At 37.2% G+C, this 122,996-nt stretch overlaps 2 protein-coding genes across 5 annotated transcripts; one reads left to right on the top strand and one right to left on the bottom strand.

The window, feature by feature from the left end:
• The first annotated feature begins 18,186 nt into the window (after positions 1-18,186).
• cd40lg (CD40 ligand (TNF superfamily, member 5, hyper-IgM syndrome)) lies at positions 18,187-37,833 on the top strand. The gene is made up of 6 exons (XM_002932624.4): positions 18,187-18,388; positions 20,830-20,967; positions 25,122-25,167; positions 27,932-27,985; positions 30,740-30,799; positions 36,766-37,833. Exons 1-6 carry the CDS (start codon positions 18,227-18,229, stop codon positions 37,137-37,139), a joined length of 834 nt encoding a protein of 277 aa, XP_002932670.2. The 5' UTR covers positions 18,187-18,226; the 3' UTR covers positions 37,140-37,833.
• Positions 37,834-51,670: 13,837 nt separating this feature from the next.
• Positions 51,671-115,947, bottom strand: arhgef6 (Rac/Cdc42 guanine nucleotide exchange factor 6). 4 transcript variants are annotated; one of them, XM_012969588.3, is made up of 22 exons: positions 115,753-115,947; positions 105,439-105,522; positions 102,956-103,040; positions 102,673-102,800; positions 101,718-101,919; positions 100,528-100,598; positions 98,543-98,637; positions 96,915-97,010; positions 90,862-90,984; positions 88,430-88,568; positions 85,126-85,185; positions 73,722-73,868; positions 72,634-72,720; positions 72,208-72,286; positions 68,801-68,940; positions 67,806-67,955; positions 63,949-63,969; positions 60,628-60,721; positions 58,084-58,173; positions 53,522-53,621; positions 53,026-53,080; positions 51,671-52,350 (listed from the first exon to the last, which is right to left on the bottom strand). In XM_012969588.3, the coding sequence occupies exons 1-22, from the start codon at positions 115,915-115,917 to the stop codon at positions 52,228-52,230; spliced, it is 2,334 nt and encodes a 777-aa protein (XP_012825042.2). In that variant the 5' UTR covers positions 115,918-115,947; the 3' UTR covers positions 51,671-52,227. The 4 variants fall into 4 exon arrangements, with proteins under 4 accessions (XP_012825042.2, XP_031747434.1, XP_012825043.2 ...); XM_031891574.1 differs by lacking the exon at positions 115,753-115,947 and adding an exon at positions 114,676-114,708; XM_012969589.3 differs by lacking the exon at positions 115,753-115,947 and adding an exon at positions 110,706-110,999.
• Between the last annotated feature and the right edge of the window lie 7,049 nt (positions 115,948-122,996).

The following is a 122,996-nucleotide window of genomic DNA, read 5'->3' on the forward strand; positions in this document are numbered from 1 at the left end:
CTCTTCATCGCCGACATTGAAACAGGTCGTTTGAAAAACTGGGAGCGTTTAAAGATGCATGTACAGCAAGTGACCCTGCTCAACATCTTGATCTTCAGCAGCTAGCAGGCTTCACATCTAATCTCCTGCAGTCATTCAAAGCACGCTTTGGAGAATTTCGTGAGCACACTCGTCTTTTTAAGTTCATCACCCATCCACACGAGTGTGCAGTGGACAGCACCGACCTGAGTTACATCCCCGGTGTCTCCGTCAGAGATTTTGAGCTACAAGTTGCTGACCTGAAGGCCTCAGACATGTGGGTGAATAAGTTCAAGTCACTGAATGAAGATTTGGAAAGACTTGCACGACAGCAGGCAGAGTTGGCGAGCAAACACAAGTGGGGAGAAATGAAAAAACTTCAACCCGCAGACCAGCTGATTGTCACAACTTGGAACGCGCTTCCCGTCACATACCACACACTGCAGTATTGCTGTACTGACAATGTTTGGCTCTACGTATGCATGTGAGCAGTCTTCCTCACATCTAAAGAACATTAAGACTAACCTACGATCACATTTAATGGATGGAAGTCTCAATGCCTGCATGAAACTTAACCTCACCACGTATCAACCAGAGTACAAAGCCATCAGCAGAACCATGCAGAAGTCGCATTAATGGTAAGAAGTACTTTATTCATCACTGGTTAGCAACAGCATAACAACGTTATTAAAAAGAATTCAGAGACTTATTGCACTTTAAAAGTTTTGGTCTTACATAAAATACACACATTTACTTGTATTTAGTTTTAAAAATATTGTAAGGCTCTCATGGAATTACATTTTAAAATATGTGGCGTTTATGGCTCTCTCAGCCAAAAAGGTTCCCGACCCCTGCTCTATTGAAACAGAACATAAATGCTATAAACCTCTGCTTGTACATGTTCTGCTCCGTAATGCTAATGCTAATATATTTTCAGAGAGAAGGAGGTTTACTACACAACACCTCTGCTGAAAAGGACTTAATTTAGTCATAAAAGGTAAAAAATAGAAACCACAAACCAAAAGAAAAGTGGCACCGTGCATTTTAGATGTATGGTAAATGTCAAGCATTTGACCTTTCAGGTTTATTCCATAAATCTTACAAAAAAACCCTAAGAATCCTGAAACCCAATACAAGGTCTAGTAGATAGGATGCAAACACAACCTTGTGTACTATATTTATTATATATTTAAGCATACAACTATTCCTCTCTCATTCCAGATTCCTTGTAGCTATATATATGTTGTAGTACAGGTATGGGACCCGTTATCCAGAATGCTCAGGACCAAGGATATTCGGGATAAGGGGTCTTTCCGTAATTTAGATCTCCATACCTTAAAGGACAATGAAAGGTTAATATAAATTAAAAGTAAGTCTAAAGGCATTCTTATTAAGTACTTACTGCATATCTAAATTCCCAGATCCCTGCTTGCTTCTCTGAGATATGGTGCTGGCAGTCTACAGCAGTGTGAAGACTACAGTGACATCACTGAAATCTCTCTGTCCTTCCTGTAGGCTGCCAGCGGCAGCCTTCCTATTCTCTGAGCATGTGTGTAACTTGATCCTGTCTGCTGTTCTGAGCTACACATGCCCACCAGCCAATCAGAAGCGGATCTGGCAGGGGGGGGAGGGAATGAAACACATGTGCAGTATGAAGCAAGGAGGGAAAGGAAGGGAGAATACCTTTTTAGAGATGGCTGCCTGTTCTAGAAAATGTGAAGTAAGTGTGACTGAGTAAATATTTGATTAGGTGAGCCAAAAGTGTGGCGTTTTTACTAAACAATAGGAGGACTATTGGGCAGTATGCTTTTTACATTTTGACTTGCATAAGGATTATTTATATCTTAGTTTGGATCGATTACAAGGTACTGTTTTATTATTACAGAGAAAAAGGAATCAGTTTTAAAATTCTGAATTATTTGATTAAAATGGAGTCTATGGGAGACAGGCTTTCCGTAATTCGGAGCTTTTTGGATAACGGGTTTCTGGATAAGGGATCCCATACCTGTATAACATTAAAACTTAACTTTATTTTATGATGCTAACATTTGATAAAAACTTCAGCAAATAGAACTATATTAAAAAAAATAAGTTGTATGATATGGATGACTAACTCTGCTGATAGACAACACAATACTAAAATATACACTATTTAAATATGAAAAGAGAAATTACCTATTACAAGGATGGGAATGAGGGACCACAGCCTTAATTATGACCTATGACCTTAACCAGACACCCAGCCCAAGGAAATGTTTACAGGGTAACCCTTTTGAAATAAAAAATAACAAAAGTGATATAAAGGTGATACCTTTATTGGCTAACTAAGATAATCATAGCAAGCTTTCAGAACATTTTAGTTCCTTTTTCAAGCTGATTACAATGAAGCTATGGTGCACTCTGATATATATACAACATTCAGCTCATAGATCAAATAACCAGTAAAAAAGGAATATCTGTGTGGAAGGTCATATAAACGGGGGGAGGGGGATGGGGGCTGCAAGGGACAAACAGATAAGATACAAGATAATGTGGATCAAAGTGACTTGATATAAATTAGGGTAAGTTAATGAAGTGTGAAGTAATAGGAATTCCATGTGATTAACCGGCCCAGTGTCTTTACAGATGTTTTATATTTCTGGCTGGGTGTAGGCAGTACCTAATCTATATAATTTGCCATAAATCCAAGGCCCAGGTTCAGTCCCTTCTCCAGAGAGTTGAAAGTTTTCATTAATTTGTACTCCCATACTTTCCTTTCATTCTCTGTTTTAAAGTTTCCCTTAAGGACCAAGATTCTTAAATCATTTATGGAGTGGTGAGGGCTGTTAAAATAGTTCCCTACTGGTATCAATAGGTAACTAGTCGATTTTGGCTAAAATGTCACTAGTTTTAGTTTACATGGCTTTTCAGTGGGATTTCCTGATACAATTGGTCAGTGGCTGTTCCTTATTTTTAGGGACCTTGGGTAATAAATATATTGTGGCAACTCGTAAATATTCAACCTCAAGATACTTAAATTCTTTATTACATATTATTAGTGCATTAAATGATTCCTTAATTAACTTTTTTTTAAACATTTTTTTGAGGATTGTGCAGTCTCCAATACCATTATTAACCTGTTTATATAGCTCTTTCACATGCATGTCACAAGGCTACAAAACTATATTTCCTCCCTTACCAGCTTTTATTACCACATCCTCCCACCTCCTGTTCTCAATCTCTGATAGATTGTTATTGATATTAATATTGGGAATTTTTACAACATTCTGCATTATAGCAATTATGCAGATGTGAACACTGGGACAAATATTGGCTGGTGAAACAAAAGGAGCAGACCTTACAAACCTTGCTATCATTATTCTTACAACCAGGTTGTTAATTTTCATTTTTGGTCAATAAGTCATAAAGATCTTGACCATTCTTGCATTACAATTTCTTTGACAAATTGAAGAATGTCTTCAGTAAAATTTCCTTCCATCCAAAATTAAAATGTTTATAATTATTAGTTGGAAAAAAACTAAGGCTTGAGGACTCATGGGCTGATAGTAGGTGCAAGCACTAGCTGAATAATGAATGATAAAGTGCACTCATTCAAAGCTATTCAGCTAGCATTTGCACCTTATACCTTATGCATGCATATTATTGCCGGTGAAACTGCAGCACAAAGGAAACCCTGTATGTGACACCTTAAGTCAAGCAGATGTCAAGTAAGTGATACCCAGTTTGCCTTGCACCCGTAGGTTCTCCATGTAGTAAGTGATGGGAACAATTTGTAAACAAATGAGTTCTATTGACTACTTGACCTTCAGAATCCAATATAAAGGTCTCAGTTAGCTAGTATATCTTACGATTAAACGGTAATGCGTTCTCATTTATGAAAAAAATGAAAAAGTTCCAGATCAAATTTTTAGACAAAAGTTGCCATGTTTTTTACCCACAATGCAGTGTTTCCCCCCAGAATTCCAGCATCATTGTGGCTGCTCTACATGCACTTTGTGCACTAATGCAAAGTAGTGTCTATTCTGGTAAACTGATTGCAAGTAGTCAGGGGTACTATTTTCTTTGTATTTATGTAGGAACGGTGTCACTTATGGTGTGTTGCGTTAATAAAGGCATTAGTGTCTGGTTCATTTGGCACAATCAGTTGTGGATCTTGACACAACCTCCTAGGTAAATCCTGCAAATACCAGCTTATCCAGGCTGGTGGTTGTGCCTTAGTGTCCAAGCATTTACTTGTGTGCTACACACCAGAGCAGAATAAACAGGCGCATCAACACTCCCTGCAAGTAGCTGCAAGCTGCCAGGATGACTTATGGGTGCAAGTAACATTTCATGGTTAACTACTGGGTAGTTGCTACAAAAAAAATAATAACAGTTACATATTTATCAAATAAAAAAAATATATTCTTATATATTCATACTCCTATATGTAAACACTGGAGGGGGGGTTATGAACACTGGGAAAATATGCATCTAGGCAGTAACATATGGAAACCATTTAAAAGCTTGCTTTTACTGTTCCACCAAGCTGCTTGAAATTAGTTAATCACTGATTGGTTGCTTTGGGTTGTTACCAGGTGCAGCTTTTCCCAGTGTTCTTAATTGAGCCCCACAAATTTGCCCAGTTCTAATCACCCTGTTTAATCAGATGTTGGAATAACTATGGTTGACAAGTCCAGAAGAAAATGTTGCACATTTTTTTAACAATATTATTTATAATAATGTGTTTCCACAAATAACACCGGTGTGTGTGTGTACACTGGTCAGTAGCATTTATATGTATTCCTTTATATCTCTGTAGCAAGGTTTTTGCTGTAAAGCACTTTTGCCACATTTCTGTAAGACCAGGGTTAGTACATTGATTGTATCCTGCAGATCATTGGACTACTTGGCTGAATCATGTATAGCCTCTAGTAATAAATGGTGAATTGGAGTGTATAAAGCCATCCGCACAAAATCAATTATTCTCCTTTGACTGTACTAAAGTCAGCTTGTGCTCAACCCACAATTTGTTCATCAATGTTCAACTGACACATTTTGACAGTCCTATAATAATATTAAATAATAATAATCTAAATGTCCGCTCAGGAGTAGAAACCTATTTACATGATATAATATAGTCTGTGCTGTTGATAAAAAGGATTTTATGTCACCTTTAGAAGTTCACTTTTAAAGAAAAAGGGTAGGGTTAATCATCGGGGGGCCTAATTTGTTACTTGCCCCCCCATCCCCACAGTGATTATAATTACTTAACTCGGACCCAAGTCACTTCTTGAGTTAGTAAACTAATTTGGGCCGCTCTAACACCTTTGCTCTGGCTCTGAGCTGTAGCATAAAAGTTTGGTTTTGATTCTCCCAGCTCTGATTTTCCTATACTGCGCATGCTCACAGTCCTAACCAGCCACAAGAGATTCCTCAAAAATCAAAGAAGATGGTGGCATGGGGCTCACTAGAATAGTACTGTGGCCATGCTAATTTTTCAGCAGAGAGGAGTGCCTCCAGTGATTTAACCTTAAATATGCCATGTCGCATGTCTAGGAGTTTGCCAGGCCTATTCCCTATAACTGAAGATATTCTAAGAGGAGATCAGTGCTGGCTAAAGCATTCCTAGGGTAAATGCTCACAAGTTAAAAGAAGTTTATAAAGGGATTCTGCCATGATTTTTATGGTGTAGTTGTTATTACTAAATTACACTGTGTACATTACAATTAATTCATTCTATCATTTAAAATGTTATTCTTGAACTAAAATATGTATTTTTTTAGCTGTAATATTGGTGTGTAGGCAGCCATCTCAGTGCATTGTGCCTGAGTCTGAGCTTTCAGAAGGAGCCAGCGCTACACAGTAGAACTGCTTTCAGGTAACCTATTGTTTCTACTTGTCCCATGTAACTGGAGGAGTCAAAATTGGGTGAGCAGGACTTGGATTTTTACTATTGGGTGCTATTATTATATCTACCATTAGGTGGGGCATGGGAGCATTTTTAGCAATCCAGGTGTCAGGGAGCTGATATTTTACTACTTTCCCGTTATTCTGCTTATTGGCTGTTGTTGGGGAAAGACAGAATGCAAAATGCAGCTCAGCAGTAAAGTGTGACTGAAGTTTATCAGAGCAAAGGTCACATGGCTGAGGGCACCAGGGAAACTAAGAATATAGCCATGTCACATTTCAAAATTAAATAGGAAAAAAATTGATTGCTCTTTTTAAAGCCAAAATTTCAATACAGGATTCTGCTGGAGGAGTGCTATTAATTGATACATTTTGTAAAAAACGTGTTTTTAGGTGACAGAATTCCTTTAAAGAGGAAAAGTGAGAAGGAATGGACCTTGAAAACTGCTCGTCTTCTGCCTCTACAACTGAACTTTTCTAAAATCATACATGACTGACAACTTCAAGGTAACTTTTTGAAATGGTTGCTAAAAAATATTGACTTATGACTTCTATATGTTCTGCTTGTCTGTTCAGTGTTTTCAAAAGTAATTTCCTGTTTTAACTGTACCTTGAGCACCCTATATTCTTTACAGATCCCTTTATTCTTGGGCCAGTCTATGCATTTCAACTCCTACACACAGAGTACAACATTCTTTAAACTCTTCCACTACTTGTAATTCCCCACACATCATGACTTCTTTCACTCTCTTCTGCTCTAACCTGCCGCTGAGGATATTGATCCCTGCCAGATACACTTTCATTTACCCATCTGCCCTTGTCACATTGTTACTCAGCTCTCTTTCTATCTTCCCATTTCCTGTATTCTTCAGGATGCCTGCTTTGTAACTAACACATCCATTATATGTTATCTGATTTTTTTTTAAAAAAAGCTTCATCTCTTTACCTAACTGCAACACGGCACGTGCAAAAGATGTAATTTCGCCTTCAATTTATCTCTAGATTGCCTTCTCTTCGCTCACCTCTTTCATTCCTTTAGTCCTTTAATCCAGACATATTTAAAGGAACAGTAACACAAAAAAATGAAAGAGCTTTAAAGTAATAAAAATATAATGTACTGTTGCCCTGCACTGGTAAAACTGGTGTGTTTGCTACAGTAACACTACTATAATTTATATAATAAGCTGCTGTGTAGCCACGGGGGCAGCCATTCAAGCTGGAAAAAAGGAGAAAAGGCACAGGTTACATAGCAGATAACAGATAAGTTCTGTAAAATACAATGGTGTTTTATCTGTTATCTGCTATGTGCCTGTGCCTTTTCTCCTTTGAATGGCTGCCTCCATGGCTACATAGCAGCTTATTTATATAAATTATAGTAGACTTTCTGAAGTAAACACACAACTTTTACCAGTGCAGGGCAGCAGCATATTAGATTTTAGTTACTTTTATACACTTTCATTTTTTGGTGTTACTGTTCCTTTAATAAAATATTGTAGCCCTGTTTATTTCAGCCTACTATTACAGACTCCCATGTCGACTCACAATCCTAAGGCTAGGGGCATAGAGGAGGGATGATCCACTTTTCTTTGCTTGTATTTTATTTGAAGGCAGAGAAAAGCGATCTACTCTGATCTGCTACTTCATGTAGCTTCACTGATAGGCACTGATTAAGGATGATTTTTTTTCTTTTTTTATAAACTTGCCCTATAGTGTTATGGGACATCAAGGCACTGTACTACTGTGTGTTTTTCTGATGATGCATTTTTTGGTCAAAAATACAAATGAGGGTTTGGATTGGGTTTGATATTTGAATATTTTGTAAAGGATTCAGGTTTTACCCACATCCAAAAATGTTGAATTTGGTTATAAGACCTGGAGCAAACTTTGTACCTGTTGTTAAGTTCTCATCCCAGAGTCACCTAAAGCATTTCCTAACCTTTTGTAAGGGCACCATAACAAGGTTGGGGAATCAGCTTTGTTATCTAAAATTCAGTTTTGAACAAGTAGGCGCCTTACTTTAATTGCCATATTTTATTGTAGGGTAGAATTTCACTGTATTGATTGATTTCATTTTGAACCACCCTTAATGGGTACCCATTTTTTTGTCCCAACCCATTTGCTAGGAATCTCTATCTAAAGGTAGGCATGAAGCATCCCCACTTTCCCTCCCTAGCACATGGATTTTGAATCTGGCAAGAGTGAAGCTATTCTCTAAGGTACAGTAAATAAAGAGAAGGGTGCGCTCCCTAGTGTAAGTACATGCACATCCATTTATTAAGTGATAAAATTGCCATTTCAAGAATGTAGTGACAAATTTTCTAAAAAGTAAAAAAAAGTAATACCAATCGGGTTCATGTTCAAGTAAGATATGAATTCCTCTAGGCCCTCCCTAGAGCCCTTCCATATAATGACTATATTATTGATGTATCATTTACAGAGGGTCATGTGAAACCATATACAGTGTGATAAACTGGGAGCTAAACCCAAAGAAATCAGTGGCAATTCTAACCTTTTTATAGGTCAACACCTGGTGGAAGGAAGGGAATAGGAATAGAAAGATTTTTTACTCCCGTCGGTACAACAAAGAGGTGATGAAAAAGGGAGAACAAGGCAAGGTAATAGAGGGGGAAGATTTGTTAACTCCCAAAACGTCAAAACTAGGGGAGAATTACAAAAAGAAGCAGGAATTTTTAACCTCTCTAATATGAAATTAAATCTTAATTACATGATGTTACTGAGCAAGCATTAATCTTATGCCAAAATAAGTAGAATTAGCGCTGTACAGTACTACCCATGACATGTTTATATGTGAGAAACAAAAATGTATCACTTGTAAATACGTGCCCCACATGACAAACCAGTTTACCTTCCTAGTGATTGGGAAAATCTTTCATATTATACAACACATCTCTGTTAAATTCAAAGCATATTATTTATTTGTTGTACTGTACTTGGAGACTACAATATGTAGGACAAAGAGGAAACAAAAAGACTGGTTCAGAGATTCCAGACTAAAAATATTAAAATGTCAAGATTGTCCAAACATTTGTAGATAAAGGGGATTATGAGGGACTACAGATAGTTGGCATGGAAGTAAGAAATTCTTCTATACAAGAACATAAATTAGTGAAATGTTTATACGTAAAGGAAAATTATTGGGTATATAAATATACACTGTCACCACATGGTTTGAATAAAATATCTGATTTTATGGTGATTTAATATTCCTTGTGTATAAATGCTATTAAATGAATATACTTACAGTCTTAAGCTGCTCATTTATATTTATACACACATTTTTAAATATATTTATATAATTATTTATTTACATATTTTATCTTCTCTGTGCTTAGGCTGATGCCACACGTGGCGTAGGGCTGATTTTTTCGGCACGCGGAAAAACGCTTGCCGAAAATTCAGCCCTACGCCTGCTACTTGTGCCTGCACCCGAATGAATGGGATACGCTTGGGTGCAGGCACATGTAGCCGATATACGCATGAAAATGCGAGAGAGTGCAAAGTCTCGCGTTTTCATGCGTATATCTGCTACATGTGCCTGCATCAGCCTTATATGCAATTGTGGTTTTAGGCTCAACAATTGTTTCTATATGTAAATGGGCTTTGCGCTTTTGCACACCAGAAGCAACTGTTTTATGTGTCCTGGGATCTAGAAGTGGATGTCGGGCAACCAGTACTGAAATTCGCTCAGCTGTCCATATTTGCTCCTTCTTTCCCTTTAACTAAGCTTGAATTAGCTATGGTGCCCTTAGGTTCTGATGCATACGCGTCAGCCCATCCTTGTTCTTGTGCAGCTTTGAGAAACGTTATGGGATGGTGAGCGCATATGTGAATTTGAAGTACTGAAGTATTGCTGTATTGATATTTGAGGAGAAAATTTGTCACTACAGTCTTATTAGTGCAATTTATTTAATATGTGAATGTACTACACCAGGGAGCACACCCTTGTCTTCATTTACCTTTAGATTAACACTTTGACTAAGCCTGTGATCTTATATTGTGTATTGCATTCCACTTTTTTTGTGATGTGACCTGGATATCTCAACTGTACTAACTGAACTTACATACTATACTCAGTATTGGTCAATACCTAACTTGCCCTGAAGCGCCCCCTTCTGTTTCATTTTACTTTAAAGATATTTAATAGACACAAGTGCTAAATGAATGAGCACTAAAGGTCGCTCTTAAAGGGGGTGTTCACCTTTGAGTTAACTTTTAGTATTACTATTATTGACATTTATTTATAAAGCGCCAACATGTTCCGCATGCGCTGTACATGTGGGTTTCAGACATTGGACATACAGAGTAACATGTAAAGCAACCAATAACCGGTACAAGAGGTGAAGAGGACCCTGCCCAAAAGAGCTTACAATCTACAAGGAAAAAGGGAGCGCAAATGTATGATGTAGTATGATGTAGAGAGTAAAATTCTAAGACAATTTGCAGTTGGGCTTCATTTTTTATTATTGGTAATTTTTTAAATGATTTCACATTCTGTTAGGAAGCTCTTCAGTTTGGAATTTCAGCAGTTATCTGGTTGCTAGGGTCCAATTTACCTTAGTAACCAGGGTTTGGTTTGAGAGAGTGACTGATATATGAATAGTAGAGGGGCTGAATAGAAAGATAAGTAATAAAAAGTAACAATAACAAAACAATAACAAAACAATAAAAAAGCAATAGTTTTTTGGCTGCTGGGGTGGGTCCCGTTTTGAAAGCTGGAAAGAGGCAGAAGAAGAACGCAAAAAATTCATAAACTATAAAAGATAAAATATCAAGAACAATTGAAAAGTTGCTTAGAATTGGCCATTCTGTAACATATTAAAAGTTTACTTAAAGGTAAATCCGGAGCATTTTTAAAGGACCCCTAAAGTTTTTAGACACTGTTGAAAGAGTACAGTCTCTCAGATCTGTCCATAGAGCACTATGGATTCAGTAACGTACATTAAAACAGAAGAAACTATTTTCAAGATACATGGGTAGTTGTGTAATTGTTGTAGGTTGTTATTGAAACTAGTTGTGACATTTAAATAAATACAGAAGGTGCATAAATGTGTAATTTTTGGTTTATGGCTGGCAACGTGCAACATAACCTCAGCCCTAGAAATGCTGAATAAGGATTTAGTAGACAAATAGGTTGTGTGTAACAGCTTCACAAGTTGGTCAGAATGAGGGAGGACTACAGGAAATTATGTACCAAAGGAGTGTGAAAATGAAACTGAATATAAAGGGGTGTGGGTCTTACAGTAATTATCAGTTTGCTTTGCCTTTCTCAATACTTTAGGGGGAATGGCTGCTGCACCAGGATTATAGAAAGTCTTCACTCCATCCAAAATCTTTTTGAAATACAGAGTACAAAACAGGCAACCTAACTGCTTTGCAAAATGTTTCCCTAGTACCCCTGTGCTTAAATCAACTAGAAAATGACTGCATCTTGTTGCAATAAACTTTTGTTATTTGCTTACTTTAATCTTTCCACCCTGGGTCTTGCCATACAACACATGGCAATATATATGGTATCTACATCACTTACTTGACAGCTACTACCATAGATTTTTTTTGAGCTGTGGCAGACAAGCAGTTAAAGCAGAACTATCATAGGGTAACCCCTTTGAAATAAAAAATAACAAAAGTGGTATAAAGGTGATACCTTTATTGGCTAACTAAGATAATCATAGCAAGCTTTCAGAACATTTTAGTTCCTTTTTCAAGCTGATTACATTTTTGACTGGCTAACCCGGTACATCACCTTTTCCTGCAACTATCATAGGCAAAGACTAATGTAGAATTTGGCCTCCCTAAATAAATTCCACAGAGAGAATCTGCAACTTATTTCTCATATTACATAAATATTTTCCAGCCAGCATATGATGTCTAGGGACCTGCATTTCAGACGTTTTGAATGTTTTTAACTAAGCTAATTACCAATCAGCTCTGGGTTTTTATATGTGTCCAAAGGATAAAGATGAAGTTTATTGTTGCCAGACTTTCTTATACAAATAATTCTGGAGAGAAAAACATTTTATGTATTCTTGAAAAACTCTTTTTTTAAGTCTGTCATGATTTTTATTTATCTAAATTACACTGTTTACAAAGCAGATAATTATGTTGGGTTGAAAAACCCAACATACTGTTCTTCGACTTCAGCTTATTCTTCCGCTTCTTCTTCTTATTATTCTTAGCGCCCCCCATTTTCTAAACGCTACTCCTCCTACAGTTTTATGGGTACAATACCCAAACTCCCCACACTTCTTCGCCCTATAGCGGAGCAGGTTGCTTGCTTTTCTAAGCGATCCCGCCCCCCGTCTTTTTGTGGCGCCCCTCCGAACCCCCCAATTTTCCCATAGACTTTGACAGGGAAGATTTTCTGCCACTCTTACAGTTTTGAAGCTACACCCCCCAAAACTTGAATAACACAATCATGGGGTCACCCTGAATGAAACAGCAACATTTGTTGGATGACCCAAATTGTGAGGGACCAACAACAGCCAATAAAATTTCACCTATTGACTTTAATGAGGAAATTAAAACTGCTGCCAATCTTACAGCTTTGAGGCTACACTCCCCAAACTTGAATCACATAATCATAGGGTCAGCCTGAATGAAAATATGATGATTGTTGCAAAAGTGGGCGGGGCTGTGAGCAGCCAATCAGATTTTACCTATTGACGGCGGAAATTCAACCTACTGCCATTCTCACAGTAATAACATCAGGGTCCCCAAACTTTGCAGAGTTAGGTACCAGGTAACTGCGGTACAAGGTTAGAAACAGTTGGTGGAGCCACCAACAGCCAATTAGATTTCACCTATTGAATTTGATGCCAGGTTCCCAAACCTTGCAATGTCAGTCACTGGATGATTACATATTCAAGTTTTTTTGTGTTTTATTTATTAAGTGGGCGGAGCCACCACACAGCCAATCAAATTTTACCCACTGACATTCAATGGGGCAATCCAACCTGCTGCCATTCTCACAGTATTAACACCAGGGTCCCCAAACTTTTCACAGTTGGTCACTAGGGGACTGCAGTTTTAGTTTTGAAAAAGTGGGCGGAGCCACCAACAGCCAATCAGATTTCACCTATTGAATTGGTTTGATGCCAGGGTTCCCAAACTTTGCACAGTCAGTCACTGGGTGACTATGTACTCAAGGTTAAAAAAAGAGACCAACAACAGCCAGATTTCACCTATAGACTTCCTATGTTTAAATTTAAACTGCTGCCATTCTTTAAATATTAATACTAAGGTCCCCAAACTTTGCAGAGCTAGTCACCAGGTAACTGTGGTTCAGAGTTAGAAAAAGTGGGTGGAGCCACCAGCAGCCAATCAGATTTTAACTATTGATTTTCAATTCCATTGTCACAGTATTAACACCAGGGTCACCAGGGGACTGCATTTTTAGGTTTTAAAGAGTAGGTGGAGCCACCAACAGCCAATCAGACTTTACCTATTGAATTTTTATGGTTTACTATTTAAGTCAGGGTTCCTAAACTTTGCACAGTCAGTCACTGGCTGACTATGTATTCAGAGTTAGAAAAAGTGGGCGGAGCCGCCAACAGTTAAACTTTGTTGTTGTTGTTAAACTTTCCTAAGTTAGTCACTGGGTATTTGCGGTTCAAAGTTAGAAAAAGTGGGTGGGGTCACTAGCAGCCAATCACATTTCACCTATTTACTTTCAATGGTGAAGTATAAAATGCTGTCCCACAATTTTTATGCCTTTTATGAGTTCCAAAACTTTGCAAAGTTGGTCACTGCTATTGCATTTGGTGTACGAGTTGAATATAGGAGCTAAAGCATTTCCAGGGCTAGAAATCATGCTATTAATGGGACCTCAGTGAAAAAAGAATCCACAAGACACTTTGGAAATCAAATTAATATTAACCCTTTGAGTGCCAGTTTTAAATGCCATAAAATGTACAGCACTTAATAAGCAGTTGAAATCAAAGCCAAAGATCTAATTTTTTCTAGTTATGGAGTCCCCTCAGGGCCACGGATAGGAGACAACCATGTACCCACCATTGTTACGCCTCTAACGTGGAATGGTTGCCTTGCAAAAATCAGGTAAATATGACACATTAACATAGAGGAAATGATTAAGTTACTGAGAAATGCACAGGCTTTTATGGAATCTGCTTGAAGACGTATTTAACACTGTCATTTGTCAGAGGGTTGCAAGTATGACTGAATCATCCAATATGCAGTCTTCACATATGGAATCACTTATTACAGTAGGCACACCCCATTTGTATGATAAAAGTCAGTTTATGCACCAGAAACTTGAGTGTGTTAAAGAAGTGTCACCATATGCCCTTTGTGTTGCCTGTGAATGGGTCAATTTACAGTAAGAAAACCAAACAAGTATCACCAGATACAGCACATTAATTACATTACATTAGTGCAACCACTTATCACAGCAGAAACATTTTATTTGCACACCTGACACTAACGTTTTTCATTACATCTGGCAGCACAGACCCCGGGGGTATTAAAGGGGTTTTTCACCTTGAGTTAACATCTAGTATGATATAAAGAGAGTCTTATTATTTGGGTTTTGATTATTTCACTTTTTCTTCAACAGCTCTCCAGTTTGGAATTTCAGCAGTTATCTGGTTAATAGGGTTTAAATTACCTTGGAAATCAGGAAGTAATTTAAACAAGAGACTGGTATATGGATAAAAAAAGGACCTGAATAGAGAAATAAGCAATAAAAATAACAATATCAGTTAAATTGTAGCCTCACAAAGCAATAATTTTCTGGCTGCCAGGGTCATTGACTCCCATTTCAAAACTGGAAAGAGTCAGAAGAATGCAAATAAATACTATAAAAAAAATAAATATTGAATTTGGCAATGAATTGGCAATTCTATAACATACTAACGTTAACTTAAAGATGAACCACCCTTTTAAATAATGGATTAGGGCTATTTGCACTGATATGAACAGAACATCTTGGGACACTCTGAAAAGCAGAACAAATCAACTGGCAGTAAACATATTTATATGTACAGGTCCAGTTTAAGAGAATATATGAGAGCTTGGTTAATCCTAAAGGAATGTTAACAGACTTCCTTTTATCTTCATCTTGGGTGAATTTCATTGCTAATGAAGAGGAATTCCTTGGCTATAAGACTGTGTTGTTTGATTGTTTCCATGGGCTAAAAAAATCTTGAGGTTAAAATGTTTACATTATCCAGCTGTACATCACCCTCGTCTCACATGTAAAGCTTTTTGTTCAGCGAGTACTTAGACTTCCTTATAGTTTGAGGAAATCAATGGGACTAAAAGCTTACTGGTGCAAAAAAACATCATTTAATCTAGAGACTAGAGGCAGGACTGGCCTCTATTGATTCCCATCAGTACTGTACCTAAATGTGCAGACATGAGATGAGCTTATCAAGCACTTATACCTGATAATCTAATCACACCATTGAAGACACTCAGAATGACAAACAATTTTCAGTATATCTGGGACATGTAGGGTCTGGCACCCCAACCACTAGGTAGAGTTTTAACCCATAATTTAAAGAGAGAAAGAATAGCAAAACTAATAATTAAATAAAAAAGTACAGTAAACATTTTCTAGAAGGATTTGGGAGGAGAAATGAGAAAAGTGAGAAAAAGATCCAAAAGACAATTTGGGAATAAGAGATAAGGACAAACAGCATATTGATATATTTTACATTTATGGTTTTGGGTGGGGTAGGTTAATGTGGCATCATGGGTAAAAAAACCCTTTAGGTGCCTCTAGATAAAATATGTTTAATGAGATTAAGGGGCACATTCATTAAAGTACGTCAGGTCCGATTACAAAACATTTGTATTTTTTCCAAAAGTTTACAACTTTTGGATATTTTCTGTGATATTTTCATTAAGTTGCGCAATTTTTTTGTACTTTGAAACAATTTGCGCTACAAAATAATATTTGTCGTAATAAGTACGAAAGTTTCAGAAGCTTCGGTATCGTGACTTTCCTTTGCATTCAAAGTGTTTTAAAGTAATTAAAATATTATGTACTGTTGCTCTGCACTGGTTTATCTGTTAGCTGCTAAGTAACCTGGGCCTTTTCTCCCTTTGAATGGCTGCCCCCATGGCTACTCAGCAGCTTATTTATATAAACTATAGTAGCCACCAGTATACATTGCTGTTTATCATAACATCAAGTTATCTCTTAGTATGTTATACAACGTTTCGGTTTGTCTTCATTTTGTATTTCTGATATTTTTCTCATTCTGCATCTTTCCAAATTTTAAATGGTGGCCACTGACCCCAGCTGCCAAAATATTATTGCGCTATAAGATTATCATGTTATTATTTAATTGTTTATTACTCATCCTTGTACTCAGGCCCTCTCCTCTTCAACTTCCAGTCTCTCATTCAAATGATTGTAAATTGGACCCTAGCATCCAGATGGCTGCTGAAATTCCAAACTGGTGAGCTGCTGAACAAAAATGATTAAAAAAATAAATAATGAGTAATTGCTGTTTGTGTCAGAATATCACTGTCTACATCATACTAAGGTTAATTTAAAGGTGAACTAACCCTTTCATTAAGTTTTTAGTACAATTTGAGTGCAATCCTTTTTATAAGGGAAGGTCAGCCAATTTGATTTTCTAAATACAGTGACACCATCCTATAGTAGCAGGGTGTTGTACCATGTTAGCCATAGATCAAACCTTAAAAATAGAAGGTAGGTGATACCTTTCATTGGCTTTATAAAATGTGAGCTTTCAAGACTAGTTAGGTTCCTTCTTCATACATGGTATATGGATATTAGAAATCACCTTGGAGTAGGATAAAAGCAGAATGCTATAAACAAGGCACCACTAAGGGGTCCATTTATCATGCAGTGCAAACTAAATACACCACACATTACCAGGCATCACTGTGTACAAAACAGTATCCTATCAACTGTACAATGACGTTCAGCCATTGTGTGGCTCTGTGTAAAAATCCGATGTAAAGAAAAGCTGCCATTTGAAAATGCTATAGGGAAGATATAGGGGCACATTCATCAAAGTAAGAGTTCGAATCCTGAAATGGGTAAAATACGATAATTTCTGATGAAGTCACAAAATTTTCGTAAACGGCAGGAAAACCTTTCTGACTTTGATCCTTCTGTGCATGTTTTTGAAGCCTCCCATAGGACTCAATGGCACTTTCCAGCTCCAACCTGGCCCCACGATAACGAAGCTTTAATGAATCCAAAACTTTCATACTCGTTGCGACAAATACAATTTTGTAATGTAAAATTTGTCGTAGAGTACGAAAAAGTAGCGCAAATTAACTAAAAAAATCGCTGAAGATACGTACAGTTCTATAAATTAGAAAAAAAAAATTTGTATTTGGAATCAATCATACTTTGATAAATGTGCCCCATAGTGTTCATTTATCACATTTTTTTTCAACTGGAGATTACTTGCCACTTGAAATTTTCCCATTGACTTTACATAAGGTATGAAGTGCGGTACAATAATGGTGTTAAATCCTGCGTTTGGCTGGCATTAATTGTTTTTCACAGTATGATAGATAGGCCTCTAAGTATCATTTATGACATCACTGAGCACCTTTTCTATGGCCATATTTTACAGGATATTTATGGTTCTTGATATACACTGTAAATCTATATATATATACAACATATATGATGTACTATGTCTATATAAATTTGTTGGCCGACATTGCAATAAATAAATATATTATTCAAGAGCCTTTTATTTCAAAGAAAGAATTTTTGTAAAAGAATGCTTATCATTCCGATCCTTGCCCAAGTGAAGCCTACAAACTTGATCAAAAGCAAATAAAGCAGCCTGTGCCTTTGTGGAGCACCTTGCGGAAACTCACACGGAGAAGATACAAACTCTGAGCAGAGAGCAATTAAAAACAGCACAGCACAGAAATCAAATATCTTCAATTGTGCAAAAGCATGAACTTTTTTTAACACCAGTTCTATAAATGTTATAATATATTCCGTCAGAAGTGAGGTTTAATTTAGTCATACTTAGTGAGCCTTTTGGTAATTCCAAAATGTGTACGGCCTGTCTTTGGCAACATCATCACTAGGCTGCCAAGACTTTTGTATTGGATGAGTTAAAAATACATGCTACCATGCTAACCACTTTTCCTTGACGCCAGCATGCAAGTGAACTGAAATACATGTGAGCTCTGAGCTATGATAGGTAAAGCTTCTGCATCAGGAAGTGTAGGCTTTAGGAGAGTCGTTAACTTCCCTGCTCTCATCAAGCACTCACAGTGCAGCACAGTTTTTCATGCTGCATAGACACATAAATATAAAGACATCTACCAAATGATGATCAACTCATACAATCAAAGTCCTCCGGCACACATGTCCCAACAAGCATCCTCTTCAACCATGAAGACAACCATGTGGATTTTCACTCTCTTTATTCTTGCACAGATTATTGGGACCTCTATCTTTGGCGTGTACTTTTACAAGAAGCTGGATAAGGTAAGTCGAGGAATTTAGTGGTGGAAATATGCATATGGTATTCACTGCATAATGCTCCAAGTCTATTATGGCATCAGATATGCATAACAGAAAGAATAAATAATATCATTAAGTAAATACAGCTTATCAGAAAGCATAATATTGCATTTCATGCACCCTAAACCCTTTATAAAGGAGAATTTGTTTTGTATCTTTTATACAGAAAATACAAAAACTTCTGATTTCATTTCCCAGTGTACAGTTTAAACAATCAACTTTACAGATCTGTGCTTATCTGTTATAAGAATGGTGCTGTGTATTCCCCCAAACATATTGATTTTGAATAATCCCAGATCCCAAACATTTTGAATAATAGATTTCTAACATAGCTATGTCTAAGCTACATGGAAGAGTTGTTCTTTTTCTTTTTACTTCACATTTCATTACTGATGAGATACATAGATACCAAAAACTTAATTTTCTTAGTGACTGTTGTTTCATTGCTAATTTATTACTTATTCTATAAAATTGAAAAACACAGAAAGGCTTATCTTAGATCTATCCAATTCCAGTCCGATTTCTAAAGGTTGTGCCACACCGGATCCCCCCTACACTCCAACTTTCTCATGTAGCTACACCCGAAGCTACTGCTTCAGCCTGAGTGCAGGCATATGGAGCGAAAATGCTAAAGTATACACTTTGGCACCAAAATCCACTATGTGAGCCTATAGCCAGGCAAAGGCAGTGGCTCCAGTTGCAGCTTGAAGATTGTAAAGCAGTTGACTTGGGAATAATAGTGCAACATCATCTGGAGAGCTTCCACAATAGATGAAGCTCTAATTATATTCTACAGCTCCCTTATATTTGCCTGAAGAATTTTGCAAATAACTTTCAGTGCAGATGTGCAGACCAGTCTGGCCACAGTATGCCCCCCCCTTCCAATATGCCTTGAAAAATTGGAAGGTTTTGGGAAAAACCATGCACTTCTTGCACACAGTGTGCCCTTAATATAATATAATTGTAGCTCTCATATATACTAATATTAATTTGAGAGTGTTGTCAACAAAGCTGCTCCCCTTTGCACCCCTTGAGCTCTGTGTTCCTAAGATACTAAGCCTACACCTGACATGGTTTGTATGCTACTATTAATCCTCTCTAGATAATTGACCTTCGACTCTTCCACTACCCAAAAGATTAGTAGCACACTAAGGGGCACATTTACTAACCCATGAACGGGCCGAATGCGTCCGATTGTGTTTTAATTTTGCGATTTTTTCGTATTTTTTGCGATTTTTTTCGGCTTCTTTACGTTTTTTGCGAAAAAACACGAGTTTTTCGTAGCCATTACGAAAGTTGCGCAAAGTCGCGAATTTTTCGTAGCGTTAAAACTTGCGCGAAACGTCGCGCCTTTTAAGTTTTAACGCTACGAAAAAGGCGCGACTTTGCGCGCAAGTGTTAACGCTACGAAAAAATCGCGACTTTGTGCAACTTTCGTAATGGCTACGAAAAACTCGCGTTTTTTCGCAAAAATCGTAAAGATGCCGAAAAAATCGCAAAAAATACGAAAAAGTCGCAAAAAATACGAAAAAGTCGCAAAATGTTCGTTTCCAATCGGAATTTTTCCAATTCGGATTCGAAATCGTGTCTTAGTAAATCAGCCCCTAAGTATGTCCCACCAATGTGATAACTTGCTCCCTGACTGCTAATTTCCCTGCATGTTAAGTCACCAGCATTTTGGGAAACAAATAGCAATAAAACCAGGAATACCTAATATAAATATGGCTAGAAATGCTGTATTTTATATACTGAACTTACTGCACCAGGCTAAAGGTTCAGCATCTCTAGAACAGTAATGAGACCTTCAAATGTGTTAGAAGTGTCTGCGACACTCACATACTCAGTGTGCACTGAGCAGCTGTTGAGAAGCTGAGCTTAGGGGTCATTGCAAATTATCAAGCAGAAAATGAGGTTTGCCTTGCCTTTGCTGATTATTAAATTATGATGCTAATTGCACTGGTTTCAGAGTGTAGTAATTATCTGTATTAATTACTAATCAGCCTTATATTATGATATTTATATTCTGTATATACAGTAAATTGTTAGTTGGTCCCTAAGCTCAATAAGTGACAGCAGCATAGACAATGTGCAGTGAATCAGCAGAAAAGAAGATGGGGAGCTACGGGGGCATTTTTGGGGGCATTTTTGGGGGCACAGATCTTCCCTGCTAAAAGGCTGTGGTTGCCTTGAACTGGCACAGAAGCCCAACATAACGGTAGTATAAATGCATTATTAATTTAGTTTTCCTTTTTAGGATTACCTTTTTTATTACATATGTTTTAAGTCAAATTAGCAGAAAGCATAAACTGGAATTCCTACCATCCCTCTCACTCAAGATATGCACTTGCCGCAATGCTAGCATGACTGTTATTTATTCATGTGTTCCTGTCTGATTTTATGTAAAGATGGAAGAGGAAATGAGTTTCAGTGCCGACTACCTTTTTCTGAGAAGAATACAGAAATGCATGAAGGGGGACAATGTTGATCCAACATTGTTGAACTGCAAGGAGGTGCTGGCTAAATTCCGCCAACTCATATCTGAGGTACATTCAATCTTTAGTTTTAAGGTGACAGGGTGCTGTGAGAAGGAGTTCTTGTAGGAAGAACTTGCAATGTGTGGTTAGCATATTTTGTAAATTCTTTCCGCTTGCAGAGTGGAATATGCATCTAAGTCACACTTTTAAGTAGCGTGACTGTGTAGGATGACTAAATGTGCAGTTTGGTTAACACTTAGGTTGCTTTATTGTGAAATATCAAAGGGCCAATCCAATGGCACAAATGTGAAAGGATTAAAACTCTTAAATATAGTAGGAAGTGCACTTTATATTTGCTTTTATTATCTTAAATAGAGCAATATTGTGTCCACATAAGCATGTTTACAATTATTTTTTCAATGTATTTTATTTTGTCTTTTTTAATGATGCATCTTTAGTTTTTGACTCTTTCCTATGACCTTTAATACTATAATGCTATAATGTTGCTGGGCCTATCTGGGAATCATATTGAGGCTACATTTTTACTCCACAGTTTGCAGCATATTTGTTTCTAATTATGTGAGTTGTTTTACAGACTATAATATATCAAAGTTTCCTAAGTTTTCAACAATGATTTGACACATTTACTAACTTGGGGCATCGATAGCAAACATCAATTTATATTAATCCCTTAACTGGGATGAACAGGTCACACTGACATTATTTTATGGTGCAGCATTGTAGGAAAGGATGTATGTTAAATGGGATAATCACAAATCTGAGTTGTAAAGTTACAAATGAGGAGTGTTATTTGCCAGAAAATGCTCGACAAATTTAAAACCATCTGGCACCTGTAAAATAAAAGTTACAAAGTAGATTCAATAGCTGTGAAAACTGTTGTCATTTGGTCACAGATAGTTATAGCTCCCCAAATGCTGCAGACATACTTGCTTGTGTGATCTACCTCTAATGATCTGGTTCTCACGTGAGGGCAAAGAAACACTCGCAGATTCTTCATTATTCTAACATTATAGTGTTTGATAGAAAGTATTATGTTGCTGGTTCTCATATTCCCTGGTTTATTATCTGCTGCTAAGGGGTTGTGTTTCCTTCTGGGCACATGATTCAGCAGGGTAATGAGGTTACTGGCCAGTTCCTGGGCCAGTTGACTGGGTTGATATACCAGGGTGGTGTAGCTGTGTCATTTATTTGTCTCTGGTTATGCAGTGAAAGAAAGGAATTCTTATTGATTGCTTTCTCTCTCTAATTTCAGTTATATGCTACTAAGATTTTGCAGCATAAACTGTGCCCATGAGCTCTTGTTACTGACTTGTTAGTGGGCAGGGACTTGAGATATAGTGAGATGACAGGAGAAAGTGCTATTTGTGATGGAGAGAAGTCTATACAGTATGCTGACAGAATGTATGTTATGTTGTGAGAAGGTGCAATTTACATAGCATGGTGTCTGGTGTGTCATTCAGGAGGTTCAGAAGAGAGATGCAGAAGTGTTGCTATAGCTTTTTCCTCGATAACCGAACATGGCCCCATGACCAAAGCTTTTTGGTCTGGCTAAAGCATAAGGTTAATAAAGTAACTAGTGACTTCATAACAATAAGCTTTGCTCCCAGAATTAGTTCTAATGGACTCATTTAGTAATGGATCCTTAAGTGCAGTCATGGTAAAATGTTATTTAGATATTTGTTTCATTCTAATGCAGCCTTCTCACTGTAAAAAAAAACTGTAGGGTTATAGGAGGAGATAAGGAAGGTTTTAGACAGTCAGCTTGACCACAATGAAACCTTAGGTAAAACTGACACTGCTAGATGACTAAAATCTTCACATAACAAGGAAAACCAAAGTGAGAGGGAAAATATCTGAACTGAAATTTTAATATTTCCATTAGAATAGTCAAATAGTTGCATTCTTGACTATAAGGAAAAAAGTTTTGAATCAAAATGTAATCCAAACATTGTAGCCTACCCCCAAAGTATTCCACCTTCTACTTCCACAAGCACGGTTCACTAACGAATGTGACTCATGGCTCGATGGAGATTTCCTTTGTCGCGAGTAGAACACAACTGAACTGCTGGAACATAGTATGCATCACTGTAGCAGAGGCAGTAAATGGAAATGAAAAAGGAAGATCATGAGTGCCTAATAACCAAGATAAAGAATCTCATGTACTGGCACTTGGTGGAAACATGAATGCTTTTAAGAACAAGCAAATGTATTAACAACATCAATCTATTGCAGGCCAGTGCTATAAAATTCATACTGGTTATTATATGGTCAAAAAACACTGACTGACTTTTGTAAGGTCAAATACAAAAAGTGTATATATTAAGCCTTAGTTATCTTCATTTAAATGAAAAAAACATTAATAACGCTTTCTTTATAGTCCATACTGTATCCTGTAGAAGGTATCTTTCCTTTTATAAAGCACACATCATGTTTTTATTAATATGACTGAATCTTTTCCCAACCTAACTGATGGTGTCAGATACATGTGCTGCTCTGTTAAACATCCATGGTGGCCCATACTTGGTGTTGGGTGCAAAGGGTTCTTAAATCCAAAATTCTCTTAATCTCACATTACCACAGAATTATGTAAATATTCCTTTTAAATTCTATTAATCCTATTTTCTTTAAACCTGCTATGTAGTGGACTAAATACATCACTTTGAGTCCCTTCAAACTTTGGAATACTATGCACAAATGTATTCCCAGAGTAAAATCAAAAAATCTTTTCTTACCCATGAATAGCACTGTTATTAATACAGGTATGGGATCCATTATCCGGAAACACATTATCCAGAAAGGTCCGGATTAAGGGAAGGCCATCTCCCATAGACTCCATTTTAATCATATAATTCAGATTTTTAAAAATGATTTAGTTTTTCTCTGTAATAGTAAGATAGTACCTTGAACTTTATTGGAAGAAAAACATGTCTAGTCGGTTTAATAAATGTTTAAATGATTTTTTAGTAACCTTAAGGTATGGAGATCCAAATTCTGGAAAGACCTCTTATCTGGAAAACGCCAGGTCCTGAGCAATCTGGATAACTGGTCCCATATCTGTATCACTACATTTTCAATCAGTGTTTAAGAATAGAGATCCATCTGTCACCATGTGCACTGGCAACTGTGCTTTTTATTTGATAATATCAGAAGCTGCAACAGGCAGATATTTATGGGAATTTTGCAAGAAGTTTATTTATAGGTGCTTTTGTTGCCCACTGGGAGCACAATTTCTTCCATTGCCTTTAAAGAGAATTGGAGCTAGCATTGGCAGTTTTGCCTTATTCTTCATTCAGTAAAATACTAGACCGTTTTTCTTCCAGCAGTTCTATTAGCCCAAAGCAGAACAGTGGTAGCAGCATAGAAACATGGAGGTGCTTCCAGTTCATTCAGCCATATCCTTCAGGAGAGGTGTCAGTGAGAGCTGTTATCTTGCTGCCAGTCTTACATTCTGACTGATTCTGCATGAGGAGTGCTATTTATTGCTGTACTTTAAAAACAGCATGTTTCCCCACCATAACAGTAAATTAAAAAAAATAAATACAAGTCAAAATATTTGTTAATAGTATCCATTAAGTCAGTGAACATATGGTGTGCCTAAATTAGAAATAGTAATTGCCCACCAAGGCTAGTAATCCAAGCAAAAGTGGAACACAATGTACAAGTATGCAGCTGTATGGGGAGATTGCTTAAGCGGAAAGTGTTGTGAAAATAATCTTTGCAACGGTTTTTCTGTGAGCACTTGAGTTGCAGTGTATCACAAATGAAAAATTATTCACAAAGAGGACAAATTGTTTGCACTGAGTATTTTTCCCCACCAGCGTGTTTACATCATACTGGGCATGATTATATATATATTTCTTCTCCTAGAAAACAAGTTATTCATTTTACTCTTCCTTACCTCCCATTCCGTATCCCTTGAGTTTAACTATATTGCACTGACCAGTGCTAGAAATGTTAAATTAACCTGAAGTACCAGGTGCATCAAAGTTGCTGACAGCAGTTGTTCAGTAAGAATGCTCCAAATTCCGTATTTGAATGAATAACTCTCCAGCCCAGATGTCAGCCCTTGTTTTTAGGAGACTTTACTAATATGGCCATCTAAATATATTATTGTGCAATAAACTGAAGGTTTCATTAGATGTATTTATAAAAGTGCCATTAGTCTATGACTGGTATTAACAACTACATATTCTTCATTTCAGATCATCAAAACAGACACGCCAGGAGAAAAACTCGAATATCTTAAAGGTAGAAAATGCTTGCCAAATAAAATGCAGATGACTATTATATGACTTTTGGATTATTATTATGAATTGGAGATGTAAGAATATGGTGATGTTGCTCACTGCATATTATCTTTTTACAAATTCAAATGTATAAATATATACATATATGCAAAATACACAAGAGCCATGAATATCCTGTAAATGATATTCTTATAAACAATGCTTGGTGAAGATATCCGTTATAATGAGTGCTAAGTGATGTCATTTCTGCCACAAGACTCACTGAAACTTGTGTATTATAATAAATAACGTACCCCCTGTTGTAAAATATGAGAATATTAGAAGTCACCTCAGAGTTGGGCTTGTGCTTTTATATGGTTACAGAACTCCTTGGTGGCTTATAATATTCTTATATTTTACAATACAGGGTACATTATATACTGTATTAAATAAACCCCTGAAGAAATGCTCTCTAGTGGGCTGAAACATTGGTTCTTAGTATAATGCACTATGACGCATGTGTGTGTAAATGTTGCCACAACATTGGTATCATCATGTTGGCAACATGATAACAAAAAAGTATATATTTTTGACTAAAATATATAGATTATATAGAGTGTTCATGCACTGATTTATAACATGGGAGCTAAAGTTCACATGTTAAGTTGCAGATAGTAGCCAGTCAGCAATTTGTTTTGAGCTGTACAGTACAAGTTACAGAATGAAAGGAAAGACCTGATTAGTAGGGATGTAGCGAACATCGCCAAAAATGTTCGCGGACCCGTTCGCGGACTTTCGGCAAAACTCGCGAATATTCGCGAACTTTGCGAACCCCATAGACTTCAATGGGAAGGCGAACTTTAAAACCTAGAAAAGCCATTTCTGGCCAGAAAACTGATTTTAAAGTTGTTTAAAGGGTGCCACGACCTGGACAGTGGCATGCAGGAGGGGGATCAAGCAAAAATTTCTCTGAAAAATACTTTGTAAAAAAAACGGCAAAAAAAAACGCCAAAAAATAATGCCAAAAAAAAAAACGCGGCGAACCCAAAATGGCGAACATCGCCGAAAGTTCGCGAATTTGCGGACTTGCGAACACCCGATGTTCGCGCAAATTAGTTCGCCGGCGAACAGTTCGCTACATCTCTACTGATTAGTTGCTACTGACAACACCAGTTGAATCCAACTGGGTTTCTGTTCATTGAATATGACTACTGTTATCCATTCCCATCAGTACTTGCCTAGTAAAGCTTGCAATCTAAGTTTCCTACACATTGCAGGCAATTTTTTCAAGACCTTATTAACTTGTCCATATACTTTTAGAGTGAATATAAAACCATAAACCCTTACAAACAGAAGGAAAACATTCAAACTCCTTGCCAATAATCTTGTCAATGTAATTGTACCCAGTACCTTAACTCTAACCACTGCACCACTATGCCCGCCAATCGCCCATCTTACCCTACTAACCAACATTATCAGTGCAATAGATACATTGTTTTTCTAAAAAAAAAAGTTCCCATTGTTAACATTCTTTCAATGTGCTTATCATATATTTTTATTTATTTTTTAATGAGGGTGCAACTAAAACTTGACTAAGTTGACAAAACACATGCTAAAACCACTCCTACTGATGGGTAATATAAAAATATTGTCGTATTGGTTTAATCTGAATAATGAGTTACAAACAATTTATCATTGCTTTCTAGACTAGTGAAATAATTAGAAGAGCAGAGGGTATGGTTGGGAAGGTTAGTCAGTTTAAGTAAATAGGACCCTGCGGAGGATGCCGGAAGCAGTAAAACACAACACTTTGATGTGGGGGCTATTAATAAAACATAACAAAGAGCTTATCACTATAAGGATCTGGCGGTTTAAACATTTCCCTAAAAGCAAATGTATCTTGAGTGACCACAGGCACGGTGGCTATGGTGGGAGAGTTAAATATAGCATATTTGGCTTCATGGTAGCATACTGGGTGAGTGCTGTACCACCCTTGTAAGAATTTGAGTCAGAAAGGAGTGTTTAAGACAGATATTATACCTGTGTAATTGGCAGGTCAAAGTGAGAGATGAATTTGAGAAATGAAAGCTTTGAATTTGCTTGTGGTGAGCAAGCTCCTGTGATGTGCCCCAAGCAGATACTCCAGCACATCATGGCTTGCAGGCTATTGCACACAGTTGATCATGTCATTTATTTTTATTTCCAATGCTCAGCCTAGACTTAGGGGCTGATTTACTAATCAAAAAAAATGCGACAATTCGCGCAAGTCGTAACGCTACGAAAAAGTTGTGACAATTTGCGAAAAAGTCGTAATGGCTACGAAAAAGTCGCAACAATTTACGAAAAAATCGCAAAATACCGATCATTACGAAAAAAACGCATTCGGACGCTTTTCGGACGTTCGTGTATTAGTAAATGTGCCCCTTAGTATAGCACGCTTTACATGTAAGTCCTGTAGATGAACATTGATTATTATTTTTTTTACTTTTTTGGACTGAATGGCTGCCTACCACTATTCTGCCATACCAAACACACCAGTTGTACCAGTGCAGTGCAACAGTGCATAATATTTTAGTTACTTTTTATTTTTTTGGTGTTACTGTTCCTTTAATACAATAGTTTGAAAAACTGAACAAAACAATCATATGTTCCATTTTCAGTTATAGGTACTTGATACAACTAACAACGTAATTATATTTATGTGGCTATTCAATGAGTAGACAAAGTGTTGTGACCTGAAATGTATTGATAAGTTATGTTAATAAATATAACTCTGTTTTACACAGATCCAAATGTTTCCACAGACAAGCCTAAAGATAACGACAACCTACCAAAACAAGGTATTATTCGTTATGTAAATGATTTAAATAAATAGACCTGATTCCTCTTGTGCTGGGCATGCCTTTTTCACATCTTTATTAAAGGTTACTAGAGAGAAAAGTAAGAGTGAATCAGCAAGTAATAATAAAGTTGTACAGTGTTTAAGTCAAAGTTTGGAAAAACAAAGAAAAGAGAGCGTTCTCTAACTGTTAGATATAAAGAATGCGGCCTTCTGAAGTTCATGACAGTTATTCATCAGGCATAAGATATTAAAGATGTTAGATCTGTGAAATCAGTTAGCCAGTAAATGCTACCACATTCCATGGAGAACAGTTATTAATAAAACAAGGTGATTGAATCCAATCATTTATTAGTCTCTGCATATCACTTATGCTTTTCACAGAGCAGGGGATGAGGACATTTGGCCTCCATTTATTTAATATTTCTCTAGTTTAAATTACACAACATTACCTACCAATACATTTTGTAATAGGTCAGACAGACTTAGCAGGAATACATTTACGTGGCAATTACATTTAAGCAAAATCAAAACTTTTCTGCTGCGTTGCCCAGGACGATCTTCAATAAAGCAGCCCCTGTGTGTGCAGATACCCGAGCAAGTGTTGGTTCATGCGTGTGCATACAAAATTACCTGTACATATCACAATTTACTGTGTGTAGCAGTATCATAACTTTTGCTCACAGGTGATATTATACAGATGCATAGAGATACACACACGTAACAGAGAGAGATACTAAGCTACTAAGAGAGTGACAAAAAAACTCTCATTTTCACATACTAAGACACCACTGCATTGTGAATACAACAAACATCCTGTTTGTTTCCTCTAGAAATCTGTCATTAAATGCAGAATTTGTAAGTGGAAAGTTTAGTCATTTAAAACAAAGTATGTATTAATTTATAAAAAAAAAAAGAACAAAAATTAGTTTCTTTATTTCCTGTAGTGTTTCTGCTCATAATTACTCAAAAGGTATACTTAGATATGTAAAAATCATTTAGCAGTGGTAATGGCATGAATAGTATGAATATATATATAACATTTAATAAATGAACCTACTGGGGAAACATTTCTCTTTACACAGTTAATATTTGTGAATTTTTTAAGACTCAATTGAATGAGTTGTATATTTTTCCATGAGATAAGATGGTGAATGAGGCACTATATACTTTTACTTATTTGCAAAACATATAACATACAGTACATACAAGGGAATAAATGTTTGCAGGAAGGAAGCACTATTTGCATTGCATGTATATTTCCTGTTAATGTTTTTTTTCTATAGCAAACTTCAATTTGTTGCATGTATATGATTATTTGTCTGCTTTTCTAATATGCAAGAACTGCTTCACTTAAAAGGGAACTATAAGAACATTTATGATGTCAAACTCCCTTTGTATACTCAATTAATAAAATTTGAACCCTTTTCAAGATCAGGTGAGGTACTGAGCTGAAGTAAAGTTTTAGCCATTCTGTAAGGAGGGCACTAGTCTTTAAAAAAGCTTTAGTACCAGAGACAGTGCTCTTTGCTAATCATTAAATAGAAACTAGCCCCAACAGCAACCCCATGGAGCAGAAGAATGTGCTGCTCGGGGTGGGGTGGTTAGGAACTTACGTTGGAATGATCATCGTTGGAGAAAGCCAGTGCAACACTAAGGGGCAGATTTATCAAAATGTGAATTCAGAGCGTAATACATAAAAACCTCACCCATGTTCTATTCATTCCTATGGGATTTTTAGAAGCATATTTATCAATGGCTGAAAGTTAGAACTCACAATTTGATAAATACGACTTTAATAAACCCATAGGAATGAATAGAACGTGGGTGAGTTTTGATGTATTAAGCTTTAAACTCACATTTTGCTAAATCTGCTCGTAAGTGAGCACAGGCCCAGAAAGGAAGATAAATACTGATTAAGCATACGTACATTACAGTAGGACAGACAAATGCTCAATAAGTGCTGACCAAGCATGGAAGACATTCACAAACTGGATATATAGTATAGACCCATAAAAACAGTCAGATAATAAGAACAGTTCCTGCTGAGGATCAAAGTTTCATAAGCATATTTCCAGTAAAGATGTTCATGTATGAATAGAGATCTGGTTAGGCAGCTTGTTAAATTTTGACCGTACTGACCATACTTTTCAGACTGCTAATCCTGCAATCCTAGTGGACTGGAAATGATCTGCTATTAGAAAGTTTCCATGGGCTGGATGAAGGGTAAAGGGAGTTGCATTCATGCAGCTCCTCTTAACCTTCTTCTGCTCTAATGGTTCAGGTGGTTGGCCAGAACAAATGGAAAAATGTAAAGGTGGCTATGCATCTGTATAGTGCTTCATACAGTATCCATCCAACCAGAGGACAAATTGGTCAAATATGGTACGGGTTGGCCCAGGTATGACCATCTTGAGTAAAACAGCTTAACACAGTACAGTGAGAAAAGTTGTAGAATGTAAGAAAAGGAGTCACAATAAGGAAAACAACTAAATACTGAGTGAGGACAGGCACACTAAGTAAATATGTTGAGTTCTGGTAGGGCACAGACATAGTGAAACAGTGAAATACTGAGTGGACCGAACCCAAAAGGTAAATTAGTTGATAAAGAGTGCCATGTAGGAGGTGAGTACAGTGCCAGTAAGTTCAATTTGGAGTGATCAGAGCCCAAGAAAGGCAGATTTCACAAACTACAAAAATGTTGACTCAGCATATTGTGACATGTTTAAATCATTAAATATGTTCTTAATTGCAGAATCAGAACAGCCGGTGATTGCGGCACATCTTGTGGGAGAAAAAAGCAACAACAAAGAAGGTATGTCAACATCTCTGGAGCACGCTAGTACCTCTAGTTAACTTGTGAGAACTTATTCAGGAGATTTGGGGACTTACAGAGTCCAACTGGGGGGTGCAGGGCCACTGGGGCTGTACCCCCAAGGGGCCCCTGCCGTGGGCCGACCCCCTCCGACCCAGGGGATTTATTTATAACTGGAGATGCATCTTCTCTGATATTACACTAATATAATTGTTTTGCAAAAACCAATAGTAATTATGGATTTAGGGTAGTGGAAACATTTGTGGATATAAACTCTGCCTGTAAAATAAGCCTCAAGCAGTATTTCTTTAAAGTTTAAAGCAGATCTGAACCCCAAAAATGAATTGATGTAAACCTACTCAGGGATCTTCTATAAGGACATTTACAATTTACATTAATGTTCTATTTTTAGTGGTTTTAGTGGCTTCAGATTGTAGTGCCTTTAGGTAAGTGCTAGTTAGGCACATTCTTGAGAGGAACACTAACACCAAAAACTGTAAGTGATTTAAAGTAATTAAAATATAATTTACTGCTGCCCTGGTAAAACCGGTGTACTAGCTTCAGAAACACTACTATAGTTTATATATATGCCCTGCTGTGAAGCCATGGGGGCAGCCATTCAAGATGGAAAAGGTAGAAAAGGCAGAGGTTACATAGCAGATAGCAAGTAATCTCTGTAGAATACAACTGAGTTTTACAGAGCTTTTCTGCCATCTGCTATGGAACCTGTGCCATTCAGCCCTATTTCAGTTTGAATCCCTATATTTGAATGGCTATACTGATGATACACATAAGCATCATTTACAAGAGTACCTTCTCTCCAGTGGAGGGTCAGATTTTTGGATTCAAAAAAATAAAAAATCATCAAAGTACATGTTAGAATGAAATTCAGGACCCCATGCTACAAGACAGCAGTACTAACCACTATGGCACTTTGTCACTTAAAATGACAAGTGATATGTGTTAAAGACAATGCAATCACACATGTACTATTACTTATAGAGGCTTGGGACTCCTCCAGTTACATGGGAGTAGCAGAAACAATAGGTTACCTGAAAGCAGTTCTAATGTGTAGCGCTGGCTCCTTCTGAAAGCTCAGACTCAGGCACAATGCACTGGGGCTGCCTACACACCAATATTACAGCTAAAAAAAATACATTTGTTGGTTCAAGAATAAAAGTTTAAATGACAGAGTGAATTATGTGCTGTGTAAACAGTGTAATATATTAAGTTATGGTAAAACTATACCATAAAATTCATGACAGAATCCCTTTAAGCCTTAATGAATGCCCATCACTGAACTAACAGCTAGATATGTTCCTGTACTTCATTCAGCTATACATACTGCTATTCTCTGTAGACACATTACTGTCAGACTCACTTGTGAATGTACTCTCTTGCCTCATGGTGACTGTTTTTCTTTGCTCATCCTACTGCAAGAGCTATGCCTATTTTCTGTACCAAGTTTAATCCATCTTAAAGCCTGAAAGATGTTGGTTTGAAATTTATAGTTCTGACACAGAATAGATAAGGAAATAACCCCTGGCCCCCAAAAATAGTACAAAAAATAAAATAAGAACTCCGAGTGCTATATGTAGGACTAGGGGCTGCCAGAAAGTAACAGAATGTTTATCTACCTTATGTTAGAGGAGAACTAAATCCTAACTAAAGAAGTAGGGCAGAAATGTTGTACATTATGTTTTGTGCTTCTGTACCAGCCCAAGGCAACCATAGTTTTTAGTAGGGAAGATCTGTGCCTCCAAAGATGCCCCAGTAGCTCCCCATCTTCTTTTCTGCTGATTCACTGTACATACTCTGTGCTGCTGTCACTTACTGAGCTTAGGGGCCGACAATATACTGTAGATACAAAATATAAATGCAAAAGTAAAAGGCTGTAATTCATTTAGATTCACATTTTATGACATATATGAAACCAGGGCAATTGCATCAGAATTGAATAATTAGCCCTGTAGCATCAGTTTATATGGCAGACAAGCCTCATTTTCTGCCTGATAATTTGCTACGACCCCTAAGCTCAGCTTCCCAACAGCTGCTCAGGGCGCACTGAGCATGTGCACTGCCCCGGACAATTCTAACAGAATCCAAGGTGAGGAGCTCCTGTGACAACTGTAAAGACCTATATCATTGCTGCTATAGAGATGCTAAAACTTTAAGCCAGTGCAGTCAGTTTAGTATATAAAATATGGCAATTCTAGCCATATTTATTTTTAGGGTTTAGTTTTCCTTTAAGTGTGTGGAATGAGCAGTTGCTCTGCAAGTTGTGTGATGCACAGACTTACTGGTAATTTCATAAGAAGCAAAAGCTGTTCTGAGAATTGTTTCCTGAAATGATGGAGTGATACTGACTGTTCGCCTCAAGGGTTATGGCCCACATGCGTTAGCTGAAAGTTGTTAAAACTGGTTTGTACACAAACGAAACAGTACCTTCGGGTTGAAATACCAAAGCAATCTGCAACACAAGGGCAACATTTTACAAGGGTACGGGAACTTTAATGTTTCTGAAAGATATATATATATCTATATTAGCTTTAGACTTTTAGTTGCTTTGATTTGCTGGAAGGATCATTTTTAGGGAAACACAGATAGAACATTTGCTCTGGTTCCTGAGAACCAGCTGGGCCCAAGTACAGAGGAGAAGTATATTGTGTAATAAGCCTTTTCTTTTTAATATATACAGTATACATTTAGGAAGACCTCTATGTTTTGAACTGTGACTCCCAACATTCTATTTATCTTACATAATTGAACAATTCGTTTCATCTTGGTAAATAATTGTTCTAATTAATTTTCCCTACATGTGTTTGCATGAAGGTTTGGATGGGGATAGTGCTGCTGCTGCTGAGCTCTTCCTTTACTACTAAATAGAATGTTTTCCCACTGCTTGTTCCAAACTTTCCTGACTGCTAGGGAAAATGTTCCTGACTGCTAGGGAAAATGTTCCTGACTGCTAGGGAAAATGTTCCTGACTGCTAGGGAAAATGATCCTGACAGTCCAGACAGATTTGGCCCAAGTACTAAGGACAAGATATATTGTATAACAACCATTGGATGTTTTAGTAAATAGACAAACCTGCCCTCCAACTTTTGAATGTTCAGAAAGATTTGATAAAAGGGTAAAATACTGAAATGCTGCTCAATCTTTAATAAATCAGCTCCTAAAGATTGACACAGTGGGGCTCATTTACCAATGCATCGCAGCGCTGTAATAGTCGCAGAGGCAAAACTTTTGCCTTGCGCATAAGCATATTTAACAGTATAGCGCAAACACGGTCGCTTAAAGTTTCATGCGCAAAACTGCACATATGATGACGCAAAACTTTTCATAAATTATGTGCATAGATGGCGCAAGCTAATGCTCTAATAAGCCCGTACCAACTACATGCTTCCTAACTTAAAAAGCTAGTCAGTTGGTGTTTAAATGGAAAAAAGATATGAAAGACTCCATCACATTAACAAGGGAAACTGCCTTTATAGATAAGAACAAAGTTAAAAAAGGGTAAATGTTATTAGAACATTGTAAACAAATCAACAATTATATTTTTATAATAATGCTAATTAACAAATCATAAATTTGAGAAACATTAACATGGTTTTATTAATGACATACCTAAATTAGTTTATTGTAGCGCAAATCTGCGAATATACTAGCGCAAATGGTGAAGAACGCGCAGTCAGAACTACGCCACAAATGAACAGGCGTAAAAATTTCAATGCAGCCGTGCCTGCGCAAACCTGCCCATATATACGTGCAAATAGCACATTTATAGGTGCAAAGGACACACTCACGCAAAAATCGGGCACTTAAAACTGCCCCTAGCCACACCCCCAAAAAACACGTTGTTGCTTGCGACATTATTGCCCAGTATTTGCGACATGCGCATAAAAAGAAGTGGCGGAAAAATAAATGAACCAACGCAATGTAACGCATATGCAATTGCGTGTGCGCACAAAATGGCGCATAATCATAATTGTGTCGGTTTGTGTGCTGCGATGCATTGATAAATGAGCCCCAGCGTGCGCTGGTTGTGGAGAATGGGTGACCAGGTAACTTATTTTTGCATTTAGGGTTAGTGCTTAGGGGCCCCCAGAAGGGTTTTCTGAATGGGGTCAGGGCAATATTACGCTTGTTGTGCACTTGTTGTGCCAGTGCACAAAACAAATTGTGGTGCCCACAAAGAATTTAGTGCGAAAACACATCTTTTTGTATTTGTTCTGACCTGAGCACATTGTTTTTAAAAATGCATACACAAGTTTAAAATGTGTGCACAAAATAATTTTTTTTCCGCACATAGCCAAAAAGGAGATAGAGGGTTTATGTTTTACTACTTAACGGGTATAAAGGTTAATTTGATAGTCAGAAGTTGCTGAAAAAGTAACACATTTAACATTAAATGAACTATTCCAAGAAAATGTCAGCATGTTCAGTTTTAATATGCAACAACGAAAGTGTAGGAAGGTGCTATAAATGCAAATATGCAGGGAATCATTATCTGTGCACAATGAGCTATTCTTAGCCATTTTATTAACCAGGACAGGAAAATAGTTGAAAGATAAACCAAAAAAAATATAAATCATATAGGTGACTGTCAGTTTCCTGTTAGTGAATCACAAACAATAATTGTGTTTATCTTCTCTGTTTCTGGATTCCCATTCTTTCCCAGCCACCTCCAAAGAACCTTTTTATGACCTACCCTCAAACTGATGAATCAGATTTATAAGCAGAACCAAAGCTTTTGTTTTTGTCCCAAATCATCCTTCAGGTTTCAATTGAGTTATTTTCTACTCTGAAACAAACACTAAATGGAAAAAAGCAACATGGGGGAAGAAAAACATATATATATAGGTCACTGTTCTTGAAACGGACGCAGATGCAAATATCTGCTTTGTTGTTGTATCATTGCGATCGGTACTCAGTTTATCATATTCTTGATGCCTGTTTATTCATCACTACACAGGAAAAACAGCATTCAAAGGAATGGAGAAACCATTTGGGTTTTTGCAGTTAACATCTTCTTTGGGATAGTGACGTGGCATTAGTGATGCACTGCAATGGTTACTGTTATTGGGTGATGGCTCTGGAACCCTCAGTCCCTTTAGACCGTTGGTCTATTAGAATATAATAAACAGAATAGGTAAAATAGTTTATTAAAGGGACAGTTTACCTTTAAGTTAACTTTTAGTATGTTATAGAATGGCCAATACTAAGCAAAGCCTTCATTTTTAATGTTTTTATAGTTTTCTAATGATTTACCTTCTCTTTCTAGTTCAAGTGGGTATCACTGACCCCAGCAGTCAAAAACTATTGCTCTGTGAGGCTACAATTGTATTGATATTGTAATTTGGAGCCTAGCAAGCAGATAACTGAAGAGCTGCTGAACAAAAAGTGAAATAATTAAAAACTACAAATTATACAAAATTAAGGCCAAATGCAGATTGTCTTCGAATGTCACTATCTACCTCATACTAAAAGGTGAACAACACCTTTAAATATACTAAAACACATCACATCTTTGTCCTGTGTTTCAGTATGTTAGAAAAGTAGTAGTTTCCCCACCACTCCTCTTACCTATAGTTGAACTTGCAATTGGTTAGGATTATCACTCCCTGTGTGGTTTGGGAGTTTGGCATCATTGGGAGGGTACAAGAGGATTGGATGTTGCTCCCAGTGGCCTCAAAGCAGGTTCTTATTTTTGAATTCCTGGCTTGGAGTCAAGTTTTGGTTGCATAAAAAGCAGGTGTACTGCCAAACAGGGTCTCCTGTAGGCTGCTAGTCCACTTAAGGGCTACTAAATAGCCAATCAAAGCCCTTATTTGGCACCCCAGAAACGTTTTTATGCTTGTGTTACTCCCCAAGTCTTTTTACATTTGAATGTGTCTCACAGTTAAAAAAGGTTGGAGATCTCTGTTGTAGACATTGTTATAAAGCTTTTCTTTTCTTTCTCCAGTTTTGCAGTGGATGGAAAAGGGTTATTCATCGATGTGCAAGCAGATCACTTATACTAATGGTAAACTGAAAGTGGAAAAAGCTGGCATTTACTATGTCTACTCTCAAGTCAGTTTTTGCATGAATTCACCACAGCAATCCCGTGCACCCTTCGTGCAATACATCTATTTGAGCAGACCACAGGAAACAGACAAGTTGTTGCTGAAAGGAGCAAACACGTTTATCACGCCAACACCAAACTGTGCTTTGCACTCATTACAACAAGGAGCTGTATTTGCCCTGAAGGAAAATGATCTACTATTTGTTAATGTGACGGATTCATCTCTTGTCAATTACAGTCCTGGACTTACATACTTTGGCATGTTTAAACTCTGAGCAACTTATTCAGCTTTAAGACTGGCTACAGATGAACGCTAAATACAGGGAGTGTAATGTCAAAGTTTGCAACAACACACCTTCCCAGCACTTCAGTTTATTACTAGGATTTCTGCAGAACTTGGATTTCCTTCCTCTTTGCTTGGGCAAAGAATGACTCTATACTGGTAATCCTTCTCTTTTCAATAGAAAATGCCATAATACCTGCTGAGCAATCAGCCTAGTTACAAATGGATGACAAAGCCTTACATGTGATTTAAAATGTACTTGTCTTTTGTTCTAGATAATAAGGGAGCTAACAGGAATGTACTAATGCAATGTCCAATCAGAGTACCTATGAAAAAAACAATAGTTTCTATTCCTACACGGGGTAGGAAGATTCTGGGGTGGTATATTAAATGATTTGTGACGTATACCTTGATAACACTGTCAAGATGAGAAGGAGGTCACTGCATTCTAGTATACTCAATTTACAAGTAAAATAGCATGAGTGAGACTTGTGTGGGGAAAGATTCAATTACTGATGAAAGCCCCAGTCCACTTACACAATTCATTTCTGTTTAGTTCCTCTATCTTTTCACTTCTGTTACTTTTATTAGCTGTTTTCTTGAACAATATTGCCTAAACCTCACCTCCAAGCATACCCAGACTGGCAATCTGTGAATCCTGGCAAATGCCAGAGGGGCTTCTCTAAGATGCCATAGATTATTATTATTATTAGTAACATTTATTTATAAAGCGCCAACATATTCCGCAGCGCTGTACAATAAGTGGGTTACATACATGGACATACAGAGTAACATATAAAGCAATCAATAACCGATACAAGAGGTGAAGAGGGCCCTGCCCAAAAGAGCTTACAATCTACAAGGAGAAAGGGTTGAGACACAAGGTGTGATGCATAGAGAGTCACTATTTATTGGGCTGGTGGGGGGCTGTTTGGGCATCTGGGTAGTCGAAAACCCAGGGCCTATTGTGAATCCCAGTCTTGACCTGGCCAAGAGAGAAACAGCTAGATCATCAGTCAAGTACAAGGATGAGCAACTATTTCTATAAGTACTTTTGTAGGACATTCAATAGATATTTGTTCTTCATTGGAGCATTGGACTCAAACATGTTAAAAACATAACTGTAAGGGGCACTTTGTTTATTGTTTAAGTAAAAAAATATCTACATAAACATGTTTCAATGAAAACTAAAAATAAACGCGACAAGCCTGAGAAAAAGACACAATCTATAATTAAAATAACTAGGTTGTGGGCAACAACCACATGGTGGTTTACATTTGGTGTAACACTATACACAAGAGTGACGTCTAGTGTAAAATTTTCAGCGATCCAGATAGATTTTTTTAAAAATGCCATACACACTGACCCCAAATACATATCATATATTCAGAAACCTACCATGTATTAAATATCATGGATGCCTTCATCAAATAGTAAAATAGAGTTTGATGGAGGCAATTTTGGCAGTTTATTTGTATAGGATTTTTAGGGGACTAAATTGAGAGCTGGCAAAATTGGCAAACTGTAGTGAGTTCCATTTTTACCTTTTGAATAATATGCCTCTATTACTGGACTTCAATTATCTTAGCTATATAGAAACACTAGAAAATAAGCATAAGACTTCAGATATCTTCCACTGCAAACATTAACAGTGGGGGTTCTTATGGTGTTATACTTATAAAAGAAACAAAGTATATGACCCTGTGCCAACTGGTATATGAAAAAAAAATTATTTGGGGAGAAAAACATTTAAATTTGTCATGTATAAATTTCGGGATCTCTTTATCCTGTTTACCAAAATGCAGCAATGTTGTTGCCTATGGTTGCAACTTATGGTTGGGTTTGAAAATAGACTGCTGAAATCTAAAAGTATGTAAAATTATAGTATTTTTTTTTTTATTACTATTTATAAAATTAAAAAGTAAAAAAAAATGTTGTACGCATAGTAATGTCAACGTTGTACAGTTTCTAATTTATTTATATTTTTGTATATAGTACATTGAATTGTTAAAGTGTTGTCCTAATACTTGCATATTAAAATGCCTTGGAAATGTAATAAATATTTTTGCATTATATTATTCAAAGTGTCCATTTGTTGGTAAAGCTAGTTGAGTGTTTGTATTTTAATGCAATCAATCTAAGCAGGTTCAGCACATAGATCAGCAGTCTTAATGGCTGACCTGACAAAGTTGATGACCCTGCTTTATAAACCTTGAGTCCTAGACTCACAGGCTAGCCGATACAGATTCACTTCAATCAATGTCGGAAAGAGATGCACTCACCATTACTCTTGAGTGGCCTGGGAGCATCACCCAAACTTGTAGCTGGAGGTTAAGTACAAGGATAACCAAAATCTGCGAGCACCCCTTCTGCCACTCATTAATAAAATCTGATTTCATATCAAACAATTAAAACATCCTGATGCATTACTCATAGGCATAAAATACTATGTTAAACTTTTTGTTTTTTAACTTTTAAACCATAAACAGTGGATGTGATATCACAGACTAAGCCACTCTCTAATACACCCATCTACCTAGTGGTAGATATGATAACAGCACTGTTAAAAATCTATGTCCTGTTGCCCACTTCATGACTCCTCCAGTAGGAGAAACAATAGGTTACCTGAAAGCATTTCTAATGTGTAGTGCTGGCTCCTTCTGAAAGCTCAGACTCAGGCACAATGCACTGAGATGGCTGCCTACACACAAATATTACAGCTAAAAAAATACATTTGTTAGTTCAAGACTAAATTTTTAAATGGTAGAGTTAATTATTTGCTGTGTAAACAGTGTAATTTAGAAATAAAAAGTACACCATAAAAATCATGACAGTATGCCTTTTTAAAAGGGGAAGTAACCCTACCTTAACAATCTCACCATGCTTATTTTATGAACCCCTTAGTTATATATCTAGCTCACAATTGTCTTAAAATATAAATTACAATGAATTTAACAGTGACTTAATTTATTAAAAACCATCAAGGAAAAATATGCTATTAACAAAGGTGTTTGCAAGCACAAAAATAAGTGTTTTATATACAAAAATCTACGAAGTTGCATATAACATCCCACATCAAATTTAAGATTTGGGCCTCCACAGGCCCAGCTTTGTGGCAAGGCCTTGGTGGGGCAATTTTAGGGGTGGCATGCTGCAAAGCCACATTTGTTTTTTCTGGAGTGCTGAGGAAATATGCAAGCAGGAGATTTTTTTAAGTTTCCAGCACGCCAATTCATCAGTGCTCCAGGCCCTGACAAGGAGTGCTACCAAGGCCCAGGTACAGTGTGCACAAGCGACACTGGTGGGGAGGAAAGGAGCAACTAGGATTGTGTATGGGGGGGCACATAAAGTGGCTGGCCTAGGGGCGCGCCAATGGTACATCTGGCACTGAGCCCACGGGTTGTAGAGTTCCCAAAGTGAAGATTCTTTAAAGAAGCTTAGGTGTAAGATCACCACCTCTACTGGATAATGACACTTATTCAATGCCTTGTATTCTTAAACACATCCCCCTGATTACATTTTGAGAAATGTCTAGACACAACTGAAACTATGCTACTGTGCTAAGAAAACTGAACTTATTTCTTCTGACCAAAAATCTGAGATCTAATGACTTGGATATATATTTCTCATCTGTGCTGCAATTTGACTGGAGATGTTGAAATCAGTATTGCCATAAATATGTGATTCGGGTTCAAGAATCTGCTCTGAGGAGTTCTCTGTGGATCCATTTCTAAAAACTGTACCTACCGCCTTATGATCCTTGGCCATTTCTAAGTCTAAACCCTTCTTTGTGCCTTTCCATATAAACAAAACATTGTACTGTACACATATTTTATAAAGCCCAATTCTTTCTAATCCCTGCAATTTACCTCCAGATGTGGTTTCCTCCTACCAAATCATGTATATGTAAATGGTGTAAATTTTGCACCCATTGAGGCCCCACATCTCTGGAAATAAAAGTGGATCCAAATCTGAAGAAATTGTGTGTTAAAAGAGACTCCAATGCTTTTATAATGACATTCTTTACAGAATGATCATTATTACTATATCATTTAAGATCGTATTCTACTGCTTTTGTCTTTATCATGAGGAAAACATAAATAATAATAAAGCCCTATTACGTCCAGAGTAGCCTATCATAAAAAGGAATTATACTGATTGAACTCTTCAAAAACCTGTAAAACATGCTTTGCTGTCCCTCAGATAGGAATCCAGTCAATCAACCAAAGGTAACAACATATTGATTTATTCAGAAAGATTATTGTTCAATTAACTTACACAAGACACAACAGGTCTGCTTTCCGGAGGACACTTAACCTGAATTGAATTTTAGGCTGGTGATGAATTATTGGAATATTTGGCTGCTCTGGTATTAAGTAATTTTTAACACAATCATTAAACATCACAAAAGCCAGTTCTGACTAATTTAAACAAAGCTTGGTAGGTGCTCACATAACTCATAACTTATTTTAATAAACATCATCCCTATCAAAGATTTCTGAGTGGCAGAAGGAACGCTGCTTTCCGTTTTCAGCTTGTATTTTCACAAGATTGTTTGAACTGATGTTTTTACAACCCAAAGACTTGCAGCTTACTGCAATGTATTTAGCCAGTAACTACAAATATGTTGAATGTTTTAGATTCTATTTTACATTTTAAAAATTGTAAGGGAAATACAAGAGATAACATCCACAAGAAGAGGGATACATTGTAGAATTCAGATAGAAAAGAACAGCAAGGAGGGAGTAGAAAAGGTAAGAATGTTGTCCTCTTGGCCAAACACATATTGGCAGGTAAGGTGCGCAGAAATTGCTTTTGCTGGTGTTTGGTAAAGGACATGCAATATTTTCAGGAATCCAGTACATTAGGTTGCCATTTTTGGCTGTCTGTTTTTTCATTAGAATGTCATATAGTCAAGAAAAGGCTAGGTTTCTGTGTCCAAGGTCTTGATAGAGACCTGAAAATAAAATGTATGGCAGAGCTTAATAAAATAAATGAGTCAAAAAATTTATAAAACAAAACCAAGAACACATAAATAAGATTAAAAGTACTTTGAAGAAACTAGAAGTGGTTTAGCTCCCACCATTAAACAATATTTCTGTAGCATTTTACAAATCATAAACTGACATTAGGCAAGGATTGCAAATGTGAAAATAGTTTTATTCCCAAGAGCAGGGTTCAGGGTAACCATGCCTAGGGTTACAAGGATACTCAAGGTACATTTGTAACATTTATTAGTCTTAACTGGTGTGGTCAAGGAGGAGACTTTAGAAGGTACTTTGTGTGCCTTCTACCAATACAGACTAGTTGTTAGGACCCACAACATATGGGCAAAGGTCAGATGGGAAGTAGATGGATAAAATTCATAGAACCTAGGAATCCCATTCTCTGGGAGCTGCTGGAAGTCAGCTCCAAGATAGTTACCTACCAAAATAAATGCCTAGTAACTTGCTGAAGGCTGGAGCATTAAGAAAACTATGAAACAATTTTTGCCATGGCATGGAAAATCATTTGTCATTTACCAAAATGTAACTAGGTTTGTTTTAGAGGTCGTTTCCCACTGGGTTCATTTTAATCTAATAATCTAAATTAATTCTAATTTTTACAATTTTTTCTGTAATAATAAAACAGTCCCTTGTACATAATGGTAACTAAGCTGCAAGAATTCATATTGGTGGCAAAACATCATTTTGGGTATATTAAGGATCTTATGGAAAGATCCCTTAACTGGGAGACCCCAGGACCCTAGCATTCCGAACGATACATCCTATACCTTTATATATAGTAACATAGTAAATGAGGTTGAAAAAAAGACACACATCCATCAAGTTCAACCATAATGCCTATATATAACCTGCCTACCTGCTAGTTGATCCAGAGGAAGGCAGAGAAGATTGGACAAGGAGCCATCAGGGTCACGCGGTACATGAACTTGTCATCAGCAAAGAGGGGATTTACCTTTATTACTCTACCCAACCTAATACCCAGATTCTGTCTCAAACCTAGACATAACAGGATCTGATGGCTCCTTAGCCAAGTGACTAAAAATCTTATGTGACTGCAATTTTAAATAATTTGTTATATAAAGCTCTTTTGGGCTGGTGCATTGTTTATGGATGGACTATTCCCCGTGGATGTTTACTTCTTTTGTTGTGTTAAAGCCTGATGGATTAATTTAACTGGGATGTTTACCATTTAATTTCATTTTAAAAAATATTTTTTGTGGCACAAAAGTTAACCACTAGACAATTTTTGGTTGAATAAGCATTCGCCCTCTGAGTCAATACTTGGTATAAACACCTTTGGCTTTTGCGGTTAGCGCAAAAATTTTTGTAAGTTCTTTTTAAAAGGGCCTCAGTTATTCTTTATTGTATGCAATCTGTATGTCAATGTATATACCAATTTATTGTACAGACCAGTAGAAATATGTTGGTGCTTTACAAATATGCATTTTTTCTAATATTAATAATAACAATAATACCAGCTTTTCAGATCATTTTGGCCATTCATCCAGGGAGCTTTTCTTCATGCTATTGCATTTCAATTTTCAAGTACATATTACACATACTAAGTTATATTGCAGAGAGAGTTTTAATGGAGCCATTGCAGGACATATACCTTTTTGTTCTTGAGCCACCCCAGTGTAACTTTGCCCATGTGTATGAAATAAAAGCTGCAAAAACATGAGCTTTGTCTCTAGATTAAGTTTAGCAGACAGAAAACAGGATCTTATGCAATATGTTTACCTGTATTTTGAACCATCTATTCCTATGCATATTTTTTTTTTTAATTTATATATCATTAAAAGCAGCCAAACAGCATGATGATATCTCTGCCATCATAGTGCACTGTAGGTATAGTGATTTTTTAAGATGTGGGCAGTAGTACATTTACACTACACTCATTGCTTTGCACTTTGAGGACTTTTTGTGCCACCCTACTATACAGGCCACTGCTATACAGAGCTCTTAAAATTGGTACCCCAAACATATAGAGAATTCGACAGGGAATTTCACAGCTTCTATGCCTTCAGAGAAAATGTTTCCACTTTTTTTGTGGCCATTGGAGTCTATGGGGCTGATTTACTTACCCACGAACGGGTCGAATGGAGTCCGATTGCGTTTTTTTCGTAATGATCGGTACTTTGCGATTTTTTCGTATGTTTTGCGATTTTTTCGGATTCTGTACGAATTTTTCGGATCCAATACGATTTTTGCGTAAAAACGCGAGTTTTCCTATCCATTACGAAAGTTGCGTAAAAAGTTGCGCATTTTGCGTAGCGTTAAAACTTAACGCTACGAAAAATGCGCAACTTTTCGCGTAAGTTTTAACGCTACGCAAAATGCGCAACTTTTTACGCAACTTTCGTAATGGATACGAAAAACTCGCGTTTTTACGCAAAAATCGTATTGGATCCGAAAAATTCGTACAGAATCCGAAAAAATCGCAAAACATACGAAAAAGTCGCAAAATATTCGTTTTCAAGTCGGAACTTTTCCAATTCGGGTCGGATTCGTGGGTTAGTAAATCAGCCCCTATGGGTGTTTACTTCCTGGCAACAAATTTCCCTTATCATTATGGGGGGAAAGGGTGCTCTGAGAGGAAGAGGAGTGGAAGAAAAGAGATGTAGTGAGATGCAGGGGAATGAATGACTTTAAATGTTTGTAGGAGTTTGTACATTATTCATTGTTTAATGGGAAGCCACGATAATAAGGATTTCAGCAGAGGAGGGGGCTTTAAGCCCCTATTATGAGCTGCAGCACTAATGCCTGGTATTCTCTTTCACAGCAAGTCTATGTATAGATCAAATATAGCAAATTAAACAGCCAACACAGAATATTAAAATAAATTGATATATTTTCTAAAATGTCAAACAGCAATAAAAAGGCACTGAAATGAACAGTAAAATACAGAAACAAACATGTTGAAAGGAAAGCTTTGTAACATGATATTTATGATATTACAGAATTATAACAGAATTATACTGTATTCATACAATTGTAAACAGCTTAAATGTGAAACAAAAATATATCAACCCATCACACACAATTATTACTATGTGCATGACTTGATTTCCTAAAAAGTTAAGCCTTTGGATTGTAATATATATATAATGCAACAATAATGCCTACTTTTTTTTATATAATATTCAGGTAGAGATAAACTGGTGACCCTGGTGGAATCCTTGGGATTTGGGGGGTTAGGTAGATTCAGGGTGCAAGTAAATGTTTCCAGTGTGACTTAGGGTGCACACTGCATTAAACAGCTTAAGGAATATTGTGAGAAGTATCCCTTAGCTTTTAACCCTTTGTGCATGTCACTGGCCCCACCTTCTATTCTGTCACTTGGTGGCTCAGACTGGGTTTAGGTACAAAAATGACTGAGGGTCAGCTCAGTCTGGGCACAAGTTACAACTAGGTGGGTTTGAATTTTTGGGGGAATACAGGCCTGACTGGATTATATAACCTTACCCAGATCATTTACACACTGCAGCCCTTTGTTATGTCAATCTAAAAGAAATATTAAGGGGATTTTACTGCTGGTTTCTTAGACATAAATGATATATGATTATATATACATTTTCTCACTCACTAATGGTAACAAAGTTTCAACCATATATAGAGCACCCATACACAATGTCCCCCCATAAAAACTATACAGCAAATAAGTAAAGCATCTGAGCTAAAAAAACATTAATATATTTGCATTTTATCATCTCAATCTCACATTAAAAACAAATCTTTTATTACATCACAGTCACTGATTGCACTTGGAGACTTCTACATATGTAGATGCAGTTCTTTGATACACCAATGCATAGTCGATGATTGCAATAAAAAACAAAAATTGCGCTAAATTTACATACAAATTCATTACTGTCAGATCAACAACATGGCTATTCCGCGTACATCTTTGTTTTCCAGGCACTTAAAAAACAAATATAGATTTTGCTTCCCATTTCAAGGAGCTGATTGCATTATATGTTATAGATAATTGAAATGTACGTGTGTTGTAAGTAAATCATCCACAGATGTCATTGCTATAGTACCAGAGTCTCAGGATTCTGGCACTTGTAAATATGAGCTGTTATTTTAAAGACATACAGTTTTGACATGAAAGGAAGAACAGACTGTGGCTTTATAAATAATTGGAAAATTCTACACATTTGCATTTGCAAACAATAACAGCACACAGCTAGGCAGCTAAGCTACTCCTCGCATGCTAACAAACGCTTATGTGTCCATTCCCTCCATTAAATGTATTCCAAGCCCTAATTAAACATCAAGGAGAAGATATGGAGCATATACTTTGCAAGACACCTCTAGCAGGTTAACTCGTGTTAATCACTTAACCTCCAAGTGATTATTAAATACCAATGGAAATGATCCAAAGTATAGCCCTCAGTGAGCCCAAAGGCACTTCAAGCCACACTTCCTGGATGAATCATGGCTGATATGGAGTTTTATTAAAGTGTGTGATATCCAATAATTTCTTTTTTACAATAATTAAAATGAACAATCTATGTTTTTTGGCAAGCTAAAGGTATATATGTAACAGCCAACTTGTCTATGCACTGGCTAATTCCTATATCCATTTATGTGTTGCCTTCACTGCTCCAGTTAAATCATAAGAGGCAATGAAGCAGACTAGATAAAACACAGAGTGACCAGGTTGCCAAAACACAAATTAGAAGGCCCACAAGACATTCAAACAATTTTCATTATGTAATCTGATGCAAAATACTTATTGGAGCATCCAAAATAAGGATTACAGAGCAACTAGTGCTTCCCCATGATGAAAATACTGTAATTATGACCCTCAGGAAAATCAATGATATATTATTTCTGAGTGAATTTAGGCATGTATCTATATTAACACTTAAGGGATGAATTATCAACGTTAAAATTCAAATTTTTTCTTTAGCAAAAACTCCCAAATTGCACTTCCAATATAATTTCCAAAACTTGAATGTTCAATGAAAAAAATTTTTTGAATGTAACTTCAAAAAGCTTGCGAGTTCATGTAGGGAATCAATGGGAGTTGTCCTAGGCAAAATGTATGCATTCTTTTCAAGTTTTGCAAAACTTTCAAAACATTTGAAAGAACCATTGAAAATGATTAGAAGAATATGAATTTGATGTTTTTTTCCAAGGTTTAATTCGATAAGAGTTATTATATTCAATTTTTTTAATAATATGTAAACATTTGAGTTTGGTCAAATTTTAAGTTTAAATTGAAAAAAAACCCCTCTAAAATCCACTAAATAAGCCCAAGGAAGTTTATTTATACATTTTTGAATTTGAGAATTGAGAAAGTTATTCTTTAATTAGAATAAACTCAAAATTTTACCAAACTCGAATGTTTGGTTTTACAAAAATGTTAATGTTAAAAAACTGATGGAATTAAGGCATGAAGACTCCGCAGGAAGGCTTACTTATCAATTTTTGGGTTTTTTCATTTTAGTTTTTCCATTTTTTTCAACCTGAATAAACCTGAAATTGTAACTAGCTTGAATGCTTGCTCATTTATTAAAAATCTGAAAATAAATCAAATCAAACCATGAAAATAAACTTGAATGCATTGGATTTGTATTCTTCTCATCATTTTTAATGGGTCTACAAACTCTCAAACAAATTAGAAAAACTGAAAAAAAATATTGGCTAGGACAGCACCCATTAATTGCTATATCAACTTGCAAGCTTTTCAGATGCCAAAGTTTTACGTTTTTTAAAAAAAATTCTAAATGCAGAAAAATTTAAATTTGAACATTAATAAACCAGACTCTCAATATCCAAAGACATAAGCAATTACCTATTATAAGCAATTACCTATTACAGTTTTGCATGAACATCTACTTTGCCAAAACAAAATTAGAACCCTTTGATGGCTAAATGAATAAAAAAACACAAACTGTACAGGAAAAACTATAAATAACTGAGAATTTAAATACTATTTTAGAATATATAAATATATATATATATATATATCCTAAGTGCATAGCCAAATGTGTGCTATATGTTCTGTATATTTAAGTGCAACAGCACCATATTTTTATCACTACTTGGTGGTTGATTTGCGGTTATGTGTGAATGCCCAACAGACAAGAACACATTCCAATCAGCAATGAAGAGTTTTGTATGCAACACTCCAATATTCTCATAATTGACAGCATTTTATGGGCGGGGCTAAAAAATAGCTACTTATGAATTGCATTCCTTTACAAAGCATCTCAAATATCAATTAGTTATACAAAAGAAGAAAACAAATTTTAAACATGACAAAATCTAGTGGTACCTCATTTTTTTTCTTTGATAAGGGGTTAAATACATATTTACAGGACCGGACTATCAAATGTGCTTATTACCACATATTACCACAGTGATTAGAGCCTGAGCCTAACCTGGCATTTTCCACAAATAGTACTTTATGAGTTCAAGTAACTTTAAACATTAGTTGTCTGAGATACTACATACAGTAGCACTGCTCCCTGAGGCTTCACAAAGTTTTGTATAACAAAAGGTGTTAACGTGGCTGGAATAAAATCAAACAGGGAGATTTCTTGCTGCATTCTCTGGAAAAAATAATTTTTTCTCTTAAATTACTTGCTTACAGCATTTATTTGGTTTTGTTTTTATACAACCAGCAGATATTTGTCAGAACAGCATATGCCAGCAATAAAATATGACTTTTGAATAAAGCTAAAAAGTATACGGAAGGACAATTTTACTTATAAAAAATGTAATGAATTTGTCCTGTACACTTTGATCCATACTCCCCTATAATTTTTATATAAAGCTATGATATTGATATATATATATTAAAAGGCGCTGTATTCAAGACAATATGTTATGCATCACAGTATTACAGACATTAGCCAGAATACTGCCATATTATTATAGAGCAAGTACATCAAAACACATTCAAAAGAAAAAATATACCCTATACACTGTATTTTGTCTGCTATTTAGTTTTTTTAAATAGATAGCTACATTTTTATCCATCCTTCCTTTGTATACTCACATTGACTTTGTTCATATAAACAGGAGTGGAAATATTGCTTGTATGTGTTATTTTATTATCAGAGAACAGCAATACTAATTAATAACCTCTAGTCACGTTCTGCGTATGCAGCCACCTTTCATAAATATTCAGAAGGAAATGGTTTAATATGCTGTAACTCACATTTTCTAGTCTCTTTTCTATAAGCAGAGTTTATTCTTTATTTATAAGTGGTGTTTATTATCAGACACCCCTATATGAATGTGTTCCCTTTAAAAGGCCTACAACAACTATTCAAGTTAATATGTTTAAATACATTTTATAACATTTGTAAATATCATTTTAAAAGTTCTAGTTGTACAGTGTCCTACCCAACCTTGTCATGTATTTCACTGCATGCAATTCATTTTTAATGTAAGCCATTTAGCCTATTGTATCTCTGAATAGACTCTGTAATTTGATATTTGTGGAAGACCATGTATATAATCAAAGCATTATCTGAAGTGATTTTTTCTTTTAAAGGTGGCCATACACCACGCTGACATTATCACACGAAAGACGAGGCGACCGATATCAGTCGCCTCATTGATTGGGCAGGACTGAAAATTTTGACTGGGTGCTTTTGAAGGTGCCCAAAAAAACGTAATGTTAATGCTGAATCATCAGATAATGGGAATACATTACCTTGCTTTTACCTGTATATTTGCCAATTCAGCTCTTAACGTTAATAGAGTAAACAAATGATCGTTCCTACACTCAGTGGTCGTGGGAAAGATCATAATTGTAGAGTGTATGACCAACTTTAGCCCCTATTAACCTGACACATCTATAAAAGTGGCTCCTCTATATAAAGCAAATTATATATTATTTTGCTTTCCATTAAAGGAGAAGGAAAGGTAAAGCTGTATTCAGAAAGGCCTAAGTAAATAAAGCCATAAACGCTTACAGAAAAGCTGCTCTGAGTCCTCTATCAAAAGAAACACAGGATTTCTTTTCATCTTTTGCGTATACATGTTCTTCTGTGTCAGACTTCCTGCTCTCAGAAAAATCCTTCAGGGCACGGCATAAGTCTGCTCAGTTTGCTCCTCTCTCCCCCTCCCAACTGTGCTGTGTAATCCGAGCTACCAGAAGCCAGAGCTGCAGCACGGAAGTTACTGAGACCAAGCTTAAATGGCAACTGCTATCTAAAGCAAACAGAGGGAGATTCTAGGGCTGTTTACTCGGGTATGGAAACGTTTTCTACAGAATAAATATAGCGTTCTAGCTTGCACTATTGTGATTAATCTATTGGCAATAAAATTTCAAAATGCCTTCGCTTCTCCTTTAAGGCCTGCTGAAAACCTCTGCAGCAATCCATAAAACATTCTACTGATTTAAACCTAATATACTAAATTAGGAGCAAGAACACTGCGCCAAAACATGTTTCTCACATTTCTTAGTCACTGCAAGCTTTCCAAGGAAACAGTGAAGATCAAAAACTGCCCATTAAAAGAAACAGGCACACCAGGAGGTAGTACCCAGTTCACTAGTTCGGTGGCCACACACAGTCAGCTTTGCATTTTCTACTAATTGAAGTGATCAGTATAGGTTCCAGTTTTAAGTGATTTCTCTGAGATGATTGTGGAAATTAAAGTACCTAATTAAACACAGTTTCAAACTAGACTCAGCAGTACTCTTGGAACAATAATCCTTCATTCACATATATAGACCTAATTATGGCAGAATGATATACATTTACTTACTGTGTATTCAGTGCATCTTTAAACATTGTAGAGCCAGCTTGTATCAGACTTATCGTGGTAACTATCCCAAAAACCCTTTGTGTTTAAATTTTAAGTGCACGCTAATTTATTTGGTCTTACATTATTGCCCATGAGTAATATCTCCCATAAAGTAATATCTTATGTTTCCATGTTGCTGATGTATGTGTTGATCCGTGTTTCTAGTATGTTTTGCCAATTAATGCCTTCACTTTTGAGCAAAGAAAATGCAGGCCAATCAGAAAAACTATTTGTGTTTCTTTTTTTAAGCAAGTGTTTTCCTCGTGATTGTCAACCGGTTAACTAACAAAAGCAGAAAATGCCCCTAAGTGCTCTTGTCTTACTGACCAGCCGAACCTTACTACAAGTCAGGCCCATTAGAGAAAATCTATACCCCTGAACAGTGTAGGTCTCTATAAAAATATATTGCATAAACAAGCTCATATGTAAAACTCTGTTTCTGTTTCTAAATTAACCATTTTCATAAAAATATACTTTTAGTAGTATGTGCCATTGGGTAATCCTAAATAGAAAATTGCCATTTTAAGAATTAAGCGCTTCCACTGGTGCACACACAAGCCACATACATGTTAGGTTACATCAGCCAATTAGTGCACAGAGGTCTTTTACTCCCACACTTCTTTCTGTTATAAATAGAGCTGCATTATTTCCATTCAGGTGATCTCTGAGGGAGCACTTAGCCCATAACAAAATGGTGGCTCAAGGTAAGAGATGTAAAAGGGCAATATTTACTGATGTATATACCTACTCCAGTTTGGCAAGATTGTTTAATAGGTCACTTTACATGAATGGTTAGGTATTCATTCTGGGGGTATAGCTTTGTCCCTATTCAGGTCAGTATTTGCATATTTAGGGGTTATATAATATAAGGTGCGAATATTGCTACAGACTGAATCACCTATAGTAACCAATCAACAAGCAGCATTTACTGGTTAAATTCACTGTTTAAGAAGCAAACATCTCAATGGTGGCTATGGTTTACTGCACCTGGGAATTATCAGGGGGTACCTATGTTAACTAATGTTACAGATGTGCCAATTAGAAATGAATAGTAGCACACACAAAAAGAGCCCCACTGAGAATTCATAATGGTAATTAAACACAGTTAATACTGGTGGATCGTTTCATGGTTGCTAGGTGTGCATTCTGTATATACACAAATCTGTCTGTAAAACTCTTATTAGGGAAAATAAAACTGCTTTAACACACTTTTCATAGAGTCCCACAGACCAGAAGCATTCCTCAAATGAGTACAATTTAAGGATGCAGTCCATATAAAACCAAAACTGACAGCTAATTCTAATGGGAAGGATCATCCCGTGTGGAGTCATTGGCTTGTTTCAGTATCTTCCAAACTATTTTTTCTAGTTCCTTCCTTGACTTCTGCTCTTCATCCAAGCATTGTTTCATTCTTTTGTTCTCCTTTGGAATACAAAATCATCAATTTCTTAGTTAAAACAATAAAATGACAATAAAACAATAAAAATAAAAAACCAATAAACAGGCAAGACTGGAGTAAAGAAACTTCTGTACATATAGCAACTATTTATCACCCTATATGAAATAACCTATTTATTAAGAACAAAGCTGATATTAGTGCAACATGAGACCCATGGCGCCTTTATTTTTTTTCTCCCATTTCATAAGGATGGGGACAGTATGTGCCAAATACATTAGCTTTATAATTCTGCTTTCCTATGGCTTATTGTATAGTGTAATTTTAAAATTCCTCTTCCCAGGCCCAGGCGGGCAATCTGTACCTTCTGGCTAATCACAGAGGGGCTGCTGTAAGATGCCATAGACGGTCATTATTTATTGGGCTGGTAGAGGGCTGTTTGGCCTCTGTGTACTTGTTATGCCAGGGCCAATTTTGAATCTCAGTCCAGACCTGCCTCTTCCACTTAAAATAAACAGCAGAGATCATGGAAGGGCAGGGTAACTGGGCTCACAATCTCCACATGGATGGTTGCAAGCATGTCATGCTACTCTGGTTCACTGAGGGACAAACAAAATGAATGCTACATACATAGGGATTTTCTCTTAAAAAGAATTTGCAAATGCCACCAAAGAATAACATGGTATAATGCATATTTTCACCTGTTTAAGCTCCATGACTTCATCTCGTAATGCATAAACTGTATCTACAAGGCTCCTACAATAAAGTGTAGATAGATAATTAATACCAGAAGCATAGTGCATTTCCACAATACAAGCACGACCTTATTGTATTTCAACACTGCAATTTGCTTTGAAAATTAGTATCCCCTCTCTAAGAAAGTCAACAAAAGAATAATCATTCACATGGCTGAACACAAAGAACTTCACATTGTGCTGAAATTCCTTTTTTTAGCTGTATGTATTTACATATATATTTATTTATTGACTATTCAGTAATACATGCAGTCCTTATTTTATAGGCTTTATGTAATGCTCAGTCATTTTTATGTTTGTTCCACTGAAATGCAAAGGCAAAAGGCTGAGAAAATAAGCCCATGGAAGATATTGATAGATTTAGATGTGGTATTTAGAGGCACTTAAAAATGAATCCATGCTGGCAGTAAGAATCTTACTATAATTTTTAAGCCCAACTTACTTTTCTTCTGAAACTGTTTGCCCATTGGTTCTCAGCTCATCAATTATAAGATTTTCTTCCTCAAGTAGCAACACTTGTGCAACAGAATCTTTGCGTGAACCTGCGGAGAAACAAACTGCTTTACATTTCCTATCTGAATAAGAGGGAATAAAGTGTGTATCTGGGAGCTGTGCATAGATATTCTGGCCTATTCTTATAAAACTGGAAAGCCACACTGCCTTGTTTCCTGCAGTAAATGAGTCACCTCTCTTGCCTTGCCATGACTGCATCTTTCAAAGAAAGCACCCTGAGTTGCCTAGTAGTTTACAAAACAACCTCATGGCATGGCACAGTGGCTCACAGTCACCGATCATATAATTTAGAAATATGACATCAGATAATTCCAGAATCAATAAGTTACATTTAAAAAAAACTATGTAAAGATCCATCATAGAAAACCATGCTAAATTCAGCATTAAAGTCTTAAGAATGACTAAGGAGGGATTTGCTGAAAGAAAGGAAAAAATGGATGGTATGCAAAGGTTCTAACAAATTATATGCAAAAATGGAGAAATTAAAAAATTGAGAGTTGTACCGAGGATAAGAGATATACAATTTTTTTGGCTCTAAGGATTTGGCTTAGTGTAGTTATCATTCTAGCTAAACAGCAGTATACACTTGAGAGTACCTGAACTAAGGAAACCAAAGACAGATTTATCATTCTGAAACAACATATGACAATGAGATGTAAATTAGAGACTTGTCTTTGCAATCTCTTCTATAAATGCTAATCGTGGGGGATGACTAAGCCCTGTGACTGATGCCCAGGCCAGGAGGCCCTTTTCCTACTTTGAGGGTGGTGCCAGCCTATAAAAAAAATACAGCCAGAGTTAAATAGTAAGGACCACTATATGGGGTTTAACTTGACATGGTATGATGGCTAGGCAATTATATGATAATGAAAACCCCCTGTTTTTGAAAATACATGCACTATTACATGCATAGATACTAAACTGAAACAGGGGGACCAGAGAATGTAAATTGATCAATCCCCTCCCTTATGTGTGTTAATTAGAGAACCTGAAATAGGAAATCCATTCAGATCAACATGAAAATGCCCTTACAGAAACCTGCTCTGAATTTAAATAATTAACAAGGGTCTTGTAGCAGAACAGAGCAGAAGAGATTGCGCATTCCATCATTTTAACAGAATTTGTCATTCTTCTGAGGTACATTTTAGCAGCTCTCACTTACAATAACCATATGCAGTGCAAAGATGACATTCATAATTAATGGCAATACAAAGGACTAGACACAAAATGCATGCAGTGATATATTAGTCTAATAATGTGGAAGGTGGATGCCATAGGTTCTGAAGTCGGTGTCATGCAAAAGTGAATTTCTATAAACGAATGCTGTAGAAATGTAGAAAAGACAGCCCTCTAAAACACATGTATAGGACTCCCACAGCAGCCTGCATTAACAACACACACACTTACTCCTAAAGTATTGGGTAAAGATGGAAGTTTGATGCCATGTGGTGGAAATTATGACATTCCAACACCGTTTTTTTGAGCAATTCGTCTTAACAACATCAAATTACATATTTGATGAGGTGGTGCCACCTCACATCCGCAATTATGCTCAAACTATGAGAAAAAATGCTGCATCATGCGTAAAAAAACATGGCAACTTGCACCCAAAATTGCACACTGCGTTTGTGCTTGTAAAGAAACCCTATATATTGTTAGTGGAACGCATATTGGTGAATATCATTTAGATATTGATGCAGGGCTATATGGCCATACGTATTGCTAGAGGGTCATGTTGAATTAAGGAAAGACAAACTTTAATGTATGCAAAAAAAGTATGATTAGCAAGATTTGATAAAGCACCAAGCTGTATATTCTCCTGAAAGTATCAAGAGTATGCAATACACCATTCTACATATAACTGCATTTGTAATAAAATATTATTTTATACAACTGCCAACTGTATTTTACAAATAAGAATTTAAAAGAATTCTTTCCTTTCAGTCACATATAGGGTTAGGAACGAGAACAGTTGCTCAAGGGGTATATAGGGCTGTTAGCTGTGGCACAACAGTTTTTTGGATAAAACAAGTAATCTATGATTTGATGAGGCTTTAGTGACCATTAAAGGACAGCCTCTTTGAAATCTTTCAATACCTGCCACACTGGTTGTCCAGAGGTTAATAGTAAGGCTGCAACATCCCCTTAATCACTTAGATTTCCTTCTCCTCCTGTAACCCACTCGGCCCCCTCCCTCAGGAATTTGCTTTGGCTGTTGGCTTGTGGGCATGCTCAGTTGTTCTAAGCTCAGATTACTACACACACCCTCCAGTCTAGCAGCCAGTGAAGAGATGGCATTGCTGGTTCCCATAGAAACTCAGCTCTAGCTGTCTGCTTCCATTTTTTTCTCCTGACCTCAGCTTTACCATTACAGTGCTCAAACAAAGCAGAACTTTTATCAGAGACAGTTGTGCCTGTGTGAGCCTGCATTGTTGATGAAATGTATGCTGAATAAGGGTCTGTGTGTGTATAATGTTTGCAGATTTAAATCTATCTGATTATGTATCAGAGGGAAAATGGCCACCGGGTGAAAGCTGCTATTTGCTTTAGGAAAATGTGATGGTGCTGGCAAGCGGAGGGCATATATGCAGTACAAATGATGCCATTTGGGTGGAGGAGACATGCCCAACTGATATATATTGTAGGCAAATGTAGGCTTTACATGTCCTTTAAAGGGACATTATACTCGCTTGTCCAACTTGAATGCAATTAATAGGGCTTGTGCTAAACATACTCTTTGACTTTTGTTTTAATCACAAAAAACTGTTTTGTTATTTCTTGGGCTAAACAGGGCAAACAGGGAAACTGAAACTACTCCATACTTGGTCCTTGCGAGGTAGCTAATTAGATTACCATTACACAACCCCTCTCTTCCAACTGGTGGGACTGTTGTGTTGGCAGGAGTATTATTTATGCACTGGTAATCTAATTATCTTATCTAATCTTACCTTTTTAGCTATTTAGTTTAAGAAAGAACTTAAATAACTTTTTAGTATGACATAGACAGTAATATCCCTGTCTGTATGTGTGAGTATGCTGGTGTAAGGGACTGTAATTTTATATCTTGCAGCTCTTTTAGGTAATGGTGAGAGATATCGAACACATAAAAGTTATAACTACTGCTGTGATTACACAAGAAAAAAAAAAAAAAGAAAAAAGCTGCATCCCTCTAGTTGCCAAAACTGCTGATGAAAAGATATTCTTGCTTCCTGTGTATGACACAAACAAGCAGATTAAAATCTGTCTTGCTTTTGTAGACAAAAGAAACTTTCTCCTAGTTAACCCTTTTACATATGCATGTCTTCTCTATCAGTTCAGTTTAAGGAATGCTTGAAAAATATTAAAGGGATTCTGACATGATTTTTATGGTGTACTTTTTTTTTTACACTCTTTAAATGGCAAATAATTCACTCTACCATTTAATATTTTTTTCTACAAATGTTTTTTTTTAGATGTAATATTGGTGTGTAGGCAGCCATCTCAGTGCATTGTGCCTGAGTCTGAGCTTTTAGAAGGAGCCAGAGCTACACATTAGAACTGCTATGAGGTAACCTATTGTTTCTTCCACTCCCACGTAATTGAAGTAGTCATGAGCCGGACTTGGACTTTTTACTATTAAGTGTTTACAACTTTTAGCAATACTGGTGTCAGGGAGCTGATTTTTTGTTACATTCCCATTGTGCTGCTGATTGGCTGCTGGAAGGGAAAGGGAAGGGTGTAATATCACTCCAACTTGCACCGCAGCAGTAAAGAGTGATTAAAGTTTATCGAAGCACAAGTCACATGGCTGTGGCACCCTGGGAAATGAAGAATATGGCTAGCCCCATGTGAAAGTTCAAAATTAAATAAGATTTCAATGCAGGATTCTGCTGGAGAATGATGTGTTTTGAAAAAAAACATGTTTTCCCATAACAGTATTCCTTTAATACTGGAACAATGCAGTTATATTTATAGCTTTACTCCTTTGGAGCATAAGAAAGCATGACCCCATGGGCAGTTTATTGCCTACAACAGGCTCCTCATGTGTAATACCCAATATGCCCTGAAATTGGGTTAAGTCAGTAAAAAAGTCCTGTAATTGGCAATTTATACCGCATGGAAAATGTACTTGATTTTTCTAAAGCCAATACAGAGATACCATAAGTCTACGGTAGCATAGGTATTCCCTGTGCCCTTTAAAAAGAAAATACTATAAAAGCAATAGCATCCCTAGAGATCAAATATAGATGAACTCTGTCTTTACAGTTGCCTATGCATACAGAACTTACCCTAATAAGGTATCAGGCAAAAATGTTCTTCCATCTTTGTTTCCTGAAATCTCAGTAAGTTTTATTATCAACTCTCAAGTGAATTATGCCTGTAATGTGAGATCTTGCCTTTTTTACTGTAGCAAATCAAGGTTTTTCTTTTTTTTTTTTTTTACAAATTTTCAATAATTTCACTGACAATAGTAACTGCACAAGTAAATAGAGACACATGCCTTGTACTTACCAGAACAAAGGCTTTGCTGGAATCCTGCACCAGTGCAATACGCCTCTATCACTTTGAGAATTTGTGCATCTTCTTCTAAAGCAACAGTGCCTTGGAAAAAAATATGCAATATAAGAAAAATAAAATTGTAGCTGCACAGTGTAATAGTATTTTGCTTTCCTCAACCAGTGACCCCAACTGAAAAATGGAAAGAGGCAAAAGAGGACGATAAGTTGCAGATAAATGAAGACCAATTGAAAAGTTACAACACTGTATAACATACTCTCTCTTTAACTGAAAACAAAGGCCCTGAAGTCCTCCAGTAATGTCAAACTCTGCAAATAATTAAAGAACACTACAGTGGCTGTGCACTCAAAGGGAATGATGTAGCACAAGGTGCAGAGCACAACCATTGTCCTACACCACTGCTAACATTATCAACACCAGTGATAGACCCTTGCTTTAATACACGCTTTACAATAATTGTGAAACCCATAATTGCACTCCCTCTGCATAAAAGGATTTGTCTTTTAAGGAATGCCCTGTGTTTCATTAAGATCGATTTGTACCCACTGAGAGAACTCCCATAAAAATAAATTAATTAATAAATATATCTATATATAATCAAAAAAGGTACCCGACTCATTCAGGAACTTGTGCAAATAAGTGATTTATTGAAAAAAATCCAACGTTTTGAGCACTACTGTGCTCTTCCTCAGGGAGTGCTTGATTTTTTTTTCAATAAATCACTTATTTGCACTAGTTCCAGAATGAGTGCGGTGTCTTTTTTGATTATAATTATTTTTTACCAGCACCTGGGACAGCTGACCTGTATAGTAAAGGGTAGTGCTACTCTCTACCCCTTTATATATGTGTGTGTATGTATGCATTCTGTTCACAACAGGGACTGAAACGTAACGTTGGCTGTATGTTCCTACTTAATACACATTTGGTTTTTCACAAAAAAATACCGGTGTTGCTGGTCTTTTTGTGGATTCTATGTTTTTTACCGTTACAGCAGCACTCGCCTCCAATAGTAGTATATTAAGTATACTGGTGCTATATGCTATATATATATAAATATATATATCCCTAGCGGGTCGAAACGCGTCGATATGGAATACCAATAAAAGTTTTTTATTGATTTACAAGCCGTGAGTGCTATTTATGGAGTGGATGTAAGATTTGATATGCACCCGGCTCCTGCTCTCTGTGTATGGTGAGTGCCGCTAAATCGGACTTTATATATATATATATATATATATATATATATATATATATATATATAAAGTAGCTGTAGAGAGAGTCCGCACTCACAGGTCTTACAGAAAATGTAGAGGTGTTTATTCAAATCAACATCTTATATATATATATATATATATATATATAGTCCCAGAGAGGGGTAGCACACCACAAAATTGGCGACGCCTGGGTGCTAATACAAAAATAATCAAAATATAAATGCAACAAAAGCCAGCACTCACAGGACTTGAGGAATTATGATACCAAAAATTAAATGTTGACAAAAACTTCCTTACATGGTTTTATATTAATCCAACGTCGTTTCAGTTCCTTACAGGAACTGTCTCCCTGAGGGAAGTTCCTGTAAGGAACTGAAACGTTGGATTAATAAAAAACCATGTAAGAAAGTTTTCTCAACATTTATTTTTTGGTATCATGATTCCTAAAGTCCTGTGAGTGCTGGCTTTTGTTGCATTTATATATATATATATATATATAAACAACAACCGGATTAATTGCAAAAAAATGAGCTGTTTGTTGGTACCTTTCTCAAGGCCCTGACGGAGACCGAAACGTAACGTTGGCTGTTCATGCATTTTTTAAGACACAGCTAGTTTTTTTTGCAATTAATCCGGTGTTGCTGGTCTTTTTATATATATATATATATATATATATATATATATATATATATATATATATATATCTTGATAGATTGACTTATATGTGTTTTAAAATTATATTTCACTATGAGTTTTGCCATGTGGCTTACTACATTGATATATATGGAATATGTCTTAGTTTATGTATTATCATGAGTTAAGATGAGTATTGAAGTTAATGGTGATATTTATAAACTCAATTTTTAGACTTGACATGTGACTTTATCATGTGTCCTGATAGATTGACTTATATGTGTTTTAAAATTATATTTCACTATGAGCTTTGCCATGTGGCTTATTACATTGATATATATATGGGATATGTCCTAGTTTATGTATTATTATGAGTCTAGATGTTTGATAATTATTCTATTTTTGATCATATGGGGATTTTTAAGTGCCTGGTATTTGATTACACTTTGCACATGTTATTGAATGGGTTAATGTTGTATAAACACTGATTGGATACTGCTGGTTTTTAACCTGACACTTCACTTCCTGTCTATCATCCTGATAACGATCCTGTGGTGATCGAAACGCGTAGATGGTATGCTGAAATAAATCACTGACTTGATTGTACACAAGGGAATTCTGGGTAGAAATCATTCTCATTATTTTACTAAATGATGAGTCTTCTGCTACTGCTACTTAAGATACCACATACTTTTCCTGAAACCAGAATCTTCATCTGAAGGTTTTCTCTCCGTTTTTCGTTTTGGAAGAAACTTCTTCACATTTTTTGGGCTTTTGCTGGAATCCTGAAGGAATCAAGAATTGATATAAATTTGTTTACATATCCATGAAACAAAATACTTTCTTTCTGCTTAATAAAGCCAAGCACTTGCACTTCTAACAACGAATCAAACTGCAGACTTGCATAAGGAATAAAGCAGATCTGTATTATTTATTTTTTGAAATAAGACACAAATAATGCATTCGTTACATATCCATAGACCCGTGCCTTTGTTATAGTTATTCACGGGCTAACATTTTATGGAATGCAAATTGAAATAATTCAGCAGAACCTAGGTTTACAGATTAAAACAGTCTCCTGTACAGTTAGCTGACTGCCACCTTCCAAGAATTGTCTCATTAAGGGTAGAGGAAGTGCCTAGAGAAGGCATATAATCAGTGAGATGCATGCAATCTAGGTGGCCCTTAGTCAGAGTCTGCTTAGGATGAGGTCCAAGGTGCTAAGCTGTTTGCATGTTCCATAGCCACACCCCCACTGTAGTAATAAACAAGAGACAGCAGATGGTGGCATACTGACCAACAAAACTGAAAGCGTTAGTCTTCATAAGGACATATAGCAGCGAGCAGGCAGGAAAATGAAAGGTGCTCCACCAAGCAACAAAACAACATTTATTTGAGTCACTTAATCAGGTGGCTTATGACACCGGAAGTTGTAATTCACTACATGTTGGGCAGGCTCAAACTGATACCCTGAACCTAATGTAGACTGATTAGGGAAGATGGGCTTATTAAAGAGGACATATTGTGTAAATATCGAAGGGATGTGTGTAGAAAAGTTGTGTTTTAGGCTGAATTAATGGAAACTTCTCCTAAAATCCTGCTAGTCTCCACTTGCTGCCTCCTTTCCCAGGCTGAGCAAGGGTGCCAGTGGAATTCAGCACACTGGACTGTAGGACAGGAACCAATCAGCAGTTAGGTGGACTTAATCGGGAACTAAAGACTGTGCTTCTAGCAGGGTCATTTTTAAAGATAATGATCATTTTTAGCCTAGGGTGAAACCAGCATCATATATTATTCTGTATTGCTGGTAATATTAAGGGGATTTTTACTTATGCTATATTGTTTCTTTAAGGCAAGAGGACTTAAAATTGTATTAGCAGGGGTAATCTTCTGATCTATAACATAATCTGGGCATGATTTATGCGCTACAGAGGCACTGTAAGCTTCTCATACAACAAATGTGCTGTGAAATGCAGGGTAAGCAAAGCACTGGCTGGGCTTTAAAGATGCCCTACCCAACCTAGGGACTAACTTCTAGCTGAGTAAGGAAGAATGGCATTGGTGAACTTTTGTCTTAAGGGCCTACCCTTTGACAAGGTGAACATGCATTTCAACATTTGTAAAGGAGGTCTAAAGTAAAATTTATGTCAATTAATTCCATAGCTATCAGAAAATCTACCAGTGTCTCAGCGACAGCTATTGTGACAGATGAATTTACACATCCCCATGAGATGCATACACGCACAAGAGAATTCAATGATTTATCAGTATTATTATAAAATACATCACACAAAGGTGACTAAAATGATCAGAAGAATATTCCTATGCCAGCAAAGCAATTACCGTATACAATAACTTTGCCGCAGTTTTATTTTTAATTCATAGCTTGTCAAAATCTTGCATTTACCCATATATATATATAGTATAACAGAAAGCACCAACAAGCTCCATTATGATATTACAATTCTCTTCTATAGCTGGATATTTGTTAGTTTTTCTAAACCATAACACTTTTATGAGGCGATTATTATATCCAGGGATGTTTTGCCTTCACTGACAATAATGAATTCAGAACACTAAATTGCGACAAAAGCCAATATATTTTATGCTAAATGATGTAATTATACCACTGAGCAGAAATTATAAGGATATGTTCAACAGAAATGTTTCCATATATTGTCACATTGATAGATTTAAAATTTACAACAATTACATTGTAAATGTATAAATCGAATCGAGTAACAACATGAATGTTACATTGTAATATCATGTATAATTGCGGTATCTTTTAAACTCTACCTACAGCATCTGAAAAAAAAATGAAGGTGACTTTGGTGATGAATAGAGAGATATGCTCTCTACTGTAATCTTCATATATGAAAGCATCTCTAATCCTTATCCTTTTAGAAGAACATTCATGTATTAACAGTGTATCTAGCAACAGGTTTAAAATGCAATCTTTTTCCCACTTACTATTCTGATTGTGTAAAACATATCCCTGTTACAAAACTCAGATACATGCTTTATGAATGCAAATACATTTTATATTCTGATCTAGGAATTTAATTATGTTAATAATATAAACCAAACAAAACATGTTGCAGAAAGCAACTCCATTAAATGAATTTGTTAACAAAGAAGCATTGCTGCAGGGCACACACAAAGCAAAGATGTATTCTGCATTTTATTAATAATACCAGAGACACTGCACTTATTAACTTTACTGAGTTTAAAGCTATGAAGCTATTTCCAATATTATGAAAGGGTCAGTGATGCTTAAGACATGTGGAACCATTAATTAAAATATGTTAAAAAGGTAGCTGCAGACCCTAGTTATGTATTGTCAAGTCAATGTCACATTGGAACTGGGAACATTTACAGTTCTGAAGAGGTGCCAGACCTGGTCCAGTCTTTTGGTTAGTGAAGTGCAGGCTTGTAATGAGTATTTATTGTAATGAGCAAAAGTACAGTCTTATAACGATGCATAAGTTAAAAAAGACAGCCTACCACCAGTTAGATAGATGTCACCAGTTTCATAATCCTAGTGATCCCATTCATGCCTCTATTTACAGAAAGGAAGTTGTCCTTGACACCTGTAGAGCGCTTTTAAGATTATGCACATATATGTAAAATGTACAGGACCAGAGCAAACTCTCACAACATTTGTGCACAATCCCATTTCATTAGGATGTAACAATAATGTTTGTGTTAGATTCATATTATCAAAAAAGTAGGTTCCTTCTTTAAAAGAAACATATTCCGTAACAGAATGAAGGAGAAAATGACAACATTTTAGACTTATAAAGTTATGACAATAAAAGTGAGCTTTGTAAACAGAACACAGTTTTTAAGCATCATTGACCCTTTATACATTGTGCCAAATATCTCTGAGGCTTAAAGGATATTTGCAGAACTCTCACATTTTTTGCAAGACATTTAGGACAGACAAAAAAAGCAACATAACCTACAAGCAATATATATTGCACAGCTATGAATATGTGGCTACCCTTACCTTAAAGATATAAGACATCCTCTAAAATAAATAAGTAAAGAAAGAATGTGTGAGAGGAAAAAAAAAAAACATATTGACAAGCTAACAGTAACTTCTACAAAAGACATGTGTCAACATAATAAGCATCACTTTCTGTTGTGTTGTATGATTTCTAACATATACAGGGTCACAAGTTGCACATACCTGGCTCAGATACTCTTGAATTTAAATTGTGCTTTCCTTACTGCTGTATAACACTTAACATGTGCCAGTCTTAGTAATCCATAGCAACCAATTATCACATAAGAAGTAATTTATAAGTCATATAGGCAGGCTGTCTATATGTGCTGCTGTTTAAAAATTGCTCCAGGTCTTTGTTATCCTGTGGCTTCCCCCTTGAATATAGTGTTGTCTGTGTTCGGAAGCATGTAGGTGTTTCCTCTACCCCCCCAACTTGTGCATCATTTAGACATTGCAAAGTAGCTCATTACCATTCCATTATAAGCAAGTTAAGTGCATGGACTGGATACCAAAATAAGGGTTGGCCATATGGTTCCCTGGCTTGCTATATGTACTGGTATTACAAGAGCCTAAGTAGGCTGCTGAACACGAGAAGAACCTAGAAACTGAACTTAGTGCCGTTTTGCAATGATTGCTTTTGAATGCAAAATTCTAAGCTCATGCTCATCCCATTTTATTGTAGTTTACCCAAACTTTAATGTGTGCTTGTTAAAATCAGATGAATTGAAACATGTCTGTTTTTTAACTTTTTTATTTTGCTTTATGTTAGGGATGCACCAAATCTGTTATTTTGGGATTCGGCCAAACCCCAAATCCTTTGTAAAAGATGCAACTGAATACTGAATTGAATCCAAATCCAAATTTGCCTATGCAAATAAGGCTACTGAGGGGGTAAAGAGAACTGCACGCATAGCGCAAGGTGAACATTTTTCAACTTCCATGTTTGTGACAATAAGACGTGATTTTAAGGATTTGGTTTGGCCAGAGGCATGGATTTGGTTGAATCCCAAAGCTGCTGAAATTGGCTTAATCTTGGTTGTATCCCCAACTGAATCCTGGATAAAGTGCATCCCTACTTCACATTCAGTTGCTTAAATGGGAACTGTCATCAAATTTTAATCTATCATGTTAGTTGAGCAAAATAAATTTACTTAGGCTGTATCACTATTTTTATATTTTGTTTCCCTCCTTCTTTTTAAATCCACAATCACACCAAGTAGCCAAGTATCATTATGTGAAAACCTGATGATCATGCACAGTTTTACAATTCCAAATAGGCTTTGTAATTAACCGGTTATATTTTAAATTAGTCAATAACAGGAATGGATGATGTAATACAATATTTTTTATTGATATGAAAAGGACTTTTATTATATGGCTTTTTATGTGTGGGTGATATTTTCCCTTTTAGCAACCCTGCTAGAAACAAAGCATTCGGAGTTATATGGTGCTGTTTAAGAACATGGGATGGTTATCATGATGTGTGGGAGAGTCGTAAACAAAAATCAAAACTTGGTACATGGTTAATTATTTATTATATTCTAGGCACTTTGTAGAATACAGTAAAAAGGTGGTTTTATAAGAGCCTTTAATATTAAACATCAAAGCAAACAAAGGGCATATATTGGCTGCCTTAAGGTGGCCATACACGTTACAATTATGATCATTCCTGCGACCATTTGTCACAGGAAAGATTGCTCATACCCTCCACTAACATTCAGGGCTGAATCGTCAGATATAGAGGTACAAATAATAGGAATTCTACCCCTATCTGATGATTTAGCAATGCTTGCCTTTTGCTTCGGGACCTTTAACGGCGCTGTTCAAAATTCTCCGTTCCCCCAATCGACAAGACAATCAATATCCAAGGCTTTTGCAATACCGGTCTCCTCGTAAATCCACCATACATGCACCGAATATTGTACAAAACCTCGTTTTGTACTATATCTTGCGCATATATGGCCAGCATAATTCTTGCATCTATTCAGGGAAAGAATGTAGTCTAATAACATTATAAACATACCTGACAACACAAACTAGGTAGATACTGTATCTATAAATTAAAAGTCTGATGTTTAGATTCTGTTGAAAACCAGTTCTTAAGAATTTGAAATTGAATTAAAAACTTTCTAAATATAATTGAATGTTTCTGAAATAATCAAGTTACCATTCACTAATCTCTTTCAGCAATATTTCTCTCTATATGCAGGCTTTGTGTCAGTTTTAAGAAAGTTAGCTTGAATTCATCATTGGTTTCATTGCCTAGATGATTTATTACTAACAGGCTTTAAAATAAAAAAGAGAAATAGACTGGGGGGATAGTGCAGATGAATATTATTATTTTTGAAACTGTACAGAAATGTTTTATTAATAATATTTGGAGAGGTTCTTATATCCATGGTGAAGCATTTAATAAATGTTTGTTTTCATGTTTCCCTTTAATGAGGGTGTCTTTAAGGAATTTATAGAGCAAGGAAACAAATGAAGAGTGTGACTGGTCTGTTTTATCAACAACGGGGGTAAAGTAGATATTTAGGTATATAGCAAGAGACTTGGTGCAGCCTTTGATATGTTTGTGTGTGACATCTCACTTATCTTTGTTTACCTATCATTTGCAAGGTTTACCAGCTTTGTTGCCAATTTTTCACTACCTTCAATATTTATTTTGTCTCTTTGACAATGTTTTTACAAGGTGCTCTGAGGGACTCTTGCATTTTTATTGAAACTTCTATTATGTGGTGAGGTGCTACACGCTATTTTCTATTTCCTTGAGGTTATGAGAAAGGTGCCGCTTTAATAAGCAGGGGGCTACAAGTGTCTGGCTTTGACTAAGACAACACCCCAAGGATTGGATTCAGTTCAACTGAACACTTAGGGGGGGGATTTATTAACATTTGGGTTTTCATGGTGTTATCCTTTTTTAAACACCATGACTAAACTTATCAGAATTAATAAAGCACAAATGAAAAAAGTTGCATAAAAAATGCAAAAAACTGCTACATTTTGGTATAGTTTCACAAAAGCCAGTGTTAAAACCCCAGTTGTAAAAGGGACATCTGCCACTGGCTTCTACATGATCTCGACAAGTTTTAGCTGGCGAAAAAATAAACATTTTCGGCAACAAAAAATTATCAAAAAAACTCAAGCCTTAGTAAATGCCCCCATTTTGGATAATTCTAAATCCTGAAAAAATTGCCTAACTGATGCTGAATTCAGAGTCGAATCCTGGATTTGCTGCACCCCTGAAGCTATTACCCAAACACTGGTACAGATATAGCATCTATTATACAGCATGCTAGTGAGCTAGAACTAGAAGCATTATTTCTTAATTTGGAGTATCCTGCCTTAAGGCCCATAAAAATATTTAAAAACGAAAAAAAGAGTTTGTTTTGCTTTGTTAACATTAAGTACAAAGTACTGTCTTACAATTATAGAGTCACACAAATATAAAAAACTGGATAACAGATTCCATTCCTGTATTGTCTGTGACAGTTGGTTTTGTAAATATATGGTAGAGTCACTTCTTCAGTACAGAATTGTTTAAGATAGATGTGTATGTTCCCAGTATTATCTAAAAAACTTACTTCATAGCTAAGTGTGAGAGCAGCAAGAGAAGTGTGAAAGAGCAATGAGAAAATACTACTCCAGGCATGGCAAACCCATGACCCTTAAGATGTTGGAAAGCTACAGCTTTCAGAATTCTCAGTCATTTACTGGGTCTTCAAGAAGCTTGTAGCTCAGAAATGTTGAGCAGTTTAACTAGCAGCAACATAACAGAAAGTTGTTTTACATTGTATAAGGCTATATAAAGACAAGGATCAAGCACTGAAAGTAGTAGAGAAAAAAACTCACTTTACCTCTTTGTAACCTAGTGCATATGAAGGTCTAAGAGGTGGGGCTGGACGTAGACAACTCAGTGTCCAAGCTTTATAAAGCTTAGCTGGTTCCAAAGGTCCTCGGGGAGTTACCGAGTAGTGAGATGGTGGGAGTTGTTTTCTCTCTGTAAGCTGAGAAAACAAGTGGTAAAATATATCCACATATGATAAGAGAGATAAGTAAATACGTACATACAAATGCAAAGAAACCATAACACAAAGAATTTGCTATGACATATCCTCTTCACCATCTGACACTACTGTGAAAACAGCTGTAGTGAACAACAGTCAAATGTACTGGGTAGATTATGCAAACAAGCAGAATGTCTTGCTATCTAAAAAAAGTTTTTAACTGCTATGGCGCAGGCAGAAAGTTAAAACGCCCTTTCCTTCATATTAATTTGAGCATCTATAGCAGGCACTGTCATTGTTATAAGGGAATCCTTAGGGAATGGCTATTTGCATGTCCCTGTAAAATTCTTACATGACCATATTGTTCCCATCAATAAGCAAAGCCAGCGGCGTAACTTGCAGAAAAATCTTTTGAGAGGGCCCAGCTCTATCAGGCCTTCCTCCCAGGACCCCCCTCCTGGTCCCGACCACGCCAGAATATTTGGATATTTAAACAATAGGGATTAATCTACTTGTCTGGGAGATAGTGACCCAGGCTTCTCTGATTTTTTTCCACCATGCCCCTCCCCTTTCAAAACACACATAGACATATGATAGTATCCTTTAATTATGCCAAAGTCGCCCTATCTCTCTGATTCTGGCTGTTGTTGTTATAAACATGGATGTCTATCATAAAGAATGACTGAAATGCAGTTTTTCAGGCCAAATGTAACTTTAAAATGTAGGAGCACCACACAAGATATGACTTTTTCTCACAGATAATATTTTACAATATTACACAATGTAAATTGAGTTGAAGTTGGTTTGATAAAGGTTTTATTATACGTTAGGCATGAACATCTTACCGAAGTACTTGTCAGAGATTGTGTCTTACACAGTGAGGCATGTGAACCAGTTCCCTTGGTGAGACGGTGCAAATGTTCTAGCCATTCTTGACAGTCGTGACTATTGTTGCAGTAGACAACAATCCTCTCTATCATTGTACCTGAATTGGAACCATGTATAGTGTACATTAGAACCTGCTGAAACACAACTACAACTAGATTTATTAACCACTGCAGAACATAAATCATAATCATCTCACAACTATTTCTTTATGAGAACAGGAGAAATGGAAACCAGCATGAATATGCAAAACAGTGTTTACTTCAAAATGCTGCTACTTTTTAGGTTTGCAGTTATTTTCTAGGCTGACATCAATGTGATCCAGCAAGTAAGCAGTAACCAAAAAGAAAAAAGGTCACTCTTCTACATCCTGTCTGTTTCAGTAATTTTCTCAGCCAACCTTCTTTTAACATTCCATATTGCTTATATGACGCAAAACAGTCATGTAAAAAATGTTTAAAAGGCACCTTCTGTAAAATATATTAACGGGACATCAAATGACCATGGCACATAAAGTACATTGAACATATACAATGGTAGCTCCAGCTATGTCAATTTCTTATGGTGTGACAAGAGCTATCTGAGAAACAAATCACTATAGACCTCTGATTTCTTGATAATATCATGCTAAAGCAGGGAACTGAAACTGAGAAAATGCATTTTACTGTGAACTACAAGTCTTAACTGTAACGGCAATGTGTATGCACTGGGAAAATATGGGGCTAGTGAACAAGAAAGACCCTGAAAGTGTGTTTTAGGCAAATACAAAAATGCAGACATATTGTACATTTAAATGTGCCATAAAGGAAATGTAACACTAATTTTTTTTAAGGGAAAAAGCTATTCTACCCTGCCCCAATAACTGCCCTATCCTGCAAACCACTTAGTATTTTAAATGCTTTAATAGAAAATACCTGCTAAAACTTGGCTTCCTCTCAATTGAACTACAGCGATAAGGCAAAGGAAGAAGCTGCATCCACTATGCGACGATCGATTGATTGACCCTAGCCTGACTCCTTCCTATACAAAAAGAAGGCTAGGCTCGATCAATCGATCGTCGCATAGTGGATGCAGCTCCTTCCTTCGCCATATCGCCGTACTTCAATTGACAGGAAGCCAAGTTTTAGCAGGTATTTTCTATTAAAGCATTTAAAATACTAAGTGGTTTGCAGGATAGGGCAGTTATTGGTGCAAGGTAGAATAGCTTTTTTACGTAACAAATTGTAGTGTTACTTTTCCTTTAACTGTAAATTGGAATAAGTAAATTACATACACATTATTCCCTGTGGTGAGAATAATCATACTGTGCAGGGCCCAGATCTGCCCCTTAAAGGGACAGTATATCTTCTTTTCAACAGCAACTTTATGAAATCTCAAAGTAAAGTAAATACACATTGCACTTCTTTAAATTGAATCCAGTATGTGTCACTTGAAACATAGCAAGCTTTAATAACTAAATAAACAATGCTGCAATGGACATAAAGCAATTTCTGTTGTCTGTAGCAATAATAGCTGATGAAAAGGGGAAAACAAAATATAGTAATTGTTATTATGTCCAGTAGCTTCCAGGGAAGCACTATAGCTACTGTTACACTGTCTCATTTGACACATCAGCTCAAGGGCAAAGTGTCCCTGAAATGTGTTTTCAGATGTTAGAAATAACAGTATGCTTATAAAACCCACATGTTGCACTGCAAAAGCTAAATTGCTAATGAAGGTAGAGCAAAGCTGCAGTGTTGAGCAGAGAATCAACAGTAAGTAGAACTCACTCCCTTGAGCTATTCCATAGGAATCTACATTTTATAAAACAAACCAGACAGAGATGTTTATTAGCCATCTAACCATCCTTACTGATTCCTAAAATGTCATCTAAAAGCACTGCAACTGAATATCTTGGTTTTGACAGATGCCTTTTATTCTTAATAGCTACCTACACTAAAACTTTATTAAGCTTAAATGTAGCTACAGGCATATAAGGCTATAAGGACTAGCAAAATCTTAGCAAAGCCCAGCTGCGCTCACTCTAGTGCACAAAATGAGGTTTACTGGGAACTTACTATAACCATAAGCTCGGGAGGCTTTAGCTAATATTACGATGGGTTCCTCAAAAAACAGACCAGCGTACGAACACTTAGAAGTCCCGGGCTTAATATGACATTAATGCAATATAAAGTCTGATCACAACACTACATCTCTGGGGTGAGCTCTATGCTTCTACATTTACTGGCTGTACAATACACCTATCTACTGCATATCTTGTATCTAATATATGAGGAATGAATGTTACTTATATAACAAGTTGGGTAATAAGACTTGTTACTATTATCTACCGCTTTGTTTACAATGTTGCACTTCATGTTATATAATTTTTTCATAACTTTTCGCCTATAATTGCCAAATGTATTATTCTTTATGCACATACACTTTTTTGATTTATTGTTTTGCAAAGGTATTTTGCTTGTTTTAATTATACTGGGGCTATCCCTAACAGTTGACGTGTGATGATGTCATCCCCACCCTTTTCCTGCCCCTGTTTCTGTTGCATGAGTCACTGTGGAAAAGGCTAAAAGATAGCTGAAACGTTAGTCTTCTCAAATAAACACCAATTGTTCTTCATAAATCCTGTAAGTGTGGATCTCTTTGTTGCTATATTTTGTTCCTGATTTGGACCTGCACCCAGGCCACACTCACAGGTCTTTAGTGAAAAGCAAAAAATATATATTTATTGAACTGACGTTTCAATCTCAACAGCAACCTTTATCAAGGTTACAGTGCTGTGCCAAAGAGCAGACCTAAATAACTCTACACCTGAAAATGGTGCCAAAAAGTCTGTTAGCTGCCATTAGTTACTATAGTAAACACCAATATGAAAATGAAAAATATTGATGTTTACTATAGTTACTATCGCAACTAACACAGATCCTTCAGAAAGGTCCGGGACCTTTCTCCGAAACATCAGATTATAATGTGTTACACCAGAAGCTACAGAAGAACAAAAAAATAAATAATAAAATAATAAATATTATGAGTATATAATAAGGTTAAGTGGTCTTTAAGTCAATCACTATGTAATTCAATTTATGCTAATGATAATAGGTATGCTGCAATGAATGCCACAGCAACATTATCCATATTTGTATGCCCTCATACCGTCCATAACTTTTATTATGCACAATGCTTAGAAATATGTTCTATTCTTTCCCACAAAATACTAGCAGTAGTAGTGGGGTAACACATTTTGTACAAAAGGGGAATTCACAGTTATGATAAGATACTCATTGAAATTAACTGTTTCTGATTGATGAAATGAGTCACTAAACAACACAGATTAAATCTGTACTGTGCAGAGCAGGAAGACTAATCTCACCGGCAATTTCAAAACCATGATTCGTGGTGTCATTCTCTTCTAATTTAACAACTGACATTCCAGTTAAAGGTAATTTCCCCTTAAGAGAAAAAAAGAAACACACAATCATAAAAAGTTGCCACAAGCTTTCATCAGTTGTGCTAATTATCCAACTCATGTATTAACATGCCAACATTTCCAAAGATTCATATTTGCATTTCTGTAATCCCCCGATTGAGAACCAGTTAAATACATTTCTCAACCAAGGACTATTTTATAAGGACACTTCTGGAGTGAAGACATTTTTTTTTACTGGTACTGGTGTATAACACACAGTGCTTAATTGCTACTATGTGCACTTCCCAATATGCAGCTTCTATGCCATGATAAATATTCCCAAGGTATAGTGATAGTATTAAAAACTAGAGAATGTTCCCAGAATTCTACCTGATAAATGAATCCACTCATCCGTGGACTAGCAGACAGCATTAACAAAGCATTTGGAAACAACATGAAATAGCGTTCCTCTTTTTCCTAGAAAAGAAAGAAAGAAGCTCAGAGCTGGAACATTCAAGAGGTATTTAAGGAGGATTATTATACAGTTTAGATATATATGGTGTCTATTTTAGGTGAAAATGTGACACAGATGCAGCTTTTACTAATAACCAATGATTACTGCTACTACTTGACTATGCTGCTCCAGGTTTCAAATATATTCTACATAAATCCTCTTGTCAGAGCCCATGGGGACCAAACATTCAGTCTGACTACAGGCTATTTGCTTTTAATTCATACCTTATGTATCACCCTGCCTGTTAAAGGACATGTAAACCTTACATTTTCCTACTATGTATATCAGTTGGGCACATCTCCCCTACCCAAATCGCACCATTTGTATTGCATATATCCCCTAAGTTCGCCAGCACCATCACATTTTCCTAAAACAAATAGCAACTTTTATCCAGTGCCCACTTTCCCTCTCACACAATGACATTTACTTCTGCAAACAGCACATAAGTGCTTTAAGTTCATTCAAGGAAGAATGCTGGCTTACACAGGCAAAACTTACTTTGATAGAAGATCTGCTTGGATTGTGCCATGTAAAGGTTAAACTGAGCTCTGGGCAGGTGGTTAGGAGAAAAATATGTTTCTCCAGCAGACTGCACAGCTTTAGCAGAGTTTCTATGGAAACCAGCAGTGTCATCTCTTCATTGGCTGCTAGACTGGAGGGTGTTTGGTAATCTGAGTTGAGAAGAACTGAGCATGCTCAGAAAGCCAAGAACCAAAGTCATTTTGTAAGGGAGGGGACTGAGTGGGTTAGATAAAGAGAAGGAATACCAAATGATTAACGGGATGCTGCAGCCTTAATATTAACCTTTAAACAACAGGAGTGGCAGGTATTTAAAGATTTTTTAAAAAGGCTGTTCACTGAGTCTGGTTAACAGTGGTATTGATCCTTATATAACATTCTCTATCCTATATAATCTATTCTGCTGAAAAAAAAAATCATAGATTATGGTTCAGCCCCAACATACCTCATTTGTTCCACATTGTACCATGACCTGTGACATAAAGACTGCAGTACCCAACGTTTTAATATCTTCTCCTTCCCAGCCTTGAATGGATTCTGAAAGAATCTGCAGTTCCAGCTGCTTTCTCTTGCGCAAATCTTGGCACTGGGTCTAAAAAAAATTGCATCATAAATAAATGAGGAACAGAGGACCTATGGCAAACATCCTGTCCATTTGCCCGTGTATGCCATGACCTCTTCATTATATTAGCAGCAATAAAGGAAAATATATAGCTCTGGGAACTTAATGAAAAATTAGAATCTTCACTCATCTGTTTCTTCCATGGATCTAAAAGTCTACACTTCATAGGTCTTATCATAAAAGCACTGAACCTTATAGGTTCAAGAATGATCACATTTTCTAAGTTCCTCAAACACTTTAAGCCAACAAAGGTTGTGGAAAATATTTGTATATCTGTATATTTAGCAGGTGTAGTTACAAACACATAAAAGGTTTAAATGAAGATTATCTGGCAAATTATGGCATTTATTTTAGATCCAGACTATAATAGTATTTTTTCTGGCGAGAGGCTTTTTTTTTTAATACAAAATATGTGTTCTTAGTTTTTTTTCCACATTCTTACTCTTAAAAAGTATATATATATATATATATATATATAAAATATGTAACAAAAAAAATTCATGAACTGCCATGAGCATAATAATATAACCAGTTCTCAAGGTGTTTGCAGACATCATAATAAACTTTAGAATTTGATGATGTCCATGAGGTCATGTCTCCCAGGAATCACCACTGCCTAGCACCATCACAGAAGGCAAATTTATAAAAGGTCAGTTTGGTAATCCTGCAGGTTACATAGTTATCAAGTCAATCAAAACGACCAATTTAGTCAATAGCCCAACTGGATCAATATAAATATAAAAAATAGCCTCTAAATGCTTAAACTTCTTGTCTCCCAATTTTCTATTATTCACATTTGTTCCTCTATGCACAAATTTTATATTTACTCTTTATTTTCACTTTCTCTCTCTCACTATCCCTTTTCCATCTTATTTGGCCCTTTATAACACTGAACAAAAGAAAAGCTTTGCACCCAGTAACACAAAGGCTGAGAGAGCAGTGTCTCAAAAGGTATTCCCTTTAAAACTGATGGAACTGATGATAACAAGTATACCTCTTTTTGGATATGAGTACCGTATATTTTCCAGAGCTAAAGGAGATTATTACTCTCCCATTCTTAATGGAAATCACCAGTGAATTGTAAACTATGGTATTTGATTTGTTTCTGTTTCTCTCTATCCATGGAACTGTTCAGCTGTGTCTTTTCTATGGAACCATTGATTGAATAAGGTTTAAATAACAAAAATCTTACTTCTGGTTCTAATCCTTAGGTTTGGAGAACTAAAAGGAGGCCTACTGGTTGTAAAAATACCCAACTTTAATTGGATACGTACAAGTACATTAGAGGGGATTATAGGCAGATGGGGGATGTTCTTTTTTCCATAAAAACGGTCAGCACACCAGAGGCCACCCCTTTAGATTAGAGGAATGGAGCTTCCATTTGAAGCGGTGTAGGTAGTTTTTCACGGTGAGGGCAGTGAGGTTGTGGAAGGCCCTTCCTAGTGATGTTGTGATGGCGGATTTTGTTAATGCCTTTAAAAGGAGCCAGGATGAGTTCTTGAACAAGCATAGTATCCAAGGCTATTGTGATATTTACAGTTAGTATTAACTAATATATAGTATATATAGTATCTACAGTTAGTATTAATGTTTGTATATATAGTTTATGTATGTGAGTGTATAGATAGGTCAGTATAGGTTTGTGTGTGTTGGGTTTACTTTAAAGGGTTGAACTTGATGGACTATGTAACTATATAATTAAAAACAAAACAATCTCTATACCTGCCTGCATAAGTCCTTATCTCTCCCAAGTGGGGTGATGTTCCACGCAGAGATTAGTCGCCTGTGATAGCGGGTGACTAATCTCTCCTAAATACCTTTCCACCAGCAAAGTTTTTCGGTTTTCCGAAGGCGGGAAAGTTCCTCCTGCAGGCAACTATGTGCGACTTTGGAATACCGAAGCGAAGCGGAGGCCTTTCCACCAGTGATTCCCTTTGTTGCTTGTGGAAAGGAATTTAGGATAGATTAGTCACCCTTTTACAGCAGACATCTCTGTGTGAAACACCAGTCTAAAGCACAATACAATACACCATTAATTTTTTTTAACTATTTACAATAGGTTCATTTCCATGAATCCTCTATTTTTCCCAAACAGGAATTGCTCCAGCGGCCATTTTAGGAGTATTAGCGCTCATTCTTGAAAACAACAATGTGTTTAAGTTTCACTTGACACTGGGAGAAATAGAAAACAATGATTTTGATCAACTTCCCTTGAAAATGTGTGAAATAGAAAACAATAATGGTATTAACTTCCCCTTAAAAATGTGTGAAATATAAAAACTGAGATGGGATTAACTTTCCCTTGAAAATGTGTAAAGAACAAGCTGACACTATTTCTCTCCATAGGACTCAATGGTTCTAAGCAGCTTAAACCTTAAAAAAAGTCACATCAAGTTTTAAAATTTCGAACGTTCGTGGTTTTTAAAAAATTCTCACATTTTTCAATCGAACTTTTCTCATGTAGGCAGAGAGAAAGTGAGCCAATGCCTTGTGTGAATTTGGCCTTAAAGGCATAGAGATGGTTTTGTTTTTTGAATAAGATAGCTGCAGCTTTATCAGAAAGGTCTATGTAAATACAGCCATAAGCACTCACAGAAAAGCTGCACTCTATCAAAAGAAACACAGGATTTCTGGTCTTCTTTTGTGTATACATGTACTTTGGTATCTGAATTCCTCTCTCAGAAAAATCCCTCAGTCCTGGGGCCAGAATCTGCGCAGCTCTCAACGCTCTCCCTTCTCCCACCCCCCCATAAGAATTCAAAAGAATGCACTCCCCCTCCCATTAGAATGTGTGATTTATGCTACCAAACACTAGAGCTGCTATGGAGACAAAGCTAAACACAAACGGAGGGAGCTTCTAGGGTTGTTTCCTTAGGTATGGCAAAGCTTTCTGCAGAATAAATAGAGCATTCTAGCTTGCACTAACGTGGCAAATCTATGTGCAGTAAAATGCCAAAATGACTTTCCTTCTACTTTAACTTAAAACAATCACCAGTTGCATAGTTCCTATACTGTGGACTTTAGTGAATGTTGACCCACAGTATCTGCTGTATTACTCTTACATCTTTGCTATTGGAGCAATAAACCATCAAACAAGAACCTAAAAAAGTTTATTCATGACTGAAAAACTGAGTGAACATGCATCCTTTTCTTCCCTTTGTATCCCCTAAAGCCGATAGTTCACTAATAATAATAAATCTGCCCACTGTGTCCTATTATGTTTGCCAGTTTTGCTTAAAGTGAAAATTGCAGAAACCACAGCAGCAAATAAAATATTAAGAAATGATAACAAAACGTAAAAACAGAGATGTGTTATAATAATAAAGCTACATCTTCACATACTTTCCGATTAATACTTAAGAAAATGTAAGTCTGTGAATAACTGCACAGTAACCACCTGAAACACCACTTGCTGACTGAGTATGAGTTCAACATGTCCCGCCACCTTGGTTTTATAAAAAAAAACCCAGTATCGCTTCTTTTCTCTGTGAACATGAGACTTTAACAAAAAAGCTTCCGTGCCTTTGATGCCCCACAAGGGAAAGGAAATTCAACCTCATAGAGGGAACTTAAAATCTACCCTTGTTAAGAGGGACAATCCCTACTGGGATCAAAGCATGTTAACACAGACCTATGACAAATAAGATAAGTAATTTACTCACATTTTTAACAATAACAAACTCTACACTAATGTTGATAAATTGTTGTACATGACAAAGACCTAGGGGGGGCTTTATAGATTGCAATGTCAGCAGGTTGAAAAAGAGGTCACAGCGGTCATGCAACCCCCAGTTAACTTTCATTTGTTCTTTGAAGAATGACTAGGTGGGCGATGTCTGAAATTGATAAACAGATATGTGCCATGAATAATGTATTTCTAAGCAAATGTCAGCTAAAACACTGCTTAATAACCTTGGAAGCTGTTTCATTGCAAAACCTCTCCAAACTCATCAATTCTGGATACTATGGATGTTTTTCCCTAGGCCCAGCAGCATGAAGGAACTGTAGTTAGCATTGTAGCCTTACAACACTGGGGTCTGGGCTTCAAAACTGAACTGGTCACTATCTGTGTACAGTCTGTATCTCTCCCTGTGTTTGTGTAGGATACTTACTGGTATTATTAGGCTATTCAAAATATACCGGTATATTAACTGGCTTCTTGTGCAGCCAATACATGAGTATGTGAGTGTGTGCCTGTAGCAGGGACTAGTAAATTGTAGCGACTAATCTCCCCATGGGACATTAGCCTTAGGCAGAACTGTAATCAACTTGTGATTTGTTTATTGACTTGGTCGGTGAATGGTTATTTGTTGCAAACCCCTGAAAGACAGGTAAACTGTTATGACAAAATTATGTGTATAACTATCATGTTATGTTTTAAATTATATAAATGTTGAAATGCAAACGGACAGGGGTGGCTTAAAACGAAATATTTTGAAATGATGTGATGTACATACCAAAAGATATACAGTATCTAGTAGAATTAATTTTAAAAACAACTGGACTTTTCTGAGTTTTTCTTGAAAACGTTTCACCACTCATCCGAATGGCTTCTCCTGGTATTTAAACCCTTGATGGTAGTTCAGACACAGATATCCAATCACAATGGTTCCATTGAACTTATTCAGTTAGGTGTTGGCCGAAACTGACAGGTGTAAGAAGGTATGATCCAGTCACAATGGTACCATGATTTTCATTGATGTAGGTGTTAATCCTTCAAAGTACATGACTGGAAGTGTGAACTGTTGTGAAACCACCGGGGTAAGGATGTCAAAGCGGCATTGTATGTTGATGACAAGCGGTGTCGTAGGCCCCCTCCTCTGTTCAGGGATGGTTTTTCCAGGCTGGCATAAATGGCCTCTTTCACACCTCTTTCAAACCATTTGTCCTCTCGGCCCAAAATATGCACGTGAATGTCCTCAAAAGAGTGTCCTTTTTCTTTGAGGTGTAGATAGACTGCGGAGTCTTGTCCTGAGGAGTTCACCTGCCTATGTTGTAGCATTCTCTAACAGAGAGGTTTTTTGCCTCCCCAATGTATAAGTCAGAGCACTCTTCACTACACTGGACAGCATAGACCACATTACTTTTCATGTGCTTTGGTATAGGGTGTACCAGCTTTTGTCTCAGAGTGTTGCTGGATCCTGTCACAGACTTTAGTATGAGGAAACCCGTAGACTGCCAGTACCAATGTTTTAGGTGAAGTAGAAGAGCTCCGGCAATCCCAGTTTTCACCAACGGCCTTTTGGGGCCCGGGCTTTCTGCTGCAGGGATTCTATACATTGCCAAGTTTGATACAGAAATGTTGTACAAAAGGGGTCAGGCAGAGGCAACATCAGAGTCAGGCAAAAGGTCATGGGCAGACAGCGAAGATTCAGAATCAAAAACCAGGCAGGGAGTCAAAAACCAATAGGGCAATCAAGATCAATGCTATAGATAAGGTCTGGATACTCAGAACTAGCTTGGGCAACAAAACAAACTTTTCAACGCTATTAAACTGACGTCACAATGTGGCGTCAAAACACTGCAGTGTAGGTGGACATTTGGACACGTAGCGAGCCAGAACACGTGCCGAAGCAGACAATTCCTAGAACTGGCGTGCCTGAAGGTAACAAGTCCTTCAAGTAACCAACATCACTTTTATCTAACAATAACTCCCAGGATCAGCAATTCAAATAAGGCAAGCTTGCTTTGTATCTACTGAGCCTCTCTGTTTAAACTGCAGTATATCCAATACAGCAACTAATTTTAGTTTTTCTCTATGTTGTTTGTAACTCTTTTTTCAAAATGATTTTGTCATCAACAGATTGTCAATATCTTCCATTTGTGTTAAAGGTCACCACTCTTTAGCCATTAGATTGCTTTTTACTAGTGAAACAGGGTCTAAAAACAGGCCTTCGTAAACACTTCAGCAAACCAGTCATTTAAAATACTAAGAGAATACATTTATCTTTCCATGTTTGAATTATTTTTTCCATAAAGACATAATCAATGGTGATCTACTAAATCATCACTTGATAACAAAAGTCCATGCAAGGCTCAAGTAGTACAAAAATCAATGTAATGCAATGTTTGCACATGGTATACAATTATCTCCACAGAGACAAAATGAGCCCTAGGACAAGTTATTTGTGTGCTTCTCTATGTAGGTCCCTGCTTGTTGAGTTTATGTTATCAGTCTCTTTATGAACTGTTAATGTGCAAAACTGAATGATATACTGTCAGATTGGACACAGCAATGCAATGCAAGAAACCTTAATGACACAGCCATTAGTAAAGGAAAAATCAGGGTCAGATTTCCTTTCTATTGTATTTCCAAAAACCTGTTATTTATATTAGTGTATAATGCTTTTTAGAATATCAAACCATTTGGTTATAATAGATAGTGATGTGCTTCCTGTTTGATCGCTTCATGACCTAGGGCATTGACACATTCATGGAACTAGCAAAAATAAATAATACTCTATTATGTAAACAAATCTGATCACCTTATTTTTATAGCCTCTGCATCAACTATATTTTTGTAGACAATAGTCATTAGCACATTGAAACATGACTTAATTCAGTCATTTACATAACTAATATTTCATTACACCATTTATTGTAATCAACTGCTGATATATGCACTTGTCCTTAAAACTTCAAAGTGTAACTTAAAGGAACAATTAAGATATGTACAGTATGTTGTTAACTCTGAAATGTAATCAAGACAATTAATCTATCATACCTACACTATTATCTCAGTGCATGTAGCACTCATTTTCTGTATAAAGAGGGAAGTCAACTACATTTTACTGTGAAAGCACCATTAAAGTGGACCTGTCACCCAGACATAAAAAGCTGTATATTAAATGGCTTTTTCAAATTAAACATGTAACCCAATGCCATTTTTTTATTAACACATCTATACCCATTATATAAGCATTTAAAAGTCCCAGCTGTCAATCATATATTACCTGACCCGCCTCTATGCCTTAGACATAGGGGTGGGGCAGACAGTTACTTTTACTTTCAATTCAGAACTTCTTAGATGTCACTGCGCTCCCACATTCCCCCTCCCTCCTTACCATATAATTGTGTAACCAGTGCATGGATATGGGTATCAGGTCCCCCCATACTGGCACAGAAACAAGATTTTAGCAGGATGCATAGCTTGCCTTAATAACAATGTCCACAAAATGGAGCCTGCCTGTTTTCTGCAATTGTGAATTCCAGTGTTTAAGAAAATACATTTAAAATAATTTATATAATGTAATTGAAGTTTATTTTGTTTGAAAAACACAATAGAAAACAATTTGTAAATTATTTCTTAGTGTGACAGGTCCCCTTTAATGCATGTAATATATGGACATAATAAGGAGCTAAAAAGATGTATTCTGTGGAGTAAAATAAAAGAACTAGAATAGAATGTAGCACTGACATGTTAAAAGATGGTACACAGGCTGCAGAAAGTACTAACAATGGCATGTGGGTATATCCAATAAATAGTCCAACCTATATTCACAAACCCAGCTGTACACTTCAATATCCTATTAGTTTAAATGCTTCTCGAGACAAAAATGAAAAAAAAAAAAGATTTTCTCTGTTGTCCTAAGAAAGGATTGCAGTACTGTAATAAAGTGACTTTTGGCATCGATCTGTCACAGAGCAACCCCCCACTGCTGGGGACAAGGTGGTTTCCCTGGGGGTTGTCGTATCAATAGTCATCATATTTAAAGGTATTTGAGAATTTGTTAATTTGGAAGTTTACACTTTTCTTTGATGTCTTTGAACAGGTAAATCTCCTGCCAGGACCTGTTTAGGTACAAAGAGTTACTCCTACCTGAATCCAGGGTTAGAATGCCTGAGGGTCTTTGCCTGGAAAAAACACCTTTGTAACAGACAATGTTTTGGAAAAATTTCTCTCTGTTTTTGTCCTACAGTTGTATGGACCAGGAATCCTAATATTTTTTTCTACCTGAAAGATACCTAGGTAATAGTACCTAAAAGATTTCACACTTTTGAGTGATGCCACCGTTTTGGTAAAAATGAAAGCCAAAAAGTATGCATATATATTATGTCTAAGTCTCCAATCCTTTTTGGTTTACTCATAATTTTGCCTGAATTCTTGCTCCCGTTGGTGATGGCAAATATCGCCTCTTGTATGTCATTTGTTACACTTTTATTAAAGCGCCTGGTAGGATCTTAAATACGCAAAGCGTGTAAAACATTGTCATCTTGACCCCTGATATTATTTTGATTCAGGAAATGACCATAGACAATTCAGTTATCTAGGTCTTTTTTTCAATCATGCAATTAGACAGGGAATCAATGTTTTGTTTTGTTTTTTTAAACCCATCCTCAGCAAGCCAAAGCAACTGAATGCAGTTTCTGCAATCATCTGTCCTAACTCAGATGCTCAAAGCTTTATACATTTATCTTTTAGAGTCTGTGTATAAAAATATAAATATTGGTAGGTCTTAGCCATGTATTTTAAGCCAAAGGGATAACACTAAACTAAAGGGCAAATTTGGCCAGTCTAGCTACTAGCAACAGCAGCATAGTAAGTAAAAATTATTCATCAAGTGATCTGCAAAATAACTTGTAATTTTTTCTAACTATTCTAATGGTTGTTTAGATTACCTGCCAGGAAGTAAGGGAGTTCCTTTCTCCTAGGCAGCATGATTGACAGTTTCCTGTAGGGTTGAATACCTTTTTGTTGAACCCTTTGGGTTGGGCAGTGGCGTTACATGGTGGTAGGCAAATCTGTCCTTATAAGAGGAAATCTGGCAGCAGAGAGGGTCAGGGAAGGGAGGGATTTATAGGGTATTACAAAATTAGCAGCAATTACATTGTCTGTAAATCTATAATTCTGGCAATGATATACGCTGTGTGACTTTATTACTAAAGGAAATGTATATCCCTTCATCAGTATATTTATTGCATACATTGAGGGTGTAATAACAGTATCTCTAAACTGTATAGATACAACTGCATAAAAAATAATGTTTATTCCATCATATATTTTAGAAAAGCTGCAAAGTAAGAATATATATATTTAGACACCATATTTATTGGCAATATGCAATAGCTACCTAAATAATTAATCACTTCAATGAATAAAACCCATGTTAAAATTTTTTTTTCCAAAAGGAAAGATATCTAAAGCTCATACATTCTGTGTGATATATTCAAAATAGATCTTTCCATCCCAGTCTGAGCTTTACAGCCATGTAAAAGGAAATGTTAACGCAAACATTGATCAGCTTACGCAGCAAGCTTAACAGACAGCAGAGGAAACATCACCTTTTAACTGCTCTCCAGTAAGAAACCTTAGTATGTATGAAGCAGAATATGTGACAGACATTTTCCAGATAGCATTTGAAATAATAAGTCCAAGTTCCTTATTAAAGGATATGTTAGCATAGGTGCAGTAACCAATAGCAACCAATACAATGTTTGCTTTTAAACTGGTAAATGCTACCTTCTGACTACTATAGGTGATTAGACCTGTAGCAAACTGTTCACCTTTTATTTATCACCACATACTAATCTTACAGGGTAAAATGAAAAAGTCTTCTGAAAGATGTTTGTAGTAAAATGCTACCTGCTTTTTGGTTGCTATGGGGCAATAGACAAGTAGCAAATGTAAGACTATTTATTACAGAACCTAAGAGCCTTGCACCGTATCTTTCTAAAATTTGGGAAATTACAATAAAAAGGCATTGACAAGTGCATGAGATAATGCTAGACTGAACATGAATTTCAATACTGCAGTAAGTGTGAACTTCTTAGGCCCCTTTTTGACTGTTACACCCCAATTCTGATTGCACTACTCAAGGATAACTTACCTGTCATGCCAAAGCAGCAGTGCTCTAGCTTAGTAAGAGTTAAAACTAGAGCCATTTAGTCTCAGGCTCACAAAGAGACTATTAATTAAACACTCCAGCAGGGGGCTAAAAGATGATTCAGGGCCACATCATTCGGGCAAGGAAGCTAATAACAGCGATACCCATATGAATTGCTGATCAAAGGAAAAGGGTTGGTGAATCAAGACATGCAGGGAGGGGTCAGTTATGGGAAATATATAGATTATAGAAAGGGATCCATATTCCCACTGACTTGGCGCCCACACCATCATAAATCACATATTGGTTATAAGAAGATCACATGCTTCCTAATGATACAAAACAGGCCCACCCTACACCCACCAGTTAGAAAGGGGGGCTGGAACATCAGACACCTTCATGCTTGGTATCATTCTGATCGTCCACTCATAAAACATGGCATACCTAAAAAAAAATTTTTTTATAACATTTCGTACTAGCAAGTACCCATATTATATTGTAGCAACTGACCTTGAACCAACACTAAATTTACACAGGGTTGTAAAAGGGTGTTCCTAGGCACACCTACCTTATGCACAATGCAATGATAAGGAATGTCTCAGCAGGGAACAAAAAGGTGGGTGCCAGTGCTCTGTGTCATCCATTTAGGCTTTGAATTATTGGATTGTATGCCCATGTCTTAACCTTACCTCAGGGAATTCCTACCTGCTAGCGTATAGCGTTTCTTAGTGTTTATTTCTTTTTATTTATTGTGTTGCAATTATGTATGCCTTTTGACAATTACGTTTTTGTACATTTTTATGCACTGGTAATGTTAAGTATAAAATGTAATATGTTTTCTCCTAGTATGCTCTAAAAAAACTATAGCCTGTAAAATGACAGTGTGTGTACCCCCGTATCTTTACCCTCTGTGTGCTGAAATTAACCCTTTTGCTGCTGAAGTGCTTGTTAAATTAGAGGGCACTAACTAACTTGACTGATGTTGACACAGAATGTTTGGTATATTTGTGTAGACTGATATATTACCTCAACAAGGAGCAGGGAACTCATTATCTAAGGTTTTCTACCATACTTTGTAAGTACAAATGGTAGTCGTGTTTTTTGCAGGTGTTGTTCTATCTTTGGGGTGCCATTACATGTGTCTAGCCTGGGAGTAAGGTGGGTGAGAGACTGAGCATGTAACCCCTTAGAGCTGCACTTTATGTTATATGCATTTGAGGTGGTGCATTCACAGCAGAATAAGCCTGGAAGAAAAAGGTCCAACTTTATAAAAAGTAACTACTAATCTTCATTTTTATTTCCATGTGCACAGTGGGAGAAATGTCATGCTGTGATTCATTCCACAGTTTGCCCCAAACCCTAAATATAAACACAGTATATTTTTAAAAGCTTACATCACCTACCACAAGAGTCTTGAAAGCTGCAGTTGCTTTAAGAATATCTTTGTGATCTGGGTGTGCTTCCTGTAAAAGAAAGGAATCATGTTTCTACTATGCAGCGTGACAGATGACTAGATAATATGACCACAAGACACAACCAAAATATTTAAAGATGCAGTGCAACATTATATCAAAGTTGTTTTGTATGTTAAAGGAGAAGGAAAGTTCCAGTGACTTGGTACCCCCCAGTGATTGCAATTATTTACCTGATATCCCAGGCCTGGCGAAACTGCTACTGAAAAATCCTCTTCCTTTCTCTGTCTTCATGCCGATTGTGCATGTGCAGTAGAGTGAAAAGGCAAACAAACTAAAAAGTGGGCTCTTTCACTGTACTGCGCATGCGCTGGCACCTAGATTCTGAAGATTGACAAGTAAAGGAAGAGGATTGCTTGGTCATACAAACCCCAGACAGGTGCAGTTTTCTGCTAACGGCAGCACCAGCCCGGGCTATCAGGTAAGTGATTACTATCACGGGGGGTGCCTAACATTTAGCAGCCCCCAGTGATTGCAACCTTCCTTTAAAGAAGAAAAGAAAAAACTCCTAACAAAAGAAACGTATTTTCTTTTAACGTATTTTTCAAATACGTTAACATAGCAAAAAATTTTCTTTATTATTCTTTACTTTTATTGAAGTTGCCGCTTACCCTAAAGCATATTAGGACATTCTCCTCTAGAGTAGGGGGATGGTGAGATTGGCAGCAAGAATGAAAATTTCAGCAATGATAGTGTATCTTTAAGCACTACAGGGCATAACTGGTCCATACGTCACTGTGCAACAGCCAATAAGCTCAGTGCTATAGAAGTTAATGTGTACAGCTCAGGAATTAATACCAACCAGGTCTGGACTGGGATTCAAAATAGACCCTGCACTTCACACAGAGATCAGGTCATAATAATGACTTTATCATATAAAGTTCATGGATCACAATCTGGTGAAATATCACTTAAAAAAAAATCACAGCCAAGAAATGATCTACTGGTTCTCCCTTTTTATTTAATGCTTTGCTTTGAAACAAATGAGCAACTACGCTACAATACTTAATGTTCTCTGTTGCATGATCACACAATATACAACTACCTTCAGCACAAACCAGATGAATAGGGCTTATATTGAAAATTAGTTCGTCCAGTATCACTTTTTGTAATGTAACAAATCAAATGTATATTTGTCATTACGAATACTTATGGATAATTATTTTATATATTCTTTACCTATAGGTTTATTCCATACATAAATTTGAAGAAAACTGTATTTTTGTGTAATTTCACTATTCTGCAATAATAACAAATATAGCATAAACTATAGATATGATTAAATTAAAACAATAGACACTATCAGTTTCCATCAGAAGCCCTATTGGTTGGGCTCATGCTGAACAAGGTTATATATTACCCCCCTAAATAAGACACTGGTAAATTAGAACTCAGTATTTAAGTATTTAACAATCTATATATTCAGAAAACCACCAGTTTACTACGGACAAAAAGATTATTAAAGACATCCAAAAGCTTTCAATAGCTTTTAACAGGGTATATTGATTCCTGTACAAGTGCTGATAGTCTATGATTTATAAGGATTGCTATTCTTTAGCGAAACATGAAACAAAATCTTTGTTAAAATTCAAGCTTTCCTAAAAGAAACTAATCCCCAAGCTGAAAAATACCCTACCCTGTTGTTTTTCTATAAACATATCATTACTTCCATAAATTAGATACTGCTTTTGATATCATGAGCAAAATACTGCCCATTTCCTAGAAGTCCTTTTCAATAAGTTGGCTTCTTTCTGTTGTCACAGCAGGAATTAAAAATGCAAAGAAAAATCCATTTATAGGCAACATACAAACATCTGATAATAAATCTCATTGTGTCAAAAATAAGGAAAATAGAAATAAATTATATAAAGATACAAGGCTGAAGGTCAGGTGCTGTCAAGCTGCTGGAGTGTTTGCTCCATTACATTCTCTGCCGGGAGTTCAGATGCTTAAAATGCTCCTTACTATACAATAGAACTTTCTATGAGGAGTAGTACAGTAGTTTTGAGCATAAATAATTTGGAAGAAGGAGAAAGGGAGATAAGAAGAGACCGCAAAGTAAAGTAACAGTGGGAAGTGAAGGAAAAGAGACCAGAAGATGAGACAAAAAGAATAAGGGGAGAGGTGAGTAACGAAAGCAGGGAAGCAGGGAACATGAGTAAACTAAATCAGGGAAGATAAAGCTGAAAAAAGAGACAAGAATACAATAAACTAATAGAAATGAAAAGACAAGGCATGTACTGCATAAAATCAATATGCACCTACTAGGATGGAAGTGGGAAGAAAAGAAATAGCTGAAATGAGTTAAAAAAAGGTGTGGCAAGAAAGGGAAATCATAAAGGGCTTATGGACCAAAATTAAATAAAGAAGAGGCCACAATAGCAAAGAAAATAGACAATGGCGTACCAAAGAGAAGGGAAAGGGAAGTAGGGAGACGTGAACAGAATGGAAATTAAAGGAACAGTGAAATACAAAAGTGCAGTAGTGTATATAACAATGGACTATATACATACAGCCTATTGCAGCACTGGCTGCAGTTAATGAGGAGTGGCAGGTAAGTGAGCACTGTTTTACATTTTCTGGAGAATGTAAAGTCGAGGTGCGACTGTATTTTAATGTATTCAGTCATCTGGCTTGCCTATTTGAGGAAATAACATTCTCAGGAGATGGTAGTTTGTCTGCTTAGTTTAGTTTAAGCCAGGCCACTTTTCTTGATTTTCTCAGACTCCCTTTCATCAGGTTTGGTACCTATGAGTTGGAGGAAAGCTGATGTAATTCTAATATTTAAAAAGGGATTATTATCTCAGCCTGGCAATAATAGGCCATACTTAATATATATATTAAGTTCCAAAGAATGCCATTATAGGTAATAATCAGCATGGCATTATGAAGGACAGATCATGCCAGACACATTTCCATGCAGTAGGAGGCATTTCTTATTTGGCAAATACAGAAGAAGGAGTTGAAGAAAGGCATTTTCAGTGGGTATTTTGCTCTCTTGTGCTTTGTAAGGAAATAGTTCAGTTGCCATTATATTGTCTGCAGATATTTTATAAATATTTATGCATTTTTATTTTTACTATGTTGCATGTGACACATAATTTTATAAATATTAGCACATGCTTTAGCATTTGAAAATAAACAAGAGTTATTTTTTATTTTGTTTCAAGCTTCGGTTACAGAGATATAAATCCTGTCCACTAAAACTGAACTTGCTTGAAATAGTTGAATGTACCTCCATGTGTCTTTCCAGTTCTTGTAAGAGGGTGACATATTTTTCCAGTCTGATGAAGGGTTTGCTAAGGCTTGTGGTCAGCATCAGAATGCCTGGTACTGGTGCTCCCTGATTCTCCATAAATGTCCCAAGTTCATCACTATAACATAAAAATACAACTTACTGGTTACAAAAGAGCAAACCTTGGATTACATGTATTACTAGACAAACACATATAACACAACAGTTGTGAAATACCCTTAATTACCTATAATATATATGAAATTTAACCTAAAAATATATTTGCCAGATTATAACCAGTACATGACCATGACATGAATAATAAGTGGCATCTACTATACAATTTGTTGTTGGTAAATAACATACAGATATGAGATCTGTTACCTGAAAATCTATTATGCAGAATGCTCTGCAATTTAATTTTTAAAAACGATTTACTTTTTCTTTGTAGTAATAAAACAGTACCTTGTACTTGACCACAGCTAAAATATAATTAACCCTTACTGGGGGCAAAACAATACCTTTGAGTTTAATTAATGTTTGAATGATTTTTAGTTGACATAAGGTATGGAGATCTAAATTACCCAAAACTTGCAAAACCCTGCATTCCCAAGCATTCTGGATAACAGGTCTGCTAACCAATGACTCCATAAGAATTGTGAATTAAAAGGAGTATTATGACAAGCTATGTTTCTATGGAAAGCTCTGCCATGAGTATTATTTATTTATATATGTTTTAGACATGCTGGAAATTGTTTTCACAGATAGGCTAGTGCAGCCAAGAAAATTTGGAGGAATTTTTCCATCAGGTTCAGTGATGTTTTCTTTGAAGAAGAACTCCTGTCTTTTATTACAAGTATGTCTGCTGTCAGCTCTCTGTTTAGCCATATTTTATAACATGTATAAACAAAGCCCAACATATTGTTTTGTTCAGTGGAGCTTTATATAATATATGTTCTTGAAATAAAGATATTTCCAAATAAATCATTTTTTTAATAAAGGTATGAATTTTAAAAATGACAGACTAAGAGCAGATTTATGATTGAGCAACCATAAAGGAAATCACCTGTGAGTAAAGGAACTGATGCATGGTTTGAAGAAAAACATTTATATGAATATTTTTTCATTCCTATTTTGGGACACAAGGTGCAAATTGCCCAAGGCCCAAATGCAAACCACATGGGCTATATGGGGTACAATTTTGTACCTATTAGCACTAGCTCTTGCATTTGCATTTATGCCTCCCTATAAACATATTTGGCTTTCTTCTCTTATCTTTGTAAGGGATGGTTACATTGGTTACTGTCTAAATAGTAGCTATGGCAATGTGAGTATGATCATGCGATTGTGTTCCTGCTTGCAATGCTCTTTTTTTGTTAAACTTCTAAATGCTATCTGCTACTTGATGGTCTTGTATTTTAAAATATGTAGCTAGTGTTGCCAGCCGAGCATCCGAAGATAGAGACAAGGCACTGTATAATTAATAATTCTTTTATTACCTTTTTCAGAATGATGGTATTATCTTACACCATTACATTTTGCTGAATAAACTGCAATTCTGGTATTTTACATAGTCTGACCCAGATGGAGAAGTGGGAAATGTTGCACCTCCTGACTGATGATTTAAAGCTATGAGATCTTTCATATAGATCAGTGCTGTCCAACTTCTGTTGTACCAAGGGCCGGAATTTTTCCGACCTACGTGGTGGAGGGCCAATAATGGAAGCCAGTTTTGACCACTCCCCTTTTTGAAACTGCACCCACTTGAAACCACACCCATGTTATCACATGACCATACCCATATTAATGGTTGTAGTACAGCAAAAACCTGCCATACTCTGCCTGCCTGCCCTACCCTGCCTGTGTGTGCCATACTCTGCCTGAACAGGTAAACAATGTGGGTGATTACAGCCTGAGCCTGAAGTGTGAACACTGCAGGGGGTGAACAATGCAGAGATTAAAAGGTGTGAACAACACAGGGGATTAGATATTTAAACAATACAGCCTGATTACAACCTGAATCTGAGGTGAGAACCATGCAGGGGGGGCAGTTAATCACAGTACTGATACCATTTAAAGCTTACACAAGAGTAAGACATCAAAGCAGCCAGACAGGTGGGGGGCCACACAGAGGGGGGTCGCGGGCCGCATGGACAGCACTGATATAGATCATCTTCCTGAAGGTTTAAGGTATGGGAGGCTGGGTAAAAGTATTTACCATTGGGGCCTAGTCACTTCTTTTAGACACTGGACATGTCCTTGCGTCTGAATTTACATTTTTATACAGATTTGTTATGTTGATTCATGTTAAACTAGTAAATGAGTCCACTTTCACGGTTGTGTATGCTTTTGTTTGTTCTCTCATTTTGTGACAATAGTCTTTTCAGTAGGTAATTAGTGGTGTCAAAAAATACACAAAGCCGGCCCCTTACCTTTGCTGTGTCAGAACATGAACGGCCATAGGGTGATTGGAGCAATAGGATAAGTATAAGGACATAAACTGATTAAAGAGATTCAAAAGGCAGCCACCAACTTTCTGATGATTTTCTGGAAGCCTGTAAACAGAAAAAAGTAACATCTAAAAATGGACAGAATACATCTGCATATAATTCCTGGAGAAGCACTACAGCACCTATTTTAAGATCAAACTTGACTCTTAATACCAGTTCATCCAAATTCCTTTTCCTCAAGCCTGAAATTGTCAAGGATCTATCATGTACTGAATGTGTGGGATTTTCACAGCAAACCAGGTACCTAAACACGCTGTGCCCAGGTACATCAGAGACTAACCCCCATATGTAATTAAAGGCACTAAGTTTGCCCAGCAGCAGTAACTTATAGCAACCAATAAGATGATTGCTTTCAACAGGTGACCAGTATATGCTTCCTGCTGATTGGTTGCTATTGGTTACTGCTCCAGGGCAAATTAGTGCCTTTTATTACATAACCCCCCAAGAGTGCTAAGTTTGCAGTGCTAGCCCAAAAATGTAACAGCAGTTAGTAAACCATGTCCATTTTAACAGGGGGTTTCCCAATTTCTAAATGATGCAATTGAGAAATGAAACAGCATTTCAGGTAGCTCTGAAACTTTCTTCTTAAGGTTCTGAAGACTCAAACCCACCACAAAACTTGCATTTTCCACTTTCTCACCAAGGAACAGGGTAACTCCCTGCAAGATTATCTAACTGATCAGATGCAGTGTTTTCTAAGTTTCTGAGACCACTTACTTTCCTGGTGACATTTAAACGGCATATTCCAGAAAAGTGTTACAGAAAAGAAAGATTGGGGCAATACAGTAATGTGTAGTAATCTACAGTAATGTGTTGTCCACTAACAGGTATAATACAGCAAACATATAAACTACTTTAGTAGACTTTGATGTCATAAGACACGTTTTAAATACTTTGGAATGAAAAGTTGCCAACAAATGTAATATGCCCTATGCATACAGATGCAGTTGTATTTTATAATGGGTAGCATTAAACATTTTTTTTAAAATAAAAAGAGCAACTTGGCACATTTCATCCCCACCCTAAGATTTTTTGTTTACCTAGGAAAATTATACATTGTTTTTTACAGAAGAACCTGAGCTTATGTATTTCCATATCTAGGACAAGATTTGTTCAATATTTCTTCAGAAGATCAGAAGCCAAACAGGAAGAAAAACAGCTGAGCTGTGTAAGGAATGTTCCCATAATGCCTCACTCCTGCACAGACATGCAGACCAAGTGAACATGCTCAGATAGTTAGACTATGAGCCAGCTTCCTGCTGATTGGCTCAGATCCACATTCCTGGGGGGGGGGGGTGAGTTCTTAGCATTCTTGAGGTAACGGGGAGCAGGAACAAGCAGAGAACAGAAAGCTGCGTGTCTGTGGCACAGGAATTACAGACACAACTAATCTTTTTTCAGGGAAGTCAGTGCAGCGTTTCTGTGAGTGCTTATGGCTGTATTTACATACACCTTTCTGATAAAGCTTACTTAGTTTTTACCTTTCTTTCTCCTTTAAGTACTAAACATCATCAATTAACAGTTTCTAAAGAAGATGCATTTTCAAGCACCTTATCTCCCAAATAGCAATAGGTACCAAGAAAAAACATCCTAAACAGGGCCACCATCAGAAATCACGGGGCCCCTCACAACAAAATTTTCTGCCTCCCCCTTCCCCAATGGCTAAACCAGGGATCCTCAAACTTTTTAAGCAGGGGCCAGTTCATGGTCACTCAGACTGTTGGGGGGCCAGACTACAGTCCTCCCCCAGTGTCCTCATACTATGGTCCTCTCCCCGCTGCTTCCTGCTCCCCCACTGCTTCCTCCTGCTCCCCCCTGCGTCCTCCGGTTCCCTCATCCGGCTCCTTACACCGGCTCCCCCTGCGTCCTCTGGCTCCTTCCTCCAGCTCCACCCTGCGTCTCCCGGGTCCCTCGTGCGTCTTCTGGCTCCCGCTGCATCCTCCCGCTCCCCGCCACGTCCTCCCTTTTATAAGGTTGCGCCCCGTGCATACATGTGACGTCAGTACGCAGTCAGGAGCGACCAATCGGATTACCCGCTGACCACCAATGACAGGGCCCATATTTGTTTAAAGGGGGCCTGAGCTAAAAAACTGTATCACGGCCGGGCCCCCCTTAAAAGCGAGAATCGCCAGGGCCCGGGACAACTGTCCCCCCTGTGCCCCCCTGATGGCGGCCCTGAACCTAAATATGAAAGCCAAGGGTCCACTGAACAGTTTGATGCCCATTGTGCATAGGATCACCAATCTGGCATTTAGAGACCACAAAATAAAATTAGTACATACAAATTGCTCTGGAGATCACTTCAGCCAGGCTCCCGCCCCGGGGCCCGCACCACCTGCCCCCCCCCACAGGGGCCCCCTAACCCCCCTTGCAGGGCCCCCCACCCAACGTCCTCCCCCGAGCCCGTACATTTAACATGTCGGGGAGGAGCGGTCAGGGACGGGTCTGGGCCGCCAGGGCCCACTAGAGCCGGAGCCCACCGGGATTTTTCCTGGTGTCCCAGCGGCCCAGTCCGATCCTGACTTCAGCTACTGAAAATTCAAAACATTTACTGCATTTTTTGTGGGGTTTGATGTCCATTGTGCATAGGATTACCAAAGTATCTGGCATTTAGAGACCCCAAAAGGAAGTTAGTGCATGCATATTTCATGGCATATGATTCTGCTACCAAAAAATACACCGCCTGGTTTATGTGTGGTAAAAGTGGCAAATAAGTAAGTCAACTCCAGAAAACCTCATATTTTCAAAAAAAGGGTAAATATGTCTTTGTATGGCAAAGCACCAAACAGCAAAGCTAAGCTAAAAGTAGCAATATTATGTAATTTCTAAAAAAAACTGTCTCAAAGCTGCAAGCACCCAATTATATGCCCCACATTTCGTAATATACCAACATAAAACAAGGAGAAGGAAAGGTAGTAAACACCAAGTAAGCTTTACCAGAAAGGTCTATGTAAATACAGCCATAAGCACCCACAGAAAAGCTACACTGATACCTCTATCAAGGATTTCTTAATAAATACACTATTTGCAATGGCAATAAAAGGAGAAAGAGGAGGCAGAAGGGACCTAGAAACCGGAGGAGGCCATCCTCTCTCTTGATCCAGTGTGTATTCACGTTGTGGGGGGCACCAGGAAGGGCAGGCAACAGAAGGCACGTAATTGCCATGTGTCTGCTGTTGCCTTGGGGCTCCTGGGCGATCACGTCCAAGGGCCCACTCGATCCCTGCCTCTACTCATTGCCTAGCGGCTGTGGAACGAGCAGCGAGCAAAGGAGCAGCTCCCAAACCCGGAAGCAGCAGAATGTCGAATTTACAATCTGTGGCACTTAGGTACTTTTATCCACAGCAGGTATATTCTACGTTCTGTGGCACGTAAAGGTTAAATGCATAATAGTTAATGAAAATACATATATAACAAAATGAACAGTGAATAGCTAATAAAAGACTTTTATGTAGACTGGCAGCCTACAGGTGTTCTCTTTGTCAGTACACCTGGTTTTTATACAACCAAAACTTTCCTCTGAACCAGGAATTCAAAAATAAGCACCTGCTTTGAGACCAATGGGAGTAACATCCAAGAAGTTGGGGAGCAACATATAGCTCACATGCCACTGGTTAGGGATAACTGGTCTAAACAGTTGGAATCTCTGTTAGTAGCAGCACTTGATAATAAACTACACAGTGACATCTAGTGGATATCAACAAATTCTGTTTAAGGAAGATAATGCGAACCCTGACTATGGTATAAAAATAACAACAAATTAAATGCACTGTTCTTCTTCAGCAAAGGAATAACACTAGCACAGCTTTAACAGTCTTAGGATATATATATCAATTTTGATCCATATTGATTATTATATTAACACAGGGCCAACATATTATGCAGGAGCGCTGTACAGGACTCCAGTTATTAATATATAAAGCACAACATTTTTAAGCTGAATATATAAAAATATTCAGTGCTGATTCTAAGGGTTAAACTGCACATGGAATAGATCCTCTGTTATACTGAACATCTGCCAACTGGGTGCCTTATATTTTTCAGAGTTAATCATGAACTCACCATGAAACTTCTTCTCTGCACTATGATTGTATAATTAAGGGGCTGTGAAACTGGTACTAATAATGTAATACAGTTAAATTCATTTAGAAAATTCTCTTGAGGATCACTTGTTCTGATATTTGACTAAAGGCACTTGCGCTAATGAAAGAACCTTGTGTTGGATTAGAACACTAAGAGCCCAACTGAAAACCTGATATCAAGAGCCCACCAGCCGGATCCTATTTTTCTTACACGTTTCTTCTTGCTGAGAAAACCTCTGGTATCCCCATGTCTGAGAAACTGGTTGATCAAATGTAACTCATTAATGTAGACAAGAAGGTGCTGTTTTCCAAAACACTTTGCCTATTAGATGCCAGTTGACTGAAGTCTATGGAAAAAATATTTTATACATATCTGTGTGTTCTGTTTGTTGCATTATTGCTAGTACAAGCTGTGTATGAGCAAAGAGCAATAGATACCGACAGACTGCAGAGGATAGCATAGGCTAGAAAGAAAGTGTGCAGGATGTACCTCTCTACTTACATTGTGCAAATTCTTCCTCAGAAACTCCCCTTCCAACTCTATATTATTTCAGCCTCCCTGGATTCTCCTTTTTATCTGTGGGAATACATTTGGCCTCTGTCTTTTCCCTGACCACATCACAGACTCTTGAACTGTTTCCTATGTTTCTTACTGCTGCAAATAATGCAGAACTTGGAGAGGGTATAAAAGAGTTATGCCCTCATGCCAGGGCCCACCAGAAGAACATGTCTCCCAGACTTCATGCGTCACAGTGGGTGCAATTTAGGCACTGAATTGGACACAATCGTGCTACGTCTCACTCAACTCTGCTGTGTCCAGCACAACTGTGTCCCATTAGTCAAAAGGGAAGCAACTGCACTTCGCCATAAATCAGATGCATTTGCGCCAAATAGTTTCACAGTCTACCTGGCATTAGTTCCAGTGTTCGCTCCTGTCAGTTCTGGTGTTCGGGTGTGTGAATGATGTCTGCGTCAGATTGTTTAGGTGCAACTCTGCTGTGGCGATTGACACAGGGTGCTGAGGAAACCATGGAGCAACTGCATTGTCAGGAGGCTATGGTTACTCCAGGGTTTGCATAGCACTGCACATCAATAGACAAAGCAATGCTCAATTCGGAACGGAAGGCACTGATCTGCGCTGAGTGCAACCATATGGAAGTGCGCATTTGGTCGCAAGTACCTTAAATGAAAGTGGTTTTAGATGCAAATCACTGGGGAAAAGTGCAAGTTTCGCCACTGCCAGAAAATGTGTATTCTTTGACTTATGATAGTCCATTGGGGGAAAAATCTGGACAATATAAGGTTAATAGTTGCAGAGACAGCAAAATAATGAAGATTAATGTCACACATAGAGATTGAATTTGTACATTTTTTTCATTGGAAAAAATTCAACTCACCAAACTGGAATTTGCGCTTATTTATTAAAAAACTTAAATCTTATAAACTTGATTAAAAAATTTGAACGCAGCGAAATTGCCTTCTACTCAACACTGCAAACATTTTGAAAAACTAAAATATTAATGATTGCTTAAATTTTGCACACAAAGACAACTCCCATTGATTTTGCATGTGCTGTTGGAGTGGGGAAATACGCTCATAGATTGGCGCACTGTTTACATTTGTCCTTCAACATTGTCCTGTCCCCAAGCATGCCGTCACTTACAAAGCTGTTCAACTTCAACTTCAAGCCATAATGGAGAACAACAAATATTAGTAAGGGGTGAGCTGGAGGAGACAGGCAGGGGCATTTTCAGAAAAAAATTGCAGTGCTAGGGTCTATGTAGGCATAGTGACACTTTCCCTGTTAAAACCTGGAATGTCTTACTATTCCTTTAAGGGAAACATACAATTAATCATTTTAGATAACTGAAGTTTTAAGGAATACTATCTTACTTTGCACATTCTTCCAAGGCCTGGCATAGTGTTTGTTGAAATGTGCAGATTTCTTCAAAGTTTCCAAGCAATGAGCTGACATCCACAGTACTTATTCTACAAAACAACAAAACGTTGTGTTATTATTTCAGAAAGCATACAAATGTATTTAATGTAATTTATTTTTTAATATACAGGTGTGGGATATGTTATCCGGAAACCCATTATCCAAAAACCTCAGAATTACAGGAAGGCTCTCTCTCATGGACTCCATTATAAAAAAATAATTCACATTTTTAAAAATAATTTCCTTTTTCTCTGTAATAATAAAACAGTACCTTGGACTTGATCCTAACCAAGGTATAATTAAAAAGAGAGGGGGATTGATCAATGCACATTCCCTGGTCCCCCAGGGAATGTGCATTGATCAATCCCCCTCTCTTTTTGTATGCTTGTAGTTAATTTGGCCAGATCAGTCGCACTTCCATTGTATTTGTATACTCTATTTAGCCTTGGAGTGCTCCCACAACCCCTTTCTGTGTATCAAGGTATAATTAATCCGTTTTGGAGCCAAAATAATCCTATCAGGTTTTATGTTTATGATTTTTAGCAGACTTAAAGGAGAAGGAAAGGTAAAAACTAAGTAAGCTTTATCAGAAAGGTCTATGTAAATACAGCCATAAGCACTCACAGAAACGCTGCACTGACTTCTCTGAAAAAAGATTAGTTGTGTCTGTAATTCCTGTGCCAGAGACACGCATATTTCTGTTCTCTGCTCTTTCCTGCTCCCCCTCCCTCAAGAATGCTAAGAACTCACTCCCCCCCCTTAGGAATGTGGATCTGAGCCAATCAGCAGGAAGCTGACTCATAGTCTAACTAACTGAGCATGTTCAGTTTGGTCTCGGTGTCTGTGCAGGAGTGAGGCATTATGGGAACTTTCTTTACACAGCTCAGCGTTTTTTCTTCCTGTTTGGCTTTAGATCTTCTGAACAGGTGATATATGGGGAGACTTAAGGGCACTATTAAGACAACTGAAGGTATGCCTGCAGCTTGAGATTAACTCTTTACTAGCCTTTCCTTCTCCTTTAAGGTGTGGTGATGCAGTTCTGTTTATGTGACAAAAAGTTACATGATTTTAAGAATTCATATTTGGTTCAGTAAGGACCATGGATTTGGCCGAATCTGAATCCAGCTGAAAAAGGCCAAATCCCGAACCGAATCCTGGATTCAATGCATCTATACATATCTGTACCGTTATATGTGAAAAGAATGCATGTCCAGCATAAGCCATAGTTATGCATCTCATGCTGAAAACAGACTCTGACTGACTCGTTAGACTCAGTTCTCAGTTCTCTTTAAAAGAAATATGCCAATAATTTACATAAAGATACTTTACTTAAAATGGCAAACACCACCATTTATATTGGACACACATGTAGGATCATACCACGTTAAAAGGAAATATTTTAGGATATGGACGCTGTGTGCAATACAGCTCAGTCAGTTAAAAGTTGGCTTTGTATGATAACAGTTTTTTCAGATGAATTGTTCAGATTCCTAAATAAATACTTTCTGAGGAAAGTACCTTCCCACAGTTCCTCTCTTTGAAAAACTATTGTAGGGTCAAGAAAATTGGCCTCTTAACTTACTTATCATGTGACTGAAGTGGCCTGAGGTAAGTGGAAAGCAGTAACTGGAGTTCTTTGGCATAGCTTCGCTCAGTTTCCAGAATATTTTGCAGTACCTTAAAAAGGAGAATTATAAATATAGATGTTAAGATAAACTTTCAGAGATGCTGATACGATCTGCTGATTATCCAGTATAGAGATATTAAGTAAATCAATAACTCCAGTAAAGAGAAATAATGACTCAGCTAGAAAGATATTTTAACAAAGTGAAATAGTTTTAATACAGAATTGTTGGGACATGTTCTCTTCTTGCTACACATATAAAGAAGAGAGCTGGACTTATGAATTCTGGAAATTTGCATTAAACAGATAAATACAAATCCTGACTTCTAACATTTGTACATCTTTTTAAAAAAACATGACTAACAATCTATCTAATTTTAGCCACAAAGTAGATTATTTTGGATTGTATGCATTCAGCTATCCTGACATTTATGGAGAAGGGAATGCATTTATGGAGAAGATTAGGGATGAGTTAGTGACAGTATACTCCTTCTTAATGGTACAAGACCGTTGCTAGGAGTACAGAAACTAAACATCACAGATTTTAGAGCAGGAAATTACTTAAAAGGCTGTTTGCTAATATTTTTTAAAACTAAAAATGGTCTGTCATAAACAGAGGTCCCCAACCTTTTATATGCATGAGCCACATTCAAATTGAAAAAGTGTAGTGGAGCAAAACAAGCATGAAAAAATTTGCCAAATAAGAGCTATGATTGGCTATTTGGTAGCCCCTGTGTGGACTGGCAGCCCACAGAAGGCTCTGTTTAGCATTATACTGGGTTTTTATGCAACCAAAGCATGCCTCCAAGCCAGGAATTCAAAAATAAGCACCGGCTTAGTGGCTCCTAAGCCACTGGTTGGAGATTACTGGTCATAAAGAACTCCCCATATGGGTATGCAGGTAGTCATATGTTTTTTGTATGAAGCTGAAATAACTACTTATTGAATAGGTAGTAGGTGTATTAAAGGTGTCCAGTTCAGAAGATAGAATCATTAGTCAATATGCACACTGCATAGCTAAACAGAAAATCATGCAGTTTGCATCACAGCTAAATATTAATCAGCCGTAAGGATTTTTTAATTTATATTTGTTGCTAAAAATGAAAGGGAAAACCAGCAGCCAGAGGGTATGTATGCTTAGTAAAAAAATATAAAAAATTGACCCCACTGTGTGTGTGTATCTGCATATTTATCAAAGAAAGCCCTGAAGTCTACAGGAAACGCACTCAACATAAACAAAACAAATGTAAACATTTCAATTATTCAAAAAATACAGTTATATATTACAGTACTATAATGTACCTACCACAAAACATTCATTTAAATTAGTTTGAAAGCAGTACTTGAGGCAAATCATTAGTATAATTCTATTTAATAGACTGATCTTTAAAATTTGTTACTTCACTTCTACAATACATTAAACAACGTTCTTTTACCAGTATCTACAGTCAAATCAAATATCTAATATTTGTTTTAAATAATGATAGATTTTCTTCCTTTTCATTATGTACAAAACATATCACTTTATTATAGTTTACAAGAAACAGAGAAGTTTTGCAACTAGTTACTTTTTTTGTTACGATTTGAAATTTACCTTTAGAAAAATATATATGATAAAAGGTACATGTAGAAGAGCGTGGAGGGGTACCTTTCATTCAAAATATCATGCTAAATATCAATGTGTTGCCAGCTTTACAAATCTAAATGAGAACCAATGTTTTTCTGGTTATGGTAAAGTAAATAAATCAGTTGTAATAACAAACTACAGACCTTGAATTTAATCAGTTAGAAATAAAGCTAAGAATAAAGCTAGAAAGGTTATAAAATTAATAAAATAACATTCACATGACCAAATGCCCAGTTAGTAAATTCTGAAATCTGCATAATAGCTCTAGCAGATTCCATCACCAAATGCAAATTACATACCAGATAAACAAACTTACCACAGTATAATAATTTTTTGTTAGCTGTGCCGTTTCACATGCTTTCACTGCTTTTGGGGAAAGTGGTTTATCTGAAAAAAGTAATGCAGAACAGAGGAATAAGTATCTACACATAACAAAATACATGATTCAGGGTCATTAAAAAAGGCAACAGTTATCGCACATCCATAATGTTCACCAGTATATATTTTTTATATACGTTTATAGGAAGATTTTTTAAAGTGTGAAATTAAAACTCACCACAGTAAAATTCCACCACTCTGTATTCATTCCTATAAATTTTTTCTATTACATAGCAAGCTCTAACTTTCATCCATTGATAATTTCCCTTGGTGTCTTGAGAAGGGTCTTCAGTGTGGAACCATTACCTCAACTTATCTACATTTCATTACAGCTTAAGAAGAGCACTGAATGCATTTATAACTATACTGTTCAATAAGTGTTTAAATTAGCTAGTACCTTGACATGAGACCAGTACAAAGGAGAGCTCAGAATCTCTGCCTTGTGTAATCATATATGTATATGATAAGTATGTATAGATTCTCTATAGGAGTCAAACATTGGTCTTATACTATGGTATAATAAATATTTGACTAAATGTTTATCAACATTTGTATTTTCCAACTCCAGTTGGAAATTCAGGAGCTATCTGGTTGCTAGTATCCAATATAACCTACCAACTCTAGTTGGAAATTCAGGAGCTAGGCAAATAATTCAAAAACAATAAAAAGTAAAAAATGAAGACCAATTGAAAAGTTGCTAGGAATAGGGCATTCTATAACATACTAAAAATTAACCTGAAGGTGGACCACCCCCTTTAATTATTTTAAAGAAAAATTCAAATTATTTGTTTAAAAACCGGATCCAATGCCAATGTATTGAAGATTATCATTGATTTTAAAGTTATTTGTAAATGTAAGTGCAATGGAATCAATAGTTTCTTTGTATACTCTGGTTATGACTTTTGAAATAATATAGCAGAAATTAGTTCATCTCAAGGTCTAATAGTCAGCTGGCTACAGTTAAATTCTAAATTCTTTTAATTCATGGAATGAATGTTCATTCTGTTTTAGATTAGCTGCAGTTTTCTGTTATTAGTGGTGGAAATTGTAAGTGATGACATTTGTACTTGCTGTTCTATTTGCAACCAAGACTTTCAACTTCTCAGTATTTTATAACTAACTTCTTACCGTTGGATTTAAATTCCTTAACATAATTACTGGGAAACCATCCACTTTTTCCATTTAGTGTGCCTTCCCACCAACCCCCGTCTTCAACTCTGGAAACGTAGATGGTGTCTCCTTTACAAAACGAGAGCTCATCTTCATTTTGCTGATTAAAGTTAAACCTGGCCTTCACAACTAACTGGCAGCTGCCATTTCCAGTCATGTCCTGAATAAGAAAAAAAGGATAAATTGATGAAAAAATACATGTATGATAAATGTACACTGGGGTAAAACATTTCTCATGTAAAATGACAAAAAATACACTTAGGAGTAAATCTTCTTCTTTAATCCGTAAATGCAAGCCTGTGTCCTATGAATATTATAACTTAAAGGAAAATAAATTGTATTTTATTTTTTACTTTTTCGTTTTAAGAACTAGTCCAAGAAAATGTCAAGCTCCATTTTTCTCCTCTTCCGTAACCCCTTTGCTTGCTGTAGAGTCCAATGGTCAGCAAGTCTACATATAGATATGTGTGATGTTCTCATGGAGAAAAACCAAAACATGGGCTATCTCAAAATAATCCAGGAAATACAATAAACAATTGTGGCTCAATCACAGTCCATGTTTGGCAAAGGATGTTCACTTTGGAGCCTTGGAAATCTACCAGCCCCAGAGTTGCATTTATGCTTTAATTTCTTAATGTATTTGTGATAATCTGACATACATTTAAAAGTGCTGGGCATTGTTTGTCAAATTTTAGTGGAAAAGTGGCTAAGCCAGTTACTCAATTGTGTACAAAACTGGACTCTGTTTCTGGGTTAGGTTACCCTGTCATCTTTCATATTATGTGCTAACAAATATCTTGAAATAGCTGTTACACTATACTTAAGGTTTCCATAGCTTTCATTCAGAATTCCAACAGAGGCAGGGTGTGCCATGTCTTCCAAATTCAGATATCCCAATTTGAAAGAAACATACCAGAGCTTTTGACTGCCTCTTCAGCACTCTAGTAGAACAATATGTTCCTTGTGAATTTATCTGAGAACAGGCTGGAATGCTATGCGACTGAGATAATCTTCCTGAACATGGTCTCCCTGAGGTTGGATCTGCAGCAAAAATAGAAAAGAAATTAAACAAATATACCAGCTCATAAGCTGTGATAAAAAATTGAAAAGGGCAATATATGGCATTATACTTCTTCTAAGTAATTAAAGGCTAAAATTAAGATGTAATGAAAAAAGACATGATCTTCACTTCTTACTTTCAGTTGCTCTGTTAACAGCAGATAGAGTGCTCAAGACTTTAGAGAAGTTTTCCCCAGTGTAGAGATCAACTGGATCAAATAGCTGTGTGGAAAGAAAGGACATTTTATTTAAAGTTCAAAGTAAAAAATATAGTTAATTTATCTTTAAATATTTTAGATTTAACGACTAATATCAGAAAGGCAAATTTTCAAGAACCAATCCCACAAGAATGTGTCTAGCTGTTATCAGTAATCTAATTTTGGTAAGGCTATGAAAAAAACAACACTCCCACATCCCATTTGTGTTTTTTTAATAATTTAGCTTTTTAATCAGCAACTCTCGTGTTTGGAATTTTATCAGCTAAATGGTTGCTAGGGTCCAAATTACCCTAGCAACCAGGAAGTGGTTCACATGAGAAACCTGAATATGAAAAGGAGTGGGTCTAGATAGAAAGATAAGCTATAAAAGTAAGAATAAGAATGGAACTGTAGCCTCAAATAGCAATAGTTTTCTGTCTGCTGGGATCAGTGACCCCCTTTTGAAAGCTGGAAAGAGTCAGAAAAGAAAAGCAAATTATTCAAAAACAATAAAAAAATAAATGAAGACCAAATGAAAAGTTTCTAAGGACTACAACATACTAAAAGTTAATGTGAAGGTGAATCAACCCTTTAAGACCTTACCAGTTGGCTGTGGTGAACTACAATCTAAGGGAAAAAAACTTTTCAGAAAGGGAATCAGTAAAATTGGAGTGGGCCTTCTGAGTTTACTGCTGATGCAATTTTGACTCTATATCTGAAATCCCATCAAGATCCATACCGGTACAATGAAAAACATTCTTGGAAGCACAGATTATTCTAATTTAAAAAAAAAAGCAGTCTAGGTTTAATACACTTTACAGGTATTTGCCAATTTTGGCACAAAACAGCAGCCCTGATTTAAAGGACTAGACCTGACTCCTGCTGCAAAAAAGATAAATTGATAAATGCAATGTTTGTTCAGTTGTTTACAATGTAACAAAAAAGACAATTTCTTTTTATTTAACATATACAATATTTGTTATAATGATTGCTTCAGACACAAGCAACAAGGAATAACTAGCTATAGGACCAAAGGATGCAAGACAACCAGGCTTTGCAATAGGTTAATCCAACTGATATATTTGTTCTTCATTCATTATCATTAATTTCACACCTCTTTGCAGTTAAGGTGCATGATTAACATAGCAATGGGGATTAACAATGGCAAATTTCTGCCTGAAGGTTAGAGTCAGCATGTTACCTGCCCCTGTATGGGGCCTTGTGGCAGGATCCATAAGGGCTGTGACAGACAGGGAGATTAGTCGCCCGCGACAAATCTCCCTTGTCGCGGGTGACTAATCTCCCCGAAATGCCACTCCACCGGCTAGAATGTAAATCTCCGGTGGAATGGCATACGCAGCGCCGCGATTTCCTGGAAGTCTCCTCTTAAGGCGCCGCATATGCCATCCCACTGGCGATTTACATTCAAGCTGGTAGGATGGCATATCGGGAAGATTAGCCGCCGGCGACTAATCTCCCCATCTGCCACGGCCCTAACAGGATGCCGAAAATCAGGCCAGATATCAGGGCAAAGACTGCATCAGCTTGTTGATGCAGCCCTCGCCCACAGACTGCATTTCCATTGTTATGATCCAATTGTTTGCGCCTTGGGCCAAACAATTGGATCAGCCTATCGCCAAGCGAAAGATTTCAGGAAAGGATCTGCTCATTTGGCGACCTCACTGTATTTCAAGCTTTTTAAGCAAATGTACTGTTGTTTTTTTAAAGGGGTGGTTCCCCTTCATGGGAACTTTTAGTATGTTATAGAATGGCCAATTCTAGACCCTAGCAACCAGATAGCTGCTGAAACTATAAACTAAAGAGCTACTCAACAAAAAGTTAAATTACTAACAAACTACAAATAATAAAAAAAAGAAGATCAGTTGCATATTGTCTCAGAATATTACCCTCTACATCATATTAAAAGTTATCTCAAAGGTGAACAACTCCTTTAAGTGTTTTATTATTTTTATTTATATATAAAAAGTGGACCAAACCCAATATAAAATTGTTGACAAAAACATGAGTTAATAACTGACTTTGTTTAGATTATTTCGCTAGTTTCATATAAAAAATGGTGATGATAATGGCTTAAATGGAAAAATGCTTATTTAAATGGACATTATAGCTTATGGAAGTAACCCATGGACTGCTACATTGATGAGAAAAGTTACTCAATAATATATTTGCTATTTTACATCAGCCATGAATGGACAGTTTAGTTGTTGACACTTGAGAAAGGACCATGATGCCTGACAAGCACAATTAATTATCTGATGATAAATTATTGGATTCCAGTGACAGAACATCATAAACTATGCTATAGGGTGCTGTTTATACACTGCCAACAGCCAGGGCATCATGCCATTCCAATATAAAAAAAAAAGCACATGGCATATGAATTACTCATTGGGAAAGCTTACCTCTACCCGAAGTGCTGAACATGCTTTCAGAAACTCCTTGATGTTTTCAATACAGTCCTCTTCACTCTTGGGTTCTGTGCAAACCTGAAATGCCAAATATACAAAAAGTAATACACACAATTTCTCCAATGTTAATTAGCTGAAACTGTACATTATGAGTTATCATTAATGATATTGTTACAGAAAATTCTTTGTGAAAACCAAAATTTATTGTGTGCTGGCCTCAAAATTGAGTACACAGCGCAGAGGAAGCATTGGCAGGAACTGATGTGAATTATGTAAGGCATTGTGGAAATGTGTTGGGACTATATAAATAAAAGTTTAGTGAATACATCTGATGTTTCCAGTGTTTTTGGTGGGAAAAAGGCAATTTTTGTCACCTGCTAAAAAAATTGTCTGCACTGTGCTATCAAATACTAATTTTTCCTGAAGCTTGGATGTGCAAAATAAATCATCATTGCTAGTGACCAGAAACAGCAAACTTACGCCAATCATTTTCATCTCTAGACAAGAGCCTTCATATTTTAAGTTTTATCTTCCATATCATAGGTTCCTTGCCTAATCATCTTTCCAGGTTTTTCTTCATGGCTCGAGCCATTACAGCATGTTTCTAGCACTTCTTCTCACTTGCCCATGTCTTCTAATTACAAAATATCCCAAGGGCACAATTTATTTACATGGATTACCTAACGGGCATACTACATGATAAAGCATTGCCCTTCTGAGAGGACTGTTTTCTATGGGACTTGTACTATGGACAACTACACAATCATGTGGATACAATTTAATTTGCAGCACGAGCACAGGGTACCTACCAACAAGATTGTAGACTCTAAAAAAAAAAGGCTGCATGGAAAGTATAATTCTGACTTTTCAAAAATATTTTTTCCCATGTTACTAAGCTTGCCCTTTCATCCCACTCCCATGTCTCAATAAAACCACAATCTTCCAGTAATATTTAAAGGAGAATGCAAGTCAAAATTTAAAAAGCATACTGCCCAATGCCCAAAACGCCACACTTTTGGCTTACCTAATCAAATATTTACTCAGTGACACTTACTTCACATTTTCTAGAACAGGCAGCCATCTCTAAAAAGGTGAATACTGCACATACTGCACATGTGTTTCATTCCCTCCCCCCCCCCCTCTCCCTTCTGCAAGATCCGCTTCTGATTGGCTGGTGGGTAGCTGGTGTAGCTCAGAACAGGAGACATGATCAAGTTACACACATGCTCAGAGAATAGGAAGGCTGCCGCTGGCAGCCTACAGGAAGAGGAGAGAGATTTCAGTGATGTCACTGTAGTCTTCACACTGCTGTAGGCTGCCAGCACCATATCTCAGAGACGCAAGCAGGGATCTGGGAATTTAGATATGCAGTAAGTACTTAAAAAGAATGGCTTTAGACTTACATTTAATTTATATTAACCTTTCATTGTCCTTTAAGAAGATTTGCAGTTTTTTGTTTTAAGATTACTGAACAGGTTTAAAGTGCAGACCAATTCTTTTTGGAATGTCCCATGCAAAACTGATGTCAATGCACTGCATGAAAGCATGTGATTTGACACACATGCATGTTTAGCCACACATAGCTGGTAGAAAGTCCCACAATGTTAGTTGAAACTTACAGTGTTATTTTTGTCACTTTATCCCTGTCTGCCTATGCCTATCTGCCCAAAATATTAGTACTTAATTGCTTATATATTTACAGTATATTATTACATATTATTAGATAGTTTTCTTTCAACAAGTCAGCATTTTTACTCTCTTTAACCTATTTTCATTTTAAAACTATTCACCAGTAAATATATTCACTATCATGCCTCTATTCAGAAACACAATAAGTTTCATAGTTAATTTAAGAAGAAGCTTAATTTTAGTTTAGAATACCCTGGTTTCTATGCTAGCCCAATGTCAAACTGAAATTTATTACTAACTATAGTAGAGGCTCACCAATCTTGTTGGGTCAGGGTGCACACGCCCCAGACCTGCATCTTAAGGAGAAAAACTGGCATTATTTTTGGCAGGCACTCACAAAATCCCATCAACAGGCATAGTAAACTATAAAACTTTAGTCAAACATTAGTAGGATACATAAGCTAATAATATTAATTACTAATTGGCCTTGTGCCCAATGCACACGCTGTGACTCTGCAGAAAAGATGGGGAGCATAATGGGAGCATTTTGGAGACACAGAGCTTCTCTGCTAAAAGGCTGTGGTGGCACTGAGCTGGTACAAAATGGTTACAGAAGTAAAGTTGCAGTCAAGCAAAGATTTACCTGGCAGTTTTGCAATTCAATGCCATTTCTTAAATATACATTACATTAACATTTATTTATAAAGCGCCAACATATTCCGCAGCGCTGTACAATAAGTGGGTTACATACATTGGACATACAGAGCAACATATAAAGCAATCAATAACCGATACAAGAAGAGGGCCCTGCCCAAAAGAGCTTAAAGATACCTGCATCCAAACCCACTCCTTGAAGTCCCACATACAAGTGGCCAGCACCAATGTGCCCATCCCTGTTGCAAACTGTGAGCAAGTGTATATTGACACTGTAAATTCCCACAGCATCAATAGACGCAGTGTGCCTAAGAAGCCGTGCGTAGATGTCATTTTGCCACTGAGAGATAGAAATGGCACATTCCTGATGCTAAATTTTTTCAGGACAGGCACCACCTCAGGGACACTGGAATTATGGGAAAAAAGATTGCACTGTTGGTGTAAAACAAGGAGACTTACATCTGACATGCACTTTCAGACATTAATGACTCTTAGGGGCACATTTACAAAAGCACGAACGCACGAGCGTTCATGCGAACGCTCCGAGTGTATTTTCGCCGATTTTTTCGGGCGTCCGCACGACTTTTTCGTACGCTGCACGACTTTTTCGGACGTTTGCACGAAAAAATCGGAAAGGTTTTACTGCTGTTTACAATTGTTCAGTACGAAAATTTCGTGACTTTTGGATCGCCAATACGATATTATCGTGACTAATACGATTTTTTCGTAAGCATTTTCGTGATATTTGCGATCTTACGAAATTTTCGTTTCCAATACGATTTTTTCCCATTCGTGATTCGGAATCGTGGATTAGTAAATGTGCCCCTTAGGGTGCAGACTTTTTTGTTCAGAATAACTGCCTTTCATCTACCATACTTTAATGCCAGCCTTTAGTCAGGTTTGGGCAATGTTGCATGTCAACTAATACTGGACCACAAAACCCAAAGTACTCAAATTTTCAATGGAATGGAATACTCTCAGATCTGGAGAGCGACAGAAGAGGTCACACGTTACTATTGCAATTACTGTATATACTCGAATATAAGCCTAGTTTTTCAGCACCCAAAATGTGCTGAAAAAAGTCACCCTCGGCTTATACTCGAGTCGGGTGCCATGGGTCCCTCTAGACTAGCACCCTCTCTCCTTTGTGTGCAAATTAGGCCACCCACAGCCAGACCCTCCAGTTCCCTGGCCTAGGCTCCCACTAGCAATACTTATTTCCCCTTACATCCCTCCGGGACCAGGTCTGCTGCCAGTTTGCCAATGTGCAATGAGCGTGGGGTAGTACTCATATTGTTTTTGTTGACCCTCTTCTCCACTTACAGAGCTAGTTTACTGTTTTTCTTTTAAATAAATATTTAAAAACATGTACCCAACTGATGCCTCAATTAATGTAATTTTATTGGTATTTATTTTGATTATTAAAACTTAGCAGTAGCGGCTGCATTTCCCACTTTATAGGCTTATACTCGAGTCAATACGTTTTTCCAGTTTTCTTAGGTAAAATTAGGTACCTCGGCTTATATTCGGATCGGCTTATACTCGAGTATATACGGTACATGTTATTTAAGAGAAAACGATACCCGCAAACAATGTAGAACTCAAGCTCATATGCAAAACCCTGCTTTATCTAAATAAACCATTTTCATAAAAATATTCTTTTTTTAGTAGTATGTGCTATAGGGTACTCCTAAATAAAAAACTGCCAATTTATGAATTAAGGGCCGCCTACTGGGATCATAGGATTCACAGTGCACACAAGCCAAAGCACACATACATGTTAGGTAACATCAGCCAACTTATGGACAGAATTCTGCCTTTTGCTTCCACACTACTTTCTGTTACAGTTAGAGTTGCATTATTTATGGTCATGTAATCTCTATAGGGAGCACACAGCCCATCACTAAATGGTGGCTCAAGGGAAAGGATGTAAAAGGGCAATATTTACTGATATATATATATATTCCAATTTGGAGAGATTTTTTAATAGGTTACTTAACATAATATAAACTATCTGTTGGTAAAGCATTCATTCTGGAGTAATGGAAATCAACACAAGCAAAGAAAAAGATGGAAAAAGGGCAGACTGGAAATAATACAGGTACAGGACCCATGCTTGGGACCAAGGGTATTCCAGATAAGGGGTCTTTCCGTAATTTGTAACTTCATACCTTAAGTCTACTAAAAAATCAATAAAACATAAAAAGTAAACCCAATAGGATTGTTTTGCATCCAATAAGTAATACTTATATCTTAACTGGGGTCAAGTACAAGATACTGTTTTATTACTACAGGGAAAAAGGAAATCATTTTTAAAATTCTGAATTATTTCATTAAAATGGAGTCTATGGGAGATGGGCGTTCCGTAATTCTGAGCTTTCTGGATAACGGATCCCATAACTGTACTACAATATTATGCAGTTTAGAAACACGGGAATGGGGTCTATTAACTGATTATGCAGAGTGTTTGGAAACTGCGATTTATGATAGCACCCTATTTAACCCTTTCCCTGGTGCTGGTTTCGCTGGGTTAAGGGCACTTTGGGAAAAGCACGTAGCTTGCCGACAACATAGCACGTATGTCGATGGCAAGCAAGGGGTTAAACAACTTTTCTTTGTTTACTTTTTCTCTGTAATGAAAAGACAGTACATTGAATCTGACTTTAACTAAGCTAGCATAAATCTATATGACAATCTGTAACTTTTGTATCTGACTTAAGGCAAGTGTTCCACATTATGGATTTATTTTTAAAATCTGAGGTCCTTAACTTTTGAGATAATAGTCCCTATACCTGTACAGGAAAATCCCATGCTGGCAAGCTACACACAAAGAGGTGAATGAATACACTGCTTGTATAAATACAAAACAGTCCTGTTAAACTGCTGAGGGGAGGGTAGGGGAGGAAACAACATGCTGTGTTAGCATAAGTTTATTATGAAAGGTGTGTTAATAAGGGCACAAACCCAAAGCTACTGACCTTATAGAAAGCAGTTTACTAAACAAGATCTTCTCCTTTCCTGTACAGTCTGAATTCAGTGACAGGAAGAGAATGTAAACTGGGCTGGAAAATATCTCTAACCAATCAGCGAGTAGCACAGAAATAACCTCTCGAGTTCCCGCAAAGCTGCCAATAAGTGTGAGGTTTACATTACAAAGTTCAGGAAGCCAGAAGGGTGATTGGAAGAACATGCACAGACACAGCTACAGAATGCTTCAGGCCATGTGATCAAACCTAGTGGCTTGCAGTAAAAAAAACTAAAATTCACAACGCTAAAGCAGCAACGGAAAGGAAAATCAGAGCACCCACCCTTTAAATCAGAACATGTGTGACAAATAAGCCAAACAAGCTGTTCTGACACTGCTGCAGCTCCCTAGTGCGTGTGCTTGTGTGTAGCATATGCAGTGAGTGCAGGAAGGCACTGCAGACAATTCAGCACAGTCCTCTACAGTACTGGTTTACATACAATCATTGGAGGGAATAGAAAGTGTCAGTAAATAAAGGAATCCTCTTTGTAGTGAGACTAAGGGAAAATCGAGGTTTATTTCAAAAGTTCAAACAGAATTTGTCAGTAACCTATATGCAGTTATTATCTGTGCAATATGATTTCGTTTTCGCAGTCAGATCAAAAATATTTTGGTCTGACTGGCAGCAGCAGTACATCACACACTGCATTTTTGTCTGGCCTTGGTATTATAGATAGTACGTATATTTGAGCATCACAGTAAAATAGGGTTACAACAACCACCTTTAATACAAACTGCCTTTACCATGTAAGACTGTACAGCGCTGCGTACCCTTGTGGCGCTTTATAAATAAAGTTATACATACAAGTTATACATACAACTAAGCTACTACGTACTTGGATTTGCTTCTATATGTCAGTATTGGCTGTAGTGTCAAGCAAGCTGCGGCTCGTCGTGCCTTGCACTGAAACACATCTAGCCGGGGGTAGAACAGGCAGAACAGCGGAGAGAGGCTTGTGAGTTTGCAGCTAAAGTTCTTTCACGATGTCTCAGTAAATGCTTATGCTTTTGTATAAAGCCAACTCTGAAGCAATATGGGTTATCATTATATGGTTGTCACAGGAAGACTAAGCATACCAGGGCCTATTGTTGCGTGCAGCTTATCTTACTTCTGCATTTGCCAGTTCTCATGCTGAGGCAGATGAACATTTTATTTTGGACAGACCAACTGTGGTCTGATGGTTGGGCAGGCCTGTTCAATCTGCCAAAGAAAATCTGAGCATGTGTATTCAAATTAATAGTATGCATTTTTTATACAGAACCTATATTCATAATAACAAACAAATGTGTAAAGAAATGAATTGCTTTTAAGTTTAAAATTCAGGTCTAGAAGAAACACACTAAGGATGAAAGCCATTAAAAAAAGAAAAATAGGACAACAAAAAGTTGCTGATTATGATGATAATGACTGTTATTCATTAATATACATATAAATGCAAAAATACAAACAAATTTTATTTATGAAGATATTTAGCATTTTTAAATGAAAAAATATTTAAGGTTCATGATAACTACAAGGGACTATGCACCTGGCTGAAATTGTCTTCTATTGAGTTGAATAGGTATCACATGAAAATGCTGAAACGTGAGATTTCCCAATGGTCTTTGCCTAAGTTCAATTGTTCAGCATTCAGTTGGGGTGGGGGTGGCCCCAGTGGCGTAGCGTGGGCTTTCGTCGCCTGGGGCCGACCGGAAATTTGCCGCCCCTCTATTTAGTTATTCTTAAAAAAAATAGACAAAATAAAAAAAGCAGCATTAAATTTTTTTTTTTTTTTGATTGAATTTGAAATGCGGTGCGCATGTCATAATTGTCAAAAGTGGATTCAGCTGTGCGTCCGTGGCTGCCCATGGTGGCAGGGCCGCCATCAGAAATCACAGGGCCCCTCCCATCAGTACAGGACACACAGACATAAAAAGTATTAGGGTCACCCTACCACAGTGGCCCCCTAACACTATGCTGGCCAGGCCCCCCTAACGCTATTCTGGCCACGGTCCCCCCATACAACTGCCCCATAGACAGTACCCCCATACACAGTGCCCCCAATTGCCCCATACACAGTGCCCCCCACACACATTGCCTCCAATTGCCCATAGAAAGTGCCCCAATTTCCCCATAGACAGTGCCTCCAATTGCCCCATACACAGTGTCCCCATAGACAGCCCCCTCCACACAGTGCCCCCAATTGCCCTTAGACAGTGCCCCCAATAGGAAGTGCCCCCATACACAGTGCCCCAATTGCCCCATTCACAGTTCCCCCAATAGAAAGTTCCCCCATACACAGTGCCCCCATAAACAGTGCCCCCAATTGCCCCATACAAAGTGCCCCCAATAGGAAGTGCCCCCATACACAGTGCCCCAATTGCCCCATACACAGTGTCCCCATAGACAATACCCCCCAAAGACCTTGCCCCCCAATAGAAAGTGCCCTCATACACAAAGCCCCAATTGCCCCATACACAGTGCCCCCAATAGGAAGTGCCCCCATACACAATACCCCACAAAGACCTGGCCCCCCCCATGGAAAGTGCCCCAATTTCCCCATAGACAGTAGCCCCCACACAGTGCCCCCAATTTCCCCCATAGTACATACCCCCAACAGACCATTGGCGGCGGCTCCTTCTCTCTTACAGGCAACAGGCGCTTCTATAAGGTTGCGCCTCGTCGCTGACGTGTGACGTCATACGCACGGGCGCAACCTTATAAAAGCGTAAGAGAGAAGGAGCCGCCGCCGCCCCTTCTGATACGCCGCCCGGGGCCATGGCCCCCTCGGCACCCCCCTCGCTACGCCACTGGGTGGCCCTCTTAGGGTCCTGGAGCAGTGGCTGGGGGTTTATTCCGCTTAAACAAGTCCTGTTGTGCCGGTATTTTTGTGCTATTTGGAACGTGGTGGAGAGTGCTGAAGTCTCACTCTAAATACTGTGCACCAGGCGGAACAGAGTGGAAAGGCCAGGGTGTGCTAGTGAGTGTGGATTGGTAGTGGCTGGGGGCACAGCTTTAGGGTAAGCCAGATATTGTAAGATTTGTCCAGAATGCTTATTTGCTTTCTTAAATTTTACACTGGAGAACAAAGACTGAATGGTTTACTTGGTTCTTGGAACTTAGAGGCATCCTAACCAAATTCTGTCCTTCAAAGGGGAGCTTTGCATATTCCGTAAGAGTCCAGACACCACTGCCTTATAGTTTGGCTGAGATGAATTTGATGTTTTAAAGCACTAAAAGTATTTATGTTTAGGTGATGCTACTTTTATTCAGATTTAAATATACAAATTATAGTTGAAAATTGGATTTTGTCCGAATGCAAACATGATTGATGTAGTACATCTCAGATGATCGTGAGAATGATAAACCCCACTTATCCTCAGCAATCAAGAGTTACAATGCATGTTTTGTACTGCATGATTTTCATGCTTGGAATCTTGCTTTAAATGAATTTTCTGCCCATCATCCTTTCTGACAGAGTGTTTTCAGCTGTGTATTGTGCTTCCAGTTGCATATATCATATTTTCCAAAGAGCAAATGAGGTTGTTACACAATTTTAAATTCAATGAAGTTAAAGCTGAATGGAAGAGTGGAATCAAGCAGTAATGCCTTGTAACAATACAATAAGATGTGCAGTGAATCACTACATACAGTATTTATAAGACTGTATAACTAACATACCTTTTCCATAAATGTGCAAAATAATTATTGTATTCAGCAAACGTATAGCTCTTCTGCTGCTCTGCTGTCTTCTGCTTTAGAACTGCTCCTAGCATTCTCTACCAGGCACAGGAAACATTCAGACAACCTTATATAATTGTTTTTAAAAATACCCTGGGGTACTTAGAGCAAAGTTAGTGGGTACATTAGAAGCTGTTTGCGTTAAAAAGGGAAACATATTGTTCAAATGAATATAAGAGGAAAAATAATATAGCTAACTTACTAGATGTTTAGATGTGACGTGCATCAAGCAGTAGTCAGACTGAGCTGAGCACGCATTAAGGGGAAGTGACAAAACAGAGTTCATCCTTACATGGCCAACAGAGTTCTCGCTACAAAAGCATAAGAGGAACTAAAGTGGACCAGTTATTAAACAACATGCATCAGTGTATCAGTGCTTCCTCTTTCATAAACTACAATATCCACAAGCCTCTGCCATCTTTCAGAGCAGTGCCAAACGCCAGAATGTTAACTCCAGGTTAGTGTATTGCTATGCAAAAAAGACTACAAAACATACAAATATTTCAAGTGTCCTGCTGCAACATAACCATGGGAGGATATAAAACATTTAAGCACTGGGGTATTATATACTTAAGGAGCTAACCTAACACACTGATTTTACCTTAAAAGTGGCCTTTACTTTCAACTGTTTCCTGGAATTTATATAGCGCTGACACATTTTGCAGAGATTATGCATCATCCACATCAGTGTCTGTCCCAGTGGAGCTTACAGTCTAAGGGCCCTATCACAATCACACACAGGAGGGTCAGTTGTATTGGGAGCCAGTTTTCCTGGCTGTATGTTATTGGAGTGTGGGAGGAAAATGAAGTATTCAGAGGACACCTATAGACTATAGCCCAGTAATCCTCAGTGAGTGGCTCATGAGCAACATGAGCTCCCCAACCGCTTGGGTGTTTTGAATTCCTGGATTTTGGGCATGTTTTGGTTGCATAAAACAGGTGTACTGCCAAACAGAGCCTTCCGTAGGCTGCCAGTCCACATAGGGACTACCAAATAGTCAATCACAGCATATATGTGGCACCCCAAGGAACTTGTTTGTGTTGCTCCCCTACTCTTTTTACATTTGAATGTGACTCACAGGTAAAAAAGGTTGGGGACCCCTGCTATAGACTCTGTATGAATTTCTATTTACTTAGGCCCAGGCAGTTATGTTCCTTTATTCCCAGAATTGTGTTTGAAAAAAGATTGTGCACAAATCATACCTAAAAATCAGGATTTTTCGTATACTCATATTGTGCGCCTATTTAGGCGAAACGGAGAAAGTGGGAAATGGCTTACCTTAGATACAAAGCCTGGGAGGAGGCGGTTCATCAGTTTGCAGAGCACCACCCCATCCTTCAGTGAACATTTCAAGAAGTCAGCAGGATTGCATATGTTTTTCTTGGGAGAACTTAACACCCCCAGTGAGATCAGCCAAGTGACGGTCTGTTCCTCAGGGTTCATGGCTGTGTAAATTGGCTTCGTACAGTGCAGGGTGCAATGTAACAAAGCTGTTCTGCAGCCACATCCGTGATTGCATCTGCTCTGCTCTTCCTATATGTGCGGGCTGAGCTTACTTTTCAACAGCTTTACCAACTGCCTTCAGTAACAAGCAGGAAGCTGCATGTAATAGAATGTGCTCTTATGCTTTGCGTTCTGGGGATCCTAAAGTAGTATTTTTTGCTTGCATCTCTTATTCTCATTGTGCTTGCTCTAGGGTTTCAAAGTTATTCTGGATGTCCTGATGTTCCAGAAAACCGGTCTCATAAATTATGTAGGATAAGTGCTCTGTTTTCTGAGCCAGTGCAGAACAGATCAGCACAGGATAAGAGGCTGAAATTAAAATGCATGTTCTTTGATACTGGATATAGTTAGCCTCATACATGTTGTGTATATACAGTACAGAGCATTTTATTGAATGAATAAACTGAAAATAAAATATATCTAGTAGAATATAGAAATGTGGATATTTAAATAAAATACATTAGGCCAGGCATCCAGCCTGATTGGTGGCCCTGAGCATGATAAATATAGGGGTATATTTATCATGCTGTGTAAAAAGTGGAGTGAAGCATTACAGCGATGTTGCCCAGGGCAACCAATCAGCAATTTCACGGTTAGTGTCCCCTAACCTGCATTATTTTGAAAAACCCAATAAAATATATAAAACAACATTTTTTTTTATAATTCTGCTGCTTGGAGACTGTTGAAGTGACCTGCTGGGGCTAGGCTAGCCAGGGGGAACCTATATCCAAATAACCATTGATTTGCAGAGCTGTTCCAGGTGACATACATAATGTGTTAAAGGAAGAGTAACACCAAAAAATGTATATATTTTAAAGAAATTAAACTATAATATACTGCTGCCCTGCACTGGTAAAAGTTGTGTGTTTGCTTCAGAAACATTTCTAGAGTTTATATAAACCCTGCTGTGTAGACATGGGGGCAGCCATTCAAAAGAAGAAAAGTCACAGGTTATATAGCAGCTAACAGATTAACCCTGTAGAATACAAAGGTGCCTTTTCTCCTTTTTCCCTGCTTGAATGGCTGCCCCCATGGCTACACAGCAGCGTATTTATATAAACTATAGTAGTCTTCCTGAAGCAAACACCCCAGTTTTACCATTGCAGGGCAACAGTACATTATATTTCAATTACCGTATATACTCGAGTATAAGCCGAGTTTTTGAGCACCAAAAATGTGCTCAAAAAGTCACCCTCGGCTTATACTCGCGTATATGGATAACATGTATATCCCGTGGATGTCCACGCGCACCCCCGCCACCAACCCCTCCTCGCTCAAACCACCTCATTGCTGTGCGCGCTGTACCACTAAAACCTCTCTTTGACGTGCGCTCCTATGGCAGATTCCGTGCGAGAATCCGCTCTGTCTGAGGATTCCAGCTGCCGCTCGTTCGTACCCCCGCCGCCGACCCCCCCTTCTGGATGCACGCAAGTGCACGCAAGTACCGCTCAGACGCCCCACCCCTCGCTGTGCGCGCTGTACCGCTACGATCCCTCATCTGGACAATCTCTACAATCCGGACACAGTGACCAAGAGGAGCGTGTGCCTCGGTCCCCAGCAGCTTCAACCATCCCCGCTCCCAGCCTACAGTAAACACCCGCCGCTACTCCTGGGCTAAGCTGCAGCACAAGCAGCCCATTGCGTTGTCTGTGGTGGTGGTTGGTTGCTAAGCAACCAACCACCTTCTAATACTGGTTGCATAGAACTCAGGACCCGGACTGAGAAAGAGCTGTCCAAACTGTGCCTTAACTTGAAAGTGGCTGCTCCCAGCCAAAGAGCGACTCAGCCTGCAATGTATTGCACCCCAGTCCTTTGGCACACCAGGCAAACCTGGCTTTTTCATGGCTGCACAAGGCCCCTGTGAACCTGCACAAACTGTAAGTCTACCCTGATGCACTCTCTTAGTACATAAGCTGAACCCCTTGGGTGCAAGATTTGGTAGGTAGATCCACTATCAGGGCTGTGCACCAGGAGGCTCAAGTGCAAGATGCTTCACTCCAAAGAGATTTTTGGGCCTGTCTAGTCATGGGCATCATGCACTTCTCAGCATCATGTAATTGTAATATTATGTAAGCCCACCCTAGGCTTATACTCGAGTCCATACAGTTTTCCAGTTTTCTTAGGTAAAATTAGATACCTCGGCTTATATTCGGATCGGCTTATACTCGAGTATATACGGTACTTTAGAACACTTAAATTTTTTGGTGTTACTGTTCCTTTAAAGGGATTTTGTCATGATTTTTATGGTGTATATTTTATTTCTAAATTACCGTATTTTCCGGCGTATAAGACGACTTTTTAAACCCGAAAAATCCGCACCAAAGTCGGAGGTCGTCTTATACGTCGGATATGGCAGGGCCGCCATCAGGAGGAAGCCTATTTACCTGAGGTCACTTCTCCAGCAGCAGCTGCATCTCCCGGGCGGGCAGAGCCCCGAGCACCGACGGCATGAGCAGGGCCCGGCATGCACAGCGGCTAGTACCGGGGGAGGGGACGGCCACACAGCAGCTGGGCATGGCGGCGCGACTGCACGAAACTGATACCGTGCCTCAGCCACGGACTCAGCAGGAACCTGACCCGGAAAGCATGGGAAGCTTCAGTGTATGAAAAGAAACCAGGGCAGGGTTGGCCAAGCCGCGGCCCTCCGGTCATCATTAAACTGCAACTCCCAGCTAGTCAGCTAAAGCAAGAGTGACTAACGTTGTATATCACTAAGGGCTTGTAATAAATTCTTACCACATCACCATTTTTAGGTAATTATAACTTTATTGCTTAATTTTTCTGTTCAGACTATACAATGTTTCTCTTTCATTCGAACTTTCTACTGGCTGCTTGGTTGCTATGGTAATTCAACTCTAGCAACCAAATAGCCTTCATTGACCGCAACAAATGTAAAAAGAAAAAAACACAAAGAATTAAGACTAAGACAGAATATAATTATATAACTAGTATAACTATATAAATAGAATATATAAATAGTCTATACCTTACTAAAAGAACTAGGAGGCCTATTCATTAAAGGGAAATACAAAATTCCACATGATCAAGGTTTTACCAGTTAAAATTTATTACATTTTCCAGCCTGATTCATTTATATAATTTGCTCATTTATAGCTGAACTACTGTATTTTAAGACTGTATAAGACGACTTTTTATCCCCGAAAAATCCGTGCCAAAGTCGGGGGTCGTCTTATACGCCCAGTCGTCTTATACACAGGAAAATACGGTACACTGTTTACGTAGCTAATAATTCACTCTACCTTTTCAAATTTTATTCCTGAACCAACAAATATATTTTTAAAAAATACATTATAAAACAGAAATACCAAACTTGCACAGGACTGCCTTTCAGTTATGCACTGATATTTCTATTTTTAGGAAATGTTCCATTGGGTGGACCCAATATTGAGTGTGATCTTTTTGTTTTCACTTCATATTTTTTGTGAGACTCCTATTTGGTATCACTGGATTTTTCTTGAATCTGGTAACCTTAATAAAGGGGTGGTTGACCTTCAGGTTAACTTTTATTATACTGTAGAATTGCCTTTTCTTAGCAACTTTTCAATTGGTCTTCATTTTAAAGAAAACATTATTGTGAAGAAAACTATGGCTTTATAAGGCTACAATTTTATTTAGGCCCTACTCTATTCATATTCTTGTCTCACTTTAAAAGCACTGCCTGGTTGCTAGGTTAAACTGGACCCTAACAAAAGGATAGCTGCTAAAATTTCAAAAGCCAAATAATTTAAAAATGAAGACCAACTGCACATTTGTATGCATCATGGCATAATTTTGGTCAACCAAAATATTATTTCAAAATATTTATTTATATATTTTTTTATGTGACTGCCCTTGCTATTAAAGTCAATATAATAGAAACGTTTTTAAAAGATATGAGAATAGAATAACTTAAGCATGACATAAAAAGGATCTTACTCCCTTACCTGTTGCTTTCCGTCTCGCAAGAGGCAGAGGATACCAAAGGTTTTCATATTACCAGAAAAGAGTAAGACTCAATCTGTTCCTTTATTGGAAAGCCACACTAGAAATATATTTTTATATATATATATATTTCATATTTACTTTTTGTAAAATTTAAATTATGGCATTTAAGCTTGCAATGACTATTGTGCTCTCAGGAGAGCAGGATGATCACAAACCCCAACCTACCTTTCCATTTTAGTTAAAGTGATCCAAATGATTTATAGAACACACCAGTTCCACTTAGGTGCAGCGGGACAACTTTCTCAGAAGTGTCATGTGCTAAAATCACAGAAATTAACTCCAAGACAGTACCTAATACAAGTTTGCTATAAATTAGCTAAAGAGGCTACACAGGGCAAAACAATTATGCCATGACTTTATGCGAGCAGTTTCAGTTAATATTATCCTACCATAAAGGGCACCTACCACATAAAAATTGTTTCCCTGAAGATGGGAAAAATAGTAATTTAAGAAAATCCCCTTTGCAGGTGCTTTACTCCCCACACCTCAAGGGAGCACATGTTGGCACACAAAGAGCATGTACCCCAGAATGCAAGTTTTACAATCTGCTATATTTCTGGTTGTAGAAGAACTTTCAAGAACTTTATAACACTATGGGGCTGATTGATCAAAATGTGAGTTTAGAGCTTAATATATAAAAACCTCACCCATGTTGTATTAATTTCTATGGGATTTTTAGAGGCGTATTTGTCAAATGGTGAGCTCTAACTTTCACCCATTAATAAATATGCTTCTAAAAATCCCATAGGAATGAATAGAATGTTGGTTAGTTTTTATGTATTAAGCTCTAAACTTATATTGTTAAATCTGCCCCTTAGCATAGCTTTGCAGTTTGGCATTTACTCATTTTGTATTTAGCAGAAACTTTTTTTTTTTATTCCACAACAAATGAAGTATGTGTTGATCTTGAAGAAAAACTATACCCCCAGAATATATCATATTTTGGGGGTGATTCACAAAAGGTCGAAATACCTAGGGGCAGATTTATTAAGACACAAATTCGAATCCTGAATGGGAAAAATTCGTATTGGATACAATCATTTCTGAAGATCGCAACTTTTTCGTATTGAATGATCATAAACGGTGGGAAAACCTTTCCGACTTTGATCCTTCTTTGCATGATTTTGGAAGCCTCCTATAGGACTCAATGGCACTCTGCAGCTCCAACCTGGCCCAAGGAATTTCACGATACCGAAGCGACAATACGAATTTGTCGTAAAATTTTATTGGATTGATAAATCTCCCCCATAGTGTTATTTTTAGCATGATTTAAAAATGGTATCACTTCTTATATTTTTATAATTAACTATCGATTCACCAAAAGTTCACTTGTCTGATTTTTATTTTTGTTATTTTTCAGTGAGCCATGTGCGGTATCTTTTAGCATGCCATATTTTAAAGCATGCAATATATTTATGTGTTATTTTATAGCACACATTATCATATGCTACTACCCAGGTAACCGTTACTTTCTGAAAACTACAGTTTTTCATGAAAATTTGAGGATGCATCACTCTAAGGTGATCACATACTTGATTCTCTTCTTCAGATTAAAAAAAAAAAAATCAGACTGCAAACTCCATCTTGTCAACACAGCCGATCATAAACTGCAATGTTGTTTAGTAACGCCCACTCCTAGGAGGTGTTAAGTTTCACAGTATTGATCACAATTTATGCTTTTAACTCTTAAAATAGAACTAGACTGAACGCATAATTCAAAGACCTATTTGCCAAGTGTCGCAATGCAATGCGATGCAATCTTGCATATGCGACTATTAACACATGCAAAATGACTGATGAATTGTTACTTGATTAGACATAATATTAATCTTATCGCATAATGCGTTGTGATAACAAACGTTTGCGAATCAGCCCCTAAGGCTGATGCCACACTAAGGGGCACATTTACTAACCCACAAATCAGAATTAGAAAAATTCCGATTGGAAAACGAACATTTTGCGACTTTTTCGTATTTTTTTCGGCGCCTTTACGACTTTTCGGAAATTGTTGCAACTTTTTCGTTACCAATACGATTTGCACAAAAAACGCAAGTTTTTCGTAGCCATTACGATGCGCTCGTATCTTGTCGCGACTTTTTTTGTATTGAGCGCTCGTAAGCGGCGGGCGAAACTTTCAGACTTAGCATGATTTTGGAAGCCTCCCATAGGACTCAATGGCACCCTGCAGCTCCAACCTGGCCCAAGAAAAGTCACCATACTGAAGCTTGAATAAATCCGAATCTTTCGTACTTGGCACGAAAAAGTTGCAACTTTTTGCGCAAGTAGTAACGCTACGAAAAAATCGCCAGATTTTGCACAACATTCGGAATGGCAACGAAAAAGTCGCGACAATTTTCCGAAAAATCGCCAAATGCCGATCATTACGAAAAAAACGCAATCGGACGCATTTGGCCCGTTCGTGAGTAAGTAAATGTGCCCCATAGTATTTTCAGCAAGCGGAAAAACACTTGCCAAAAATATCACCATACACTCCTTAAGGCTAATGCCAGACGAGGCGTAGGGCAGATATTTTCGGCAAGTGGAAAAGCGCTTGCTGAAAATTCAGCACGGGTGCAGGCACATGTAGCCGATATACGCATGAAAACACGATATAATGCAAAGTTTTTATGCGTATATCGGCTACATGTGCCTGCACCAGAGCGTATCTCACTCATTCGGGAGCAGGCACATGTAGGAGGCATAGGGCGGAATTTTCAGCAAGCGCTTTTCAGCTTGCCGAAAATATCCGTCCTACGCCTCGTTGGGCATTAGCCTAATGAGATACGCTCGGGTGCAGGCACATGTAGCAGAAATATGCATAAAAACATGAGACTTTGCATTCTCTAGTGTTTTTGTGTAATTATCAGCTACATGTGCCTGCACCCAAGCGTTTCTCATTCATTCAGGTGCAGGCACAGATGGGGGACATATGGCACATGTTTTTCAGCTTGAAAACATACACCATACTCCTGGCTTGGCATCAGCCTAAGTGTTCTACTAATTATCTTACCAAG

Source organism: Xenopus tropicalis, chromosome 8 (assembly GCF_000004195.4).
Source record: "Xenopus tropicalis strain Nigerian chromosome 8, UCB_Xtro_10.0, whole genome shotgun sequence".
Lineage (NCBI taxonomy): Eukaryota > Metazoa > Chordata > Amphibia > Anura > Pipidae > Xenopus > Xenopus tropicalis.

Bases quoted from the DNA above. Each gene is read 5' to 3' on its own strand.
- cd40lg (XM_002932624.4), top strand. From the start codon at position 18,227: ATGATGATCAACTCATACAATCAAAGTCCTCCGGCACACATGTCCCAA. The intron at 20,968-25,121 runs GTACATTCAATC...TCTTCATTTCAG, and splicing joins TCCGCCAACTCATATCTGAG to ATCATCAAAACAGACACGCC. The intron at 25,168-27,931 runs GTAGAAAATGCT...TGTTTTACACAG, and splicing joins AAAACTCGAATATCTTAAAG to ATCCAAATGTTTCCACAGAC.
- arhgef6 (XM_012969588.3), bottom strand. From the start codon at position 115,917: ATGAACCCTGAGGAACAGACCGTCACTTGGCTGATCTCACTGGGGGTG. The intron at 97,011-98,542 runs GTAAGTTAAGAG...GTTGTTTTGTAG, and splicing joins CCACTTCAGTCACATGATAA to AATAAGTACTGTGGATGTCA. The intron at 63,970-67,805 runs GTAAAGTGAGTT...TATTTATTTTAG, and splicing joins ATGCACTAGGTTACAAAGAG to AGGATGTCTTATATCTTTAA.